The 144,179-nt window shown below is 36.3% G+C and overlaps 9 protein-coding genes, 3 long non-coding RNA genes and 1 pseudogene across 15 annotated transcripts in view; 8 read left to right on the forward strand and 5 right to left on the reverse strand.

Moving 5' to 3' along the window:
• Positions 1 to 7,418: 7,418 nt before the first annotated feature.
• LOC110812687 (LURP-one-like protein (DUF567)) lies at positions 7,419 to 9,102 on the reverse strand. Its single transcript, XM_022039514.2, has 3 exons — positions 8,677 to 9,102; positions 7,968 to 8,195; positions 7,419 to 7,731 (listed from the first exon to the last, which is right to left on the reverse strand). The coding sequence occupies exons 1-3, from the start codon at positions 8,932 to 8,934 to the stop codon at positions 7,585 to 7,587; spliced, it is 633 nt and encodes a 210-aa protein (XP_021895206.1). The 5' UTR covers positions 8,935 to 9,102; the 3' UTR covers positions 7,419 to 7,584.
• A 24,166-nt stretch (positions 9,103 to 33,268) lies between these two features.
• On the forward strand, positions 33,269 to 35,104 carry LOC110817231 (Pentatricopeptide repeat (PPR) superfamily protein). The gene has a single exon (XM_022045679.2). It carries the CDS (start codon positions 33,405 to 33,407, stop codon positions 34,626 to 34,628), a length of 1,224 nt encoding a protein of 407 aa, XP_021901371.2. The 5' UTR covers positions 33,269 to 33,404; the 3' UTR covers positions 34,629 to 35,104.
• Positions 35,105 to 35,923: 819 nt separating this feature from the next.
• Positions 35,924 to 38,084, reverse strand: LOC148252761 (uncharacterized). The gene is made up of 2 exons (XR_015813975.1): positions 37,602 to 38,084; positions 35,924 to 36,294 (listed from the first exon to the last, which is right to left on the reverse strand). It is a non-coding gene; the product is annotated as an uncharacterized LOC148252761 (long non-coding RNA).
• An 8,707-nt stretch (positions 38,085 to 46,791) lies between these two features.
• Positions 46,792 to 48,731, reverse strand: LOC110817184 (D-mannose binding lectin protein with Apple-like carbohydrate-binding domain-containing protein). The gene is made up of 2 exons (XM_022045615.2): positions 48,166 to 48,731; positions 46,792 to 48,074 (listed from the first exon to the last, which is right to left on the reverse strand). The coding sequence occupies exons 1-2, from the start codon at positions 48,559 to 48,561 to the stop codon at positions 47,076 to 47,078; spliced, it is 1,395 nt and encodes a 464-aa protein (XP_021901307.2). The 5' UTR covers positions 48,562 to 48,731; the 3' UTR covers positions 46,792 to 47,075.
• A 358-nt stretch (positions 48,732 to 49,089) lies between these two features.
• Positions 49,090 to 52,414, forward strand: LOC148252762 (uncharacterized). Its single transcript, XR_015814091.1, has 2 exons — positions 49,090 to 49,976; positions 50,449 to 52,414. It is a non-coding gene; the product is annotated as an uncharacterized LOC148252762 (long non-coding RNA).
• Positions 52,415 to 56,291: 3,877 nt separating this feature from the next.
• Positions 56,292 to 59,857, forward strand: LOC110817186 (alanine--glyoxylate aminotransferase 2 homolog 3, mitochondrial-like). Its single transcript, XM_022045619.2, has 9 exons — positions 56,292 to 56,655; positions 56,874 to 57,104; positions 57,210 to 57,380; positions 58,392 to 58,535; positions 58,629 to 58,808; positions 58,903 to 59,128; positions 59,262 to 59,375; positions 59,474 to 59,560; positions 59,652 to 59,857. Exons 1-9 carry the CDS (start codon positions 56,419 to 56,421, stop codon positions 59,693 to 59,695), a joined length of 1,434 nt encoding a protein of 477 aa, XP_021901311.1. The 5' UTR covers positions 56,292 to 56,418; the 3' UTR covers positions 59,696 to 59,857.
• Positions 59,858 to 61,835: 1,978 nt separating this feature from the next.
• KCR2 (beta-ketoacyl reductase 2) lies at positions 61,836 to 63,930 on the forward strand. Its single transcript, XM_022045571.2, has 2 exons — positions 61,836 to 62,667; positions 63,472 to 63,930. The coding sequence occupies exons 1-2, from the start codon at positions 61,940 to 61,942 to the stop codon at positions 63,791 to 63,793; spliced, it is 1,050 nt and encodes a 349-aa protein (XP_021901263.1). The 5' UTR covers positions 61,836 to 61,939; the 3' UTR covers positions 63,794 to 63,930.
• Positions 63,931 to 83,896: 19,966 nt separating this feature from the next.
• On the forward strand, positions 83,897 to 91,519 carry KCR1 (beta-ketoacyl reductase 1). The gene is made up of 3 exons (XM_022055649.2): positions 83,897 to 84,870; positions 85,036 to 85,105; positions 91,038 to 91,519. The coding sequence occupies exons 1-3, from the start codon at positions 84,233 to 84,235 to the stop codon at positions 91,290 to 91,292; spliced, it is 963 nt and encodes a 320-aa protein (XP_021911341.1). The 5' UTR covers positions 83,897 to 84,232; the 3' UTR covers positions 91,293 to 91,519.
• A 378-nt stretch (positions 91,520 to 91,897) lies between these two features.
• Positions 91,898 to 98,505, forward strand: LOC110825178 (uncharacterized). Its single transcript, XM_022055642.2, has 6 exons — positions 91,898 to 92,252; positions 93,081 to 93,148; positions 93,238 to 94,939; positions 95,070 to 96,842; positions 97,272 to 97,326; positions 98,009 to 98,505. The coding sequence occupies exons 1-6, from the start codon at positions 92,123 to 92,125 to the stop codon at positions 98,154 to 98,156; spliced, it is 3,876 nt and encodes a 1,291-aa protein (XP_021911334.2). The 5' UTR covers positions 91,898 to 92,122; the 3' UTR covers positions 98,157 to 98,505.
• A 1,088-nt stretch (positions 98,506 to 99,593) lies between these two features.
• LOC110825210 (S-adenosyl-L-methionine-dependent methyltransferases superfamily protein) lies at positions 99,594 to 100,776 on the reverse strand. Its single transcript, XM_022055669.2, has one exon. The coding sequence runs from the start codon at positions 100,505 to 100,507 to the stop codon at positions 99,776 to 99,778; it is 732 nt and encodes a 243-aa protein (XP_021911361.1). The 5' UTR covers positions 100,508 to 100,776; the 3' UTR covers positions 99,594 to 99,775.
• Positions 100,777 to 102,156: 1,380 nt separating this feature from the next.
• ALB4 (OxaA/YidC-like membrane insertion protein) lies at positions 102,157 to 113,247 on the forward strand. Its single transcript, XM_088208838.1, has 11 exons — positions 102,157 to 102,688; positions 102,798 to 102,908; positions 103,003 to 103,077; positions 103,397 to 103,457; positions 110,346 to 110,419; positions 110,527 to 110,631; positions 110,841 to 110,948; positions 111,362 to 111,465; positions 111,560 to 111,757; positions 111,826 to 112,141; positions 112,549 to 113,247. Exons 1-11 carry the CDS (start codon positions 102,356 to 102,358, stop codon positions 112,618 to 112,620), a joined length of 1,557 nt encoding a protein of 518 aa, XP_088064964.1. The 5' UTR covers positions 102,157 to 102,355; the 3' UTR covers positions 112,621 to 113,247.
• Positions 113,248 to 113,746: 499 nt separating this feature from the next.
• Positions 113,747 to 117,025, reverse strand: LOC110825198 (pre-mRNA-splicing factor ATP-dependent RNA helicase DEAH7-like; annotated as a pseudogene). Its single transcript, XR_015814221.1, has 6 exons — positions 116,876 to 117,025; positions 116,335 to 116,478; positions 116,031 to 116,207; positions 115,645 to 115,706; positions 115,401 to 115,553; positions 113,747 to 115,315 (listed from the first exon to the last, which is right to left on the reverse strand). The product of XR_015814221.1 is annotated as a pre-mRNA-splicing factor ATP-dependent RNA helicase DEAH7-like (transcript).
• A 25,999-nt stretch (positions 117,026 to 143,024) lies between these two features.
• The window catches only part of LOC110817206 (uncharacterized), a 2,834-nt gene continuing 1,679 nt past the window's right edge, over positions 143,025 to 144,179 (forward strand). Inside the window, exons 1-3 of one of the 3 annotated variants that reach the window (XR_015814151.1) lie at positions 143,025 to 143,305; positions 143,683 to 144,077; positions 144,150 to 144,179. The exon at positions 144,150 to 144,179 is cut by the window's right edge and continues 319 nt beyond it. This is a non-coding gene — a long non-coding RNA (uncharacterized LOC110817206). Of the gene's footprint in view, positions 144,078 to 144,149 lie in introns of all 3 variants that reach the window. The other 2 variants (XR_015814152.1, XR_015814150.1) reach the window with 2 other exon arrangements.

Consider the following 144,179-nt stretch of genomic DNA (forward strand, 5'->3'; position numbering starts at 1 on the left):
TTAGATTTTGGCTGCAGCGGCTCTATTGAATTTTATCCGCGATTTTCAGCTCATTCGTCATCAATCTTACTACAGTTTGGCCACAGGGATGCTCGAAATCGAATTCCGAGCGAGTATGGAGAATTTTTACCTTTTTTAGCGACTGGCGGTGGCTCTAGTGTGGCGACAGTTGGCGGTTGGTCTCCTTTTCTGACACCTGAATCTTCTCTGGCGATGGCTGGCAGCTAGGGTTTGGGTTCCCATGCAACACGAAGTATTTATACTCATCCCGCATTGATTTGGACTGTTCGTCGGGATTGATCTCGTCCATCCAATCACACTTAATGAAAAAATAAATTCATTCATCGTGATTGATCTCGTTCGTCCGATTTCGCATAAGGATGTAACGAATTTGAGCCGTTCATGCGCGCAGGATCGATACTGGACCATCCGATCACTGGGCACACGGATCGCCCGTGTGGCACCGACGTTAGCGTGTCTTGCCATGCGACGTGATCCAGTTCATCGGGGTTGCTGACTGGGTCGTCCTATATGTATTTTGACCTCCAGTTTCTAATTTTTCTTTTAAAAACACCCTGCAACCCCAAATTGTTTTACCCTTTTTTTAAAAAATTATTTTCGATTATATTCCTAACCTATTTTTTCAATAATTTAACAAAATTAAATTAAATCAATTCAAAAATATTTTTTTTTATTTTTAAATTGCCAAAATTGATCCCGGGCCAAATTACGAGCTCAGGTATTACACAGGTTGCCTCTGTTGGTGGAAAAAAGGGGGATAACAAAAACTTACTGTCGGTTCTGATTTTCTGGTGCAGCAGCTCCACCTTTTCTTCCTACAATCTCGTCTCTTCTTCGGTTGTCCTGCACAAAAAACGTGTTGGATATCCTACGGTCGAAAAATGAAAGTGAACAAGAAGAGGATTCGGGCTCACCGAAGGAGTTTTTCAGTTTCAGGTACAGTGACTCAGCCGAGCTTCACCCTCCGTTTCTCGCTTCTTTTTTAGTTTTTCGGTGTCGATAAGGGTTTGGGGTAATTTAAAATAAATAAAAAAACAGAGCGAACGGGAAGAAAAAATTCACCTTCTGGTGTCAATTTGGTTTTCGGTGCGACAACAATGGTAGTTGGCTTCTCTTCCGGCTGCCCTTCTTCTTCTTCTCTAGCCAGCGAACTAGTTGTGGCTAGAGTTAGGGTTTCGAGAGAAGAGGAGTTTAAATACTCCTCTTCCGTTGATCTGGACCGTCCATTTGGGTCCGTGTGCCCCAATCTCCACCGTCAGATCTAGCTTATTTGGGAAGCGAGTCAGAGCTGTCCGATTGAAGACACGTGAATCGTTCGATCGCACTTGAAGGAAAAAGGGATCTAGGCCATTTGTGCGCACGAGAGTGAATCTGGACTGTTGGATCAGTTGGCACGCAGATTGCCCACGTGGAATGCGTATCCATATGTCCATCACGCGGCGCACGGCGACTGGTCGTCCTATGTGGCCATTTTTTTTATTTCTACACTTTTATCCTAGTTTTCATATTTTTATTGTAAACAGGTCATTCCTTATTTTCACTTTGGCCTTAACTTTTGAAAATTGGTTTCTAATACATCTAAAATGTACATTTCTTCAAAAATTCTAAAAAATTAAAATTAAATTTTTTTAAAATTATTATCAATATAAATTTAGTCGTCCCAAGTCTAAATTCCGAGTTCGGAGTGTTACAAATAATTTTTTATTAATTATATTTATTAACTTTATGTTTCAGTAATATATCTATGTTCCAATATTTATATTAAATAAAATAATGAAATTAAAATAAAAAGTCATTTTAGCCCTTATTATCAATTTTACAACATAATTAATATTTTTAGTTGAATATATTTATTAATTTTATATTTTAGTAATGTATTTAATTAATATTTTTGTAACGGCCCCGGAAAATATTAAAAAGAAATGAGTATTTAAATATATCGAATGCGGAAGCGAGATCAAAATTTCAGTTAACATCCCTTACACGAAAAACCAAAAACGTACTTAAAATATAAAAGGTTAAACTAACTAAGAAAGAAAACTCGAAAATAAACTATGCGTATGACTACAGAGTCTCTAGGCATCCCCTTCGTCGTCCTCCTGCGGAACGGGCTCGGGAACCATGTCTTCCTGATCTGAAATGGTTAATTAAGGAGTGAGCTACACTAGCCCAGTAAGAACATCACGATATCTCACCGTCACGGAGATAAAGGTGGGTAGAAAAACACAAAAAAGACCAATGGAGCATAATTTACAACAAACTCGTTTATTAACATGAAAACCTTTACCATCCACTTACCTTGGTGGAATTTATGAAAACAATATGAGAAAAACAATAACATTATCATAATCATTGAATAATCTAAGCTGTAAAACATAACACTTATCACGCCTCTTGTAATTCAATCATTGTACAACATATCTTTTTCTCATTTACCAGCCTACTAGTATCCGTGGGGGTCCATAGGGGTTCCGCTACCCGTTAACCTTTAACATTCATAATCAGTTTCCAGGACCGTCCCCATACCCCGTCCGGTATGGGCGCCAAAACCATAAACCTCAATACCCCGTCCGGTATGAGGGTGAAACGGGCCGTCCCCATACCCCGTCCGGTATGGGCGCCAAAACCATAAGATCTCCATACCCCGTCCGGCATGTGAGACCACAATCCCGGTAGGGTTCCCTACGGACCCGGTCCGTCCACCATCTCCCAGGATATCTAGTCAGGCTGACCCCATCATACAATTATCAGTCTACACAATCTTTCATTTTCCTTTTCCTCAATAAGCATCATCAATTCACATACAAACAAGCAAACAGTAGTTCATGCCAAACAGACAACATACAGTATCGGTTTTTTCAGTCATTCAACCCATTATTAATAAAAACGTAGTAAATGCACACAAATCTGTAAAATAAACACATCAAACCTCATTTTGCATTTAAAGCTGTAAACAGGCCAAATAACAGTAAACCACCAATCACACTAGACTCGGGCTCCATTAGCTACCTTAAGCAATTTCACACATGCGTTAATTCAAGAAATACCGTTTTATCATTTTGAACTTTAATACCGTGATAGGAAATAGGGTGAGGGGTCCTTACTTGTTTTCGAGATCCGAATACGATTCACAGTGCGCCTGCAGGCCGTCCCTAATTTTCCCTGAATTTTTCCCGGGAAACTGAAACACACTAACAGTACCTGCACGTGTTCCAAAAAAAAATCCAAATTAGGCCCAGGGCCTCCTTCGGCCCAAATCGCAACTCCGGCACGGCGGCTCCGCCGTGCTCCGGCGACGGCGCCGCCGCTGGCGGCGGCGAGTCGCCTCGGGTTGGCTATTTTCGGCCGTTTTCGGCCGAATTCGGCCACGCTCGCATTGGTCCTTGTCAGAAAACAACCCTAGGGCCCTCGGGGGGCCAAAAAATCACGGAAAAACGGAGCTTACCGGCGGCGACGCTCTCTGGTGCAGCGGCTCTCCGACGAGGTTCGTGTTTTGGTGATTCGGCTCCGGTCAACCTGTAGAGAAAAGAATGGTGATCACGGTGATATAAAAATTGCATCGAACGGAGGCCGGGAAGGGCCTCGTCGGAGGCAAAAACCGAGAGGGGGCGCGGCGGCGCCGCTGGGCTTCGGCCGCGTATTCCGGCCGTTTGGCCGGGATTTCGGCTTCGATTTGGCCATAGGAGGAATCAGTGGGGAAAAACGAGTCGGGGGTATGAAATTTACCTCGATCGACGATCGAAAATTTCCCCGGTGCGGCGGCGAGTGGCGGCGGGTGGCGGCGGTCGGCCTCTGGTTCGTCTTCTCCGGCGAGCGGCTGGCGGCTAGGGTTTTTGGTCTGGTGTGGAGGTTCTATTTATAACCCCTTGCCTTTTGATCACAGCCGTTCATTTCGTTTTAATCTGGGCCGTTCATTTTTTGATTGAATCTGGGCCGTCCGTGCGTTTGAATCTGGGCCGTCCAATCGCGTGATTGATCTGGGCCGTCGGATTGCACCCACGCGGATCGCCAACGTGGCTCCTTTCGGAGTGACGCGATCTTGCCACGTGGCAGGCCCTGGTTGGCCGGGACTGCTGACCGGGCCTGCTGACGTGGCTGCTGACGTGGCCCCCCCCCCCTTTTTTTTTTTTTTTTTTTTTTTTTTTTCTCCTCCTCCTTTCCGGGTGCTACAGTTTTAATATTTGAAAATAAAATAACTAAATTAAATCAAATTTTCATTTTAATATTAATTAGTAATTTTATAGTGAATAATTTTTTTATAAGAAGTTTACAAAATATTATATTAATTTTTCTCTTAAATTGATTTTGCTTAAAATCATTTTTCGCATCACTTTTAGCTCTTTTCTCTAACACACTCACATAATTTCTTGGATGAGAAATAATTAACTTTAGACATTCACTCCCCTCTTCATCTGCTGCAGTTTCCACCATCTCATCTGCATCTACTGATTGCCTTCATTTTTTATTTACATTTTGATTCTCTCTTTAGATTTTCTAATGAGTCCACAGAACCATCAGCAACACCCTCCCCCAAAATAGCCTTTTTAATTTCTAAAAGAGCTCTTACAAATTTAAAATGGTTTTCACTTGTCCTAAGTAAATATGTAACAGCCCCGTAAATTTAAAATGAAAATTATATTATAAATGTCAAATGCGAAAGCGAAGTCAAAATTTGAATAACATCCCTTACACTAAAACAAAAAATGTGCTCACAAAATATAAAATATTAAATTACCTAAAGGAGAAACTTGAAAGTAAAAAACTACGAATGTGACTAGGGAGTCTTTAGGCGTCCCCTTCGTCGTCCTCCTGCGGAACCGGCTCGGGAACGATGTCCTCTTGATCTGAAATGATTAAATAAGGAATAAGCTACACTAGCCCAGTAAAGACATCACGATATCTCACCGTCACGGAGGTAAAGGTGGGTAGAAAACACAAAAAGACCAATGGAGCATAATTTACAACAAATCCTTTTATTAATAATAAAACCTTTACCATTCACTTACCTCGGTGAAATTCATAAAACAATATACGAAAGCAATAACATCATCATCATCATGAAAACATATATATGAACTGTATAACATAATACCTATCAAACTTTTCGTAATTCAATCGTTACACAATATATTTTCCTGATTCACCAGCCCACTAGTATCTATGGGGATCCATAGGGGTCCCGCTACCCGTTAATCCTTAACACTTGAAATCCATTCCAGGGCCGTCCCCATACCCCGTCCGGTATGAGCGCCAAACCATAGACCTCATTACCCCGTCCGGTATGAGGGTGAAACGGGTCGTCCCCATACCCCGTCCGATATGGGCGCCAAAACATAGACCTCATTACCCCGTCCGGTATGAGGGTGAAACGGGCCGTCCCCATACCCCGTCCGGTATGGGCGCCAAAATACATAAGATCTCCATACCCCGTCCGGTATGGGAGACCACAATCCCGGTAGGGTTCCCTATGGACCCGGTCCGTCCACCATCTCTCAGGATATCTAGTCAGGCTGACTACATTATACCATTACCCATTTACATAATTTTTCATTCTCTTTTTCCTCAGTCAGCATCATTAATCCACATACAAGCAAGCAAACAGTAATTTATGCTAAACAGACAACATACAGCATCAATATCCCAGTCATTTAATCCATAATCAATAAAACAGTAAAATATGCACACGAAACTATAAAATAAAAACATCGAACCTCATGCTGCATTTAAAACTGTAAAACATGCCAAATAACAGTTAACCGACAAATACACTAGACTTGGGCTGTATTAGCGACCTTAAGCAATTTCACACATTCGTTGATTCATGAAATACCGTTTTATCATTTATTGAACTTTAAAACCATGATAGGAAATAAGGTGAGGGGTCCTTACTCGTTTCGGGGTCCGAACACGGCTTCACAGTGCGCCTACAGGCTGTCCCTAATTTTCCCTGAATTTTTCTCGGGGAACTGAAACGCACTACTGGTACCTGCACGTGTTCCAAAAAATCCCAAATTAGGCCCAGGGCCCCTTTCGGCCAATATCGCAACTCCGGCACGGCGGCGGTTTGCCTCGGGTTGGCCGTTTCCGGCCGAATTCGGCCACACTCGCATTGGTTCCTGTGATAAAACAACCCTACGGCCCTCGGGGGGCCGAAAATTTATAGAAAACCGAAGCTTACCGGCGGCGGTGCTCTCGGGTGCGGCGGCTCTCCGGTGAAGTTCGTGTTTTGGTGATTCGGCTCCGATCAACCTGTAGAGAAAAGAATGGTGATCACGTTGATATAAAAATTGCATTAAACGGAGCCCGGAAAGGGCCTCATCGGAGGCAAAAACCGAGAAGGGGCGCGGCGGCGCCGCTTGGCTTCGGCAGTGTATTCCGGCCGTTTGGCCGGGATTTCGGCTCTGATTTGGCAACAGGAGGAATCAGCGTGGAAAAACGAGTCGGGAGTACGAAATTTACCTCGATCGGCGGTCAGAAATTTCCCCGGTGCGGCGGCGGGTGGCGGCGTCCGGCTTCTGGTTCGTCTTCTCCGGCGAGCGGCAGGCGGCTAGGGTTTGTGGTCTGGTGTGGGGGTTCTATTTATAACCCTTTGCCTTTTGATCTCAGCTGTCCATTTTGTTTTAATCTGGGCCGTCCGTTTTTTATTGAATCTGGGTCGTCCGTGCGATTTCATCTGGGCCGTCCGATCGCACGCTTGATCTGGGCCGTCCGATCGCGCCTACGCGGATCGCCAACGTGGCCCGTTCCGGAACGACGTGGTCTTGCCACGTGGCAGGTCCCGGTTGGCCGGGACTGCTGACCGGGCCTGCTGACGTGGCTGCCGACGTGGCTTTTTTTTTTTTTTTTTTTTTCGGCCCCTTTCCGGGTGCTACAAAATATATAAACCTAATTGTGATGCCTCTATTGAACTTAATGGGTACACAAGAATAGGATTGTGTATAATGATCATAAAGGGATTATTATGTTCGCTGGAATGAGAAAGAACTAAACCTCTTGCAGTCTGCAATGGAAGTCTGGTTGCTGCTTGCCAAAGAGATGGGAATTACAAGTACTTTCAAGTTAAGGAGGACTTACAACCGGCTGTGAACCATTAAATTCTGAACTTGACCTCCACGTTGAGGATTTTCTTTCACTAAGTGCTGTTTTCTCTTATGTTTCTATTACCAGGATATTAAGGGATTTAACATGGTAGCTCATACTGTTACCAAAGAATTTCTTTGCAATTTAATTAGACTTTATCTTATCTGGAACCTCCAACTTTTGTGGTCCTTTTAATTTTGCAGGACATTGTTTATCTTGTCGTTTATGCTAAGATTCTGAAGTTTGGTAAAACAAGATAACGATCCTATAAGCCTCTTCAACGGAAAAAAGAAAATAGAAGTAAATTGAACAAACAATAACAAAAATAACATACATTACATAGTTTCCTTAGAAGAAAATCAGTAATAACAAATCCATACATCATAGAATGCCTAAACACAAATACATTTTTTTACTTTTTAAGTGAACATTAACAGAAGATGTATGATGGATATGATCATATCATATATGAATATCTCTTATTTAGTCGTCGCCACTGCGATCTTCGTTGATCTCGTACAGAATGATGACCAGAGCCACTATGAAGGCATAATCCACATGAGGATACACAGTCACCGCGAAGGAATCTTTGTCCAGCAAAATGCTCTGAACGGTATGTTGCTTATGCATCTGTCAATTGATTCACACATATAAAAGTATTCATCATTTTTGTTATGTTGTATCCAAATTATCAAAAAGAGTTGCCCAACAGGCAAAACAAACAGAAGGAAAAAGCTATATACCCGAAATTAATCATGATTAGCATAGTAGATTTCAAGATAAACAATATAACAACAGTAATTGATTTACAAAATAGCATAAATCCTCCTAATTATCAAGTTTTACCATAAAAAGAATTATCTTACTTGTCCAATAATGGTGTTGGAATCCCCAAGATAGATGGTGCAAGCTCTCTCCAGCCAGCTACCTTTCACCTTGAAATCGCAGGCTGATTCGCTTGTGTTTTGAGCCAGGAAAACAAATAATTCAGTCTTTAGCTGGATTAATGACGATTTTTTCGCACTGAAAAGTAAATCTTTCTGGTCTGTGCTGCCTCCCTTGAAAACTTGCCATCTCCTGTGAGCAGTAATTATCTGAAAACCACATATCACAAACCCCGTTAAAATCATTCCAAATTTTATTTCAATTCAGCAAATTCTTCGTCTCTTGAATTAACAGGAATTCTTGATCAAACACCACTGTTTGAGACGACGTAGCTTTGATATTTGTGGTTTTTTCAATCATCATCCTACTGATCGTATAAAGTTCGCAAGATTCATCCAATCAATTGAAATAACTACTTCAATAACTCATTTTATTTCGTAATTTTATATTTCACTTAATTTAAGCTCAAGTCAAACCTTAAGAACTCACTGGATTCAATTAAGCTCAAGTCAACTACAAATTTGCTTAACGTTAAAGATAATATAACATGATTCTGTTTCCAAATCATATATTAGATCAATTACTAGCTCTAAGATTTAGGAAATTTAGGAACCCTAAGATCAAGGATTTCTCATGGCACCAAATTTCGTAACAAAAACAAAATGAAACAGTGCAAGAGATAAGAGAGACCTTCTGCTGGAGAGTGAGGAGAGGAGCACCGCTGGCGTCAAGCAACACGCGGCGATCGCGGAGGCTGATAAATTTACTTTTCAGAGTGAAGAAAATCTTGCCGTTAACATCGGCGATTTCAAAGTTGGTTTCTCCGAGTTTGAATAGCTTCTTGGTGATAATCAGGTCCACCGGGTACGGAGCCAAGAACTGCGGACTCACCACCACCACCGGATTCTTCGCCGGCGGATAATCAGTCAGGTAGCTTAATCCGGCCATTTTTTTCCTTATGAACCTCGAAAATTACAATCACAAGTGCTGCTGCGCCGGGAGGAAGAAGAAGAAGAAGAAGACGAAAGCAGTTGTTATGGCAGGAAGCCAAGGATACGCTAATTTGTAGATGTCCCGACACGTATACAACACGCGGTTTGCAGTTGCGAGGAAATGAGACATTTAGAGAAGTTTTTCTTTTGAAAATATTATCAAATTATTATTTAAAATCTGTTATTTGCCATATGGCTACCAAATATTTTTTATAATTTTATTTTTCATATTTTTTATTTTTTTAGTTTTTTATATTATTAAAAATAATTAAAAAGTAATTTTAATTAAATTAAATTACTAATTTAACTAATTATTTAATATTGTGCATTTAAATTATCTTTTAGAATGTTCAAATATAATGTAACACCCAGTTCCAAAAATCGGTACGAGATAATTATTTTTATTTATAATAAATTATATAAATAATTAATTGAATTTATTTTAATTTGATTTTATTGAATTTTTGAAAAAAAATGAATTAGAGACGAAATTGAAAATAATTATAGAAAAAATATGTGAAATTTTGAATTCGGAAGATGTTTTTAAAAAAAAAATTAAAAATAGAGAGTTAAATCGCAAAAAAGAAAAGTTTGGTCACGTGGGATGGCTTGGTCAACAGTCCTGGCGAACTAGAGTAGCTGTGTGGCAACCCTGCTGACATCGACACCATGCGAGAGGCCACACGAGTAATCGCGTGCTTGGTGATCTGACGGTTCAAATCTCATTCCGTGCACATGAATGGCCCAAATGCATTCTCTTTTTAAACGCGATCGAACGGTCAAATTCAATCCAATCGTGTAGTCCAGATTCATTCTCTGAATAAGATAGATCCAATGTTGTAGGTATTTAAGCATCGTATTTCAAAAAATCCTAACTCTAGCCACACCAACCCTCGCCGGATAAGAATAACAAAACGCTGGAGAAGGAGGCTGACCACCAGCCACCGTCGCATCAGAGTCACCATCGACTGCCAAAAAATGTAAAATTTTCTTCTTCCCACTCAAAATTCAATTTAGAGTCTCCCTATGGTCATATCAAGGCAAAAGGGACGGCGGGTGAATCAGAAATTGTGTTTAAAATCTGGCAGAGCCGCCGCAGACAAAACCCAAAACCTTCTCTGATTCTCACTTTTTGTTTCACATGATTCTTTGACCATTGTGTTGACCGTATCTTTCTGGTGTAGGTTAGCCGAAGAAAAACCTCAGCTGTGAAGGAGGACCGGTGGAGCCGCCGCACTCGGAGACCCCCCCTCCCGGCCAGTAGGTTTCAATTTTTTATTTTTTTCAGCCAACCGAGACTTCTTAATGTGCTTTTCACAGGGATACGTGTAAAACTGATCAAAACTATCCAGGCTGAGGCGAACTGCTATCGTGGGCGGTGGAGTTGGTGTCACTGTGCCAGAACTCTAAAATTTGTCAAAAAAGTTTTTCAACACCGATTTTGAGTTTTGGAGTATTTTGGGTACATGACGAGTATTTTGATTTTCGCAGAAAAAATTCAGAAAACCCAGAGCCCGTTAAGAGGCATAGTAGACAGTACGGCACTTTGAAATACTAATCTAGATAAGGATCTCTCATCTTATTCTCTGTTACAGTAAATTGAGGCTTAATAATCAATAATCTCATATTCGATGAAAATTAAAAAAAAAAACTCTAACAATAATTACAGATCACTAGTGGAGCCGAGAACTGGTCAGTGTATGATTGACCTAACTTGTCTATGTTGTCTATTTATCTTTCCTATACCACCTAAATTGTTTATTATCCGTCATGTGCTTAAAATTATTGCTTTGAATTATTTCTTATTTATTGATTATATTGTCTAATCATGATTTCTTTGATTAGATTGATGGATTGGAAATAAAGGTCTTGATTACGTGTCTTGATTGTTAAACTGTATTGTTTGCTTAGATGCCGTTTAAATTAACTTGTGAATATGAAATGAGATATTGGTATGCGATTAGTGGTTGTTTTGTTGATGAAAATCTATATATGAAAGACTTACTTTATATCCTGAAAAATGGTGGAAGAACCCGATACATAGAAAATCCTACAGTAGACATTACCTTAGTCGGACGAGGCTGAGAGGTCTCATACTATAAGAGTTTGTGAGATATGCTTTACCTTCATATCGGACAGGATATCAAGATGATGGTATGTTTGGCGCCCATTACTGGACAGGATATGGGAACGGTCGGGTTAACGGTCAAAGTTAGTTGCAGGGTTCACAAGTAGAAAGATATCCTTATAGACTCCTAGGGGTTCCAGTAAGTAGGTTAAAAGGAAAAATTATTGATTTTGTTCACTTGTGCATGAAATAAAAATGTTATCTGATTACTTGTCTTCGTAAGTTGATTTTGAAAAACTCGTAATGGTAAGTATGAAATAAATATTTTAAAGCTAAATAAATTTAGTTAAATTAAAGGACCCATTAGTTGTTTTATAATTTTTACCAACTTTCGATTTTTGTATTAGTTATTAGTGTGTTATTCTTACTAGGTTATTGTAACTCACATTTTTATTAAGCATTTCAGATCAAAAAGACAAAGATCTAGATCTCGATCAGCAAAAGGGTTGTGAGTAGTTTACCTCTCGAACTCTATTTAAGTGCTTATAGAGGTTAACCCTTTAAGACATCTATTTATATTATTTTCAATTATGGTTTTGCCTTTTTTACGAACTGCTGTAATAGGGACAATTCCGTAACCTTATTGGACATTTTAATTTATTATGTGAAGAATGAAAATACTAACTATATAATTTGCTTCTGCAATTAAAATATAAATATAATATCCGGAATTAATTTTAAATATTTAAAATTAACGTACAAAATTTAATTTTTTAATTTACAAAATTTTATTTAATGTAAAAATTAGAAAAAAAAATAGGTAGATGATAAAATTGAAAACAATTTTGAAAAAAATAGATGAAAATTTTTGTTCTGTAGGTGTTTTTGAAAGAAAAATCAGAAATTGAGGGTCAAAACGTAATTTTAAAAAAATATGCCACATAGGTCCGCCCAATCAGTAGCCCCAACGAACCAGAGCGCGCTCCGTGACAAGGTATGCTGACGCAGTGTCACGAGGGAGGCCACGCTGGTGATCTTCGTGTCCGCGGTTGGACGGTCCAGATTTATTACCGCGTGCGTGGACGGTCGGGATCTGTTCCCTCATCAGGCGCGATCGGATAGTCGCGATTAAACGCGATGAACAGTTTAGATTTATTCTCTCTTTAAATACGATCGTACGGTTCAGATCAAATTGCGATGAGCGGTCTAGATTTATATTTTATTTAAACACGATCAGACAGTACAGATCCAATGCGATGGACGACTCAAATTAAAGGAGACAGATATGAATACCTCACTTCACACCAAACCCTAACCCTATCTGCCACGCCTCCCCCCCGGCTGGAGAAGAAGAACCAGTCGCTAGGAAGGGAGCTAACCGCCGCCCACCGCCACGCTGGAGCCACCTCCGACCGCCAAAAAAGGTAAAAATTCTCCTAGTTACTTGAAATTTAATTATGAACACCCCCATAGTTAAATCAAAGCTAAAGGACCGGCAGATGGATCGAAAATCGCAGGTAAAGCCTGATGACACCGTCGCAGAAAAAATTAAAAATCGCATCCGATGAGACCCTTCCCGATTCTCGTTTTGTGCAAGTTTTCCACCATTGTATTCACCTTTTTATTTTTCACAAGTTGACCGAAGAAAAATGTCCAATCATGAAGGTGAGCTGGCGGAGCCGCTGCATTGAAAATTCCCGCCTCCAGTAAGCCTCTATTTTTTTACTTTTTTTGTGCCAATCGAGACCCTTTAACATGTTTTCTCGCATGAATGAGTACAAGTCGACCAAAATCGGCTGAAACTGGCCGAAAATGGCCAGCTTGAGGCAAACCACCGCCACGGGCGACGATGCCGTCACTGAAGCATAGCGATGCCGCCGTGCCGGAATCTTGAAATTGACCGAAAAAGATTTCTAACACTTATTTTGGATTTTTTTCGGATATTTCTAGGTATTTGGTGCGTGTTTTAATCTCCGAAGAGAAATTCAGGGAACCTAGGGACCGCTAGTAGGCGCAGCTGAAAGTTTAGCGTTTCATATATCGATTCGAGTAAGAATCCTTCGCTCTATTCCTTATTATAGAATTGAAGTTTAATTATAAATAATGTGGTATTTTGTACAATTTAAAAAATTTCGATAATTAATCACAGGTTACTAATGGAGTCAGAACCAGTTATTTATCACTATTTATCTTGTTTTAATTGATTTTACAGTTTTAAATGCATGACAATACGCTGGAGTTGGTAAAATGATTCAGTTATGTTTTCTTGATGCATGTATTGCTTGTTTTGCGTGATTTATAATTAAATTGTGAAAATAGAAATTAATTATAAAAGGATAATTATTTGATTAAGTGAAGATATTTTTGGCACTCATACGAGATGAAGTATGAAGACGGCCGGTTAGTTAATAATGTTAAATAAGGCTTCACGTGTAACGCCCAAACAATTAGGTATTTTTGTAATTTTCTAATAAATTGTTTTTATTAAGTTTATTTAAAAAAAAAAGAGCGCCACGTCAGCAGTCCTGGCCAACCAGGACCTGCCACGTGGCAAGACCACGTCGACCCGGGGACGGGCCACGTTGGCAATCCGCGTACGCGCGATCGGATGGTCCAGATCAAGCGTGCGCACTGACGGCCCAGATGCAATCGTACGGACGACCCAGATTCAATCAAAAACGGACGGCCCAGATTAAATCAAAATGGACGGCTGAGATCAAAAGGCAAAAGGGTATAAATAGAACCCCCACACCTGACCAAAAAAACCCTAGCCGCCTGCCCTCGCCGGAGAAGACGAACCAGACGCCGGAGGAGCCGGCCGCCGCCACCCGCCGCCGCACCGGGGAGATTTTCGACCGCCGATCGAGGTAAATTTCATACCCCTGACTCGTTTTTCCACGCTGATTTCCCCTGTGGCCAAATCTGAGCCAAAATCCTGGCCAAACGGCCGGAAAACACGGCCGAAACCCAGCGGCGCTGCCGCGCCCCTCCTCGATTTTTGCCTCCGATGAGGCCTTTCCCGGCCTCCGTTTGATGCAATTTTTATATCACCGTGATCACCATTCTTTTCTCTACAGATTGATCGGAGCCGAATCACCAAAACACGAACCTCACCGGAGAGCCGCCGCACCCGAGAGCACCGCCGCCGGTAAGCTTCGGTTTTTCGTAATTTTTTTTGGCCCCCCGAGGGCCCTAGGGTTGTTTTATCGCAGGGACCAATGCAAGTGTGGCCGAATTCGATCGGAAACGGGCGAAAACGGCCAACCCGAGGCGAATCGCCGCCGGAGCACGGCGGAGCCGCCGTGCCGGAATTGCAATATTGGCCGAAAGGGGCCCTGGGCCTAATTTGGGATTTTTTGGAACACGTGCAGGTACCAGTAGTGCGTTTCAGTTCCCCGGAAAAAATTCAGGAAAAATTAGGGACAGCCTGTAGGTGCACTGTGAAGCCATGTTCGGACCCCGAAACGAGTAAGGACCCCTCACCCTATTTCCTATCACGGTATTAAAGTTCAATAATAATAAAACGGTATTTCTTGAATCAACGAATGTGTGAAATTGCTTAAGGTCGCTAATGGAGCCTGAGTCTGGTGTGTTTGTCGGTTAACTATTATTTGGTCTATTTTACAGTTTTAAATGCAGTATGAGGTCTGATGTTTTCATTTCATAGTTTTGTGTGCATATTTTACTGTTTTATTGAATTATAGGTTGAATGACTGAGAAACCGATGCTGTATGTTGTCTTGTTTGGCATAAATTACTGTTTTGTTTGTTTGTGTGTGATTTGATGATGCTGACTGAGGAAAAGGGGAATGAAATGTTATGTAAATTGATAATTGTATAATGTGGTCAGCCTGACTAGATATCCTAGGAGATGGTGGACGGACCGGGTCCGTAGGGAACCCTACCGGGATTGTGGTCTCTCATACCGGACGGGGTATGGAGACCTTATGTGTCTTGGCGCCCATACCGGACGGAGTATGGGGACGACCCGTTTCACCCTCATACCGGACGGGGTATTGAGGTTCATAGTTTTGGCGCCCATACCGGACGAGGTATGGGAACGACCCTGGAATCTGATTACAAGTGTTAAAGGTTCACGGGTAGCGGGACCCCTATGGATCCCCATGGATACTAGTAGGCTGGTAAATAAGGAAAAATATGTTGTGTAATGATTGAATTACAAAAGGCGTGATAAGTATTATGTTATACAGTTTATATGATTTCATGATGATGATAATGTTATTGCTTTCGTATACAGTTTTATGATTTTCACCGAGGTAAGTGGATGGTAAAGGTTTTATTATTGATAAAAGGATTTGTTGTAAATTATGCTCCATTGGTCTTTTTGTATTTTCTACCCACCTTTACCTCCGTGACGGTGAGATATCGTGATGTCTTTACTGGGCTAGTGTAGCTCATTCCTTATTTAATCATTTCAGATCAGGAAGACATTGTTCCCGAGCCCGTTCCGCAGGAGGACGACGAAGGGGACGCCTAAAGACTCCATAGTCATATTCATAGTTTTTACTTTCGAGTTTCTCCTTTAGCTAGTTTTGTAGCACCCGGAAAGGAGGAGAAAAAAAAAAAAAAAAAAAAAAAAAAAAAAAAAAAAAAGAAAGGGCGGCCACGTCAGCAGCCACGCCAGCAGGCCCGGTCAGCAGTCCCGGCCAACCAGGGCCTGCCACGTGGCAAGACCGCGTCACTCCAAAAGGAGCCACGTTGGCGATCCGCGTGGGTGCGATCCGACGGCCCAGATCAATCACGCGATCGGACGGCCCAGATTCAATCGCACGGACGGCCCAGATTCAATCAAAAACGAACGGCCCAGATTAAAACAAAATGAACGGCTGTGATCAAAAGGCAAGGGGTTATAAATAGAACCTCCACACCAGACCACAAACCCTAGCCGCCAGCCGCTCGCCGGAGAAGACGAACCAGAGGCCGACCGCCGCCACCCGCCGCCACTCGCCGCCGCACCGGGGAAATTTCCGACCGCCGATCGAGGTAAATTTCATACCCCCGACTCGTTTTTCCCCACTGATTCCTCCTATTGCCAAATCGAAGCCGAAATCCCGGCCAAACGGCCGGAATACGCGGCCGAAGCCCAGCGGCACCGCCGCGCCCCCTCTCGGTTTTTGCCTCCGACGAGGCCCTTCCCGGCCTCCGTTCGATGCAATTTTTATATCATCGTGATCACCATTCTTTTCTCTACAGGTTGACCGAAGCCAAATCACCAAAACACGAACTTCGCCGGAGAGTCGCCGTACCCGAGAGCGCCGCCGCCGGTAAGCTCCGTTTTTCCGTGATTTTTTGGCCCCCCGAGGGCCCTAGGGTTGTTTTCTGACAAGGACCAATGCGAGTGTGGCCGAATTCGGCCAAAAACGGCCGAAAACAGTCAACCCGAGGCGACTCGCCGCCGCCAGCGGCGGCGCCGTCGCCGGAGCACGGCGGAGCCGCCAGCGGCGGCGCCGTCGCCGGAGCACGGCGGAGCCGCCGTGCCGGAGTTGCGATTTGGGCCGAAAGAGGCCCTGGGCCTAATTTGGATTTTTTTTTTGGAACCCGTGCAGGTACTGTTAGCGTGTTTCAGTTCCCCGGGAAAAATTCAGGGGAAAATTAGGGACAGCCTGCAGGCGCACTGTGAATCGTATTCGGATCCCGAAAACAAGTAAGGACCCCTCACCCTATTTTCTATCACGGTATTAAAGTTCAATAAATGATAAAACGGTATTTCATGAACCAACGAATGTGTGAAATTGCTTAAGGTCGCTAATGGAGCCCGAGTCTAGTGTGTTTGTCGGTTAACTGTTATTTGGCCTGTTTTACAGTTTTAAATGCAGTATGAGGTTTGATATTTTTCATTTTATAGTTTCGTGTGCATATTTTACTGTTTTACTAATTATGGATTGAATGACTGGGATATTGATGCTATATATTGTCTGTTTGGCATAAATTACCGTTTTGCTTGTTTGTATGTGGATTGATAATGCTGACTGAGGGAAAGGAGAATGAAAGATTATGTAAATGAGTAATTGTATAATGTGGTCAGCCTGACTAGATATCCTGGGAGATGGTGGACGGACCGGATCCGTAGGGAACCCTACCGGAATTGTGGTCTCCCATACCGGACGGGGTATGGAGATCTTATGTGTTTTGGCGCCCATATCGGACGGGGTATGGGGACGGCCCGTTTCACCCTCATACCGGACGGGGTAATGAGGTTTATAGTTTTGGCGCCCATACCGGACGGGGTATGGGGACGGCCCTGGAATATAATTTCAAGTGTTAAGGGTTAACGGGTAGCGGAACCCCTATGGATCCCTATGGATACTAGTGGGCTGGTAAATGAGGAAAATATATTGTGTAACGATTGAATTACGAAAGGCTTGATAAGTATTACGTTATATAGTTTATATATGATTTCATGATGATGATGATGTTATTGTTTTCGTATATTGTCTTATGAATTTCACCGAGGTAAGTGAATGGTAAAAGTTTTATTATTGATAAAAGGTTTTGTTGTAAATTATGCTCCATTGGTCTTTTTTGTGGTTTTCTACCCACCTTTATCTCCGTGACGGTGAGATATCGTGATGTTCTTACTGGGCTAGTGTAGCTCACTCCTTAATTAACCATTTCAGATCAGGAAGACATGGTTCCCGAGCCCGTTCCGCAGGAGGACGACGAAGGGGATGCCTAGAGACTCTGTAGTCATACGCATAGTTTATTTTCGAGTTTTCTTTCTTAGTTAGTTTAACCTTTTATATTTTAAGTACGTTTGTTTGGTTTTTCGTGTAAGGGATGTTAAATGAAATTTTGATCTCGCTTCCGCATTTGATATATTTAAATACTCATTTCATTTTAATATTTTCCGGGGCCGTTACAAGTTTGATCTTTTATATTTTGAGCACGTTTTTGGTTTTAGTGTAAGGGATGTTAATCGAAATTTTGACTTCGCTTCCGCATTTGACATTTTTAATACACATTTTATTTTAAATTTCCGGGGCCGTTACATCACGCATAGTAAAAATATCCATATGGATCCCCATGGATACCAATGGCCAGATAAAAAGGGAAAGTTGTTGTTCTAGTTAATTGAATATAAAATTATGATATTGTTGTGTTATTACCTCAATAAGTCAGTTTTGAAATTTTCGCAACGGTAAGTGTACAATAAATGATTTTACTTATGATAAATGAATTTATTTAAATTAAGAGCTCTATTAGTAGTTTTCATTATTTTTACCAACCTTCATTTCTGTATCGGTGATTAGTATGACATTCTTATTTGGCTAATGTAGCTCACTCTTTCATTTATCATTTTAGATCAAGAAGACCAAAATCCAAATCTCGATCCACAAGAAGGTTGCGAATAGGACATTCAGTTGTTTATTTTCCATTTATTTTTTTAATTTTTCGTTTTTCTTTTAGAATGGTCATTCCCATAGTCATATTGGATATTCTGAATTATTGTGTGAGGAATGTAAACCTTAACGCTCTTATTTCGCTTTCGCATGCAATTTATAATTAATTTTCTTTTATATTCTAGATCGTTACAATAAATTTATTTTCTTTTATTTGTCGTGTCTTTACATATAGTAAGATTATTCTAACTTTTTTATTATAATATAAAAAATGCTAAATAATAATATTTAAAATTAAATAATAATAATAATAATAATAAATGTTAAATTTTAATGATTATTTTAATAATAATTATTTTTAATTTATTTACACCGGTTTTGAAAGTTGAAAAGATATGAGACAGAGTTTTTAAAATAAATTAGAAAAGAATAGTAGGTAGCAATTATTATGACCGACTAACTTTTCAAAAACTTATTATAATCGGAGTATTGATTATTATTTATCTTTCATCTCGAGGTGCTATCTTCTATTTTTGTTTAATTTAAGTTTACCATATATTATATATTATATAGTACCAAAAACTATTAATTAAAATTTATTAGTATTTGATTTTGATCTAATTTTTAAATTTATTTGAGTTTTACAAAATATTAATTTTAATGTACTTGTTTATTGTGTTCAAATTATTAGATTAAATAAATTATGACAAAATTCTCTCGATTCTCGAATTATAATTATTTTATATAAATTTATGTATTAATTAATTAGTTAATATACTATACACAATACAGGTTAATTTCTAAAACACAATTTGATTTTAAATAATAGTTATTTTCAGATTGTAATCTGAATGGTTAAAAAATTCACAAAGTAAAACAAGAAGGATTCAATGAATCCTTACTTTATTCTGATTATTTATTTATTTAAAAAAGTTAATATAATAATTATTAAATTCTGCATTCATTATTATTATTATTATTAATGATTTCAAAATTTAATCTTTTAGACACGTCTATTAAAAGCGTGGCGGTGTTTGTTACTTCTAAATCACGAATTACCAGAGCATTTTTTAAAATTACTTAACTTTAAAGTTTTATCATTTAAATGGTGAAAAGGTTACTATTATCCCACATAATAACAATTATGTTTTAATTCTTTTTTTTTATTATTATTATGATAATTATGCCTAAACTAACAAATTGAAACTCTTCATAATAATGGTCTCACCCAGCATTTGATTTTGAACAAAATATAATTTCATTAATTTTATTGTTATAACTACATTAATTTTTATTATATTTATCTTTCTTTTTACTCACAAAAATTAATAACAATATATATTTTTGCCATTAATGTTCTCTGTATTTTCAAAAATAATATTCTAATATAATGTTTGGTTTCAAATTTTAATTTTTAATGATAATTTTATTATATTTTTAATGTTTTAACTAAATAGAAACATTGATAACTCTTATTGTTATTCAACTTTAGGTGGAAGGAAGTGGGTCATGTACCCAATAATGAGAAGGAACCAAGTTAAGTTTTGCCTAAAATCAATACAAAAAAATAAAATTCCTTCCATACTATCAAAAATGAATGTTTACAACAATTATAAATTATCACAATAATCTTCAAATAAAGTCTGAACTACAAATTAATCAAACAACAAGAGATAAACAACATAATGGAGAAATATCACAAAAAATAGCTATTGTTCATGTAAAATGGATGTGCTCTGGTTGTTCAAATTTGATCTCCACCGTCTAGATAAAAAAACAATCAATTCTAAACGTGCTCACCAAATTTCAGCCTAATCGGATCTCGAATAACTGTTTGATTATAGGAATTGATCATTCCTACAAAAATATCATAAACAACAAATTTTAAACCACAAATACTAAAAATTCAACAAAACTGATCTCTGCCAGTCAAAATTAAAAAGTGATGAGTCCTCTAAATGTCCACCAAATTTTAGCCTGATCGGAGCACGGATGGTCTTTAAAACACCAGAAAAATCAAAACTTATCTGATGTAATTTCTCAGTAGAAATTGTAACGACTTCAAAAATATCCAAATGAAATAAAAGATAATTAAAGTGCAGAAGCGTAATAAATGTGTAACACCCAAAACTTTTTTTTTATTTTAATTTTTATTTGAATTTTTTTAATTTCATTTTATTTTAATAATTAATTTATAAAGTTTTAATTTAATTTAATTTAATTTAATAGAAATAATAATAATAATAATAATAATAATAATAATAAAATGGGGTAAAATTATTTTTGAGATTTAATTGAAATTGATTTTGGAAAAAAATGGTGAAATTTTGGATTCTATGGGTATTTTTGAAAAGAAAATTGAAAATCGGGGGTCAAAACGTAATTTAGAAAAATAGTCCAACGTCAGCAGCCCCGGCCAACCAAGACACGCCGCATGGCAGGGATGCTGACACGAGGAGCCACGCAGGACAGAGCCACGTGGGCGATCCGTGTGCGCGCAATCGGACGGCCCAAATCCGTTCCCGCGTGTACGGACGACCCAGATTCATTTTCAATTTAATCGCGATCGGACGTCCCATATTAAATCATGATGGACGGCTCAGATTAAAAGGGGAAGGTTATAAATAATTACATCCACACCCAACCCCAAACCTTAGCCGCCAGAACCCTCGTCGGAGAAGACAACCCAGCCACCGGAAGAACCGGCCGCCGCCACCCGCCGCCGCATCGAAGGATTTTTTGGCTGCCAAACGAGGTAAAATTTCTCCTCTTGGCTCGCTTTTCGATGCTGAACTTCCCTGTGGCCAAATCAGAGCCAAACCACCAGCTAATTAGTCAAAAAATACTGCCGAAATCCAGCGGTGCCGCCGTAGGTTTCCTCAATTTTTGCCTCCGATGAGGCCCTTCCCGGTTCCCGTTGGATGTAATTTTTATACCACTGTGATCACCGTCCTTTTCTCTACATGTTGACCGGAGCAAAACACCAAATATTGACTCCCGCCGGAGGAGCCGTCGCACCCAAGGGCTCCACCGCCGGTAAGTCTCGATTTTCTGTAACTTTTTGGCCAACTGAGGGTCCTAGGAGTGTTTTATCACAGGAACCAATGCAAGTTTGGCTGAATTTGGTCGAAATAGGCAAACCCGAGGCGGATCGCCGCCGCGGGTGGCGGCATCGTCGCCGGAACACGGCGGAGCCGCTGTGCCAGAATTCTGAAATTGGCCGAAAAGGCCTTGTTTCTGATTTGGGGGTTTTTGGGGACATGTTGTAAGGACTAGAAAGAAAAGAAAAAAATAATAATAATAATAAATAAATAAATTTCTAATAGGTAGGAAACGACATCGTTTTAAAAAAGGGAAAAACGACGTCGTTTTGAAAGAAAAAAAAACGACGTCGTTTTGGGATGAAGGAAAACGACGTCGTTTTGGGTAGGCTGGCAGGGTATAAAGGGAGGTCGGGAAAAGGAGAAGAAAAGGAAAAAAAACAAAGAAAAAAAAAGAGAGAAAAGAGAGAAAACGAGGGAAAGAGGGGAGCGGAGAAGAAGAGAGAAGGAAAGTTCCAGAAGGAGAGAGGAGAGAGTTGGGGCAGAGGGGAGCGAGAAGGGAGAAGGAAGGAGACCGTGGACGGACGACGCGACCAGCAGGAAGAAGGAAGATGGAAACGGGAGGTACGGTGAAAATTTGAGTTGTTTGGTGTGGTGTGTGTGTGGTGAGTTTCGTTTACAGGTTGCGGCGTCGGCAATGGCGCGACGGAGTTGAGTGGTGAAGGTAGGACATAAAGCGTGGGGTTATTCCGCACACTCACGGAGGAGACCGAGGGAGGAGATGGAAATGTGGCGGTGTTGGAGGCGTGCGGGGAGCCGTGGGGAAGGATGGGGGTGATGCGGGTAGAACAAAGTGAGGAAGATGTGAGAGGACAAGCTAGGGAGTGCGGGGGGGTAGGAAAACCCGAGAGGACAGAAAGAGGTGTGTGCGTGGAGTGTGCGTGGGTGGAGGCGTGGAGGGGGTCGTTAATAGGAGGCGACGTATTTTCCCGAAGCACACGGTGACGAGGGTCTGTGTGTGGAGTGAGGTGCAGGATAAGAGGTTAACCGTCCTAGGTAGGCAACAGTGTGGAGGAGACGGGATGAGGTAGAAGGATAGGGGGGTGGTAAGTAGGGGATGGTAGAAGAGGGAAGGGGAGCTGGAAGGTACAGTAGAGGGGACCAGGAATCAGGATTTGAGGGGTTTCGGATGAGAGAAGAGGAGTAATATGAACAGTGTAGGAGTTAGTAAGTTAGGGAAAAAGGGGGGGGGGGGGGGGAGAGGGGGTGCGAACAGTGTAGAGCACTTGGGATTAGCATGGTGTAAGGGTAGATGGGAGCGTGCGGTTTGGGATGGGCGATTTGGAGCCCGTTGGTGGGGGTGGTTTGAGCCGCCAATGTTGGTGGCGTGAGGAGGTGGTATGTGTGTGTGTGTGGCCTTTCTAGGTCGAGAGTTGGAGGAGTGAGTATGAGTCACCGATGTTGGTGACGCGAGATGATGGTGTTTGTGTGTGTGTGTGGCCTTTCTAGGTCGAGAGTTGGAGGAGTGAGTATGAGTCGCCGATGTTGGTGACGTGAGATGATGGTGTTTGTGTGTGTGTGTGGCCTATTTAGGTCGAGAGGTGGAGGAGTGGATATGAGTCGCCGATATTGGTGACATGGAACGAAGGTGCTTGTGTGTGTGTGTGGCCTCATGAGGTCGGGAGATGGGGGAGAGAGTATGAGTCACCGATGTTGGTGACGTGAGTTAATGGATGGTTGTTGGGTGGGTGTGGTTGCTTTGCCGTACCGTTTCCTTGGAATAGGACCTTGACGATTAGTGTAGGGAGGGGGGGGGGGGGGGGGTTATGAGTTGTTTGGGGTTGGGTAGAATAAATGCATATAGACATTTCTGGAAATTCTTGTCACTGCATACTGCACTTACAACTTATTTTTTTTATCGTATTGAGTTATGTGAACTCACTTCTCATCATTCACAGGTGGAGTAAGAACGGAGTCGGGATCCGAGCGGCTGGTAACGGAGCCCCGTCGATAGTGCCATAGGGCACAAGTTTTGTTTGTGATTTAAAGTTGTTTTGAAAGGGTGTTTTAGTATGAGTATTGAACTTCTAGAAAGGTTAATAATGTGTTACTATGTGTTGTAGAGGTGGATATATATGTGCAATTGATTTGGAGCAATGAATGTGGACAAGTTTCTCTTATGCATGGTTGGAATGATATGGGATTTGTATGTTGAGTCGTATGAGTGCTTTATCTTATACCGTTAGAAAAAAAAAACGGGGTGTTACACATGTGCAGGTACCGGAAGTGTGTTTCAGTTTCCGGAGAAAAATTCAGGGAATCTAGAGACTGCCCGTAGGCGCAGTGAAAACCTGATTTCAGACTCCGAAACAAGTAAGAATCTCTCACTCTATTTCCTATTACGGCATTAAAGCTTAATAAATGATAAAATGGTACGTTATGAATTAATAGATATGCATAATTAATTAAGGTTACTAATGGAGCCTAAATCTGATGTATTTTTTGGTCAGGTATTGTTTGATTTATTTAACAGTTTTGAATACAGTATGGTGCCTGATGTGTTTATTATGTGGTTTCGTATGCATGAATCACGGTTTCATTTATTATGGTCTGAATTATTGTGAACCCGATGTTATGTTGCCTTATTTTGTGTCCATTATTGGTTTACGTGTTTATGTTTGATTGGATAATTGAGATTAAGAAACATGAAAAAAGTTATGTGATTTGATAAATGGATAATGTCGACAGCCTAACTAGATATCCTGGGAGATGGTGGACGGACCGGGTCCATAGGGAACCCTACCGAGAATGTGGCCTCTCATATCGGACGGGGTATGGAGACTTTATGTGTTTTGGCGCCCATACCGGACGGAGTATGGGGACGGCCCATTTCACCCTCATACCGGACGAGGTATTGAGGTTTATGGTTTTGGCGCCCATACCAGACGGGGTATGGGGATGGCCCTGGAATTAAGTTATTAATGTGAATGGTTCACGTGTAGCGAAGACTCCCTATGGATCCCCATGGATACTAGTAGGGTGATAAAAGAGGAAATTTGTTGCCTGATAATTGAAATACAAAAGTATGATATGTGTTATGTTACAGAGTGTGCATGATCTTATGATGTTTATGATGTTATTATTTCTCATAAGTTATTTTCATGAATCTCACCGAGGTAAGTGGACAGTAAAGGTTTTTATTATTGATAAATGAGTTTGTTATAAATTATGTTCCATTGGTCGTTTTTATTTTCTACCAACCTTTACTTCTGTGACAGTGAGATAGTGTGATGTCTTTACTGGATTAGTGTAGCTCATTCCTTACTTACCCATTTCAGATCAGGAAGACTTGGTTCCCGAGCCCGTCCCGCAGGAAGATGGCGAGTAGATGTCTAAAGATTTCATAGTTTTATTTATAACATTCATCTCTAGTATTTACCTTATTTAGTTTATTCTTTCATACGTTTAGTACGTTTGGATTATTGTGTAAGGGATATTAATCAAAATTTTTATTCCGCTTCCGCACTTAGAATTTTTCTTATATATACATTTCCATTTAAAATTCCAGGACCGTTACAAAATGTTCAGGGTTTACATTATTTACACAAATAACTTAAAGTATCAAACAACATTATAGAATTCACTCTTTTGAAAGAAACATAAAAATGAGGAAATAAACGAAAAATAAAGAAATCTATCATCTATACGCAATCCTCCTGCGGATCGAGATCTGGAACCTGGTTCTCTTAATCTGAAATTGATAAATAAGGATGAGCTACACTAACCCGGTAAAGATATCACATTATATCACTGACACAGAAGTAAAAGCTGGTATAAAATCAAAACATTAATGGAGTACTTAATTTAAACCAATACATTTATAAAAAATAAAATCATTTACCGTTCACTTACCGTAGTGGGATTCATAAAAACAATCTATACAAACAATAACATTATACAGATCATGATTCCACGTATAATCAACAATCATACCACACATTATAAATCTATCTCCATCATCAATAAATACACAATAACTATCGCTCTTTTTACCAACCTGCTGGTATCCATGGGGGTTTATAGGGATGTCCCCGCTACACGTGAACCTTTTCATTTAACATTCTCAATCATGAGCCATCCCCATACCCCGTCCGATATGAGCGCCAATTTACCAAACTTCAATACCCCGTCTGGTATGAGGGTGAAGCGGGCCGTTCCCATACCTTGTTCGGTATGAGTGCCAAATTATCAAGTCTTCATACTCCGTCCGGTATGAGAAAACATTCACAGTAGGATTTCTTATGTACCAAGTCCGTCCACCATCTACCAGGATATCCAGTAAGGCTGTCATTTTATCTATTCATTTCATAACATAATTTTTACTGTTTAACCTTCATTTTTTTCGATTCAACAATAAACACATCGAATAAACTATACATGCATTCAAAGCTATAAAATCAATTAATAAGATACCATCATGTATATAAATTGTACAAACAATCAACAAACAACAATAGATAATTTACAATTCTAGCTCCATTAGCAATCCGTAATTAATTATGCACATTTTCTAAATTCACACAAAATATCGTATTATTATTTATTTAACTTTAGTTTTATGATAGGAAATAGGGTGAAGGATTCTTACTCGATTTGATGCCCGAAAAGTTAAACTGTTCGATTGCGCCTACGGTCGATTTTCGGGTTTCCTGAATTTTTTTTTCCAGGAATTAAAACGCATTAATAGTACCTATAAATGTCCCAAACAAACCCAAAATCAGTCTCGGAGCCCATTTGGCCAATTTCAGAATTTCGGTACGGCGGCTCTGCCGTGCTCCGATGACAATGCCACCACCAGTGGCGGGGGTCCACCTCAAGTTGGCTATTTTTGGCCGATTCTGTATCGATCCCTGCGAGAAAACACGTTAAAGATGCTCGTTTGGTCCAAAAAAAACTGAAACTTACCAGCGGTGAGGGTCTCCAGTGCGATGACCCCTCCCGCTCACGTTGCGGTTGGGTGTTTTGCTCTAGTCAACCTTTTTTCGCGATCAAAAAAAGCTCCAGTGCGGCGGCGAGTGGCGGAGGTGTCCTCTCGGTGGCCGGGTCTTCTTCTCCGATGATGGGGAGTGGCAATTAGGGTTAGGGTTTGGTGTGGATGGAGGTTATTTATATCCGTTTGCTTTTTATATGGACCGTCCATCGCGTTTGATCTGAACTGTCTGATCGCAATTAAATAAGAAGTGAATCTGGATTGTTCATCGCGATCCAATCTGGGCCATCCATCGCAATCTACTATGGGTCGTCCGATCGCGTTCAAATCTGACCGTTCGATCGCGTTTGGGGAGAGAACTCATCTGGGTTGTTCGTGCGCACGGGAACGGATCTGAACCGTTCGATTGTTGGCACGCGGCGCGTCTTGATTCGTCGGGCCTGCTGATCGGGTGTCTGACGTGGCAAACCTTCTGTAAATTGTATTTTGACCCATGTTTTCCGATTTTTCTTTTATACCCTCAGAACCCAAATTTTCTCACATTTTTCCCAAAATTATTTTCAATTTAATCGTCCATCAATTTTACTTTATTTTTACTCTAAATTAAAATTAAAAAATTGAAAAATTAAGAATTTACATTTATAATTAAACCCTAAATTACAAAAAAAATTAATTTAGGGTGTTACAGAAATCCCTTCTTATCTCCCTCTTTATTCTCTTTTTTTTTTCTTATCTAAAAAGTTATCTTATAAGTAACTTATGACATAAATGACATAAGTTAAAATATTAATAGCCCTAATGGGCCAAAGAAATGGGCTCAAACAACATGAATTTTCTATATAGGAGGGAACCCAAACCCATAATAAACAGAAATCCAAAACATGATGTTTTATTAAACTTGGGCAGAGACAATGATAAGGTATAATTATCTATACAGACACTTATTTTAACTAATGTATGAATACCTCGCATTCTTCATAAATCCTCATTTTCAAGCGGCTGGACATAAAAACCCAATAAGCTTTCTCTCTCGCACAATGGTTCTACTTTGTGCCTCTCTAAAAAATTTAAAATATTTTTTCACTTTTCTTCCTAGTCTTGTCAATAGATCTTGATAAATAACAAGATTATTTATTGCATGGTATCAAAGCTTAGATAATAATGGAAAATGAAATTTTAATTCAAATTACTGCAAATCAAACCTTACATTGTTAACTAGATGATTTCAGATGCCTCAAACCCTAACAGTCTATATTATAGTGGAATAAATGAAAATTCAAGCACAATCTTAGTCCTTTAATTGCTTGAATCTAGTAACTACTATATGTGGGTCAGATCCATGAAATGCACATTGAGGATAAAAAATAAATTAGAGTTTGTAGATGAAACCCTAGCTAAGCGGATAGATCTGGCTAACCCCCTAAGAGAACACTGATTATGATGTAATGACATTATAATCATGTGGATTCAAAATGTACAACCTGGTACCAAGACCGATACCTTTTATGTATAGACAACACGTTACCTATGATTTGACCTTGAATACATGCATGCTCAACAAAATATAGAAACAATCAATTGTAAACCTCGTATAAAATTAAGATCCAATGAGAGTGTATTTTTTAAAACTCAAAAGTCTAATTAATGAACTTTTCAATTATGAACTCATACCCAATTATACCTGTTAAAGAATAAGGACTATCATTTAAATACCAAGGTAGAGATTATGATGAGTCTTAGGAAGAAATGAAAGCCCAAATATTGATGATGAAACCCTTCCCCAACCTAAATGAGGTGTTTTCCATCATACAACAAAAAGAGAACTATAGAGAAATATCTATAGACTTTGTGAAAAAAAAAAATCATGGCCTTTAACATTAGAAAAATAAACAAAATAAGTAAAATCACAAACAGTAATAAAGAAAAATATTATTGTGCACACTGCAAGATGAGTGGTTATCATTTAAAACATATTTTAAGGCAAATCCAAATAAGAGTGTGTGTTGCAATTATAACATATCAGCACATATAGTTGAGACGTGCAATAAAGGTTAAGGACAATCAAAGGGACAGAAGTTTTAAAGTAAATTCAAACAATCAAATGTCCTCCTATGAATCAAATTGGTAACATAATGTAGAGGAATAACAAATCCTAACCAATAAATAAAATAACCAGCTGATGATATTCATTCAACATATTTAACCGTTTGTTGACATGGTACAATCGTCTTTTAAATCCTCAAAAGAATCAAGCCTAATCAAATTCTCTGGTATGTTTCTATTTAATATTTGTTCTTTAAATGTATATGGAGACACTTATGCTCATTGGATCATAAATACTGGAGCATCAGATTACATTGTGCATACACCATATATGTACACTAGAATCACATTAAATATTATTTTTAAAGTAGTTTTACCAAATGGAGAAAATGTAGATGTGTTTCATGTTGGGGTAATTAAATTAAATGATGGGCTAATGTTCAATAATTTGTTGTGTGTGTCTTCATTCAACTTTAACTTGATATCTACAAGGAGACTGACACAAGATGCCTAAGTGTTGCTGATATTTTCACAAAAAACATTGAATAATCCATGACTTTATGACTTACAAGACATTTGAAGATAGAGAAATCAGAAATGGATTGTATTAACATATGTAATTTAGAGATTCAGAGGATTCAACTCAATAATCTTTCACACGTGCAACAGTTTCAGACCCTAATAAAGAATAAGGTGATTTTGATGTGTGACACTACAAACTTGGACATCCTTCACAATCCAAGTCAAGCATTCATTTAGGTATATTAAAGACAAAGAATTGTAAGTTATATTATATTTATCCTTTAGCTAAGATGTATAGATTTTCATTTTGTGATAGTAGTAGTAGAATAAATAAATGTTTTAACTTAGTACATGTGATATATGAGGACCTTATAACAAAATTACCTATGATGGATATAAAACTTTTCTGTTAATTCTTGATGATTGTAGTAAGTGCACATGAATGTATTTGATGAAAACCAAAGCTAAACTTTGCCAATAGTTGCAGCATTTTTCTATGTTTGTTAAAACACCATTTGATAGAAAAGTCAGGATAATTTGAAGTGATAATGGGAAAGAGTTGATATGAGAAAGTTACATGTTGAGAAGGGCATCATGCATCAAGGGAGTTGTATGGAGACTCTTTACTAAAATGGAAGGGAAGGTGGAGAGAAAACACCAACAAACGCTTAATACTAATAGAGCCTTAAAATTTCAAAGAGAATTGGATTTAAGGTATTAAAGTAATTTTATATTTAATATAATTCATCTTATTAATAGAATTCCTTAACTTGTGATTGACAACAAAACACCATTTAAGGTACAACATAGAAGACAACCATAGTATGATCATTTTAAGGTCTTTGGATGTCTGACATTGCATCCATATTAACAAGTAATTGACATAAATTTGATGTTAAGTTAAAAGATGTATTTTTCTAGGGTACCCGTTTGGCACAAAAAGGTACAAATTGTTTAAAGTGTAAACAGGTAAAATCATCATATCAAGAAATGTAACCTTAAATGAAAGGGTATTTTCTTGTAGGAATAAAAAATAAAGGAATGAGTCATATACTTCACTAAAATCAAGATATGATTCAATAAGTGTCCCATAAATTACTTTTCTCATACGAGAAGGGACTAAAAATTATATTGGAAGAGTAAGAGACTTAAAAATTATATTGGAATTCTAAAACCGAATAGAAGAAGTAAACATAGGTGAAGAATCAAATCATGACGAACAAGAGACAGAATAATTCTCTATGCACAAAGAGGTTATTATTAGTTGCAATGTGTTAAAAAAGAAGTCAACTAGATTCAAAAGCCAGCTAAATGCTTGAGGGATTATGTTTGTGAGCATATTCAAAATCAAAATCATAGTCCATAGAATTCAAACAAGGATAAGCATCAATTAAATGAAGTCATACCTATACCGACAATAATTGGATATGTCAGGCTTATTGGGGGGAGATAGAAAGTCTATATTGAGTGTGACATCTCAAACATAACCAAGTTCATATGAGCATACTAGTAGAGATACAAATTGGAGAAATGCCATGAAGAATAAACTTCAAGTACTTGAAGAAAATAAAACATGAAATATTGTTAACTTGCCATTGGATAAAAAAAAGCAATTAATTGTATGTGGGTATACACGATGAAATTCAAGGCAGATGAATATGTTGAAAAATATAAAACCATATTGCTGGCAAAAGGTTTCACCAAGAGAGAAGGTTTAGATTGTCATGAAATCTTCTCATTAATGGCAAAGATAGTGTTAGTTTGAATGCTCTTGGCTTTATCTATAAACAAAGGATGACATATCAATGGTTTGATGTCAATAATGTGTTCCGCATGGAGACCTAAATGAAGAAGTATAAATGGAATTGCAACCCATATATCTAAAAAAAAAAGGAAAGAAAGGTATGCAAACTCTTAAAAAGTTTGTACTACCTCAAACAAGTGTCAAGATAGTGGTACACTAAATTCTTAGATTTTATTATCATACAATCGTTCAGTCAATCCAAGTTCGACTAAAGTGTTTTCATGAAAATAAATGGTAAGAGTTTTATAGCCTTATTTATCTTGAATATATAATTATTGTAGGTGATGATGAAAGCATGATTAGTTAAATGGAAAAACTAGATAATGAGTTCAAGATTGAAGATTTAGGAAAATTAAAGTATTTCCTTAAAGTTGAGGTTATCAAGTCTTAAAAAATAGTATACGTATGTCAAAGGAAGTATGCACTGGATTTATTAAAAGATGCAGGTTTATTAGATGCGAAAATTTCAACACTGCCACTATATCAAATGTCAAGCTATCCAAGGATGGAGGAAAGTTGATTTTATATCCAAAAATATACAAGAGGTCGATTATGAGACTCATGTACCTAACACTTAATAGAACAGATTTGGCATACTCAGTATAGGTCCTAAGTCAGATCAACACTTGAAGGTTGCCTACAAGGTCATGGGGTACGTTAAAGAAACACAAGGACAAGGTTTATTTTATTCAAACTTGTTTAAGTTGAAATTGAAAGCTTATACTAATAATGAATGGGTAAGATGCCCTAATACAAGAAGGTTTATCGTAAGCTATTATGTCATGTTTGGAAACTCATTAGTCTCTTGGAAGTCAAAAAAACAGCAAAGTTTCTAGGTCATCAATAGAAGCAGAGTATCAAGCAATTGTAAGTGTATGTTGTGAGCTTACATGGATTATGTATCTCTTAAAACAATTTTGGATTAAGTCACCCAGAGGCAATAATGTTGAATTATGACAATAGAGCAACTATACATATAACTACCAACCTAGTATTTTATGAAAGAACTAAATATATTGAGTTACATTGATATCTGATAAGAAAAAGAATTAAAGATAGAAGTGTAGTGACAAAGCATGTGCATAGCAAACAATAACTAAGTTATGTTTGGATATTTTAGAAAACAGTTCAAAAAATTAATTTTAACTGATTAATTAATTTATAAATTAATATACTATTATGTCTATTTTTTATTGTTATCAATTAACTTGTCTTTTTAAAACATCTATTTTAATTTTTTTATTAGAAAATTAAAAAAAAAAACTAATCATTTGAAACAAATAAAAACTATCTTATACCAAATTATATCGAAAAACAAAATTAAGAACTAAATTATGATTAAATATCAAATTTTCGGGATTAATTTGATAATTTGTCATGAGAACAAAAAGTAAGGTTACTAATTGTCCCAATTGAAAAAAAAAAAGTAAGACGTAATTTTCTTTTATACAAATTAATTTTAACTTAAAACCTTATAAAAAGTTACATATAAACTCATTATATTTATGATGGATGTTTTTATGAGACCTCTAAGACATTATTACAACTTATATCCTCAACCATTGAATTTGTTTTTACTTAAATTAAGAAATAAAAACTTTAAATCGATAAATAAAAATTAGTTGTTAAACTATGACATCATTAAATGTATACACATTAATCATTTTGTGGCAAAATTTTTATCATTTTAAAAGATAGTTATATAATCACCTTTGTTCAAAGTAATTATGTTTTTTTTTTTAATTGTTAAATTAGGAAGACTTTGATTGAAAATTTGATTTATTTAAAAGATTAAAGAGTTAATGCGTAAGGATTAGTTTAATTATAAAAATTACTAAATAAGATTGAGTTCTAGTATGATATATATATATATATATATATATATGTAATATTAATAAGTTGACTTATTTTGACTTTTAAAAAGTTGAAGAAATTACCAATTTAATCACTAAATGATTTTTTTTAAATTAAAAAAAAAATATATTCAAAAAGATTATTTCACTACAATTTTATTTTTAAAATTAAAAATTTATTTCAATTTAATCTTGTCACAATTGTGAAAATGTTAACACAAGATTTTTTATTTAGCTCGTATGCTATTTGGGATACAGTTTTAAACTTAGGAGTGGGTTTTGGAGGTTTCTAACTAAAAGAGAAACACAGCCCAAAAGTCTATTTATGTATCCATAAGTTCTGTGAACCCAAGCAGCAATTGGTAATTTCATGGAAACAGTATTTTAAAAAAAAATAAAATAAATTTATGAACAAATTGATCAAATATATTTTTCACAAAATTCAAAATCAAAATATAATTGTTAATAAGTCAAAGTACAAAAGTTAATATATACCTTTTAGAAAACTTAGAATATTTTTATAACTATTTCTATTAAAAGCGAATTTAATAAACAATTATTTTAACAGTATTTAAAAATCATAAAAACAAAAACAAAAAAAAATGGTTATATTCATATCTAGCTTGTAATCCGGTTAAAACTTGTGGAGAAAATTTGTTTTCAGTTTCTCTGAAATTTTTGGCTACCTCGGTGCCGCTAATATACGCCTAAAAAGAGCCTTTGCATAAACAATTCACCTGTGGAAATGGATCCTTCTTCTTCTCTGAAGGGTTTTGTTCCGTTCCTCAGAAAACACAGCAAGTGGCCTCTTTCTCCATTCAAAGCTAAATGGCAACAAACATTCAATCAACAGCTCGCCATGGAAAACCTTAAAAAATCTCTTATACCACCATCACCACCCTCCTCACAAAAACAGCAAGATTTAAACAAATCCCATGTTCTCTGCTCTCTAATGCGCTCTTTCACTATGTACAATTGTCACCCAACACCTAACGCCTACCGCTTTGTCATCAAAACCCTGATTAAAACCTCTCAGTTTCACCACATTCCCCACATCCTCCACCATCTCGAACGCGTTGAGAAATTTGAGTGCCCAGAATGTATTTTCACTGATCTCATTAGGGTTTATGGCAATGCCGGTAATGTCCAAGATGCTGTTGATGTTTTTTATAAGATACCCACGTTCAGGTGTGTCCCTTCTGTGTACTCCCTCAATGTTCTGCTCTCAGTTCTTTGTAGAAACCAAGAACGTCTTGGAATGGTGCCTGAAATTTTGTTGAAGAGTCGGGTTATGAATATAAGAATTGAAGAATCCACATTTCGCATACTAATTACGGCGCTTTGTAAAATCAATAAAGTTGGTTCTGCAATTGAGCTACTAAATTGCATGATTACTGATGGGTTCGATGTTGATGCAAGATTATGCTCTTTCATGTTGAATTCAGTTTGTAAACAGAAAGATTTACCTGGGTTTGATGTGATCAGCTTTTTGGAAGAACTGAGGAGAACGGGGTTTTGTCCTGGGATAAGGGATTACGCTAATGTGATAAAGTCTTTATTTCATAAAGGGAGAAACATGGAGGCTTTGAATGTGTTCCGTCAGATGAAATCTGAGGGAATTAAACCTGATATTACTTTCTATAATTTGATTTTGAGAGTGGTTGTAGCAGAAGAGGATTACGTGAAAGCAGACAACCTGTTCGATGAATTGCTTGTGAGGGGTTTGGTTCCTAGTCTTCACACATACAATGTTTATATTGATGGGTTATGCAAGCAAAATAAGATCGAGACTGCAATACAGCTGGCTGCTTCAATGGAGGAGCTTGGTTGCAAACCAAATGTGATAACTTATAATGCACTATTGGACGCAGTTGGCAGGACTGGAGATGTGAGCAGAGGAAAGGAGCTTGTGAGAGACATGCAACTGAAGGGGATTGAACCGAATTCACAGACACCACAGGTTATATAATCAATGGTGTGATTGCAGAAGTTAGAATTTCTCGATGCTTGTTATTGGTTGGAGGAAGCGCTGGACAATCATTTGCACGAGGTAATGTGTCAGTTTTGCTAAAAGGGAAAGCGCTGGAACTGCTCAGCAAAGCAGTAGGTGGCAGACAAGAGGGTTTTCCTTGGTGCTGGAGAGTTTGGGACACCCTTGTAATTAGCTTTGGATCCAGAACTAATTTTGCAGATACATATCCATTCGATTAGTCTCATGGATCCTCTTGCAACTTATGATTCCACAACATGAAGTTTGATCGGTAATCTTCTGAACATTTGTGTCTTAGCATTTGATCATGTTGTAGTATAATACTGGACAATACTAATGTACAGAGTGAGCAATGTTAAAATAGTACAAAAAGAAGTACTAAGTTGTAATTTTTCAAGTGCACAATGTACCGGAGTAATAATCAAGAGTTTCCAGATTATAAAAATTTGTCATAAGTTTTAGCGATACCACCTTTTTTCTTGTTTACAGCACAGATTATATTCAATTGTCAAGGTTTTTAAGCCACCAAAAATTGAATTGGACAGCGTTATACTATTTCATACTCTAAAAATACCAAACAAACACTATCTTCGTATGCTTGTTAAGGGCGGCACTGTTAGCCTTTAGACCCAAAATGCTCAATAGTTAATACCTGTTTATGTCTAAGATATACTATATAGGAACTGCTAACCATGTTTAGATGCCATATGAATGAATTGAAGATTGTGGCTTTGAAAAATTCCGTAAACATATCACCTGCTTGTACCTGCTATGAAGCTTGCTGGAAGCTTGAACAAGAATGACCTTGTTTGTTCATGAAGGAGGCTTTCTTGAATAAGATCCTTTCTTTTATCACATATTCTGTATGCTAGGCTGCTTACTTTTGTTCTCTCTTTCCTATTGCAATTGTAAATTTGTAACTACTATTTTTCCTTCAAAGTATTACTGTCAACTTCTTAGTTAACTTTAACTGCGATGAAGATATTGCATCCTGAGTGTAATTCTACAGAAGTTAAGAATTTAGCCTGTTTGATTCTGGAGCTGCATGATTCCACAAACCGTAGAAATTGGAATTCTGAATGACGATCTGTTTGCTTGGTTGTGAGTGAACTGATGATGTTCTTTGTGACATATGTACCGTTTACATATATATGTTCTTCCAATTTTCAGAAGTTTGTTTGCAGAGCCACTAGATTTTAGACTGCAAATTTTAGTTTGAAATTGATTTTATATCTGAATAGCAGATCTGTTTCTTCAGGCATTTCGTTTTCAGCTGGAGTGAATATAGTATGATATAATATATCCATTGTTTTATGTTTGTATATACAATAGACGCAAGCAAGTAACTGCTGAGGTGGCAGCTGGGAAGGTTCCTTCACAAGGACCTATATAAAGCCTACAGGGATACTGCCAATATTGATCCTTGTCTGTCACATAATGATGAGATTTGGGTAGATGCCATATTTCTACATTAAGAAAGTGTGAGGTGATCGCTAGATAGCTGGACATAATGCCATCATTTTACTGAGAAAAAGCGTGGCATATGTCTTTTTGAGTCTACACAGTGTGATGAATAGGAAAAATGCTGTAATTTTGGCTCCTCTCAGCTCTTTTTGGAGCTAATGTACCCAAAAAATTCTCTGGTCTTTAAAAAAGAAAAAGAAAGATAAGACTAGGTTTCTGAACTTATCAGAAAACAATATATTATATTATATATATATATATATATGTATATACATAGAGATACCAACTAATTAAAATTCTCTTGGAAAGAATACTTTGTTCACTTTACTGGGTTCTGTGATTATGAAGTTAGATATAATTGTGAGCTGGTGCCATATTTCTGTCATATGCTTTGTGTTACACTTTTCCATGGGATCTAAAGCTATAGACATACCTTTATGTAAGAAGACGAACATATATACAAGAAATTAAATGGAAGAAGGATAAATTGTAATTTGAAAAGAAAATTAAATAGATAGTATATGTAATAATAAGTGCTTACCAATTATCTCTTTTGCTAAATGGTTGTTAATTTCACTCTTTTGTACGAGATAAATCATAGATTTAAATTTGATGAGAATATGTCTTCATTGTCATTTAAGGTGGAGGAAAAGAAAAAGACGGCAAGGCATTGATAACAAATAGACATCGACAGGGGTTATCCTCAAAAGTGTTTCCTGGTTGGTGGTACGTACATGTTGGCTATTCCATCTTCATTTCTCTAGCTACCCCAAATTCATCATCATCTTTTATTTTTGATTCCTCTTTGTCCCAATTGCTTTACATTTTTTGGTAAAACATGACACCTATATACAGCCTATACATGCATATATATATTTGGGTGTCGGCAGGAAGCAAGTCTGTATTATTTAGTTATAAGGGATTTTAACTAAAGTCAATGCTCTCTAACTACAAGGGGTTTAGTTTGATTAGCTTATGGGTATAATTCATCTCAACTAATTATAAACACCAAATATACTGTATACACACATATATTAACACTACCGTACTGGCTAAATCCAGTGGTCATCGTTTAGTAAAACAGTATATATACATATATATAGTATAACCTAATGTAATTATTAATACTGGAAATTGATCATCAAGCTGTCATTATCTTATTACTGTTAATAAGTACTAGGTAGTGAAGCGCATGCCAATAATCAATTGTTGAGATTGACAAACTACCAACCGAATATTAGAGATTCAAGATTAGATGAAGCCAGTCAATGCATGTGCAGATTGTTTCAACGTTTATCCCTAAGATTAAGATCATGACTATATGTGAGTCTTTACTTTTACCAAAAAAGAATCTTGTTAACTATCATAAATTGTTTGGATGACTGAGATTTTTTATTATGTTCGTATCAGTTGATTAACGAAATAAATGTATTTTTATTTTAAAAAAAAACGAATTTTAATATATTTTTGATAAATTCTGAGACTAACCTGAAGATTTGAATATCAACTTCTTGGATGAATATTCATATGAAAAGAAACTGTAGCTCCATGGGAATGATGCTGCATGGTCTTACAGGTGATGATCACAAGGTGCAGTAATGGTCATGATGGGGAAGACGGGCACATGAAGAACTAACTCATTGGGTGCGGGTATATATAAAAAATCGTGCATGAGTTAGTAATGCACGTGCCCTGCTTCTCCATCTTGCTCAACACACACCTTCCTTCACTCACATTAACCCATGAATCGGATACACACACCACCCACATGTACATATAGAGTCATACAAACACACACACACACATATATATAGAGAGAAAGAGAGAGAGAGAGAGAGAGAGAGAGAGAGAGAGAGAGAGAGAGAGAGAGAAGAGGTTCTGAGGGAGATGGGTTAAATTAAAATAGTGAGTTTAGAGAAGATAGAGCCACATTTGTGTACTCCACTTTCACTTATTTATACAGATACAAGCAAATGAAAATGGGGGGGGGGGGGGGGGGGGGGAAGAAGCTAAGTTGGGTGCGGGTCCCTAAGAGCCCGGAAACCAAAGGGTATTAATTGAATTATTTTTTTCAGAAAAAAAATATAAAGAAATAGGACCACAACTGCGCATTTCTATGTAAAATCTCACATCTACATTACTCTTTTTTTTTTGGGGGGGGGGGGGGGGGGTAATTTTTATGTTGATGTATAACATCTAACCTGAACAGTAATTACAAAGTGTTACTTTTCTTATGTAAACATTGGTTTTTATGTAAATATTGGGTTATTGAAGAAGTTGGTATCCGAAAGCTTTCATTCTCCATCCTCATATATGTATTATGTATATTTGGAGAGCATTTAATATATTGTGTCTGTTCTTTCTAAATTAATAAAATATAATAATTATTATTATTAAATGTTGTTTCTGTATAAAAATATACTATATTTTGTATTTAAGATTTTTTATAGTAAATGGGTCACCATGTTCATTAATTTCATATTCGGTAAATAAAATATTTTTTAAATTACGGATATTTGTGATAAAATAAAATAAATAAATAATATAAAATATAACATAGTCAAACAGTATCTTTATATCATTGATAGAGTCATAAACTTTTAAATAAAATAAATTATAAAAATTTTCGTATCATAAAATTTTTTAAAATATTATAAATACAAATTCATCATAATAAATAAATAAAATATTTTCAAATTCAAATCATATCAATAATTACATTATGAATGGATTTGAAATTTCAACAAATATACATATAATTCACAAGAGATATAGAAGAGAAGTAGAATATATGTTTATAACTATATTATTTAATGCTGTTAAGAGATTAAATTTGATATTGACTAAAAATGAGAATATTATATATATATATATATAGATTAGCTTATGTAAATGTTTGTCAACTTTTTTCGACAATAAATTATTTTAAATAACAATAATTTTATATGATATTAAACTCAATTCAATTATGTAATTTTCAAAAAAAAAAAAAGAAAGAAAGAAAGAAAAAGAAAAACAGGATAATGTGTGAATTGCTTGTTACCACAGAAGATGTCGTTTATGATTATAATCAGAAATTTTGTAGTCTCTAAAATTAATCTAAGACTTCATAATTATATATATTATTACTAGTGATTTTTGAAAGAAAACTTCAGAATATTTTTCTTGGAAATAAATTCATTTTATTTTGTCAAATATATAATTAAAGTGAGAGAAAAAAAGAAAAAAAAAAAAAAAAAGGAATGATCTTGAATATTCGCACTTGGACATCAACGATGGGAATGTAGTTTGGAATTTAAAACACTTCAAATAATTGGGTTTTTACAGAACAGCTTGAAAGTTCAAACCTTTATATATATATATATATATGTATGTATGTATGTATGTATATATATATATGTATGTATATATATGATTGTTGTATTTACTAGACCCACTTCCTCTTCAAAGTCTTTTTCAATTTCCAGATTTTCCTTTTGGGAGGTCATAGATGCCTCTCTTGTCTTAACAACGTGTACTACTCCATATACATATATATATATATATATAAGCGAATCTTTTCCTTTTATCTTCTTTCCCATCATAAATATTGTTTTAGGCTGTCCATATATTAAGTTAAATTTTTATTCATGTAAAAGTTTATTTAAAAATTTATTATGGTGTGAAGGGTAAATTAAAAACACATTGATCAATAATTTCATATTTCATTCATATGTTGGATTTCTCTTTATATTATTCCCACCCATATGTATATATTTACATATACATACATATATATATATATATATATACATAGCACTTATTCTCCTTGTGTTCAGAAAAAGAAAAAGCAAAGCTCTATATTTACTCTCTACGATTTTAATTAACTACGGTCTACATTGATTAATAACTTTTTAAAAAATATAGAATATATATTTCTTATATATTATCATTTATTTTAGTATTTAATTAAATATTAATGCATAAAAGATTGTTACACATATATATATATATACTTAACTATAAAAATTTTTAAATTTAACCATGTATTAAATCCTTATTTGATACAAAAAACTTATATAAGAAATATAAAAATGCTAATATATAAAAGTATTTTTTAAGTTTATATGTTTTTAGATAAATAATAAATGTATATTTGTATATAAAATAAAATAAACACATAGAAAGAAAGTATTGTAGGAACACAATATCATTATAGTGTGCTTGTTCTCCTCATTCTTTTATAAGGCAACCACTAGATTTTTTTTTTTTTCCTAAGAAAAATAAATAAATAAATATGCTAATTAAAAGTATGTAATATATTTTTTATATATATTATTTAATTAAATAATTAGTATTTTCACTAATTTTTATAAATTTAAATTAAATTATAAATCACGTATTTGTTCCTATTACGAGGTGAATTAAGTTTTAGCATATTAGAATTGAACTTTAGAAATTAGATGACATGGGTTGGCTAGATAAACCCTTGAAGAAATTAACTTCCTCACAATTTATTCTATGTAGTATGCATACAAATACGTACATATATCTTATAATTAATAGAAATAACTAATTGATTAACTTGGTCCAAAGACTTAATATTTTTGTTGGAAATTTAGATTCCACTAAAGTTGAAAGAAGAAAAAGAAAAGTTAGATTTAGAAAATGGAAAAAGAAAGACACAAAAAATGGTAAGAATTTTATGGTTGTGAGAGAGAGCATTCATTTTGTGAATAGATAACAACGTTCACTTGCACAAAGGATTGGGGAAATCTTAGGCAGCCTATGAGAAAATATATATATATATATATATATATAACACACACATGTAGTCCATAGGAAAAGATGGGTAAATAATCAAACACATACCCTTTTAAGTGCATATATTAATTGATATCTTTGTCATAATCCAACATTATTAAACTAAATCACTATTTCTTTTGTGTAGCACACTAAATGTGAAAGCTTATTTACTGTATTTACACTATCTTTTATAAATGTTTTACAAGTGGGTGTTGATTAATTTTGCCAGGTTAAATATTACTACATATATTATAACAATTAAGAGATTAATGGAGTGTAAGCATAAATTATTGATGAGTTGAATATAATATATGCTTGGATACAGTCGATTGACCTAGAATTCCATTATGATAGTGATAGAGATATGAGTAGGAAGACAACTAATTAACAATGCACAATTTCTATAAAAAGACAATTGCATTTTCTGAAAATTAAATTTATTTTTTATTTTAAACAAAAAAAACATAAATTAATTGGGAGCTACTTAGTTGACATCACATGCCATAAACAAGTTTAGTAATTTTTTAGTGAATTAAAAAAAAATGAAAAAGTGATGATAATACGATTAAGTTTTAAAATTAAAATTAAAATTAATTAATGAATCAAATAGGAAAGGAGACAAGCATGCGTTGAAGTATGTAAAAGTGGCATTAAAATACACCACTACCTAATTAACTATTAAATTCACGATAATTATTATTAAGCATTCTCATAATTAAGTCATATGGTTTTATTGTTGATATGGGTTATTAATTAATTTAATTTTAATTAGGATGACAGAGAATAAAATAAGTAATCAAAGACGTAAAATGTAAGCTTTGTGATGGCATTAGTAAAATTAAATAATAATTAGTGGATGACCATCCACAGCAACTCTACTAATTAAGCTGGCGGCAAATTATAATGGTATATATGTTTACAGACCCACAAATTATAATGGTGTGTGTGTGTATATATATATATATATATATGGGGTGTATAGCGGGGACCCACATTTTTATCATTTTCCTTTTTCTCGTGACACATCATCAATCAATTCTTGTCAGAATTTTAATAATTAATTTTTTTAATGATGATTTTGAGGAGGAGGTTAAGATTACAATCAAGGGTTTTTTTTTTTATTTTTTTTTTAAATAGAATAAAAAAATCTAATTACACAAAATTATTTTTATAAAAGAAATATGAAGTGTTGTGCTATTACGATACGGAGGTTAAAAAAATAATTGAATCCTAAGTCATTACTACTATTATAAGTAACAGAATTTACTTATATTAAAATATTTTAATTAATTCAAAAGTGTAATAAAGTCGTTGATATTAAATTTAAATTAATTATTATAACATTATTAATGTATTAATAAATTAAATTATTAATTTTATTTATTTAATAATATAAGACAGATTAAAATCAGAATTAAAAGATGAGAAGGCGTAGAAGATGCATTCAAGAAAATGTGGATCTTATTCAATTAAAAACACTTTTAATGCTTGAAACACTAAAAAAAAATGAATTAATAATCTCAAACAATTAATAAAATTTTTATAAAAAATATTGGATATGGAAGACAGAGAGTAGTAAGAAATATTTTTAATTTAGAATTATTTATAAAATTTGTGTCGTAATATATAGTTTTGATGTGCATTATAAAATAGCTATAATCAAAAGATGATATAAAAATTATATAATAATAACTTAAACTTTTAACTCTACTATCAACTTGATAATGTTTAATAAAATCTGGTTGATTTTATCTTTTTCGTTTCTAATCATATAATTTTGAATTAATTGCTAAGTGAATCAATTAACTTAGTTGATAGATATCTTAATTTAGTTGAAGATATCTCTACTTAATTTTTATGTATTTTTGAATTATAATAATTTAATATTTTAAAATTAATTATCAACAAATTATTCATTAGATGTCTCAGTTGATATACACAATGTATATATACATATATATATATATATAATTTAGGTTGAAATGGGTGATAATTAGTTTTGGTTTAGTGTTTGTTTATAATTATTAATAATGAAGATAAATAATTTATAAAAAAATAATAATAATAATAATAATAAATAATGGAGAGAAATGAGTTTACGTTGGTCAAGGGATAAGGCAAAGGGAGACAGAGAGAGGAATTGCGACAAGAAGAACTGTTGGTTGGAATGACATCCACCATTCCATTTATCATATTTTCTGTCTAATCACCATAAAAGCCGGATTAATCAGACCATGTATGTTCCCTACTATTATTAATTAATTAATTAATTAATCAATCATTTCTACACCCTACTTGTAATTAGATCTCAATTATTTATGCAATCTCTGACCTCATTACAAAATTTCCATCTCAATATATTTATGTATTTATATATAAGCATTTTGGGTACGTGAATTTTAATGATATTGAGTTTGCAAAATCAAAAATCTAGCAAGTAGGTTTATGATGATGTGGGGAAATCTTGGAGGTGTGAATAATGTAAATTGGGAAGTGGGAATTTTAGTGATTTAGGTAAAGTTAACAACTGGGTAATGGGAATATGCGGTCCAAATACTTTTTACTTTGTTTTTTAGTCGTGTGGTGAATTGATTGGGTTGTAAGTTTTATTTAAAACAAAACAGAAATGAAAAGCAAAAGTAAAATTTGGGGTTTAAATTAGTAACTAAAGAAATGGGAGTCATTGTCCAAAGTCTCGAAAATACTAGGCTAGATATGTTGGAAAAATAAAGGGTGATATGTAGAAATAGCATAGAGAAAGAGAAGGCGGTACTAAATTATAAGTGGGGTTTTAATTAATCAAACACACAAATAATTAATTCAAGAAAATGAAAGGAAGGAAATGTATTTTGTACCAAAGATTTCATACCCACATCTTTTATTCCTTTTCATTTTATACATTATTATTATTATTATTACTATTACTATCATCATCAACAAATTACGAAATATATATATATATATATATTTATTAATGTAGATTGGGGCAGCATATTCTTAAATCAAAATTGGGCTTAATCCTACCAAACGCCTGGTGGCCCAATGGCTGGGTAACCCATTTTGGCCTTTCTTAAATTTTTGTTTATTCACTCTATGTTTGATGAAGATATACGTAAACGTTTTTCAAGATATTCTTTGTTTTATTTATTGACACGGACCTCGACTTCAATGTTCAAGTTGATTAATGAGGATGATGAGTAAGTAGAAAATACTTGTGTATGGCTCGGGATGATTTTTCTATTTATAAATAAATATATAAATAATTAAAAATTTTATTTTAATTAAATTATTGAAAAAAATAAATTAGATACATAATTAAAAGCAATTTTGAAAAAAAAAAATTGGAGAAATTGAGAATAAGATAGGTGCTTTTGAAAGAAATTTTGAAAAAATGGAGTAAAATCGTAAAAATAGAAAGTTTGGCCACGTGAGACTCTCTAGTCAGCAGCCACGACGAAGCAGAGCACACCGTGTGACAAACATGCTGACATCAATACTACGCAGGAGGACATGCAGAAGATTCGTGTGTCTGATGATTCGACGGTCCAGATCACATTACGTGCGCATGGATGACCCAGATGTATTTCCTCTTCAAGCGCAATCGGATGGATGTGGTTGATCTCAATGGACGGTTCAGATTCATCCATGCAATCAGCCTAAACGAAATATCATCCAACGGTCCTCTTTACTCCACATCGACTCAAACGAGCGGTCTGCATTGAATGGAGAGGAGTATTTAAACTCCTCTTCGCAGGGAATCAAAATCCTAGCCGACAGAAAGGTGACTGGAGAAGAAGAAGAAGGGTGTCTGGGGAAGGAACCAGACACAAGAGAAGGAGGCTGACCACTGTCGCTGTCGCATAAAAGCCACCACCGACTCTAAAACATGTATTTTTTCTCCTTCCGCTCGGAATTTAATCTCGAGCCTTCTTATACCCATATCGAAACCAAATGATCGACGGATGAGCTAAAAATTGCAGATAAAAATCGGCCAAGTCGCCACAATAAAAACCCAAAACTCTCTCCGATAACCTCCTTCCCGTTTTCCATTTTGCGTGATTTTGTGACCACCATGTCCACCATTTTTTTCTGGTGCAGGTTAATCGAAGAAGAACCCTAGTCACGAAGGAGAACCGGTAAAGTCGCTGCACCCGATGACCCCCGGCCGGTAAGTTTTGATTTTTTACCTTTTTTGTCCAATTGAGGTTTTTTAACTCATTTTTTTGCAGGTTTACGCGTAAAATTGGCCAAAACCAATCTAAACCGGTCGAAACCGGTCAGGCCGAGGTGAACCACTGCTGTGGGCGAAAGTGCCGCCGTGCCGGAATCCTAAAATTTGCCGGAAGGGTTTTAAAACGCATATTTTAGTACTTTAGGATATTTTTGAATACTTAACTAATGTTTTAATTTCCACATGAAAAATCCAAGAAATCCGGAGACCGTCAAGAGGCGCAGTAGACAATACGGTATTTTAAACACCTAAGAATAATTACATATCACTAATGAAGGAAGAACCGATCAGTTTACATTTGTCCTGGTTTACTGTTTATTTTTTATGTACTGCTTAAAATGCTTATTATTATATTGTGTGAATTAAATTGATAGACTTAATTACTCTCTCAGTTAATTAGTTTACCTCACTGCATATTTTCCATTTGTTGGTTCAGTTTGCAATAAATGTTTAAATTATGTTTTCTGATGTATGTATCGCCTATTTGCATGACTTATTATTGATTTATAAATATAAGTTATTGGTATGTAACTAGTAATCGGTTTATACTTTAAATTTATGTAAAAAATGTTTACTAGGTATCTTAGGAAATGGTGGACGGACCTGGTACATAAAAAATCCTAATGTAGATTTTATGTCAGTCAGACAGGACTAAGAAGTCCTATACCGAAAGGATTTGAGAAATATGATTCATCCTCATGCTGGACAAGATATCGAGGGTATGGTGTGTTTGGGACCCATTACCGAACGGGGTATAGGAACAGTCGCATTAATTGACAAATCTAAATATTGGGTTCACAAGTAGGAGAAAATCCTTATGGACCCCTAGGAGTTCTAGTAAGCAAGTAAAAAAAGAAAAATTGCAATTCTTGTTCACTTATAAATGAAATCATAAAGTTATCTGAGTAATTATTTTTATAAGTTGATTTTGGAAAACTCGTAAAGGTAAGTATGAAATAAACGATTTTCTTTATGGTAAATGAATTTATTTAAATTAAGGGTTCAATTAGTCGTTTTATGTTTTTTTACCAACATTCGGTTTCTGTATTAATGATTAGTGTAATATTTTTACTAAACTACTGTAACTCACCCTCCTATTAATAATTTCATATAAAGAAAACTAAGATACAGATCCTAATCAACAGAAAGGTTGTGAATAGGTTTCCTCTCGGACTCCATCAAGTGCTAGTAGAGGTTAACCCCCTAAGACATTTCTTTACTATTTTCCATTAGTTATTTCGTTTCTTTTTATGAACTGCTGTAAAAAGAACATTCTCGTAACCCTATTAGACATATATAATTACTGTGTAAGAAATGTAAACTATAATATTATTATTTGTTTCTGTATTTAAAGTATGAATTTGTTTCATTTAATTTCTGAGTCTTTACATATGTTGTGGTTCATTATGACAAAGACCAATTTAATCACTGTAATCCCTGACATAATAATGAATATCACCATAACCTTTAAGAAACTGACGAATTAAATTATTTATCCTACTAAATGAAATATCATAAGTCAATTAATATAAGTTTATAAAACAATTATAAAGTTACAAAATTTATCTTATCATTAAGATTTGAACTCGTGATCTAAAAAAAAAACAAAAATTTCAATCCTAAACCATTATATTATAAATAATTAGTGTTTTTCTTTTTGTTACACAATCATATGGAGACATCTTCTTTATCACCAAGTATTCTTATGTTCAAAAATCAACTTCTTCACGTAGATCTTGCTTTTCTTCTTCAACATTGTGCATTATATATCTAGTTCACACAAGAATTAGAATTTGAAACCATTCAATGCCGTTTTTCCTGTTTGTATCTGTTTACATCAATATGTTTGAAAAAATTTCCTCCCAAGTTCCAACCAACTGAAAAATAAAAACAAAAAGAAAAAAAAAAATCAATCCCCCACAAAATCCCTCGAGAAAATTAGACATTCAATTTCTGCAAGAGTTGCTGCGATTGCCCAATGAGCTCTTCCTTCTCTTTCTTATGAAATAAAAGATCAACCCACCAAAAATTAGCATAATTATCAGACTATCAACCACTGCGACCAACACCACCACCCATTTTTTCACGTTGGATTTACTGTGATTTCCATGGCTTCCTTTGGGAACCTTTACCATGTAACTGAATCCACTATCCCTTTCAACCTGTTTAACTCCCATCACCACTCCGTACAGAAAGCACTCTCTTGGATCTCCCGATGAATACAATGCAGCAACACATTCACAATCGTTGATGCAGAAATTCGCGCAGGCTTCCTTGGTAATATTAATAATTGTTTTAGCGTCTTTCAGTATGCTACTCACACCGTGTAATTCAAGCATGTCGACTGGAAATCCACCATTACAGAACCCATCAGAGATTTCTTTACCGCAAGCAGAATTTCTCATCTGGGTTTGCTTCAGCAAAAGCCGGATACACGAACAAGAATTGGAAAACGTGCAAATGCCGTAAGGATTACATGCTAAAGGGAGATCACATGTATTTTTGAGTGCTTGAAATGAGGCCTCGAATTTCCTTTTCATGGCTGAGAAAATGTAGAGACCTAAATTTCCTGTTGTGTTCTCCAGTGATAAGAATCTCGGGGGTTGAATTGATGGTATCTGTGCGATTTTGTGATTTTTATCATTGTATAATTCCAACCCTTTTGTACCCAATCCGAGATAGGAGATGTTTCTGTTCTGGGTAGGTTTGAATTCCCAGTAAGAGTACTTGACTTTACCTGAATTCAAATAAAGAGCGACCTTGTTGGGGTGTATTTCGAAAGTGTAGAATGAGTTTGAGTTAGTAGGAAACGAAGCCAAGCGAGTAGCAATGTCTAATCTCTGTCCCCACAGCATCACATCAGTTGGAAAATTGAAACTCTGCCATTTTATAAGGTTTAATGAATCTACCAGGACTAGATTGCCTGTTCTCTGTATTTGAAGTCTCTGCGAGAAACATCAAGAGAGATTATAATGTTGATGACGATGATGATGATGAATTTGAAATGGATTATGTTCTTTTTTTTTTTTTAATTACCTCTACGCCTTGTCCAGAAGTTCCAGTTCGCCATCCAACTCGATCTTTAGGACCCGTCAATTGCAAGTCTCCATTTGAAGTGAGCTCAAGAACGCAGATATCAGAGGTGTAAAACTTGGAATAATGGCCAGAATTCCAAACCCTAACATCTCCAAGAAGAACTTCCAAGGAGCAGGAATACTTTTGACCAATAGCTTCAACAGTCAATGCAGCTCTGAAACTGGGTTCATTTTCATTTTGGTCGCCTTGCAAAACATAAGCTCTTCCTATAAATCCAACCATGTATTCTACAGGAACTGCAAGCGTCAATCTATAACCCACATGAATGTCCGATTTACAATACCCATTCGGCAAAAGAAGAATGAGACCCAGAAAGCTGAAAACGCACAGCCTCATGACCAATCCCAATTTGCAGAGTTTCTCATTTGATGAAAGTTGAAAGAAAGAAAGGAAGTGAAGGGGGAAATAAAAGGTGTAGTGGGGTTAGCAATTTGATTGTGAATAGTAGTGTCTTAATTTTGTTTTTACTCAAACAACATGGTGAGCTGGAGTATATAAAAAGTTAAGCTAATTTAACTGTCAAGCCATTAAGTTCATTTACTTATATTAAGGACCAAAAAGTAAGACACCATTATCCTGCACAGGCTGTCTATGTGAAATTTTATTTTTTTTTTAATTAAAACAGTTTCCCAATACTCAAATTTACACGAAGATTATTATGAAAAAGGCAGGCGCAAACTACATAGATACATACATATATATTATATTATATTATATAAGCTTGTAGTTTTGTAATGAGGAATGTGATGTAATGCGGGACATGATTCTGATAATTTGGTTGGATGAATTGAGGGCTTCTTCTTCTTTTGTGAGTGGGAGTTGAATGGAGTTCTTTGAGTGGGAATGTGAAAGAGATGAAATGAGTGGGTGTCTGCCACGTGTGTAAATCTCCAATTGCCACGTGTGACTGGTGCTTGCTGACATTTCTCCGGCGCTTGGATGACGTGTGCTGCCGAATGTCAACTGAATCTTCTTGTTCAGTTTCTTTTGGAATCCTAGTCAGCCTAAAATCCTTAAGCTCCGCCATTGACTGGAGAAAGACCCAAAAGTTAAAAGACAGTTCGACTTTGACTTCTCCGAAAATCTATATGATAACCTTTCCGATACTAGTTTCCTTCTTTATTTTATCCAGAAACCCAACGAGTTTCGTTGATCACTTTAATTTTAGTTTAATTTGGCTGCAAGATTAGAAACTTTCCTCGAAAACCCAAATCCGATTTGACTGCTCTCCTCACAATCCTGCTTTCCTAATGTACTACAACATCATAAGATGCCACTTCCCCTGCATCCTCCGCTACGGATGCTCTTCGTCTTCTTCATCTTCTCTTCTCTTCTCTTTTCTTTTGTTTGCAGGATTCTGCAAGTCCTAAGGTTACAGATTTAAATGAAGAGAGGAGAATGATTGATTCCGAAAATAATAACTTGTCTGGTAGAAGCTGGACGAGTCTGCTTTGCCTGCTCAATTTAGGAAGAAAGAAGCTTGCTCATGGGAAGGGGTGGGATTTGAAGCAGGAATGTTGCTGGAATTTCAGTAGCTAACAAGAACATGAATAGTTCTGAAAGTTTGGTTAAAGATGAACCATGTCATATGTGTCCGCCAAGAAATAGATTTTCTTGTTTAAGGAAAGCTTATCGGGCAAAGGGCAAGGGAAAAAACAAGGGCATGCAGCAAAGAATTCAAGAAGTTAATCTAAGGGGTATTGAGATCCGGGATGGTCCTTTTGAAACACTACCTCAACCCCCACGAACAGGTCCTGCTTGATTCCTTCATTTCAATTAAGAAAAATTTATAATATTGAATGCCAGAATAGACCAGCTACATACCATTTTCATTTTAGTTTTGGTAAAATAAGGATCTTTTGTTTGGGAATTAGATGTAGCATTTGTTTCAAAAGAATTATTACTGGACTTTTTAGAAATTGCAATATGATGACTCGTTTATAACTACTTACAAACTCATAACTTGCCTTATATTTTTTTATTTTTAATAGACAGTAACAAAGAAAATATAAATTATCAGTTTTAGTTTTTACTTTATTCATGTGTTAAACCAATACCATCCATTTGATTATTCCAGACTGAAGTAGCAATGAGTTTTATGTTGAACCGTTATATTGGTCTCAGTATTTCAGTTTAAAATAGTAAAAACTTGTCAAGAACTTGTATATGCTCTGGAAAATTTTCTGGCCTGGTTATAAAGATGGAGCAAAACTTCGTCTGCAGGTGATGTATCTGAATTTAAATTTCACATCCTGAAACAAAATATGCAGATCTGCAATCAGGTCAAGATTGTGAAGTATCTGGTACTCCCCATGAATTCGGTCTCTTGGTTTAATGAGCTATTACCGATGCAGATTATCTTATTAAGAAGGATAATTGGATAACAAATGTTAAAGAGGTACTTCCAGCAATGTCTCTGGATATATGCATTGTATACTGTTATATAACTAGTGGGTGACTTGGCCTATATCAGGTATATGACAAACTTTCAACTGTTAAATGATGAGGCAATTTTATCTGTTACTTCTTCTTTCCTTGTAGCATAGTAAAAGGAACTAGGAAGATTTTCCAGGAATCCAATATATTATCTCCTCCAATTTTTAGCATTGTAACCATTATATCGGTATCAGTGTTTATAGTTTAAGATTATAAAAACTTGTCAAGAACTTGGTATATGCTCTCAGAGATTTTCTCGGCCTAGTTATAAAGATGGAGCAAAACTTCGTCTCCAGATGATGTATCTGGATTTAAATTCACATTCTGAAATAAAATATGCAGATCTGCAGTCCGGTCAAGATTGTGAAGTATCTGGTACTCCCCATGAATTCTGTCTCTTGGTTTAATGAGCTATTACCGATGCAGATTATCTTATTAAGAAGGATAATTGGATAACAAATGTTAAAGAGGTACTTCCAGCAATATCTCTGGATATATGCGTTGTATACTTTTATATAACTAGTGGGTGACTTGGCCTATATCAGGTATATGACAAACTTTCAACTGTTAAATGATGAGGCAATTTTATCTGTTACTTCTTCTTTCCTTGTAGCATAGTAAAAGGAACTAGGAAGATTTTCCAGGAATCCAATATATTATCTCCTCCAATTTTTGGCATTGTAACCATTATATCGGTATCAGTGTTTCAGTTTAAGATTATAAAAACTTGTCAAGAACTTGGTATATGATCTCAGAGATTTTCTCCGCCTGGTTATAAAGATGGAGCAAAACTTCGTCTGCAGGTGATGTATCTGAATTTAAATTTCACATCCTGAAACAAAATATGCAGATCTGCAATCAGGTCAAGATTGTGAAGTATCTGGTACTCCCCATGAATTCGGTCTCTTGGTTTAATGAGCTATTACCGATGTAGATTATCTTATTAAGAAGGATAATTGGATAACAAATGTTGAAGAAGTACTTCCAGCAATTTCTCCGGATATATGCGTCGTATAGTGTTATATAACTAGTGGGTGACTTGGCCTATATCAGGTATATGACAAACTTTCAACTGTTAAATGATGAGGCAATTTTATCTGTTACTTCTTCTTTCCTTGTAGCATAGTAAAAGGAACTAGGAAGATTTTCCAGGAATCCAATATATTATCTCCTTCAATTTTTAGCATTGTAACCATTATATCGGTATCAGTGTTTCAATTTAAGATTATAAAAACTTGTCAAGAACTTGGTATATGCTCTCAGAGATTTTCTCCGCCTGGTTATAAAGATGGAGCAAAACTTCGTCTCCAGATGATGTATCTGGATTTAAATTCACATCCTGAAATAAAATATGCAGATCTACAGTCCGGTCAAGATTGTGAAGTATCTGATATTCCCCATGAATTCGGTCTCTTGGTTCAACGAGCTATTACTGATGCACATCATCTTATTAAGAAGGATGATCGGATAAGAAATGTTGAAGAAGTATTTTCCAGCAATTTCTCCGGATATATGCATTGTAAACTTCTATACAACCAGGGGGCGACTTGGCCTATATTAGATATACGGCAAACTTTCGACTGTTGAATGATGGGCAATTTTATCTTTTTCTTCTTCTTTCCTTGTAGTACAATAGAAGGAACTTGGGAGATTTTCCAAGAATTTAATATGTGATCTCCAATTTTTAGTACATTCACGACACGAAGAACTCAGGAGAGATCCTGATATGATCATTCATATACTTTCTAATCCATTCATTTGTTTCTTGCATTTTGGAATTTGTTTTTCTTTATAATCAAGTTCCACATAAGCAGAGTATTACAAAGACCAAATTTCATTCTCAGTGTAGTTTCCAAGCATATGAAGATGTTGTCTCTTTGGTGATAAATTTGAAGGACTATTATAGCAATTTCTGTTATTACTTTTGCCGAGGAATATCATATATTTTCTGTCAAACGAACTTCTTATGAATAACGAAAAATGTTGGTTGAGAACGCAAATGCAAATTGTTCTTCAGAAAAAAAAAAGAAACAATTGAGACGGCTTCAATTACTATATATGCAGGATCATGATGAAAACAGAGAGAGTATCGGTTTAAGGGGTTACCTTTTGATCTCCATTTCTATTAGGCAATTCGACTGAGTTCCTGCACGGTGATGAGAGATATGCAGACAAGGAAGAGAAACTTGTATTAGAACCAGGGGATGTATTGATATTCGGTGGTATGTCTACAATGGTTTTCCATGGTATCTCATCTATCAATAAGATCTTAGCTCTTAAGTCTTTACTAAAAGAAACCAATCTTCAGGCTTTCGGAAATTTGTAATCTGATCTGCTTGCATGATCATTCAGAGTATAAACTTTTGTGTGTAAGTCATTTGTTTCGCAATTATTAGTGTTGTTATTCGTACAAATATTTGATTTAGATTATAATTTAATTGCTGATTTTATAGTTTTAACTTAAACGCTAGTGTGTAATTAACTAACTTGGTAAACAAAACTGAACTCGAGAAGAAAAGTAAAGAGAGGTGCAAAATAAGTTCTGGGTATATGTACATATGCATATTATAATATTAATATGATATGAGGATTGTAAACAAGTAATATAAACTAATACATGCAATGTGTTAGATGTCAGTAAACCAGAAAGGAAGACAAGCTATATAAACTTGACGACGTATACGCCAGGTTTGTATTGTATCAGCAAGATAAGATCCTATTTTAATAAGGCACTCGCTGTCTGCTACTGAATCGTTTTTGTTCTTGCTGTTCGTATCAACCCAGTCATCTATTGTAAAAGTTATGGTTTCGATGCTAAATATTGTACCTTTTTTAAAATTAATTTCAAAACTTAAATAGTTTTTTTTTGGTTTCTTAAAAGATATTTAGAGAAAGTAAAGGCAATGAAACACGTAATATGATATGGCTGAGTGGAATTTCTGTTTATACAAAAAATAATCTAATGATTTGTCACATCGATTTTAATCCATGCTGTTACTTTCGTGAGGAGTTTGCACTTTGCTTCTCTTATATTTAATATTAATTAATTAATTAATTAGATTTAACTAATTAATAAAATCTGCTTCCAATCAAATATCTGATTTAATTATATAAACAAAACTGTCTTCTAAATGGGATGCCCCCATCGGCTAAGTTTCTTTTTCAAATGCTACATCTACTTCTTTATGTCAATTTAATTATATATATAAAAAAAAGATGTAATCGTTATAAAAACACACACACACACATATATATATATATATTATGTTTAATAAATTAAATATTATAAAATAATTATATTTAGTTGATAATATACATATAAAATAATAAATTTTGAATTTATAATTATCTTTAATCTATAATACATATAAAAAATAATAATAATAAATTTTTAATCACGTTGTGACGTACGGGGGGGGGGGGGAGTTAATTCCAAAGCATCATGGGAGGAAACAAGTGTGGAAATCCTACGCAGCAAACAATACAAAAATGCAAATGCTAAACATGTCATATTCTTAATTTTAGATGTGGAAAGCTGCCTTGCCCCAAACTCTTCTACCTCTATATAATCACATATACATATACATATATATATTGGTATGCTTTCTTTTCGGTTGTGTCATCTACTTTTATCTTTTATCGGCCGTCACTTCCGAATAAAAATTAGTTTGCATGTTAATTTTTTTATAGAATTTGTGGCCAAAATTTAAACAACATTCATTCTAAAAAATGGCTCTGTACGTTTACTTCTCATCTACCCTCAATTCCCATCCAGATTCATCAATCAATCAATTCTCATTTTTTAACCTAATTTTTTATGAGCTGTGAGCCAGTAAAATTGAGCGACCTATCAAATTGAACTTCATAATTTTTTATGCAAATAAATGTTGAAATACCCACCTCACAAATTCAAAATGCAAATAAATCTGATTCTCGTAGGATGTTTGGCGTGCAACAATCTAAACTACTTCAAAACAAGTTATAATCGAGCAATATGAGTTTTGTTACATCATAAAAAAGAGATGGTAACATGCGTCGGTTACAAATGTTATCGTAAAATGGATAACGAATCGTTTTAGAATGATAATACCAAGTTCGTGAGAGAGGTGATCACAGTCAAATGAGTCTGAAAGTAGTATTTGTAATAATAGAATGTAGTATTTTTTACATAAACAATAATATATAGATGCAAATCTAAATTTAAAAATAATACAACATACTCGTATGAATCACAAAGTCTAACTCTGTCTGAAATGGAAGTATATCTAAATTTTCAGCGAAAAAAATCTGCACGTTTTGCGATATGGTCTTTTTAAATTTTTATATTTTCTCTTTTCTAGTGATGAGATAATAGAATAAATAAAAAAAAATCTTACCTGTGATTTGAGAAACACACTACTATTTATTTATATCATTAAGTTTTTTATTATTTCTAATTTAAGTTTTCGTAAAAACAAAAATAATATTTTTAGTTTATGTACATAAAAGACTCACGTTTTATTTGATGTATTAAAGTTCAATATCCATTTAATTTTAACAAATCATTTTTAAATGGATTCAAATAAATTATATGTACGAATAAACTCTACATTAAACCCACATAGTTGATTAAAACTCAACATATAAGATTTAATTTTTATCAAAGATTGTATTATTATTATTATTTTTTATGTTTCAAGAGTATTAAAATAAAGATAAACAATAAATAATGAAGATTGTTATAGTTGTTTAGTAAATATATGAAACATTATTTTATAAAGAGTAAATTGTTTATTGATTTATATAGCAAATGAAAACGCCCACTAATTATCCCAAAGACCATTATAATAGCTTGCCAATTGGTAACTTTTAAATATTTAAGTATTTAGTACTATGCATAATTAAATATATAAATGTATACATATATTTAGAAATGAAATTATTTTGTTTTGAATTTCTGTTAAAAACTTAGCATTTTGATAACATTGTAAGTAATGAGATTGCTATTATTATTATTATTCATTTTGATTTAAATGACAATGAGTTGTACCATAAAAATTATATAAATTAACAAAAAGAAACCTTGAAATAATTTGATTTATGATTTTGATTCAAGAAATTTATTTTGATTAATTTCCTTTCACTTGTTCAGTTCTTCCCCAATTCAAGAAAATGAATATAATTGACCCTCATTTTAGTTTGTGTTTGTATTTGTGTTTGCTTCCGAATCTTATAAATCCAAATATATGGGTGTCAAAGCTATATATATATTTTAATTTTAAATAACGATATTGCTTTAATTAAATTAATTAATATTTCAATATTTTTTAATATATGCTTTTTATCCTTGAATATATCAAATTTGAGATAATTATTATCATGATTGGTAGAATATCACTTCACATGGTATTAGCATAAAGAAAATAAGGAAATTATTTAAAATAGAAATAATTTGTTTTTTTTTTTTTTGGAAATTAACACGTGTAACTCATTGCAGGTTATCCTCCCCCGTATAATAGAAGGATGACAATCTGTCCAACTAGGTTAAATGGTAATTTTGTTGAATACCAGGGGCATTTCCGTACTATCAATCACTGCTAGGAGTTCTGTTTCGTCTATAAAAGCTTTCCGACTTTCGGCCTTTTAGGCTCCGTATTTCAGCCTTCCATCTCTCTCGCTCTCTCTCTCTCTCTCTCTCTCTCTCTCTCTCTGGTTGGTTAAATCACGCGAACCACATTATACAAAACATTTCGTATATTTTAAAGAAAGAGAGAAGACATGCAGAGATTCATGGCGAGAAGGGTATTATTGGGAAGTAATTATGTGCGATTGCAGCGTTGTTTCTCTCAGGCGGCACAGAAGGACAACTCTGTACCTGAAAGCGACGCCGTTCTTCCCAAAATGCCTCCGTTCAATTACTCTCCTCCGCCGTACACCGGTCCCTCCGCCGATGAGATTCTTGCCAAGCGAAAGGAGTTCCTCAGTCCCTCCCTCTTCCATTTTTACACTAAACCCGTAAGACTCCAAGATGCATTTTCGTGTATTCTTCTCAATCGTATTAGACATGCTTCCTGAAATTACCTTTTACAAATTTTAATCTCATTTACCATATATGATCATGTGGTTGCATCGGGTGATTTTACGATGAGCACAGATTTATATATATATGTACATATCGTTGGATCTAAACAGTTGAATCTGCGTTTTTTTTTTTTTTGGTTTGTCTCTGGTAGTTGAACGTGGTTGATGGAAAGATGCAGTACTTGTTCGATGAGAACGGACGCAGGTATCTAGACGCTTTCGGTGGGATTGCTACGGTGTCCTGCGGCCACTGCCATCCTGATGTGATCGAGTCGACAATCAACCAAATCAAACGGGTGCAGCACTCCACCGTCCTCTACCTCAATAACGCCATCGCTGATTTTGCCCAGGCCCTCGCCTCTAAGATGCCTGGAAATCTCAAGGTCCGTTCGTCCGTTAGTTTTGTTTACTAATTTTTGTTCGGATTTTAAATTGGAAAACACGGTTTCAATCGATTAATTTGCTTTTGATGTGTATCGATTGTGTAGGTAGTGTTCTTCACAAATTCAGGGACGGAGGCGAATGAGTTGGCACTGATGATAGCAAGATTGTACACGGGCTGCCATGACGTAATCTCGCTGAGGAACGCGTACCATGGGAACGCAGCCGCCACTATGGGAGCCACCGCGCAGTGCATCTGGAAATTCAATGTCTTACAGGTACACTTTCTCGCTCTATTCGCTTTTTTTATAATATCATTTCTGTAAAAAAAATTAATTAATTAATCAACTAGTACCTGTAATTTGTCTGATATAATCAATGGGAAGGTATCGTCTTCCATACTATCATGCCATGTGACAACTGATTTTCTTTCCGTAAAAAATTATCTCGCTTACGGAGTTGGGCGATCTAAGTGGACGAGAATCTTTACAGTAATGTTTGGCTTCTCCTTGTTATTTTTAAGCTAATTCTGATAATTTCTTCTCACCTCATGTACATTTGGTTTCTCACTATTATAATGGAAAAAGTATTTTACTTTTAATGTTTTTAAAAAGCATAATACAAATGTGACATGAAAGAGATATGCTTTTTAAAATCTGATTCTACATATTTTTTGACTACCTCAAATATACACAGCATTACACATATCAATTCATAAAAACAAATGAATTTAAAAACTAAAAATTCATAAAGCCTCTTTTCCCGTTAAATTCAATTTTTAAGACAAATGTATTTTTCTTTTGCGGGTTCTCTTTGTGTTGATATTCACTAAGGTTGATGTCATCCGTAACCTTTTGAACACCATTGTTAGTTCAGTGAGTGTAGTGATTGATGGTAACAGAGATATTCTTCTTTTTGAAAAAGTTAATCCCTCCCTACTGCCTTGGAATTTTGTTGAAAATTGGTAATCATTACAAGAAAGTCGTAAGCTTTTGGCAACTATAGACGGACGTTTGAAATGACAAAAATAGCCTTGTTAGTAAATTGAACGTTGGGGATTTTCAATCGACCATGATGGTTAGAAGTATATACCCAAGTGTTTGTATCCTACGAGTACCACCAAACGTATTGTATGTATTGCTTTAGAGGCTTGTAACTCGTGCGAAATGCCACTGACTCAGATTTTAGATAAGGCTATATTTTAACCTTTTCACTTAGCCCGTAATTGTATCTCGTATGGCCAAGTTGTTGTGGTATTCTGTCTCATTTCTTATTGGTTTGATCAACAGAGTGGAGTCCATCATGCTGTGAACCCAGACCCTTACAGAGGTATATTTGGTTCAGATGGTGAGAAGTATGCAAAAGATGTTCATGATCTTATACAATTTGGGACTTCGGGCCATGTTGCTGCGTTTATTTCTGAAGCTATACAGGTAAGAAAAGTAATCATGTAATTATCTGTAGAGAGATTCATATATTTTCCTTTAATCCACAGTTCAGTCTGTCCTTAATTTTGTCTCTGCCAGGGAGTGGGTGGAATTGTAGAATTGGCTCCGGGGTACTTGCCTGCTGTTTACAGCACAATAAGGAAAGCAGGAGGTCTTTGCATTGCGGATGAAGTTCAATGCGGGTTTGCACGAACGGGAAGCCATTTCTGGGGATTCGAGAACCAGGGTGTTATTCCTGATATTGTTACCATGGCAAAGGTTGGTTTTCTCATCCTTCTAAAACTGAAGAACGTGTCTGGATCACTGAAAACATTTTACAATTGATGTAATGTTAACCCGGGTTTGGGCGTAGGGCATTGGGAATGGTATTCCGCTGGGTGCTGTGGTGACCACTCCAGAAATTGCTGAAGTCTTGACTCGACGCAGCTACTTCAACACCTTTGGTGGGAATCCTGTGTGTACCGCTGCAGGGCATGCTGTTTTAAGAGTGATCGAGAATGAAAAGCTCCAAGAGAATGCTCTTGTTGTTGGCTCGTACTTGAAGCAGAGGCTAGCTGCACTCCAAGATAAATACGAAAGTAATGTTTCTTCCCGCCGTCAATTACTATAAACTGTATATGTTGTTTGCTCTAAATTGCAGCCATCTCTTCCCCTTCTAATATCTTGGCTGATTGTGCTATATATCCGCATATTATATACTTTATGATGTAGTTATTGGGGATGTAAGGGGAAAAGGATGCATGCTTGGAGTTGAACTGGTCACGGATCGCGAACTGAAAACTCCTGCCAAGGCAGAAACTCTGCATATAATGGATCGGATGAAAGGTTTGTTTTATACTGAGTCGGTACATGGATTGTTTGAGCTTCCTTTCTGCCACTAATAAATTAATTAACCAACCTAAACTGTGGTTTTGTTGGGATAGAAATGGGAGTACTGGTTGGAAAAGGTGGATTTTATGGAAACGTATTCAGAATCACACCTCCTCTGTGCTTTACAAAGGAAGACGCAGGTAAGTCGAAGTTGTCCCAAAAAATAATAATATGCTTTGGAAGCTGTAGTTGTTGATTAATCTCTAATGTTGAATGTTGTGGCGATTGCAGATTTCTTTGCAGATGTGATGGATTATACCATGTCGAAGATGTGAAGCATGTGCATAAGATATGATGATTACACATAATAATGTAAACATGTCCTGTATGGCTTCCCCTGTGTACCCCCCAGTGGAATTATAATTTGCATGCAGAGGGTTTCAGCATGAATAAGTTGCGAACTTGCAAGCGGTCTCCAAAAAAAAAAAAAAGAAAAACTAATTTGAGTCAACAACGCGTTGGCTCTTTTGGTTTTTATCTTTGGATTGAAGATGAGTCAACAACTCGTTGTCTCAAAAGTGTTGTCCAAGTCTATAATTTTATTGTTAGCTTTCTTTTCCCTTTTTTGTTTTTTTTTTTTTAAAAAAAGAAATCAAAATTGAAACTGGTTGCAGTAATTTATAGTTTAAAAATTACTATAAATTACTGAAGCTTCTGTTCTATTATATATGGTTTGGTTGATATTCCGTGCAAATGGCCAGTATTCTTCAGAAATCAAAAGGCTTTGTAATTTAATGATTTAATATTTTTTGCATATTATATTAAACATTAAGAATTAATGGAGAGGCAAAGCACTTAATTATTGGGCCTTCTTCTTCTCTTCTGTTTTTGTTTCTTCAAAATTTAAAACAAATAAATTAATTTCAACATTGATCGTGCATGCATTTCAACCAATATAAATTTATTTTGACTACAACTCGCATACGTACATGAATAAAATAAATTTACTTTACTAAAAATATAATAAATTTTTATTAAAACTTAAATCACTAATATATATATTATTAGCAGTGACTTATAAAATAATAATTTTTAAGAGCATGTATAAAAATACTTTATCCTTTGTATCACGTGATTCCATGCTTTACAATTTGCACTTTTTTTTATTTTTTATTTTTTTTATGTAACATTTAATGAAGGAAGAATTTCTACATCACATCCATAAACAAGCTTTATCAACTGTGAAATGAAGCAGCTCATCAGAAAAAGTTTTATTATTATTATTATTATTTTTTTCTTATCATTTTAAAATTTGTCTCTTCACTCCATTTTTGGGTTCTTCTCTCACTAATTTTTCTTTATACCCATCTCTTAATGTGTGAATATAATATATATATATATATATATATTATATTCAGTTGTTTGTCCGAGAATAATTTGAATTATCTGTTAACAATTCCCATCACGATAATAAATTTCACGTGATATTGTAGGCTTTCAACTTATTAAAGTTGAGTGGTGTGGCTTTATAAGTCTCATAAATGTGATTTGACAACCTACTTTACAAAGTGTAAATCTATTTGGACAATATTTAATTTAATATGATTAAAATTTTAATTTATATAGAAATATAATAATTAAATTTAATTTAATCTCAATAAATCTATTAATTAAATATTTTTCTTTACTTGAAATATGAATATTTTATATTAAACTTATTGACACAAATTCCTAACCATGCATATAATTAAAATACATACATATATATATATATATGTCTACATTAAATGGGTGGTTTATGAAAAGTTGGTTGATGGTGATTTTGGCTTAAGCGTCCGAAAACTACTTTGCCCTTCTCTCATTTTCAAAGTTAGCTGTTAGATGATAACACAGACTATATGTCTTGATTTTTGTATTTCATTCGTATTATATAACTACACCATAATTAAAAAAATTTAAACACCAAGCCAAATGATATAAAGACATTATTATTTTCTTTTAATATATATATATATGTAATTAAAAAGACAATAATAAACAATGGTCCCAAGGAAGCATAAATATGGGGAGTAATTTTTAGGTGAGTCACAGTTTGTTTCATGGGTGAAGCGGTGAGCTGACCTCACTATCACCATCAAACAAATCCTCTCCCTTTTCCTCTACGTGTCCTCTTTTATTCACGTACCCTTCCTTTTCTCCCTCATCATGTCAACTAACCTATACGTACATGCTACTTTTGTTACAATAATTAACACTCACATGACCGCCCATCAATCATTATATATATATATATATTAATTTGCTAATTCACGTTCTTTTGCCATTTCTATAAGCACTTCACAGCCACCTTCGTATTAATGATTCATATATATATATATATATATATAAAATACTTAACTAACAGTCACTTCTTTTTAACCACTTGTTACAATCTAATTAAATTAATACTATAGTGCATCTTTTCTAGAGTAGTGCTGTTATTTATTTGTAAAAGACACCTGCTGCATATATAGTTACACCAACCTTCCTGTCTAGCCAGCAGTTTAAGGTGGCCTAATCTGAGCCCCCCTAAAACCACAATGTATTTACCCCAGTACTCTAATCTTGTATCTTTACATAACATATATATATATATATATACACACACATACATATATGAACTGATGAGCCATAAAAGTGAAAACATGGCTACCCAACCCACCTCACGGTTTCTTCTTGTATCTCTTCTGGGTTTCATCTACCTACTCAAACTGATTCTTATCCCTTTCCTCAAATGGGTCTACACCGTCTTCCTCCGACCACCCATAAACCTCCACACTTACGGCTCTTGGGTCCTCATCACCGGAGCCACCGACGGAATCGGCAAAGCCTTCGCCGTTGAATTCGCGCGCAGAGGCTTCAATCTCGTGCTCGTCAGTAGAAACCGGGCCAAGCTTCAATCTGTCTCAAACCAAATCAAATCTTCCTTCCCCATTACCAAAATCAAAACCATTCCCTTCGATTTCTCTGACTCTAATCTCTCTTCCGGTGTGGGATTCATCCAGGAAGCCATTGAAGGGCTGGACGTGGGTATTCTCATAAACAATGTGGGAATAACTTACCCAGAAGCAATGTATTTTCACGAGGTTGATGAGAAAGTCTGGATGAATATTGTAAGGGTTAATTTGGAGGGTACGACTATGGTTACCAGAGCTGTTCTTCCAATGATGCTGGAGAGGAAGAGAGGTGCGATTATCAATATCGGTTCGGGTGCCGCCATTGTTGTACCTTCGCATCCTCTCTATGCAATCTATGCTGCCACAAAAGCGTAAGTAGGTTTTAACTTTTTTGGGTTAATATTTATGAGTCAACCATCTAATTTAATTTATTGTTTGAACTATTTTTGACATTGAGTAATTAGTTACAGGCAGGATTTTATGCTATTCCATTCAGAGTGTAGGTGACATTGGAAGAACCGCCAAAATAAAATATCTAATCTTTTTCGTTTAAGTTTTTATATTTAAAGAATATTTTATATTTGTATAAAAATTAATTTATTTAAAAATATTTGAATTAATATCAAAATTATATCTATCTATATATGAAGTTAATAGATATATACATAATTCATTAAGGTGTACGAGGGAGGGAGGGAGGGAGAGAGAGAGAGAGGCGCACGTAACTCATTAAAATGTATGGAAAATATAATTTTATTTTTCGATTATATTTTGTTTTATTATTTATATTTTATAATTTTTTTTAAAAAAAATATAAATAAAAAATTATATATCTAATATACATTTATGAGCTTCTAATTTATTTGAAAGTCTAAGATGGGGCAACATTAAAAAATACCATGCACCATACCAGCAATTAAAGCGAGGACCTTATAATTCAACTCTTTGACAGTAAACGATATGGGAGTGGAAGGCGGAACCTAAGATACAACTTTTAATATATAATATAATATATATACCCAAAAATATTATCTTCTAATAATTAGTAGTAAAGTTTGAGACTGTTATGTTAGTGGGTTCATTTTGTTCGGAGGTGTAAAAATAAGAATTAAATTATGTATATATTTATAGAATCTAATATGTATATATTTTTTATGGGTATGTTGGGAATGAAGGTATGTTGATCAACTATCAAGATGTTTATATGTGGAGTACAAGCAATTCGGGATTGATGTACAATGTCAGGTACCATTATATGTTGCCACCAAGATGGTGAAGAGAGTTGCAGCAATAGAAAAAGCAACCGTCTTTATACCATCTGCAGAAGATTATGCAGCCGCCGGAGTCGGTCGAATAGGGTTCGAACCAAGGTGTACTCCTTACTGGGCTCACTCCCTTCAATGGTTCTTTGTCCAGTTTCTCCCTGACTCCATTGTGGATGCTTGGCGTCTCTCCATTGGAATCCGTAGGAGCCAACATCTCAAGTCTCAAATCTGAGAAAATTGGAGAATGGGTGTTCCACATCAAATCAAATTACTAATTGATTAAATGTCAAGAGGATGATTTGGGAGAGTAAAAATCTCTGTTCATCATATTCTTATTCATCCACACACCGTAATTATCAACCAGCTATTTCCCATATTTTTATTGATTTTCCTATATTGATTCCAACTTCACTCAATCTGTTACAATAAAATTGATAGAAGAATAATACATGGGTTCATGAGGGTTTTTCCTCAATCATCACCGACACAGACTATATACGACATCATCCTCAATTAACCCTTCTTTCTTGCTTTCTGAGTTATTGAATCTATAGATGACGGCATAAACAGTACTGATTATTGAATTAATCAACAATATTGCCAAAGCTCATGGGATGTAATGCTCCGGCGAAAGAGGAGCATAGCCGGGTGAGAGAGGGCTGTCTGGAGGCGAAGCCAAAGAGTCTTCATCGGATTGGGGGGGTGGGTTGAGGCGACACCGGACCGTCACCGACATAAACAGGTAGTATGAAATTGCCACCATAAACGGGAGGCAGAGAACAAGCGCAATCAGTCGAGAAGGAGAATGTCGGACTGGCTGATTCGGCGGTCGACGTGACCGCCGTCGGATCATCGTCATCCTCAGCAGCACCACCACCAGAATCGATGAGGCAGAAGTTGTCGGCGACGAAGCTTTGAGGAGACGGAGGTGCAGGAGGGCGACTACGCACGGCGGAAGGCTTCCTCGAAAAAATCATGGCAAAAGACAACTGCTTCTTGGGGCGTTTCGGATTCTCGTCTTTTCCAGCATCTTTTCTTTTCAACATGTTTAGATCTCTGCAACACTGATCATCGTCATCCTTAGCAGCGGCGTCGGAATCAATGAGGCAGAGGTTGTCGGCGAAGAAGCTGTGAGGAGACGGAGGTGCAGGAGGGCGACTACGCACGGCGGAAGGCTTCCTCGAAAAAATCATGGCTAAAGAAAACTGCTGCTTGGGGCGTTTCAGATTCTCGTCTTTTCCATCATCTTTTCTTTTCGACATGTTGAGCTCTCTGCAACACTGATCAAAGAAAAAAGAAGAGAAGAAAGTGAAGAACTTGTGGCTAACCAGAGGGAAATACGGGTAAATTTGTATCCTCTCCTATTCGAAACCGAGGCGGGTAACAAAATATTTTTCATCTAAATTTCAAAAAAAATCAAATCCGTATCTCTCTCGCTTTATATAAATCTGAGGAGAGGAATTAGACCGTCGCTTGCAGACCAAGCAAGTTTAAAAGGGAAACTAACCCGAGATCGTATATTACAGGAAACAGGTTTCCTTTTTTGTTTCGCATCAGAAATAATTAAATTCAAAATAATATTATAAATCAATAATGTTATTTACTAGCTAAGGTGATTTTCAAATAATCTTTATGATTATCCCCAAAAAAAAAAAAAAACAATTAATGTAGTTATTTCCTTTGGCAAAATAATTGCTCTTAAAATGTAAGTATAAAAAATAATTAGAAAAATACATTTTTAAGTTTTTAAAACAACATAACAAATAACTATCAATTGATTAATTGTTAACTAGTTGGTTATTGAAAGTAATTATGAATGTAAATACATGTTTTTAAAGTAAACGAGGATCATTATATAATATAGATAATTTTAATTTATTCATTTTTAATTGAAGTAATTGAACAATATATTTATATAATGTTCCATCCACACATTTAAAAAAAATGTTAATTTTAATATTTTTTTTAGTTCGATTATTCTTTTTTTTTTTTTGTTCTATAAAAAAGGGTATCTGAAAATAAAATAATTAAAAAGATTAATACACGCTTTAAAGAAAAAAAATTGTCAAAGTTAGTTAATGCAATTAAATACGACTTAAAAAAGTGAAAGATCAATTAACACAACTTTAAAATAGTCCAACAAAGTCAAATGAAAGTCAAGCCACATTTTTCCCCTGTGGTTTCCGTGGTGGACCAGCTCCTGAGGAAATATCTGTGGCTCTGATTTTAGTTTTATTCACAACTTCTTATATATATATTTAATTAATTATCAAATATGTTAGAAAAAAAGAAGAAATATTGAAAAATATTCTATGCTTACAAGCACGGAGTTCAATTAAGGGGTATTTTTAAATAAATTATGAGATTTATTTAATAAACTGTGAGATTCATGTTTTTTTTTTCATATTGCAAAGAAAGTCTGTTTAAATGAGAATTTATGAGTTGAACCATGTAAGATCTCTTTTTTTTTTTTTTTTTAAATGACGCAGTCTAAAACAATTCAATGGCCAAATACGAAAGTTTCATTATAAATCAATCACACATATAGAAACCTTAACGCAATCTATTATTCAAAATTAAGATAAACTTGCAACCCTACATGTACATCACAGTGAAATACAATCTCATACACTTCCAACAGACACACTATCTACATTACTACTAATTTTTATATACTATATTCTGCCCATAAAAAGAATTCTTGCTCTGTTGCTCTATACGCTAGGCTCGGAAACCAACAACTCCGATCTCGACTTCATCCCTACTTCATCTGTGAATGATAAAGAGTGAGTACATATAACTCAATACAGTAAAAATTAAGTTACAAGTATCATATACAACAATAGGAAATCCAGTATTTCTACATGTACTTTATATACATAATCTAAGTCATACCTTAATACCATCCTGGGACTACACAGGACTAACTTACCCCCAGTAATTTAATTATTATGCATATAAAGTGTGACCGTCTCCCGACGTCACCCCAACCGTACAAATGTTCTCACCCGTCACCAGTATCGGCGACCATCAATCAACCTTCTATCTCTCGACCCCTAACAGGCCACACACACACACACAGATACTATTCTCTCCCGTCACCAATATCGGCGACCCAACCCCTTGCCCATTGAAGTCTCCCGACCATCATCACTATCGGCGATCAATTTACTCCTTCTAGGTAGCGACAACCAATATTGGCGTCCCCCCAATGCTACCTACTCAAAAACAATGTCATCTCGTTCTCACTTCACCACGTTGTCCTGAAACTCTCCTATACCATGGTTCTTATCGCATCGCATGCAAATTAAGTTACTCAGAGAAATCGGATGACTTGAGGCTGCATCTTGTGCCATTTTCTGCCTCTTCTCTGTTTGGCCGGATGAGGGTGGTGGTCGTCTATAACTGAAAGATCTTTTATTATTCTCAACATATTCCTTATACAGTGCCTCTACTAACTGTGCCTTTTCCAATACCATCTGATATGTAGGTAACGCAAACATAGCCACCTGGTGATACAATTCCAACTGCAACCCCTTTTCGAACCTTCGGGCCTTCTTTGTCTCATTCATCATAACCTCGGACGCAAACTGGCCCAAATCTATATATCCCTCAATATACTCAACCACAGACAATCTTCCTTGTCTAAGTTCGATAAACTCTGCTTCCTTCCGTTGCCTCAGGAAATCCGGAAAATACTCCGTATTGAAAGCTTCTAGAAACACCTCTCAAGTGATTAGGGAGATTAGAGCTCTTCTTTTCAATTTCCACCAGTGTTCGGCGGATCCACTTAATATGAACGTAGCCAGTTGTACCTTCTATTCCGTGGTCAAGGTTATTACTTCAAATAATTTTTCTGTCTCTTTTATCCAATCTTCGGTATTTCTTAATGTTACTTGTATCCACTACACCTTGATGAATTCCTTGTTGTGACACTGATGATGTCTCCGACCGTAATTCTCTATCTCTGACCATAGTAGCCAGACTCTCAACTACCCTGCAAAGCCGGTAAAAGTCCTCCTGTTGCACGTCAGACTGCCCCACATGGGTTGTCGATGGACCAGTAGCGGGTCTTGGCTGTGCGGAAGGGGGCACGATGTGGTATGGGGGCGGCTCTTGAAATGCGACTAGTGGTGCCTGGTGGAATCCCGGTGCTCGTTGAGGGGCTCCCGGTGAGCCCTGCTCCCCTAGAAGAGATTCACGATGAGGTCGACCTTGTCCCTTCTTCGTCACCTCCCTTGATTTACCTGCGGAATAGTGACACCTGTTAGTAGTATTCTTAGTTTGCTCTGATACCAACTGTAATACCCCATTTTTTTTTTCTTAATGGCACAATTTAAAACAATTCCATGATCAAATACGAAAATTTCATTCCAAATCAATCACACATGTAGAAACCTTATCGCAATCTATTATTTAAAATCAAGATAAACTTACAACCCTACATGTACATCACAGTGAAATACAATCTCATACACTTTCAGCAGACACACTATCTACACTACTACTAATTTTTACATACTATATTCTGCCCATAAGAAGAATTCTGGCTCTGTTGCTCTATACGCTAAGCTAAAAAAACTAGCAACTCTTATCGTGGCTCCATCCCTACATTATCTGTGAATGATAAAGAGTGAGTACATATAACTCAATACAGTAAAAATTAAGTTACAAGTATCATATGCAACAATAGAAAATCCAGTATTTCTATATGTACTCTATATACATGACCTAAGTCATACCTTAATACCACCCACCCTGGGACTACACAGGACTAACTTACCCCAAGTAATTTAATTATTATGCATATCAAGTGTGACCGTCTCCCGATGTCACCCCAACCGTATAAATATTCTCACCCGTTACCAGTATTGGCGACCATCAATCAACCTTCTACCTCTCGACCCCTAACAGGCCACACACACACAGAGATACCATTCTCTTCCGTCACCAATACCGGCGACCCAACCCCTTACTCGTCGGAGTCTCCCGACCATCACCACTATCGGCGATCAATTTACTCCTTATAGGTAGCGGCAACCAATATCGGCGTCCCCCCAATGCTACCAACTCAAGGACAATATCATCTCATTCTCACTTCACCATGTTGTCCTGAAGCTCTCATATACCTTTAACTTGTATACCGAACCTACACGCGTCTCCCCATAGGACACACACTAACATTTAACACACACACACACACCAGTAATGTTCCCTCGCCAATTACTAAATTTACAGCAGCTATACCAACCTATATACAACTCACACCCTCATACCACACAGCTACACCAACACACCTCTATCCCGATACCTCACACCCACGCTCTACAGGCCTCCCTTTCCTACTCCCTAATTTTCAGCATACACACACTCCACCCTTCCATGCCTACCTCTACTCACAGCCACACTGCACTTCTTCTCTTACATGAATCCCCTCACACACCGAACTCCTCCTTCTCCCTCCTCCTGTGGCCTACTGTAAGTATCCTAATTCACAATCACAAACTCTCATCTCTCTCATGGACCTCACTCACACACCACATTCCTCATTCTCTCTCTTCCCGCGGCTTACTCTAAGTATCCCTACTCACAATCACGAACTCTCATCTCTCTCTGAACCTCACTCGCACACTGCATTCCTCATTTTCTCTCCTCCCGCAGCCTCCTCCATACACTCCACTCATACTCACACAAAATCTCTTCGCTCTCACAAATCTCATTCATTCACCGAACTCCTCGTTCACTCTCTCCTCCCGCGGCCTCCTCCATGTACTTCTACTCATACTTACACAGAATCTCCTCTCTCTCTCGCGAACCTCTCTCACTCACCGAATTTTCACTCTCTCTCTTCCCGCAGCCTCCTCCGTGAACATCCTTCACCCTTCCATGATTCCACCTACCATCCACACCCACCTATTCCCTGCATTGTAGTTTTCTACTCTACATCCCAAACAAAACCTAGATTTCTCATCCTAAAGTCATAAATTCAAATCCACACCACACCTACACATGAAACTTAAAGTTTACTGTACTTCCCATCTCCATCTTCCTTCCTCACGTGGCTCGCACCGTCACGGTCCTCTTTTCCTTCTCTCTCTCTTCTCATTCATCCTCGCTCTCTCTCTTTCTCGAACCTTCTCTTCCCCCTCAATCTCTCTTCTCTATTTTCTTTCTTTTCTTTCCTCTTACTTTTCCTTTTCCTTTTTTTGGCCATGAGTGAGTGGCAGTCGGGGCTACCATCAATGTGAAAACACTCAACACTTCGTACGAGATTTCCCCCTACCGAAAGAGCCTGGTAGAGTTGGTTCAAGGACGGGGGTTACCATAATAATTCTAGAGGCAGCCACTACTTCAGAAGTAATACAAAGGAACGAGAGTCAGAGGCATATACTTCAGGAGATACTAGTGGTGAGAGATTTTTCAGAACTATTTTTGGGTGACCTTTCGGGACTGCCACCCAATGAAAAGGTCGACTTCACTAAAGAACTCCAGCCCGACACCTAGCCAATCTCTAAGGTTTCATACAGGATGGTGAGGTCAGAACTAAGGGAGTTAAGTAGACAGTTCCAGGAGCTACTGGATAAGAAATTTATTCAGCTGAGGGTGTCACTGTTGGGGGCCCCGGTATTGTTTGTTACAAAAAAGGATGGGATTATGAGAATGTGCATTGATATAGGGAACTGAATCCAGTGATAAAAAAAATAAAAAAATAAAATAAGTTTCTGTTGCCCAAGATCGACGACTTGTTTGATCAATTGCACGGGGCACAAGTATTTTCAAAGATAGATTTGTGTTCAGGGTATCATCAACTACGGGTTAGAGCAGAAGACATTACTAAGACAGCGTTTCGCACTAGGTATAGGTATATGAATTTCTGGTGATGCTTTTTGGGCTAATGAATGCTCCTGCACTGTTTATGAATTTGATGAATCGGGTGTTCACAACCCTGCTGGATCGTTATGTCATCGTCTTCATAGTCGAGATATTGATTTATTCAAGGAATTCGGTGAAACATGCAGAACATCTGACCATTGTGCTAAGGATGCTTCGAAAAGCCAAACTGTATGCAAAACTCAGTAAATGTGAGTTCTGGTCAGATTTGATAACATTCTCGGGTCATATGGTGTCGAGAGATGGGTTATCAGAGGATCCAGTGAAAGATAGAAGCAGTGAGAAAGTGAGGAAGGCCAAAGACTATAACAGAGATCAGAAGATTTTCGGTTGGCGGGGTATTACCGTCGATTGGTATAAGGGTTTTCGAGTATTGCAACACTTCTTACCAGGTTGACAAAAAAAAGGGGGATGTGAAGTTTGAATGGGATGAGAAGTGTGAGGGTAGCTTCCGAGAATTGAAACGCAGACTGACTACTACCCCAATATTGGCCATTCCGTCAGGAGAAGGTGCTTTTGTAGTGTATAGCGATGCATCTCATGTTGGATTGGGTTGTGTGTTAATGCAACAAGGGAAGGTTATAGCATATGGGTCTTGATAATTAAGGACACACGAAAGGAATTATCCCCATGATTTGGACCTGGCTGCGGTAGTCTATGCCTTAAAGCTATGACGACATTATTTATGTAGGAAAAACCTTTAAAATTTATACATACCATAAAAGATTACAGTATCTATTCACACGGCGGGAGTTGAATATGCGGCAGAGGAGATGGATAGACCTGTTGAAGGATTGCGACTGTAGAATCCGGTATCACCCCGAGCGGAAAAATATTGTGGCAGATGCCCTCAGTAGTAAGAGTACTGGGGTGCTACCTCATTTGAGATTTGAGAGTGTTTGAGTGGTGTTTACAGGAAGCCATGCAACAGTTATGTATTCAATAAGGGGACAATAAAAGGTATGTGGCTAATTTGAGGGCACAACCTGCCTTGGTTCAGAAAATCAAAGCGGGGCAGTTGGTGGACATCGGGATGCCGAGGATTCGGGTAGAAACGGAGGACAGTGAGAGATTTTGGGAAGAAAGGGAAGTTAAGTCCCCATTTCATTAGGCCGTTTGAGAAGTTGGAGAAGGTGGGGGTGGTTGTGTACAGGGTAGTGCTTCCTCCTCGGGATCATAGGGTTCACAATGTAGTCCATGTAGCCCTACTATAAAAATAACACCTGGGTCTGAATCATATTATAAGGTGTGAATCGTTACCATTGGGGAAGGACTTATCCTATAAACAGGAACTAATATGGGTTCTCAAGCGACAAGAAAAGAAGTTGAGAAGTAGGGTGATACCTATGGTGAAGATACAATGGAGGCATCACTCGAATGAGGAGGCAACATGGGAACGGGAGGACGAGGTGAGACGAAATTATCTGAAACTATTTGGAGGTAAGATAACAAAATTTGAGGGACCAAATTTTTTTTTAGGGGAGAAGTATATGTAGTAATTAGAAAAAAATAATAATAAAAAAATGACGTCGTTTTAAGAGGACGGGCAGGAAGAGAGGAAAGAAAAGAAAAGAGAAAAAGGAAAAGAAAAGAAGAGGAGGAAAGAAAAGAAAAAAAAAAGAGAAAAGAAGAAAAGGGAGGGAAGGAAAGAAAAGAGAGAAGAGAGATCGGGGGAAAAAGAAGGTTCGAGAGAGAGAGAGAAGAGCTGAAGCGAAGAAGAGCAAGAAGAGAGAGAGAGAGGAGGAGACAGAAGATGGTGACTGAGCAATCCAAGGGAAAGAGAAAAATAGAGACGGAAGGCGGAGAGGAGCGAGCAGAGAAAGAGAGGAGGAGATAGAGGACGGTGACAGGGCAAGCCAAGGAAAAGAGAAAAATGGAGACGGGAGTATAGTAAACTCTAAGTTTCATGCGTTGGTTGATGTAGTTTGAAATTTTGACCGTTGGTGGAGGATTCTGTGTGAGTAAGAGTGGAGGTGTGTGGAGGAGGCTGTGGAAGGAGAAAGAAGAAGGCATGTGGCGCGTGAGGGAGGTCCATGAGGGAGAGTATGAGCGGGGCATATGGAGGAGGTTAGGCCGCGAGAGAAGAGAAAAAAAGGAGTGCGATGTGGGAGTGAGGTTCGTGAGAGGAAGGAGATCGTGCGTGAGCGTGAATGAAGGCTTATGAAGGAGGCTGCAGGTGGAGCGAAAGAGAGGTGTGCGGCGTGTGAGTGGGGTTTGTAAGAGGGAGGGGATTTGTGTGAGCACGAATGGAGGTTATGGAGGGGACCGCGGGAGGAGAGAAAGGAAAGAACGTGGTGTGTGAGTGAGGTCTGTGTAGGAGAGAGGATTCTGTGTGAGTATTAGGGGAGGTATGAGGAGAAGTCCACGGGAGGAGAGAGAGGTGATTTGGGGATTTGAGAGGGGAGTATCTAGAGTAGGCCGTGGAGGGAGAGAGAATAAGGAATTTAGTGAGTGAGGTGGATTGGTGTAAGAGTGGAAGTAGTGTTGAGGTAGAAAATTTGGGAGGAGGAAAGAGAGGCTGCAGAGCGTGGGTTTGAAGTGTCGAACTAGAGGGGTGTGGGGGTAGTTATGTAGGGCGAGGGGATGAGTGGTGTAGCTGTGTGGTGTGAGGATATGTAGGTTGGTATAGCTGCCATAAATTTGGTAGTTGGCAAGGGGAACGTTACTGGTGTGGGTGTGTTAAGCATTGGTGTGCGTCTTATAGAGAGGAGCGTGTGGTGTAGGTATACAGGTTAAAGGTATAGGAGAACTTTAAGATAAGGTGGTGGAGTAAGGACATGGTGATATTATTTTTGGGTTGGTAGCATTGGGGGATGTCGATGTTGGTTGTATCTACCTAAAAGAAGTAAGTTGATCGCCGATGGTGGTGATGGTTGGGGGACTCCGACGGGAAAGGGTTTGGTTCTCGATATTGGTGATGGGAAAGAACGATATTTGGGTGTGTGCGTGGCCTATTAGGGGTCGAGGGATAGACGGTTTATTGGGGGTCACCGATATTGGTACGTGGGAGAAGGGAATCTGTATGTGTGTGTGGCCTATTAGCGGTCAAGGGATAGGCGGTTTATTGGTGGTCGCCGATACTGGTTATAAGTGAGAATGGAATCTGTGTGTGTGTGTGTGGCCTATTAGGGGTCGAGAGATAGGTGGTTTATTGGTGGACGTCGATACTGGTGGCAGGTGAGAATGGTATATGTGTGTGTGTGTGGCCTATTAGGGGTCGGGAGATAGGCGATTTATTGATGATAGCTGATACGAGTGACGGGAGCGAGTATTTGTACAGTTAGAGGACATCGAGGGGCGGTCACAATTAACATGCATGTTTGTTTTTAAGTTACCAATGGTAGGTATTAGGTTGAGTAGGTAGAGTACATATAGGACCCCTGTGTTCCCTATTGTTGTATATGATGCTTGTAATTTAATTTTTACTGTACTGAGTTGTATATACTCACTCCTTATTATTTACATATGAAATAGGGATGGAGTCGAAATCGGAGTTGCTGATTTTCGAGCCTGGCAGATAGAGGAACAGGGCAATGATGCTTTCGTTATTTGGCATGATTGAGTGTGTAATAACTGGTAATAGGGTAGATAATGTGTCTGTTGGGAGTCTGTGAGATTCTTTTTTACTGTGATATTACATGTAGGGTTGCAGGTTTACTGTGACTCTGAATAATAGATTGCGGTAAGGTTTCTATATTTGTGGTGGATTTGGAATGACGCGTTCATATATGATTGTAGAATTGTCGTCGCTTACGCCATTAAGAAAAAAAAACGGGGCGTTATATGCAGTGTGTGTGAGTACAGTTTATGAGGGAGAGGAGATGTTGTGTGTGAGCGGGGGCGTATGGAGGAGGCTAGGCTGCGGGAGGAGAGAAAGGAAGGAGTGCGGTGTGTGTGAGTGTGGTATGTGAGGGAGAGGAGATGTTGTGTGTGAACGGGGGTGTATGGAGGAGGCTAGGCCACGAGAGGAGAGAAAAGAAGGAGTGCGTGGTGTGAGTGAGGTTCATGAGGGTGATAAGATCTTATGTGAGCGTGAATGGAGGCGTATGGAAGGGGTCGCGGGATGAGAGAAAGGAAGATGTGTAGTGTGTGAGTGAGGTTCGTGAGAGGGATGAGATGTTGTGTGAGTACGAATGGAGATTTATGGAGGGGACCACGGGAGGAGAGAGAAGTGATTTCGGGATTAGAGAGCGGAGTATCTAGAGTAGGTCGTGGAGAGAGAGAGAGAAGAAGGGATCTGGTGAGTGAAGTGGATTTGTGTAGGGGAGGAAGTAGTGTGTATGGATGTAGAAAATTTGAGAGGAGGAAAGAGAGGTCGTAGAGCGTGGGAATGAAGTGTCGGAATAGAGGTGTGGGGGTGTCTCTGTGTAGGGCGAGGGCATGAGTGGTGTAGTTGTGTGGTGTGAGGGTATGGGTTGTATATAGGTTGGTATAGCTGCTGTAAATTTAGTAGTTGGCGAGAGAACGTTACAGGTATGAGTGTGTTAAGTGTTAGTGCGTGTCTTATGGGGAGACACGTGTAGTTTAGGTATATAGGTTAAAGGTATAAGAAAGCTTCAAGATAAGGTAGGGGAGTAAGGACAAAATGATATTGTGTTTGAGTTAGTAGCATTGGGGGACGCCGATGTTGGTTGTTGCTACCCAGAAAAAGTAAGTTGATCGCCGATAGTGGTGATGGTCGGAAGACTTCGACGGGAAGGGGTTTGATCGCCGATATTGGTGACGGGGAAGGATGGTATCTGTGTGTGTGTGTGTGGCCTATTAGGGGTCAAGAGATTGGCAGTTTATTAGTGGTCGCTGATACTGGTGACAGGTGAGAATATTTGTACGCTTGGGGTGATGTTGGGAGACGGTCACACGTATGCATGATATTTAAGATACCAGGGTAAGTTTTAGTCTTGTGTAATCCCATAGTGATAACAAGATAGGACTTAGGTTGGGTGATGGGGTACATATAGAAATACTGGGTTTCATATTTGTGCATATCATATTTGTAACTTAATTTTTACTGTACTGAGTTATATGAACTCACTCTCTATTATTCACAGATGATGTAGGAATGGAGTCGGGATCAAAGTTGCTGGTTTTCGAGTCTAGCGTATAGAGCAACAGAAGAAGGATCTTTATTGGCAGAATTGAATGTGTAAAAATTGGTAGTAGAGTAGATAGTGTGTCTGTTGATAGTGTATACGGTTGTATTTTACGTGATGTTACATGTGTGATTGCATGTCTATCTTGACTCTGAACAATAAATTGTGATAGTGTTTCTATGTGCATGATTAATTTGAAACAAAATTTTCGTATTTGATCATGGATTTGTTGTAAACTACGCCATTAGAAATAAAGAAAAAAAAGGGGTGTTACAATCCAACACACATAATGTACATCATATTAAACATACACCTAACATACTACGTAAGCAACAAGCAACCGCAATCCATATCTACACACATTGCTTACTTAAATATATCTTGGTACCATTATATTTAGTCAAAGACCTATTCTAATATATATATATATACTTTTTTACAATGTACATATTTCATCTAATTACAATTTAACATCACATTCACCTATATCTCCATACATACAAATTCTCAAAATATTGACGTGCCTAAACACCAACGATTATACCCATACAAAATACATACATCTATATTCTTACTTTAAATTTGCATATAAGCGGTTTCTACACCTGCATAAATATATATATTATTTTACACCTGCACTCATACGGATTCAATGTGTAGGACTATTTACGCCCATACAAACATACCTATATATCTATTTACGTTTTCGTACAGCTTCCTATATATCAATATGTATATATATATAAACACATGTTATATAATCATATATATATAGCTACATACGTACACACCCTAGAATCCACCTACTTTTATACATGGAATCTTATACTTTAAACAAACAGCAGCCTACGTATAACTTCATTTTGACCTATTCATTCACGCACAACATATCTGTATCCATATTATGGCACATATACCTTATACAATACCGGAGCTCAATACACACTCACTCACATACATATGAAACTTTGCAAAATACCTTCTAGAATAAAACTTAAATCATCCATCAAAAATTTAAATTAATTATTTTTAAATAAATAAATCATTTTATAAAAACATAAAATTTTCGAATGAAAACTAACTCAATTCTTATCAGAATCTCTAACGAAAGAAGAAATCTAAAAGTTTTCGAACAACTTTGGTTCGATACAGTCAGCTCCTTTTTCAGTTTCTTATTCTCGACTTTCTTAAAAATTTCATACATATAATTAAGGATTTAATTTAAAAAAGAAATAAACGATGTGAGGTGGAAGAAAATTTACTGAAATTGGTGTCGAATTCGGGCTTCCGACCCGAAGGAGTGCAATTTTAGTCTTTCTCTTCGATTTCCTGATTTTTGGCCTCGTACGGATCTTGAATGGATTTGGAACGCTGCATCGTGGTTTGCCTCACGCGGATCATGTCCACCCAACACCGCGCTTCACTTATTCTTTTTCAGTAGTGTGCATCGCGCGTCTGTCACCGCGCACAACTCTTCCTTTCTGGCCGTGAGCCATGCTTCATTCCTCATCCTCCTCTTTCTTCTTCTTCTTCAACACCGTGCTTCGCTTCTTCTTTTTTAGCAACAAATGTCACGCGCCTGTCACCGCACATAACTCTTTTTTTTCGGCCGCGTGCGCCGCAGGCCATGCTTCATTCCTTCTTCTTTTTCTTCTTATTTTTCTTCTTTTTCTTCTTCTTCTTTTTCGTCAGCAGCATACGCTGCGCACTCAACTCCAACCGCGCGCCATGCTTCCTTCATTCTCCTTTTTTTTATTCTTCACTGCCCCTGTCCCCCTTTATGCTAGGGCTTCTCTTTTTTTTTAATTTTTTTTTAATTTTTCTTCTTCTTCTTCGTCATCGGTAGTGTGCGCCATGCGCCCAACTCTAGTCGCGTGCACCATGCGCCATGCTTCCTTCATTCTCCTTCTTCACCGCCCCTATCCCCCTTTCTGTCAGGGCTTTTCTTTCTTTCTTTCTTTTTTTTTTTCATTTTTTATTTTCTAGCCTGAGCTTGAGCTTCCTCCCCTCCCTTAGGCTTGGTTATTACAAAAAAAGTTCATATATAACTTATGGAAAGCGAATAAGCTTTAAAATAACCTATATAATTACTCAAAAAGAAACCACTAATATTGTTGTTTTCCTTTACAATTTTTTTTGGGCCAAAATAATTACTCTTAAAATGTAAATATAAAAAATAAAATTAGAAATATATAAAAATATTTAAAAAAATGCATTTTTAAGTTTTTAAAGCAACATAATAGGTTAAAAATAGTAAACTAAACATAGATTTATTGTTAACTTCCTAAATATGGAAAGGTAATTACGAAAGTAAGTAAAATATTTTCAAAATGTATAAAATTAAGTGTAGGTTATTAGATAATATAAATATAACCTAGATAATTGTAATTTATTCATTTTTAATTGAAGTAATTGACCAATTATTTATATAATGTTCTATCTACACATAAAAAATTAATTTTAATATTTTATTAATTTTGTTACAGGCTATATTATTATTTTTTTGTTCCACAAAAGAGATACTAGAAAATAAAATAATTGAAAAGACTAATACTGTAACGCCTCGTTTTTTTTTTCTTTCAACGGCGTAGGATAAAACAATCCCATGATCTAACACGCAAATTTCATGCCTATTTAATCACACATAAAGGAAACTTATCCACAGTTCATTGTTCAAACACAATGTAAACTTACAATTCTACATATATATCAAATGACAAAACCATATCATACATCTCCAGCAATCAGTATCCATACTAAGATAAACTTTTATATACTACAACCCGCCACAAAGAAAACCCTTGCCCTATGATGCTAAAAACTAGACTCCGTAACCAGCAACTCATATCCCGCCTCCATCCCTACTTCATCTGTTAATGATAAAGAGTGAGTTCACATAACTCAATACGATAAAAATCAAGTTGCAGGTATCATATGCAGTGACAAGAAATTCAGTATGTCTATGTGCATTTCTCCTACACAACCGAAGTCATACCTTAGAACCACCCTACAACTAGCCGTCAATAACCTACCCCGAAAGACCAGTTATGGTTATCAATAACACATACAACAACAGCAAATCCAGTACTCCCATAGGTACCCTATCTATACCACTTACATCTTGCCCTAACACTATCCTAGTACAACACCAGTCCCACTTATCCTGGTAGACTATTCGTATTACATATCAAACGTGACCCCCGGTCGAAGTCACACCCTGAGCACCCCTGTTCACTTTCATCACTAATATCGGCTACCCATACTCAATTCTCTACCCCTCGACCCTAATAGCCCACACACACACACGGACACTATTATCTCACGTCACCAACATCGGCGACTCATACTCACTCTTCCACATCTCGACCCCAATAGGCCACACACACACACACACACACAAATACTATTACCTCACGTCACCAATATCGGCGACTCATACTCACTCTTCCACCTCTCGATCCCAATAGGCCACACACACACACAAATACCATTATCTCACGTCACCAACATCGGCGACTCATACTCACTCCTCTACTTCTCGACCCTATTAGGCCACACACACACACACGGGTACCATTATCTCACATCACCAACATTGGCAACCCATACTCACTCCTATACCTGTCGACCTTATTAGGCCACACACACACACAGGTACTATTATCTCACGTCACCAACATCGGCGACTCATACTCACTCTTCTACCTCTCGACCCTATTAGGCCACACACACACACATGTACCATTATCTCACATCACCAATATCGGTGACCCATACTCACTCCTCTACCTCTCGACCTTATTAGGCCACATACACACACATGCACCATTATCTCACGTCACCAACATCGGTGACCTATACTCACTCCTTTACCTCTCGACCTTATTAGGCCACACACACACCAACATTGCACGCATATGCCGGCGATGTTCCCTTGCCAACCTTTAAATTTATAGTAGCTATACCAACCTATATCCCCTCCACACACTCACACTACATAATTACCAACACACCCCTACTCTCCCACCCTAAACCACACTCTACAATCCCCTCCTATGCCATCCCAATCTCTAGCCACTACACTCTCCTCCCCCTCTAAACCTACCTCCCCCTACTGTTATAATACGCCTCTTCCCTCACCCGAATCTCTTCCTACACACCATTCCTATTTCATAGTCCCCTCCATCGCATAATTCGGAACTCTCTTCTCCCTCACAGCCCTCATGCCTCGTTTCCCTTATTCTGCTGCCTCCCCAGGGGCTGTTCGAAGCATCCCGACTCACACCATCACAATCACCAACACTCATCCCTCTCACTAGACACTCACCGAAGATATTCTTCCTTCTCCTTCCGCTAGCGACTCCCTCCGCCCCCGCTTACGCACACAACTCTCTTTGTCATCTCGGATCCCCCACACACGCTAAATTCCTCACTCACTCTTCCTCTCAGTGGCCTTCCCTTTGTGCTCACACTCTCCTCACACAACCTTCACTCTCTCCCACGGATCTCCCGTACGCCCCAACGTCGCCATCCTCTCCCTTCCCACGGCCTCCTCCGCGAACGTCTCCACCATTCAGTCATACACTCCACCGCCTGCCTCCACCTCTCAGCTCTGCCACGCTAGATACGGACTACCTGGCCTCCGCAACCTGCAAACAACATTACAACTCACACAACACCTACACAACCGAAAGTTTTACCGTACCTCTCATTTCCATCTTCCTTCCTCCTGCCGATCACACCGTCACCGTCCGCGGTCTTCTTCTCTCTCCCTTCTCGCTCCTCTCTGCTCCGACTCCCCTCTCTCTCTTTCTGCAACCTTCTTTCCTCTTCTTATTTTCTCCTTCCCGCTCTCTTCCTTCTCTGTTTTTCTCTTTTCTTTTTTTTTTCCTCTCTTTCGTTTTCTTTCCTTTCCTAATCCCTATTTATATCCCACCAGCTTCCTCAAAACGACATCGTTTTTTCCTCTTCAAAACGGCATCATTTCCTCCACTTTTTTTTTTTCAGTTACTACAAATACACCCTTTAAAGAAAAAGGAGTTTGTCAAAGTTAGATTTTCTTTTGTTTAATGTATAAGTTTAATACAACTTACAAAGTGAGAGATGAATTTAATACAAAGAGCAATGTTATTAATTAATATGTAAATAATTTTAAAATAAATTATTATCTTTTAAATTTTACTAATTATGTTAATTTTCTTGTGATTTCAATTCGTATTCTCGTACATTTTATTGTATTATGTTACTATTGCAAATTATTACATCTTATTATTTTATATCTTGTGATTGTCTTTTTATTTTGATTAATTTGTTTAATCATATTCAATATATTAGCTTATATTTTAGCATTACTTTTTCTACCTATCATTATTATATAGTATTTATTTAATTTAATACGAAATAAGTATAAATGTTACGTTAAAAAGATAATATTTTAGTATTATGTGGTAAAAAAATCTGACACATAAAAAATTAAATGGTGTTAGTTTATTGCTAGTGAAATTTAAAAAAAAAATGCTATTATTATTTTTTATTTTAATTAAATATTTATTTTTATTAAAAAATTAATTATAAATTTTTTTATTTAAAAACGTAATAAATTTATAAAAATTATTTTAACATGGTTGCCTTAACTCTAATAATAAATTAATAAATTAAATTAAAATTTTAATTTCATTAAATTAAATATTATGAACTGACTATATTAAATCTATATGCAATATCTAAATCAATTATTATAAAAAAAAGGACAATTAAGAGTCTTTTTAATAAAGCTAATGTATTATCATCATTAATTACACTTTTTGTAAATCTAATAAGTTTTTTGTTAATTTTTTTTTTTTAATTTTTCAAATCATATTGGGTTTGTAAATCACCCGATCTGCACCCAAGCCGATATTAAATTAACACCAATATTGTAACAGCCCCAGAATATTTAAAATGAAATGTATATTAAAAATATCAAATGCGGAAGCGAAGTCAAAAATTCGATTAACATCCCTTACACTAAAACCAAAAACGTGCTTACAAAATATAAAAGATCAACTATCTAAAGGAGAAACTTGAAAGTAAAAGCTACGAATATAACTATGGAGTCTTTAGGCGTCCCCTTCGTCGTCCTCCTGCGGAACCGACTCGGGAACAATGTCTTCCTGATCTGAAATGATTAAATAAGGAATGAGCTACACTAGCCCAGTAAAGACATCACGATATCTCACCGTCACGAAGGTAAAGGTGGGTAGAAAACACAAAAAGACCAATGGAGCATAATTTACAACAAATTCTTTTATCAATAATAAATCCTTCACCATCCACTTACCTCGGTGAAATTCATAAAACAACATATGAAAGTAATAACATTATCATCATCATGAAATCATATATAAACTGTATAACATAATACTTATCAAGCCTTTTTGTAATTCAATCGTTACACAACATATTTTCCTCATTTACCAGCCCATTAGTATCCATGGGGATCCATAGGGGTCCAGCAACCCGTTAACCCTTAACACTTGAAATCAGATTCGAGGGTCGTCCTCCCGTCCGGTATGGGCGCCAAAACTATAAACCTCATTACCCCGTTCGGTATGAGGGTGAAACGGACCGTCCTCATACCCCGTCCGGTATGGGCGCCAAAACACATAAGATCTCCATACCCCGTCCGGTATGGGAGACCACAATCCCGGTAGGGTTCCCTACGGACCCGGTCCGTCCACCATCTCCTAGGATATCTAGTCAGGCTGACCACATTATACAATTATCAATCTACATAATCTTTCATTCTCCTTTTCCTCAGTCAGCATCATCAATTCACAATACAAACAAGCAAAACAGTAATTTATGCCAAACAAGACAACATACAACATCGGTTTCTCAGTCATTCAACCCATAATCAATAAAACAGTAAAATATGCACACGAAACTATGAAATGAAAACATCAAACCTCATACTGCATTTAAAACTGTAAAATAAGCCAAATAACAGTTAACCGACAAACAAACTAGACTCGGGCTCCATTAGCGACCTTAAGCAATTTCACACATTTGTTGATTCAAGAAATACCGTTTTATCATTATTGAACTTTAATACCGTGATAGAAAATAGGGTGAGGGGTCCTTACTCGTTTCGGGGTCCGAACACGGCTCCACAGTGCTCCTACAGGCTGTCCCTAATTTTTCCTGAATTTTTCCCGGGGAACTGAAACGCACTACTGGTACCTGCACATGTTCCAAAAAATCCCAAATTAGGCCCAGGGCCCCTTTTTGGCCAATATCGCAATTCCGGCACGGCGGCTCCGCCGTGCTCCGGCGACGGCGCCGCCGCAAGCGGCGGTGATCAGCCTCAGTTTGGCCGTTTTCGGCCGTTTCTGGCCGAATTCGGCCACACTTGCATCGATCCTTGCAATAAAACAACCCTAGGGCCCTCGGGGGGCCAAAAAATTACAGAAAATCGAAGCTTACCGGCGGCGGTGCTCTCGGGTGCGGCGGCTCTTCGGTGAGGTTCGTGTTTTGGTGATTCGGCTCCGATCAACTTGTAGAGAAAAGAATGGTGATCACGGTGATATAAAAATTGCATCAAACGGAGGCCGGGAAGGGCCTCATCGGAGGCAAAAACCGAGGAGGGGTACGGCGGCGTCGCTGGATTTCGGCCGTTTGGCCGGGACTTTGGCTCCGATTTGGCCACAGGGGAAATCAACATGGAAAAACGAGTCGGGGGTATGAAATTTACCTCAATCAGCGATCGGAAATCTCCTCGGTGCGGCGGCGGGTGGCGGCGGCGGGCGTCTCCGGCATCTGGTGCGTCTTCTCCGGCGAGGGCAGGCGGCTAGGGTTTTTGTGGTCAGGTGTGGGGGTTCTATTTATACCCTTTTGCCTTTTGATCTCAACCGTCCATTTTGTTTTAATCTGAGCCGTCCGTTTTTGATTGAATCTGGGTCGTCCGTGCGATTGCATCTGGGCCGTCCGATCTCGCGTACGCGGATCGCCAACGTGGCCCGTCTCCGGTCGACGTGGTTTTGCCACGTGGCAGGTCCTGGTTGGCCAAGACTGCTGACTGGGTCTGCTAACATGGCATTTGTTTTTTTCTTTATATTTAAAATAATATAATCAATTTTTTTTTTTTTATATTTTCCGGGCATTACAAATATAATCACATTTATATTTATTTATGTCTACACATATGTTTATATGTTTAATTATAATATTATATATTTATATATTTTAAATATAAATGTATCAAATTCGATCAGGCGGATTCTGAAAATTAAAAAAACTGTTGTTGGGTTGACTTCGGACGGGTCAGTTTAGAAGGATCCGGGTCAAAAATTAGGCCCTCAAATTTTTCTGTGTTCAGCAGTTTGAGTAACGTTGGTTTTCAGCTCATCTACTTCACCCGCCTCCCAAAAGAAGCCAATTTTTCTCTGCTATCTTCACATTCAATGCTCATCCGTCCCTGTAATACCTGTCCATTAAGCAACCCTCTTCTGTTTCCTCGACAAATCCGCCTCTTCTCATTCAAATCACCTCCCAACTTTATATACCTGTATGCACTTGCCTTAACCAAACTCCATCAGGCAACCAAGCTTCCACGTTGCTTCTTGCTCTATTTATACCCTCCAAATAATACCCACTTCTTAGATCTCCTTCTTTACCAGCTCAGATCCATATAATCCGCGTTCCCTGCTACTATGGAGTTCTGTGTCTTGGAGACCCTCAAGTCTCAGCCTATCTGGCTTACCGCACTCTTCATTTTGGGTTCTCTTTCTCTTCTCAAATGTTCTTTATCTATTCTTAAATGGGTTTATGTTACTTTCCTTAGACCCGCCAAGAATCTGAAGAAGTACGGCTCGTGGGCTTTGGTCACAGGACCCACTGATGGGATAGGCAAAGCTTTTGCTTTTCAGTTGGCTAGGAAAGGGCTTAATCTCGTATTGGTTGGTCGCAGTCCGACTAAACTGAAGGATGTTTCTGATTCAATTCTAGCCAAATACCCCAAAACCCAGATCAATACTGTAGTTGTTGACTTCTCTGGAGATCTCGATGAGGGTGTTACAAGGATTCGCGAGGCTATTGAGGAATTGGATGTTGGTGTTTTGATCAATAACGTTGGTGTCTCATATCCTTACGCGAGGTTTTTCCATGAAGTTGATCAAGAGTTGTTGAGGAATTTGATCAAGGTTAATGTCGAGGGAACCACCAAGGTTACTCAGGCTGTTTTGCCAGGGATGCTACAGAGGAAGAAAGGTGCAATTGTGAATATTGGCTCTGGTGCTGCTATTGTTATTCCTTCTGATCCTCTTTACGCCGTTTATGCTGCCACGAAAGCGTAAGCACTTCCTTTTCCACTTGCCAATTGAACTCTGATTTATTGGAATGATTTTCCTTCTTGGTTTTCACTAGCATTCTACTAATACCCTTCTCCCAAGTTTTTCAAGAGTGTTTAATTTTGTTATTTCTAGTGCCAAAGGGGTTTCATGTTGTTGATTTACAGGTATATCGATCAATTTTCGAGGAGTCTGTATGTTGAATACAAGAAAAGTGGGATTGATGTGCAGTGTCAGGTGCCATTTTTATGTTTGCTTCTTTATGACATCTTTGTTAGCATAATGATATGAAATGCACAGACTTGAATTCTTGTGACTTCTGCTTGATAAGAACCATACATGCGGAAGACTTATATCTGGACTAATTCCAGACTGATGGGATGCTCCGTGGTGATATATAAAACTACCAACTTTTTAGATCCAGTTAAGGTTCGTGTTTGCCAAGGATTGTAGTCCTGATAGAGCTTCCTCATATTGGAAAATAGAGATTTACAAGAAATTGTTTAAGCCTTAGGTGGTTTCTCAGTAGCATATCAGGTATACATCAGTGGCGTAACAAAGAAGTGTTCACTTTCTTCAAGAAATTTAGGATATTTCTGTGCCAGAGGCATATTAAAATTATTCACCACCCTGGCTTGAACATCTAATTTTTACATCTTATTCAACCAACTTTGGCCAACATTTGAGCTCCTCAAGTAGACTACCAACCAACTTGACTTTTAAAAGTAGAAGTGCATTGCGCTAAAAGCGAGCAGCTTTAATTAATATATTTATGACTTTTGCCTCTAGATTCACTAGCATAAGTTTGTTATTTGAAAGAGGGTACTCAATCCATCTGCATTATGATTCTAAGATTAGGGTTAAGGTGGGATACCTTTCATGTTTTATCTATTTATTCAGAAAACAGCATTATTTATGAGTTTGATTTTGTCATCTAATATATTATGAGGACATGGAGAGGTTGAAAGAAAATTTGAAAAAAGATTAGCAAGAAACAAAACCAAAGATCTCAGACCTTAATATTAAATTAATTCTTTTTTTTTTTTATTGAGTAATAATTGTAGCAATTAGTTTTAACTCATGCTGGGGTACCATTTGAAGAGGAACCAAACACAACTGCAGTAGGTGTAAGTTTGAACATAACAAACAATTAGAAGGCAAAATAAACTAATTATTCATAAAACTCATAGTAGGAAACAAATTAAAAAGGAATGAAAGCTTAAGAATTAATTATTCCTATTTCTCTTAGAATAAGCTTTTAGTTATCTTATTTTCCCTTTATTGGTTCTACTTCATTCTTTTCCGTCAAAAAAGAGATCGACTTGGATGAGTTAGGTTGGAGATGCCACTCCTAGAAATTAGGATGAAGAGCACAAAATTGGTCTTTAGAAATCAAAGAAGTATTTAAATTTGAGTATCCACACAAAAAAAGATTGATTAGATAGCCATGAGTACTGCCATCAGTGGAAGCAACAAATTGGTTCATCTATGTTAGCCTCAATGTCCTCTTGCGGTTGCAAACTTTTCTATGATAACACTTGAAGACAAAAAAAAGGAACTGTGTTGGTCTACTTACAATCTGAAGGATTATTATCCGTAGCTACTTGAGTGGGCAGGTCAAGCAAGTATGCATTAGTTCCAAGGGGTTGAATAATGGGGAAGGGCCAATTGCTAGGTTTTCTAATTTCTTCCCAAAATTTTTGAGATCTTCAGGAAGAGTATAGTCACCAACATGAAGTTCTTTACTTTTATTATGCATATTTGCAATGAGTTTATAGTCTATGGGACTAAAGTAATCTTTTGCTTAATCTCAACATGGAAGCCATATATATGTTTGGCAAAAGGTTCAAGCTCAGAAATTTTATCAGGGAGTAAATAAAAGTCATAGGAGTATGATGGGAATAGCCATAAACAACGTCAGAAGGTGTCCTCTAGTTTGATTGACAAAAATTATTGTATGCAAAATCAACAATTAATAAAATTAGGTCCAAATAAGCCAGGTTTCTATTTATAATTCCTCTTTGACCATTGCTTTTTGTGTCAAAAGCATAAGAAAACTTTAACTAGTCCCACATATTGTCAGAAGTATCTTTTCAAAAATATCTGAAAAATTAATATCCTTATTAGACAGAACAGGAAGTCATGTAATTTGACAACTTCATAGAAGAAAAGTTAGTAATGCGAGAGGCATTGGCTTTTTTATGTTCCATGTTTGAAAACCTTCACTAGCAATTAATATAGAATCATGTCCTTGAACTGCTTAGGTAACCAAGGAAAGAAAGCTTTACTTATTTTTATTTGAAAATATGAAAAATGTTTCAAATTCAGATTTTTTTTTTTGAAAGAAAAAGTTAAAATATATTATAATGGCACCGAAGGGGGTACCGTCTGTATATACAGGAATTTACAGAGATGTAAGGATATCAATGATATCTTCAAAATTTTCATCTCTACGATGTCATGCCCCAATATATAAGACCCAAAATATTTAAACCACTTATCTCTAAATTTATATCTATCTACTCGTACACCCTCAAAGGCTCTATAATTACGCTCTTTTCAAATGACCCAAAAATAGTCAAAGGAATAATCTTTACAATATTCTTTGTAGAATGAATCCCACCCGAAGCCCAAACCTCAGCCATCACCGAGCCCGAAGAGCTAAAGGAGTAAGATATTAGTGTTATCCTTCTTAGCTTTACCAAACTTATATCTTTCAGTGGTTCACGGAATAGCTGAAGGAGTAAGATATTAGTGTTATCCTTCTTAGTTTTACAAAACTGTATGGCACCGAGAGACAAGAATCAGTAATGGAAGCTATTTAAACCTCGAATAAACCTCCTATGAAATGTGCTTAAACAATGAAAGCTATTTAATAGAGCCATTCTGTTGTGGCTTTAATTTATCAGGTTCAGCTGGAAGCCCTTGTGCAGAGATAATAAAACCTTGGACAAGCATGCTTCTTCTAGTTAAAATATACCTTGATGTCCCTAATCATGAGAAAACCTTTAAATTTTATTCATCAGACTTACCGTAGAGAAAACTTCCACATATAAACCAGCATGACCAACCATTAAAATAAATCATCCTGAGTCTTAAAGCAGTTTTTGTTATCACCAAGTCTAATGCAAATTTGGTGCATTGACTGTGGGAATCTATTCTGGGGGGAAGTGGAAGTTGCTGGTATGTTTAGTACATCTTAAGCCTAGGAACAAGAAACCTATATTTGATAGTTTTCTTGCTGATGGCTTGACTATCTATGCATTCTCCAAGTTTCATAGTTTTTAGGGGTCCATAGAACTCAAACAACACAACGGCTAAAGCTACGTCTGACCAATCCTTTAGAACAAAGTTTTTCCTCGTCTATCCAATTTTGCACGCTTCTTCGGTTGATGCTATATTTCAGAAGATTTGGAAGTTTCAACCAGGAACAAGGTCAATGGCATTTTGGATATCTCTAGTGGAAGGCAATTCATTAGCGAGCTCATTAGGCACAATATCAGAAAATTTATTCCAATATTTGATTAACCTCATGAGACAATCTTTACTTATCTTCACCTAATTAAATTGGATTTGGTTTGCTACATTGTAACCAACATTGACTCATCTCAAAAGGTGTAACTTTTCAATAGGAGCTTGTGGCAAAACATGACTGATTTATTTACCTTCCTTGGGTTTGGCTGGTCTCAGAATCATATTCTTATTTTATCTGAAAGCATGTGTTTTCTTGACTGTTATTACTGATATCATGCAATCAAGGAATGCCTAAAATAACATAGGCTTCATCTTTATTTTGAAGTAAACAAAGGCTTCATTTATGGGCAGATTCACAGTAAATTTCATCTAATCCCTCACCCATCTGGACTGGTTTCAAGGCAACTCTTTAAAAAGTTGTCTTATCTTGTTGTGCCACCTTAAAAAGGTTGGGAATGTGGTTCAAACTTGGGTTTAATCTAACTATGCATCCTTATAAACCACATTCATGGGACTGACCCCATTGTTGACCAATTTGCTTGATTCCCAGCCACACATTATTAATCTAGCAAATATCATAGCTCTATTCCATTGGTTGTACAAGGTATCACACATTTTACCATATTCACATGATGCTTAATAAACTCAAGGCCTCTATCTATGTCTCTTCATCCCCTAAATATTCTATGTGATTTATCTGCTTCTTGTATTCTCATGGAGTAGTGAATGTTATTATGTAAGGACACACTAGGAAACTAGAAGCCATGTGTCCTGCTATAGGTTATTTCTTTTTTAAAAAAAGTATCCTTGCTGATAGGAATTTTGACACTGTATGGAAGACCACTAGATGAAGACACTGAAAGAACCATTAGAGCCTGAAGTGGCTAGGTTGGAGATAGTAGGGCAGAAAAGGAGAAACTAGATTCATTTTTCCTACCTGTATTATCTCTAGGTTGAGACTCATACGTGGCTCTTCAATCTGGGATATGCTGTAACAAATCAGTAAGTCTTACAATATTACTCAATTTCTACAGCCTTGATAAGCAACTTAGGGTGGGTATATAAGGTTGCATTCATCCTTATGGTAATGAATAGACTGCCTAGGTTTTTGGCTAGGCCTACAAATACAACCATCACTCAGATTCTGATTCATCTTGTGGATGTTTATTAAAATGTATTTCTTAGAATATATGTTTGGTGTATTCCATTAGTCCCACGGGAAGAGCAATTAGCTTGCCCATATACCACATAATTCTACGTACTTCCTTTGCTACTTCTCAAGGACATTTTGGTTGCCAAATGAAAAGTGCTTAAAATAAGAGGTGCTTTTAGCTTTGGGACTGTTGAAAAAAATACGTTTGAAGCAATAATTTAAGATTGTCTAGATTGCTATATAAAGAATATGTTTATGTATATATTTCAAATATTTTACAATTTACGTTATTATATTGTTATTGTTAGTTTTAAGAGCACATCAGGAGGGTAATTAAGTAAGTTGGTTCGATAAAAACATAAGAACCTAACAGTTCAAAGTATGGTGCTTGCGTTTAAGATTCTGATAAACATTTATTTCGAAAAGAAAAAAGTATATGATAGACATTATTTACCAAATGGGGATATTAGAGAAGGGTGCTTAAAAAGCTGCTTATAAGAAGCAAATAGGCAATCTCAAACACCCTCTATAACATTCTATGCCAATTTAAAAAATCAGGAGTTATGTATTTGGATAAAAATACCTGTTCTAAAAATTAAAATACTTGTGTTGTTATTACCAAAAGAAAAAGATAAATATACGTGTTAATAGATGATTGAACATGTAAAATGATAAATGTTTTAAATCAATAGAGAAAAATTAGTGAGTGGTTTCTTATTATTTTTTGTTAAAGTGACTAATTGGTATTGAGGTAAAATAATGGGTGTTTGGAAGGAGTAATATAATATTTGGAAGGCAAGAATAGGCTTCACTTTTAAAAAAAAAATAATAAAATAAAAGAATAGGCTTTACATGACACCAAAAGAATGCCAAATATCTGCGAAGGTTCCTCAGATCCCTTCAGGAGTAAGGAGGATGACCATTAAGAAAAATACTCTAGGTTTAGAACCAACAATGGTCTCCTGTAGGAGCAGAGGGTGACCCAATGCCAAGAAAACTCCTTTTGGTCCTTTCTTACCACTTCAAGCAGATGATAGCCAACGAAATGACGGATGTGAGCTTCTTCCTGGATTTATAGCACTAATACCATCCCATGCCTGTTAATCTTGTCAATTTCATTATAGATGTGAGATGTTAAATTCCTTAATTGGGGTGAGATTAGATTATATCTCCAATTACAACAGGGTAAGGATGTCAATTTGAGCTGAGCTATTTTACGTGGCTTTCATCGATAAGTTATGATGCAACTTGGTTGATCTGAGTTGAAATTCTCAGTGCCTGCCTTATTGTACAATCTTATATCTGGAATTCCTGTCTGTAACTTCTGCATTTGAAGTATTGGTTTTTGTCTAGCAGTTGTAGTTTATTTTACATGAATGTTACAGTGAATGTGTTTTTAAGAGGTATGATGGAAACTACATGTTCTGGATTTTCGTTAATCATATAACCCATTGTTGCCAACTAAACCATTTAAGCTGTGAAAATTTGGTACTCCACTATTTCATTTGGTGTGTTATCTAATCAACAGACTTGTCAATGTAGGTTCCGTTATATGTAGCAACCAAGATGGCATCAATCAGGAGATCTTCCTTGTTTGTTCCATCGTCAGATGGTTATGCTAAGGCAGCTTTGCAATGGATAGGTTATGAGCCTCGTTGCACGCCATACTGGCCGCACACTCTCCTCTGGGGTTTGGCATCCTTATTGCCGGAGAGTATCGTTGATGCATGGCGTCTGCACTTTTGTCTCGGAATTCGAAAAAGGGGACAACTCAAAGATGCTAGGAAGAAGGAATAGATATAATGAAGGAATAGTCAGTCAGGCTGATTTAACTTGAAGTTATGTTTGAAACATTTCTACTGCATCCCCCCCAATATAACTATTCAGACTGCTTAATTTTGAGTTCAGGTTCTTGAATCGGTTTTATTTTTGCTTTCCTCAAGTGTTATTTTGTGGCATCTATTTATGTTTGTCGAGAGTAACATTATAAATTTAATAATTTTTTGGAGAATTATTGTTTGAAACACCATGTATTTTGCTTGACATATTCAGGTGGAGCGGGGTTTAAGATAACCTAATAATAAAATAACTGGGGTTCATTTATGATTGCGTCACGTAATTAACAAAAAAAAAAAAAAAATTAGGTACAATATAGAGATTAGGGATACTTACATAATTGTATATTATAGTTTATTCTTAAATACTAAAAATAAGTAATATAATTTACTAAACAACAATAAATAAATACGTGTGATTTAATAATTTTTAAATGAGCACTGACTAAAAAATTTATTTATCAAACTGTAGAAATATAATAATAATAAAAAAAAGTAATAGTAATCGCCAACTTCTTCATATTTTTTTTTAAATAAATATTTCCAGTATATTTCATTCTTTTTTAGAGGGAAAAAAAAACAAACAAGGAATTACCTGGTCAAACGTGCGCAGGGTGCGTAATGCGCACCCCTAATTCTTCTCGACTGCCAAGCATCCTCTCGTATTCTAATTGCCGCCGTAATAAACCCCGCAGACGCTGCTCTGCGTTAGCACATTGAACGATAAGCTTTTCTTGTTTCTCATCCTTCAATATTTTTTCTTTAATTTCTGAGTCGGAAAGAAGTGACTCAATGGAGAAACCGAGTTCTGTCTCCGATTCCGGTCTTATCTCATCACCCGCTGCGGTCTTTATAGACACCAACCTCGACACTCACCTCGCCACGATCGTCTCCGACACCGAAACTGTTTCTGATCTTAAGAGTAATCTTCTGTGCTTCCCTTTGTTTTTGTAATTAATTCGAGGCACTACTTTTTGCATCTTTATCATTTTTGAGTTTCATAGTAGTAATCCAACCGCTACTTGGTTTTAGAAGCAAGACAATTGCATTTGTCTTAGAATGATTTGGTTTTTGTTAATTCTTGCCCTAGTTTCTAATTATTTCCTTTAGAATTTTCTTCCCAATTTTTTGCTTGCATTTTGGGAGTGCTTTGTAAAACTATTGTACTTTATTTTTCCCTCAACTTATTGAACTTCTTGGAGTTTGAGTGTTCAATAAAGCTGCAAACGGATAATCGTAGGTTTTGTTTTTTTAATGTGACATTGGTTTGGAGAGTTCTGCTTTCACAAGGATCTTTCATCGTTTCAATGAAGATAGTCGATAATGTAGTTTTCCCGCAATGTCAATATTAGAAACCCTAACAAAACCCAATATACTGATGACGTACATAACATTTGTTGAAGTCCCTAAGGATAAAAGTATTAATTCCAAATTCACTTTTAACAAGTGAACATTATGTTCGCAAAGAGTTAGAATTACTCAAGCAGATGAATGAGTGTATAGGTTCACTGCAAATACCATGTGATATAAGGGAGTAGAAATGGTCCCTCGCACAATCTTCAGTGCATTTTATGCTGGTACTGATGTGCAAAGTTCTTTATTTCTCAAATTGTTTTCATGCCTGTGGACAAAATGTTTGGAATCATCTCTATATCAAGCTCGTATATGATTTATGAGCAATGTAGACTAATTTGAATTATAAACTGCTATTTTCTGCTTGAAATGACATCTGTATTCTGCTTCTGTTCAGAGAAAATAATTTATGAACATCCGTTATGCTTTCCTTGCATTGGAGAGATAAAAATTCATGCCATAAAGGTATTCCTCTGCGTCATGAACTATAAGCTTTCTGAACTTGATACCTGTTGTCTGCATCCCTTGCATTGACAGAGTGCATAAGATTGCAGGTAAAACGCAGAGGACACTATTATCATCTGGCAGATTCCATGTTGGTAAAAAGTGCTTTTGATGGGATCAGTAAAAGCTGGTTTCTTTCTGTTGATGCCTTGAGTGTTGGAGAGAAAAGCGATAGCGGGCATCATCAAAAAATGGATTCTGGCAAGCAAGCAGCCTGTTTGGGGATCATAGAAAATCCTTCAGCTAATGAGATTGATAGTCTTGCCGATGGTCCTTCTAAAAGGTTACTCGACACCTATGATTTTTCATCTCCATTTGTTGAGAGCAACCAGAACAGGAAACTTGAAGTATGTGCTGATCAGCATGATTCAGGCGACTCCAACAAAGAAGTTCTAAAAGCTTCAGAGATGGAAGTTGAACATGCTGGTAATCTCTTTCGGGCTTTCTTTTGCGGGACACATACTGGGTCAGCTGAAAATACTGCAAAAAATTGTGAGGTTTCAGTTGCTGCCACCGCTAATGGGTTAGATCCTGTTTTGGAGAAGGAATATAATGACCTCGGAACAAGTACTAGACTCAAGGATGAAAATTGTAGGAAAGAGATCAGTGATGCACAGGGTAACTTGTCATTGGAAGCTACTCCAAAAACTGAACCTCTTAGGAAGAAAAAACTTAAAAGTAGAAAGGAAAGAGTAGATGCATTAAATAACCATCATCTTGATGGGAACAATGCTAAAGGTGTGCTACAGCTAACTACGGCAGTATTAGATGATCCTTTAATTGACATAGACAGAGTAGCATCATATGGTGTGAGAGGAAGCAAAAATACTGCAAATAAACCACACAGGAGTTCATCTTCTGATGTGAATAAGCAGTCTGGTGCTGACGTACAGATTGTTAATGTTCAGGGTGAGGGAACTGAAGTTGCGGGAGAACAAGTTGATCATGAAAATGATAAATCTGAGAATGACATTAATATCCAAGGAAATAAGTCATTAGAAGCTTCTGTTTCTGGATTTCCAGCTAAGAAAAAACGTAAGATAAAGAGGAAAGATGGCAATCAAGATTTTTCAACTACTAATATGCATTTGATATTTGATTCAAGTAAGCAGACCACTACCCAATACTCTTTGGGGACCCAACAGAAAGGTTCATCTTCTGATGTGAATAGGCAATCTGGTGCTGAAGTACAGATTGTTAACATTCAGGGTGAGGTAACTGAAGTTGTGGGAGAACGTGTTGATAACGAAAATGATAAATCTGAGAATGACATTAATATCCAAGGAAATAAGTCATTAGAAGCTTCTGTTTCTGCATCTCCAGCGAAGAAAAAACATAAGTTAAAAAGAAAAGATGGGAATCAAAATTTTTCAACTACTGATACCCATTTGATATCTGATTCAACTAAGGAGACCACTACCCAATACTCTTTGGGGGGCCAACAGAAAGGTTCAAATGCTCATATAGACCAGTTAGCAAAGGACCCTTTTGAGGTTAACCATGTGTTGACAGATGGTGTAAGCACTGGGAAAAGGAAAAGGAAATATAAATCATCAGATACTTCTGGAAAAGATGTTGTGCAGGATAGTTCTGGGGTAGCCAAAGTGGGAATTGGCAAAGTGGATTTGGGTGGGGAATTTGCTGGCAAATTGACCCATGGACAAGGAGGCCCAGGTGAGTTGATTTCTGAAACTTGTACAACCTCTTCAGAGAAGAAGCCTTCCACTCTTGTCAAAGATGCAGGGGAAAAAGGTATTGTCTTGTCTCCAGGTGACTCTGTTATGCTTTTGTTAATAAGTTTGTCTCCTCCCTCTTTTAGTTTGAAGATTAATTAAAAAGCTAGACAACATCCGTTTCTCATATTGGTGCTGGTATTTTGTAGATGTTGGAGTGGGAAGCACTAATGCAGGCATTTCAAGAAGCAAGAAAGATGCCGCAAAATTTTTCAAGGCATCTGCATCAGAGAAACATGAGTCAGATGATGTGGAAACCAAGCTTGAGAAGAATGGGGTTTCTGCCTCGGAGGATTTCATACTGAAGGATAAAAATAGAATGCTGACAGATAAAACTACTAGAACGGGAGAGGAAAGAGAATCATGTCAGAGTAAAGATCCTGAAGCAATGACAAACAGTCTAGTTGAAAGAGAAATAAATGCTAATGGGACTTTAGGATCTGAAAAATCTTCAAAGAAAAGAAAGAAGTCTAGGAGAACTCAGGAAGTTGGAGGAACAGCAGATCCATCTAGTATAGAGCATGTTGCAGCTGATGCTCCTTCAATGTCTTATAAAGTTGTAAATGATGAGCAATTTCATATTAGTGCTGAGAAAGAGGCAGCTGATAAATTAATCCCAAATGTATTGGGAGAAACACTGGATCTGTCCGGTATAGAGGATGTTGCAGCCAATACTCCTTCGGTTGTGCCTCAAAGAGTTGTAACTGGTGAGAAATTTAGTGTTAGTGCTGAGAAAGAGGCAACTGATAAAGTAATCCAGGGTGTACTGGAGTCCTTGCAGGACAGCATTGTAAAGCAGGAAAATTTGGAAAAAACAGGACAGAAAACAAGGAAGAAAACTATGAAGAAGAAAAGTTCTACTGCAGTAAAACTCAGAGAATTGCAATCAGAAGATGAAAATGTTGCTCCTAAAGATCTAATATCTTCCATTGGGAATAAAAGACAGATGGATGATTCATTTAAACTGTCAAATATTGCTAAGTTGGCTGAGACAACTTCAACAAATCAATTGAATGTAACTAATTCTGAACTTAAGATTGGTGGTGGTGTTGAAATTGATCCACTCACCACTCAACTGAGCGCCAGAGGAGTTGGATCATCAAAAGTAGGCAGTAGAGAGGAGGAACCTTCGGGAGATGTTGTCAACAATGAGCCTTCGAAAAGTGGATCTGCCTCTAAAATTAATAATTCTATTCAACTTTCCTGCCTAAGTGAGAAGATAAATGTAAATGATAAACTTTCTCCTAGCCAATCTCAACGTGAAATTGTTGCCTCCAGTGAGATGCTTGACAGAGCAAAAAATGAGATGAAAATCAAGAAGAGCAAAAAAATGCTTGATGTAAGTTCTGATGGCCCCTTCCTTTCACGGAGCTCAGTGAAATCAAATGACAATCAAAGTGGAGTAAAAGCTGATGCTGCAAATTCAAGTACCAGTCAGCAAGAAAGATCTTTGTTAAAGGATGAGAATGATAAGCTCAAGCCTAAATCAAACAAGAAGATTCCAAAACTTTCTGAAAATGGGGCAAAAAATGCTTTGTCTAATAAAATTGATAAATCTGTTTGTGTTACAGCAGAAGCTCAAAGGCCAACTGCTGTCAATTCTTCCAGGACCAGCGCTCATGTTGCATCTAATTCTAGCTTTGATAGCTCAAAAGAAACTATTCCCCAAACCAAAAAGGGTGGCAATGGTCAATCACATTTGTCGGTTAAAGGAGCTTCCAGGAAGAATAATGACAAAGTTGTGAATAAATCAGAGAAGGAGAAGAGCTTATTGGCTAAATCGGGCTCAATATTTAGGGATGAGAACTCTGAAGATGAAGATAAAGGAGGCAGTTCAGATGCCAGCACCAGAACACCATCACAGATTTCATCTGATTACTCAGATGGGGATAGTGATGCAAATTTTAACTCCCCAGAAAATGGTAATATGGCTATGGATTTGGTTCTGAGTCCGTAGAATAGTTCATTTTCTTACGTAGAAAGTTAATCTGTTGATAATTTGTGTATGTTTAACTTTAAAATTAGTGACCATAAAAAATTCTCTGGCTTCTAAGTCCCAAATTGGAACATTGACTAATGAGCACACATAATGTAAATTCATTAATCTGCGGTCTTTCGCTTCAGACTCTTCCTAATTGTGTTCTGCATCTGTTCAAGAAAAAGGTGAGAGGATAGAAATGAGAGACTTGTATGGTAACTTAAGACAATATTTCAAAAACAACCGATATAGCAACTTAGCACAAATTTTTGTTAAGAGATATTAAACTGTTTGTTCATATTTATTTTGCTTATTCGTATCTATGATCTGAGCTTCTGAAGATAGTTTCTTCTATTGACTTTAATTTCCGCAGGATCTTATAGCTCTCACAGTGAGGAGTATGATGGAAGACACATCACAAAGTCCTTGTACGTTGCCGATCTTATTTTTTATCTGTTGATTAGATATAGATCTCTTATGCTTGCCTTTGCTGCTAGTGTTGGCAGCTTATTAACACATTTTAGGAGTTTCTTTTTTGTTGGAAAAATGTTGATGGTCTTCAAGAATTGTCATATTTCTTATTAAAAAAAAAAAGAATTAGTATGTTTCACTTGCAGTCACTTTTTTATGACAGATTTTTTTCTCCATTTCATATATCTCCAATGATAGTAAGATTTCCCTTTGGCTAAGTTGAAACTAAGCAAGAGAATAATTACTAAATGTGCTACTCAGTTCTCAGTTTCAGTGGTTGTGTGGACCACGAAGGTAATTGTATTCGTTTCACAGGCTTATATCCTAATTTAGTTACAACCTATACCTACTGTTTTATTGCTATATCTAATGTAGAAGAAATCAATACATCAGTCTGTACTCTGCATTACGAGAAATAAACAGTACATCGGCCTGCACTCTGCTTTATGTGAAATAAACCCTTTTGAGTCTCCTTGTTGTTGAAGGCTCCTAATGTGGGCCACAATTTCTTATTTGAAATTGATGGAGGCCTCTGAGTTAGGAAGCATCATTTTCAGTATCTTTCATATGGAATACTCAGCATCTTTGACTAATTAAGTCTGTTGAGTTCACTTCATTTGATTTATGTATTTTGAGCAGTTCGTCCGCTGCAAAGAACATGACTTTTGATGAAATCCTTAGAAGTTCAAGCAGATACAAGAAGGCTAAACTAGCTGCTTCTCAATCACAAGCCGAGGATGACGATGACCTGCCAGTTGATTTTGTTCCGGAGAGTCAAGCCAATTGAACCTTTTCTGCTACTGCATTTGTTTTTGATTTTGCTCATCCAGGAGTTTTTGTTCTATTTACTCTGGTCTTTTCCACAGAGGCTTCGTTCTTCCTTTTTCCTGGATGCTGCCGGACGAGTGCTTCTGCCTATGTTGAGAAACATATATTTACCTATACATACATGTAAAGTTTTTAGGGTTAATGTTGAGCTTTCCAGTTCAGAGGGGAAGGAAGGAGGGAAGGAAGCTTGGCTTCATTGGAATTTTTGGACTTAGTCGATGAGTTTGGTTGTCGAAAAGAAAAGCTCGTCGTTTTTTTTGGTGACTCTTTTGCTTTTGTGATTATTAATTTATTATTATTGAGTTGAATACTGTGTTTTAATAACTGAATATTTTGAAAAAATATGAAATATATTTTTTAAAATTGATATTTTTATTACATGGAAATTTAAATAATGAGTTGAGTATTTTTTTTTTTTTTTTTTTTGTAATGAAATTAAGAATTTATCAAAGCCAGTTGATACTGAAAATTGACTCGAAGGTTAAAAAGTTGGGGGAAAAATCGTTTGAAGTAAATATTTTTGGGCACTCTTATTTATGGCTTGTAATTTAATGAAATTTACAAAATGTATTTTTTCATTTGGTCTCGCAAAGCAAAGTGTAATAATTGCTCTCCGGTGTATTCGTTGTTAATCTTAATACTAATAGAAAGTAGGAGACATTCCTTCCAAATTCAGATAAACATTCAATTCTTTTGTAATTTTGTAAAAGAAATCATTTTATCAAACTTTAAATTGACTGAGAATTATTGTCCCCTAACCACCCCATTCAATTTATACACTCTCTCGTTCCTCGTCTATTCTTCTTGGTTTGCCTTTTAAGAGAAAATTACCTCCTGCTATTTATCCCTTCTTTAACGGCAGTGGGATAAAGTTTTTGAATTAATAAAATTACTATATAATATTTTACGAAGCCTTTATAATTACAAGTTGATCAAATGTCTATTTCAACAAGGTTTGATGATATTCAGTTGCTGTCAGTGAGAAATAGGTGGTGTTAGATGGGCGGCCTTTGGTTTTTTGGCTCTGATTTGTTTGTTGTGTTTGAGTGGTAGCTGCTTCTAATAACGTCATCTTTTTTTTAAATTGACGATGCATAATTACATAATTAAAAGTAAAAGAGGTTAATTACTTATAGTTTAAGAATAAGATTACCCTGTACTAATAATTTGGTAACACAAATTTATTTTTGAGAGAATTCTAAAAATTAGTTGATTAAGTATTTTACTAAGATTATAATTTATGCTAATTAACACCCCGGATCTTTTGAAGTACATAGTTTATCTGCAGTTAATTATTTCAATTAAATAATTTTTAAAAAATTATCTTAAATAAATTAAAAATTCTGAAAGGAAAATAGATAAGTATCCCCGTTGACTTTAGTTTTGATTGAATACAAACACTAACAACAAATCTGTGAGATTAATAAATTAAATAAGATAAGCTTATGTTGATGATGATGATGACGACATCATCATCATCGTCCATCTAAACGCAACGTATATGCACACATAACTCATCCTTGCAATAATTTTTAAATAAAAAATATTTCAAAAAATCACGACCGTTGGATCCACGTCCTACTCTTTCTTCTTCCTAAACGCCATCTCCGTGTCCAACCCGAACCCGTCAACTTTCCGGACGTGAACAACTTCCGATCTCTTGAACAGCCTCACTAACGCCTGCGCACTATACAAATCATTCGCCGAGTACTTATCCGACCGTCTGAAAAGCGCCACGTGTAGGACGCAAACTCCGCCGGCCTTCAACGTCCGTTCGATCTCTCCAACGAATTTCTCCGGGTAGAGCGCATGGTCGAACACGTTGGAGAATTCGAAGTCGAAAGTCTCGTCTGGAAACGGCTGCTTATGAAAGTCTCCTTTTATTACCAGCGGAGGGTACGGCACCAGGTCGATCCCCACGGAGTCGGATACACCAACCCGTTTGAGGGCCTCTACCTCCTGCCCGACCCGTGCCCCGATGCAAAGCGATTTGGAGTAATTGGAGAGAAGCTGCTTCTGCTTCAAATCTAGGAAGAAGTTAGAGAAGACATGGATCTTACGCTCCCAGTCACGAGTGGTCCATATTCTGCGTAGTTTGGGGTTGAGAGTCTTGTTGAGCTGGCGCTGGATGTAGGAGTCGTAGGAAGTATATCCCGGTCGTATCCGGAGATCGTTGCCGGAGTCGGAAGGTGGTGGAATGGTGGTGGGTGTGGGTTTTTGAGGTTGGAAGGAGAAGAAGAAGAAGAGGAGAGGGAGGGAAAGAAAAAGAGAGAGAAGAAAGTATTTGAGAAGCGGTGGGTTTGTTTTCATTGTTGTATTAATCCAAAAGAGAAAGAAGCTCTTTCTTTTCTTGTTTCTTTTACAAAGTTTTCGTCTTTCATGCTGCCAAGCCAACCATGCATGAATCACCTATTCAGCCCGTAGCTCAGAGACAGAGAGGAACAAAGGGGAAAGTTGGAACCAATAGCAAGATGACACGTGGCGAGTAGGGCGCATGCAGGAGGCAACGTGGCAGGTGTTTACTTTGCGTGCTCAGTGGTTTGGGCCGATAGTAACAAGATGGTTTAATATTAAATACATTGATTATTCGCCTATTGTTTTTATTATGATAAAATAATATTAATTAATTAATCGTGACCGTTGGTTATGAATATAAAAAATTTGCATGGCCGTCCGATTTCATTCATAAAACAAAAAGTAATAAATAATGAATAGATTGGGGCCCTCACCACCCAGTACATGATTGGGGGTCGGTCCATCAATTTATACTACTCGGTTGGTGGAAGCGTAATATGCTCAAAAACTTTTTCTCTAATTAACCAAAGCTAGATTTCCACGTGCCACTTTTTCTTTTAATTATTATATTATATGTATATTACAACTTATTTTTATAATTTTAATTCTATATAAATTAAAATATATAATACATAATAAAAGATTATATAAATTTGAATGCATATTTTCATAAAAATAATATTCATATTAAACATTTATTATTTATAACTATTTATTATCATCATCATTATTAAATATCTTACAATTACATGCATTATATACCATAAATATATAATAATTAAATAAATAACATTAATTATTTTAAAAATAGTAAATATAAATAATTAAATTAATTATAAAATACATAATTGAAACGTATAAACTAAAAAAAATAATTAAATTAAATTTATCTCTTAAAACTATTAATATTGTTCGATGATGTAGATTGATATAGTAACACCAATATCAAACTTTATGTATTAAATATATTTGCTTTCAATTTATATAAAAAAATTAGTAATTATTATGTGCACCGTTCATATATGTATATATATATAAATAAATATATACACACGTGTGTGCGTATGAGAGTCCGAGTGTGAGTGTATAATTATCATATATTATTATATATATATATATATAATAAAGAAGCCATCAATTAGTTCGTGTGCTACAAGCAGTCGTGAATAATAGAGTTTAATGGTGACAATTTAAGTGCACCACTACATTCGACATCCCATCGAGTCTCTCCAAAGTTAGTGGGTGAAGTTAACTACAGAAATAATTATATTTATATATACACCTATTTGTAATGGGGATCTAAAGCAGCTTTTTATGTAACTCTACTAAATTTTAACTTAATAATTATCTTTATTTTTATTTATATCGAATTACTAATTTTTAATTGTAAAAATTCGTTATATATTAAAAATATTCACATAAATAAAAAGAATTACTGCTGGAAAAAGTAAAATACTGGATTAGGGCATAAATTAAAATTAAGAAAAAATTAATATATGATTATTACAAGCCTCATTTTCATAATGTCTGCCATTAATTGTCTTAATTCATTATTTAGGTCCAGTTAATTTGGGCCTGGCCCACCAATTAATCGATCTTTGAATAAATAATTGGTTTGACGAAATCCTAAATCCTCACGTGGAAAAAAAGAAAAATAAAAAAACCATTTCATTTTGCCAATTTTATGAAACCCATAAAAGTTGGCTCTCTACTTTCACCTCCGTTCTTCTCTGACGATTGTCCAGGTATGACTCATGCACGCCGCCCACGCGCACACAGGTGATATCATCCAGCACAGACGCCGTCCTCAACTGCTAAACCCTAGGCTTTTCTAAAAGAGGCTCGAACCTTACAACCGTTAAAATGGCGACTTCACTGTCGTTAAAACCAAACCTGAGCCTCTCTGTTCTTACTACGAACCGACGCCCTCATTTTCATCGGACTCATTTCAATGGCTTCCCCAGCCGTACACCTCCCCTTCGTGGTTCACTCTGTGTGGCTCAGTTTGGCTTCAAGCCGGATTTGCTTCCTGACCCGGATATGGCGCAGGTTGTAATTAAGGAGCTTTTTGGCAAGGCGGAAAGTCTGCTTTATACGATTGCTGATGCTGCCGTTTCGTCATCCACCACTGTAACCACCAAACAGAACACTGATTGGCTTTCTGGCATTACCAATTACTTAGAAACTGTTCTAAAGGTTATTCACTAGATTTGTCAAGTAGAAATGAAATTACTGAAGTCGCGGTTTCTTCTTTTTTCTTTTTTTTGTTTGCCTTTAAATTCGTCGTTTTAAAACTTAATTTCAGGTTTTAGAAGATGGGTTTTCTGCTTTACATGTACCGTATGCTTATGGCTTCGCTATTATACTCCTTACTGTTCTTGTTAAGGCTGTCACGTTTCCCTTGACGAAGAAGCAGGTTTTTTTCCTTCAAAAATTCTAAATTAGTTCTGCTATATGGTAGTTAAAATATTAAAGGCAAATGCAATTCATCTTCTTTTTAACATGAACAGGTGGAGTCGGCAATGGCTATGCGGTCGCTGCAGCCTCAAGTACAGGCTCTTCAGAAACGTTATGCTGGGAATCAGGTGAAATGATGCTCTGCATACCACCGAATGTTTCTTTCTCTGATGTTTAAGTTGTTAATTTTTTACTCAAATGTTTACCAGACTGTAAATGTTATTGGAAATTGCGAATTAGCTTATCCCTCTGTGGGAACTGCATCCCGGTGACGCCAACGATTTTTTTTTTTCTTTTAATTGATTAAACTGATTTTGGCACTTAATCTTCTTGGAGATTTGAGCCATCCATCACCTTGCTTACCATCATCTCATTGTAAATAGGAACATTTTTAACCAATGAGTTCTTTTTGAAGGGGCAAGTTTTAACACTTTTATTTATCTGCAGGAAAGAATCCAGCTGGAAACGGCCAGGTTATATAAATTGGCTGGAATAAACCCATTAGCTGGTAACTATTTTGTTCATAGCTTCAATTCTTTTTTTAATATTGTTGGTTGCTATCAGTCAATGAAGGCTTTTTTTTGGTGTCTTTCCAAGAGATCGTAGAAACCTGATTGAAAAGCTAAGTAGGAAAGAGTAAGCAATGAGACTATCTATTGCATTCTCTCAGGAACAGTTGTGTTATATTCTCATTGAATAATTCATACATTATATATACAAGTTCTCGGATAACAAAAGAAAAGTTACAGTTACACCCTATTTGGATAAATTTTAGTGATGGTTAATTAATGTATGATAATAATAGTGATTGAATGACAATGATACAAAATGAGAATGACAAATTTTTTTTATATTTGGATGAATGTATATTAATGTATGTTAACGACATATTTTTGTTTGGATAATAGAATGTTATGGTTGTATTTTCAGTTAAATTACTAATTTACTCATACCTATAATATGTAATAGTAAATGGTATATAAGAAGTATGTAATAAAAAAATAAATAAATTGTTTACCAACATAATTATATTTGTATTTAAATGAATAATTATTACACATAATCAAATTAAATTTTAATATTTAATAAAATAAATAATAATTTGTGAGGATAAAAATGGAATTAAGTATATTATAGGGGGTATAAGGGAAAAAAAAGTAACTTGCTGGTCACATACCACCGATTTAGTAGTTTTAAAATTTATCTCAAATTTACCTGTCAGATACTGTTTGTTACCATTGAAAGTTGAATAATATGATTTTCTCACACCCGTAAAGTACCATACATTAAAATTCTTTCATTCACCACGATCCAAATAAAGTATTAATTACAAAATGGTATATTTTACTTTAATACATTTTAATCTAGTTTAACCTTATTTATACACATTCTTTAATATTCCTCCTCAAGCTGGGGAATAGATGACATCCATCCCCAGCTTGGAAATGATGGTATGAAATGCTGAATTATTCAAGATTTTGATCAACACATCTACAAGCTGTGACTTAATAGGCACATAGGGTATACATATCAAACCATTGTATAAATTCTCTTTAATAAAATGCCTATAAGCTTCAATACGTTTTGTATTGTTATGTTGTAGATAATTGTGAGTAATGCTTATTGCCGATTTATTATCACACTAAAAGAGCTTATCCCATTTGACTCTTAAATCTTTCTGGAGTCTTTTCAACCATAATCATTCACACAACCCATGTGCCATTACTCGGAATTTTGACTCTGAACTTAATTTTGCAACTATATTCTTCTTTTTATTGCTTCAAGTGACCAATTTATCCCCAATAAAGATATAGTAATTTGTAATAGATCTTCCATCCATCATTGATCCTATATAGTCTATATTGAGATAAGCTTCTTTCCCAAGTGTCCCCTTTAGGTAGTGTAACACTTTATTGACTGCTTATAAATGTACCTTTTTAGGGTTGTGCATGAACTGATTTATCATACTTACTGCATAAGTAATATCAGATCTTGTGTGCAATAGGTAAATTAACCTCCCAACTAGTCTCGGATATATCTCCTTATCTATTCTTGTATCTTCGTTAGTTGGTCACAACTTATAATTGTGGTCAATAGGTGTATTAGCTAGTTTACATGGTAGTTTACCTGTATGTTTTAGCAAATCATTTATGTATTTTTGTTGTGAGATGAAGATTTATAATTTTGAATGAGCTATTTCGATTCCTAGGAAGTACTTCAGCTTTCTAGTTTCTTGATTTCAAACTCCTTGCAAGACAACGCTTGAGCATCAGTTTTTCTTTTTCATCGTTCTGTTACAATAATATCATCAACATATATTAGGAGAGCTATAACTCTCCCTAAATCTGAGTACTTGATAGATAAGGTGTGATCTTTCTATCTCTGTTTATATACCATGCGTAACACAACTTTGGCAAATTTTCCAAACCACGCTCTAGGTGATGGATTAAACCCATAATTTTTTTTTTTTAAGTTTATACATTTTATTTATACCCATTTCTTTGGCAAATCCTAATGGATTTCCATGTAGATCTCTTCTTGTAACTTACCATGCAAGAATTCATTTTTAATAGCAAATTGGTGTAACTGCTAGTTGAAGTAGATAGCTAGAGATAGCAAAACTCACGCTGTTCATTTTTGCAACTGGCGCGAATATCTCTTGATAGTTCTATCTCATAAGTCTGAGTATAATCTTTTGCACTAGCTTTACTTTGTACCTTTCAATTGTTTCGTATGCTCTGTATTTTACAGTAAACATCCACTTGTATCTCACGAACTTCTTTCCTTTAGGTAAGTCCACTACATTACATGTCTGGTTCTTTTCTTGTGTCTACATTTCAACGATCATGATTTTTTTTTTCTCACTGGACAATTCTTCATATTTAATGTTAGGAATAGAGTCAGCATTAAGATTCATGAGAAAGTTCTTGTAAGATTGTGAACATTTGTATAAGGAGTAAAATGTAAAATTGGACACAAAGGATGTTTGACACATTCTCTAGTTTCTTTACGGATTGCAATGAACATATCAATATCAGACTGTATAGGGTCTTTGGAATCTTTATGGATTGTAATATAGATATATCAATATTAGATTATATAGGGCCTTTTGAACCTTTATGGATTGCAATGGATATATCAATATCATATTGTATAGGGTCTATGGAACTTATCTCAGTTCTAGGACTTGTTTATGATGCTTTAACCTGCCTCAACTCAGAACGCAAATTCTGCCCGTCTGAGTACACCTGAGTAAATCTCGGGTCATGTAAGGTTTCTTGGGTAGGCTGAATGTGAGGATTTTCTCTAGTATCAAAGATGGTACTTGGGAAAAGTTGAGTTCTGCTGAAAGATTTGTAACTTTATCTTCCAAATACAGGCTCCTCCTGAAAATAAGATTGGGTAAATTTAGATTTTCAATGAGATAACATCTGTAGATACGTAAAATTTTTGCATAGATAGATGACAACACTTGTATCTCTCTCAAGCGGGAATGGTCATGAACAAATGCAATACACCCAAATATCAGTGGAACTAGATGGTTTGTGATATTGGTTTCTGGATAAAATTTGGATTGAGTTTTCAAAGGGTTTTTAAAATCAAGGACACGAGGGAGTAATAGATTGACAATATAGGTAGTAGTAAGAACTGCTTCTCCTTAATACTATTTAGGGACATGGTTCTAGAATGAGAAGGCTCGGTTAGTAGCAAGGATGTAACTATTCTTTCATTTTGCCACCCTTGTTGTAGAGTGTGGATATATGATTACTCATGACTAATCCCTTCTTGGTTGAAAAAAGAAGAGAACGTGTGATTTTAAAAAAAATTGCATTGTTGGTGCAGGATCTTTTTATGTGAGTTTCAAATAGGGTTTTGACCATTTTGCGAAATTGAAGTATTATGTGATTCACTTTAGATTTTGACTTAAGTAAAAAATAGCCATGTGATTCTGGTGTAATCATTTGATGAATAACACAAACTAGCGAGTCCCAAATTTGTTAGGAGTGTGGGCAGGTCCCCATAGATCATGATGGATTAATGAAAATGGAAACTTATTTGCTTTGTTGCTATTAAGAAATACTACACGTTTATGTTTAGTAAATTTGTATGTATCAAAATGTAAATATCCATCAACAAAGTCTCTTTAAATAAAAAAAGAAACATGACCTTCAAATTGAAAAAAAAAGGATGGTCAAGTCGTTTGTGGTAGAGCCAGAGTTTGGTGGTAAGGTTTAAAGTTGTGGTAGAGAGAGATAGTCCAGCCCATCCAAGTATTATAGTTCATTCGTGACTTCAACATATCCAATCATCTTTCCCGAGTTTTGGTCCTGAAAATTGCAATGCAAAAAAAAAAATGTTATTTTGTAGTTCAGACCATTGGTCAATTTGATAAGTGATACAAGATTGGTACAAAATTTAAGGACATATGGCACATCTATTACTTGGATATGGGGAATTTGTGTTAAAATGTTTTTAGAAATTGGTCATATGATTAGTGCCCATGGAGTCTATAATCCATGATTTCGCAAATAATGTATCTGAGACATTTAAATCATGTGAATGGGAAAACATAGTTGAATGTGCTAACAGACTTTTACCTGTGGGTTTCTCCAAGTTCTCAAGCCATTCTTAACCGTTCAATTTCAGTCTTGAATTCACTCAGTTCATAGGACTTCTCTTCTTCCTGCTGGGTAACTGCATGGACTTGTCTGTAAAGGCTTCTGTGGGGTGTTCTTGTATTCCTATTATTTGCTTGAGAGAGTGGGTTTTTTGTGGAGTTTCCAATATTTATCTTCCACATGTGGAGGTTTCTTACAGAAAGTACACCATAAATTGTCATAACTTTTACTCGACTCTTTAACCTATTTACTTGGTTTAGAGCCTTTAGTGCCATTGTTGAGTTTTCAGTAGTGTGAGGCCTAGCATAACTCCTCTCCTGCTTTCCTCAGTACTAACTAGTGATATTACCTCATCTAAAAATGGTAATTCTTCTTTTTCGAGAATTTGAATTCTTACCTTATCGTATTCTTCATTAAGTCCTGTTATGAACTAATATGCTCTGTCTTTTTCCACCATCCTCCTCAGCGTAGTGACATCTTTGTTGCTTTCCATGGTGAAAAAACATTTTGATTCATTTCTAACCACAAGCTTTTCAATAGGTTGACATACTCTATGACTGACTTATTTTCCTGTTTCGGTGACCAAGTTTTTACAGGCAGATCATAGATTAGAACTTCCTCTTCTACCTTGGAGTAGGTTTTTCCAATTGAATCTCACACTTCTTTTACGATGGTTAAGAACATAATGGTATTGTTTATCTCTACTGTTATTGCATTCTAGAGCTAAACCATTATCATTGAATCCTCTTCAAGAATGATCTGAATCAGTTGTGACCAATTCAAATAGTTCTTGCAATTAAAACTATAGGTAACCTGGATTGGCTGGAATGCTCTATTAGTTTGTTCAGAATTTCCCATGTAGAAATTGTACTGGTGATTTGAGACGTAACTTCGAACATAATTCATAGTCTTTTAGGACAATTAAGGCTAAATTATCAGCACACATGGCATGAGTCTTTGGAAGGGTATTTTGCAAACCAGCAAATCAGTCTTTGAATGCTGAAAATGGGAAGTGGGTAAAGGCAATAAGGTGCGCTTCTGGACAGATACTTGGTGTGGCTCTGTTAATTTTCAGACTCATTTCCCCTTGGTCTTTGCTATTTCCAAGGACAAGAATATGCTCATTAAAAGGCTTTTTGATGATGACGACGACAGTGTTTAGAATGTTGTGGTTCACAGGAACTTGCAAGACTTGGAGGTTGATGAATATGAGGACCTATGATTGCTTTTGGCCACCATTCGACTCAGCAACAAGAATGATAAATTACTATGGTCTTTGAAAAAAAATGGCATTTTTCTGTTAAATATTTCTACCTTCATGGTAATAGAAGATTGGAAAGTATGGAATTCCCTACAAAGATGATTTGGGAGACTAATGCACCTCCTAGAATATCTTTCTTTGTTTGGGAAGCTGTGAAAGAACATATCCTGACTATTGATAATCTCATGAAGAGAGGGTTGATTTTGACTAATAGATGCTTCCTTTGCAAAAGTGACGCAGAATCCCTCAACCATTTATTGCTGTGGTGCCCTGTCACGTACAATCTTTGGGCTCTAGTCTATGGGCTATTGGGTATCTGTTGGGCTATGACTGGTTCTCTTAGTGGTGAATTTAAGGCCCGGGAAGAACTGTGTAAGAAAAACAAATATTTCAGAGTTATCCCACTTACCATCTTCTGGGTCATCTGGAAAGAAAGAAACAATAGAGCTTTTGAAGGGAAAGAAGATAATTTTGTCAATATCAAGGATAGATGAATTTGGTTTTATTGTTCTAGGACTTAACCTTGAGAACTTGGATGATTTTGGTTCCATTTTAGATATACTTATTGATTTGTAAATATTTTGTACATGGGTCATGCCCTTTTGGCGCCAACACATCAATACACTTAACATCTTTTTATTTCAAAAAAAAAAAAAAAATTAAGGCCAAATTATATAAAGAAAAGTTATAGCATACTGGCTGGACAGACTTGTGGCTAGTGAGAAGCTGGCTGTGGTGAAGGCACGGCTGTGCAGGGACAGATGCAGAGGGACAGAACAGAGACAAAACTTGCTTGAGGAAAGGATAGATGTGGCGATGCTGTGCAGGTGGACAGAGTGCGACAGGAAAAATCTGGAGTGGGCAGCTCCCCTGTGAGGCGCTATTGGGGCAGAAGCTGTAGGATGGCTGGTGCACGGCTGATGAGAGCAGCGGTTGAAGGGCTGGCCGGCTAGAAGGCTGGATGAGGCTGGACTTGCTGGAGCCCATGTTTGGGGCTGGCGCAATAGGGACAACTATCGAAGTTGGTTCCCTTGATGGTAATGAGTCGCGCGTCTGGCTTGCAGTGGGCTGACTGTTTTTCCAGCTATGAAGGCCGGTGGTGGTGGCTGTTGTGGTGGCCAACTAGAAGGTGGCTCTCCTTTAGGGTTTTTTTTCCTATTTCAACAATCAAAACTGAGTAGGGTTTATAAAAGAGTTCAAAATTTTTTACTTAGGGCTCTGATGCCTTGTCAGGAACAATTATGTTGTGTTCTCAGTGAACAATACATCTCTATATATACAGTCTCAGGATAAGAAAAGGAAAGTTACAATTAATTACAAAGGGATGTATTTTACTTTAATACTCTTTAATCTAATTTAACCCTATTTATACATATTGTACATTCTTTTACAAATTCAGTTGATAGTTTATGTCTGTTTACCTTCCAGAATTTTGTCCTTGAACAAAGCTATGAAGCTACAAGTTTTCCCTCTATATTCTCCAGTTTGGTTTAAATAATTTGCTGGAATTTTGTAGGATGCCTTCCTACACTTGCCACAATACCAGTGTGGATTGGGCTATATAGAGCCCTTTCAAATGTTGCAGATGAGGTAGTGAGCTTTTCTTTTTAATTTCTCACTTATCATACATTTTTCTTTGCCTTGATATTTTAACGCAATTTGCTGATTTGTAATTGAATGTTTGTGTCTAATATAAGGGACTCCTTACAGAAGGTTTCTTTTGGATTCCGTCACTGGCTGGTCCAACTACAATTGCTGCACGACAAAATGGCACTGGCATATCTTGGCTCTTCCCTTTCATTGTGAGGCCCATAATTGAATTTTAAGCTGTTTGACAGGAAAAATTCATATGAATATTTTAGATATTTTGTTTACAAAAGAGAAAGAAAGAGAAAAAAGAACCAGAATTGATTGCTCTTTTTGGATTGCAACTGCAGAACAACTTTGATCAATTATCAGCTGCATCAATCCTGCATGACATTTTTATCTGTCATTTAAATATTCTTTTCAGGATGGTCATCCACCCCTTGGATGGTCAGATACCTTAGCATATCTTATTTTGCCCGTGTTGCTGGTTGTCTCTCAGTACATTTCTGTCCAGATTATGCAGTCATCACAGGTAAGTTGTGGCTTAGTTGTATATCTCTCTATGTACATTCAAACTGAGTTCCATCTATTATTTCTTGTATTAGTTTAGTTCCATCTTGGTGAACGTTTCTCTTTTATAAAACCAACAATCATGAACAATCACCTTTCACGATCTTGAAGTCAAGTAAGTTGAAGATTGTCATTTGATGAAGTCAGATATCGCATGACTTATATCTATGTTTGTACAAAAAACAATTGTAGGTTATACAGTTTGGGATACATAATGGGGAAATTTTGAAACCTTTGGATTTTGATTCTTTTCATTGATTCTTATTTCATCTTCATCAATCTTTTCGGCTTTCTCCTTCTCTATGTGTATGCTACCAATTTTGGCTGAACGCCAGTTTATTATTCATCAGGTGACATTGCTTTTTTACTTTTCAGAGTAATGATCCAAATCTGAAGAATTCACAAGCACTAACAAAGTTCCTTCCTCTGATGATTGGTTATTTTGCTCTTTCTGTTCCTTCTGGTCTTAGCCTTTACTGGTGAGCAGATAGTGAGCCCTCCAACTGCCTTCTTTTGAGGTCCCTTTCCGTTGTTAGTCCATGTTTCCTTACATAATTAGTCATGCTTATATAGGCTCACAAATAACATATTGAGCACCATACAACAAGTATGGCTTCAGAAGTTAGGGGGTGCCAAAAATCCGGTGATGCAATTTACTGATATTGCTGAGGAAGAAGTCCAAGTGCAGAAGCCTGTATCTGGATCCAACACCCAGAAGAAGTCCAGACAAGAAGAAAAATTGACTCCAGAAGGACTTCATCCTGGTGAAAGGTTAGATACATTATTTGCAATTATCTTCTATTTTTGTTGTAGTCCTAATTTAGTGATAATTGCACTAGATTCAAGCAGTTGAAGGAGCAAGAAGCAAGGAGAAGACGACAAAGAGAAGAAGAGAAGAGCAGAACTGAAGAAGCATTGGCAAGAGGAAGTCAACTAACAGATAAAGGCGATGAGATAGAATCCAATGTACTTGAGAAGGAAAATGGAGCTGGAAGTGCCTTAAGTGTTAGAGTTGTTGTCAATGGTGAACTCTCTAGTCAGGATTCGAAGGAAGATCCCAAGACATCCATGTTTTGGACAGAAAAGAATGAAGTTTCATCTAATTTTGAGGGTGAAAGAAGAGATGAAATACAAACGCATGAAAATATTGAAAAGGTAACACTGAATATGGTCTTGGACCATGCAATTGTAATGTTCATGTACTGAATTTTTAGTTGAAAGATTGCAAGGTAGGTTCATACCCTCATCTTATGGTCCATTTGGTCCAATTTCTATTCTATTTTAACTTATTCACTCAATTACTTGATTAATCTTGCTAATCAGAATTTTATATGCGTAAATTATCCTGGGGAATTCAAGATGAAAGTGAAGGTGGTTCACGTATGAAAAATATAATACAATTGTAACTATGTAGTTTAGACTAGTAATTAAGCAAGGGAATAAAATTGAAATTGAATGAGAACTAAACTGAAAAAGACCTTATGTGTGCCTTCAATTATATTTTTTTTTTGTAGCATTGGACAAGTTCTCTGATAATACACATGCAAACTTGAATTTTTCAGGATGCAGTTGAAAGATATAAAACCACAATCACAGCAGAGAATACAATTTCTGAAGATACTCAGCAAGAATAAGGGAATAGAAAGAGGTGAACCAGACAAAGGGGAATACAGTGACAGCCACAGGGGTACCATTTGACGGTATAATTGCCTACGAAGTGAATCTAGCCATGGTCCTTTCCAGCAGCACTGCTCGCAGCTGATTAACAAGATGCTTATACTGCTTTTGATCCGGTACGAAATCCAGTGTTCACGCTGATTTTGCCAAAATGGTATTATTTAGAATCTGCAGAGATCACTTATGGTAAGCTAGGTATACATAATTTTCATTACAGACAAATAGTGGGATCAACAAGATTCTTGCATGTCACACACGTATCTATAACCAGAGCCGAAGAATGAGTTAGATCAGTTTACATCCTGTAGTGCATAACATATGAAAAAATGTTATATGTAAATCAGAAAAACAAATTTTCCCCTTGTTCCTGCTGGTTTCATTTTATTAAAAGAATAAAATAATATAGGAATACTTTAAAAAAAAATAATATAGGAATCATTTGTGGGGGAAGGCATGAATAAGAGTGGTAAGCTTTTTATTATCCATTTAGATAGACAGATTTATCCGAGACAGTTAGCTCTGTTGCATAGTTTATCTGTATGAATGATGTTCTTTATAGAAATTTTTTACTGTTGTGAATGTGACCTATTCATTCATTAGAGGGAATAAAACATACGATTACCGGAACTAGGGCTGGGCTGGTCATTGAATTGATTATTGATGGCTGGAACATAGAAAAATTGATTCTTCCATTCTAGTGCATGAGAGTTTCTGGGAATTATTATTATTATTATTATTTTAATTTTTTTTTTTATAAATATTTTATAATAGTATAAAACCTTTCTGGGATAATATCTTTTTAAGCTTTTGGGTTAGGAAACAATTAGGGTGGCCTGTAAAGTACCGTCTCTGGATTAACATACGTGTTCTTTTTCTGAGTGTTGAAATTTTTTAACTGTGGACTTACCAGATTTAATTTGAACTCGAGTTGTAAATCTATAATAAAAAGTATTATGTGATTCTAGTCACAGCTGAAGTTCTGAATTTATTTGTGATACATTATGGGTACGGACAGGATCTCCCATTAGTACCATTTTTGTAGACCTCATGTAACTTAACTGTATGTTCAGTTCAATTATGAAATAATTAAAATAATGAAATTTAATTAAAATTGAATAATATTACAAATTTGGTCTTAAGAGTTTATTTGATATTGAATTTTAATCTTTTTGAAGTCAAATTTTAATCATTTTACAATTAGACTAATTATACTTGTATAAAAAAGTTTACATCTTCTGTAAAAATTGAGAGAAATCTATGTTTCAATCTACTGAGACGAATTCACAAGCCGAACTTCTTAGGTCGCAGATATGTGGAAGAACCTCGGCCCATTCCTGGAATTGAAATCTGTTGTTGTTGCTTCCTCCTCTTTTCTCTTTCCTTCTCCTTGCTTTTTCTCTCCGCCTCTAATTGTTCCTTCCTCAAAATTTCCATCTCCTCTTCCATTGCCGTCTTCTCTTCCTTCTGTTTTTTCTTATGCTCCAACATTGACATATCTGATTCCTTCACAGAGAAAACCGTAGGTCCTAGCTCAGCCAGCCATTGCGGCTCCACTGCTGTGGCACACTGCATGTACTCCTTCATCGATAGGATCAATTCATGGCAAACAACATAGTCCGGTGTATAACCCAAGCCATATAAAGCACTGCTTGGGTGCAAATGGCAAGGCATTCCGTTCCTGCAATTGACATACTCCCCAACACCCTTCAGTCTTGCTGCATTGTGGAAATATGCAGGCCAAATGGCTTTTCGAATCACATCCCAATCAGGTCCACAAGGAATTAATGGGATTTTCAACGGCTTGAAAATATCCAGTAGCTGGGACCTCACATCTCTAGCCTTTCTCAATTCTTTAACATGCAAAAAGTGATTGTTACACCAATCTCCCCGATGATCATGCTCTTTCCACTGCTGGTGAACATTGAGAAGGGTTAAATGATCAGATTCTGGAACGAAAATTTTTTCCCTTGCCGCATCACTCTCTTCTATCCTATCTTTAGGCCTGAAGAACACTGACGGCACTGAAAGCATTGACAGAATTGTTAAAACCTCATTAATGCATCCCAATTGCTCACCCATCAAAAGCATCTTAGCAAGTAGGGGGGGGGGGGGGTCCAAAGGAAACTTAACCATTTTCCAGCCAAGATCAGTTAAAGCACCGACATTGCTAAGAGCACCCAAGACCCATAACTGGTACATGGAATTAAGGATGTTATACTGTGGAGGTGGGTCCATAAAATTGAAATCTAGGATGTTTTCTATTCCAAGCGACTTCAGCAACAATACCACATTTCCAAGGTTCGTCCTTTGAATCTCTGGCACAGGGCTTGGCAACATTTCATCGAAATACGCACTCTCTGTATAAAGTCTATAGCACGTACCAGGTCCAGTTCTTCCGGTACGTCCTGCACATTGATCAGCTGCTGCCTGACTAACAGGGAAATGAGCTGTTCCATTCGCTCAGCAAGTGCATAGCAGGCTGCCTCAATCTCATCTTGGCCAGTCATGAAAATAAGGATATCGCCTGGAGGGCTTGTTATGGGAATAGTCATGGCCTGTTTAACTGCACCTTCAACATAAACTTCACATGGAGTCTGATTGTACAAAATATTGACCGGAAAAGTGCGTCCCGGAATGTGGAAAATTAGTACACTGCAAACATATCAAAAATCAGACTATACTTTTTATTAACTGGAACCAGAAGGAGTTCAGAAGCGATAAAGGAAAAGCTAGTTACCTGCCAAAGAACTTAGAAAATTTCTGAGCATTTAACGTTGCAGATGTAACAATCAGCTTGAAATCCCTGCACTGAGCAACTGCTTTCTTCAATATCCCAAACAATACATGTGTACTCAGTGATCTTTCATGTGCTTCATCCATCACAATAATGCTGCAGTATTTCAAGACTTCACAGTAAATAACATATTGATGTTACAAATATACTGTGAATATAGAATTATCAAACTATCAATTCATCAAACCGGTGCTTGTCAAGATCAGAGTCTTCTAAAGTTTCACGAAGAAGTACTCCATCAGTCATGTACTGCAACATTACAAAGGAATAATTCAGTCTTCGGGGATAAATAAAGACCAAGTAGCAAATCGAAATATACAATTAATTGACAAATAACTACTTGATAGATGTTAACAATAAACTAATATATATACAAACACGACCAATTCAGTTAACAATACTTTCCAAAGTCAGTTAAGAAAACTCATGAAAACAATACTACATAGAAAAAGAATCAGTGCATCACTGTATATCGACAATTAACAAACTATTATCACCTCCAACAAGGTATCGCTTGAGAAATGCTAGGGCGGTCCCGAACATGTTTGACTTGATAGACATAAAACTACAAACCTTGATTAAAGTGTTTGGTCCAGTCACATCTTCAAAACGAATAGCATAGCCAACTTTATTCCCCAACTCAGTTTCCATCTCTTCACTAACCCTTTTAGCAACGCTCATAGCTGCTACTCACCTTGGTTGAGTGCAACCTACTATGCCATTTGAAGTGTATCTGTCTTCGTGAAGATACTGTGACAAAATCAACATCATACTCGATTTACTTTAAAAAAAAAATATATATATATATATATATATTCACAGCTTTAGTGAAAACAATAGAATAAAATATGGACTAAATAGTGTATCAAATGAGAACCTGCGTAAGTTGGGTTGTCTTTCCCGAACCAGTTTCTCCAACCACCACCACCACCTGATTTTCACGAATTACCTGTTGAATAAATATTTGAGGAAGAATTAGAAAAGCATGATCATAACAAGATGCAAAAGTTAAAAAGAATGCCTAGCAAACTAAGGTAATACAATCGAACTAGAAATTCTAAGTTTACTCAGGAATTCTATGAAATAGAAAAATAAGTTAATTAATTAGAATAATCTAGAGTAAAAAAATAACTAAATAAGAAATAATAAACTATTACGATTCGAGAAGAGGGTAAAAAAGGTATTATAGCGGAAAACTAAAGCAACAAAGTACAAAATAAATATTCGATTGAAGATGGAAATTTGCAAATATATATATATATATATAAGGAGGGAAAGGCAACTTCCAGATGATGTGCAAAAAAACATGGTACTCATAATATACATTCTTTTAAGAGTAAAAAGTGATATTTTTATAAAATACTACGATGTATTTGGACTATGGTATCCCAATTCTGTTTTTCTGTATTGATGTAAACCTCAATCAGAAGAAAATACTCAAAAGAAAAGCATTGCCTACCAGGTGTCCTCCTTGCACCTTCATATCTTCGACGTTTTCCCCCCATATTCTCCAACACGCTCTTGCTCGTATCTATGACGTGACTCTCGTCCATGATAGCACTCCTCATTGCTTCATAAAACCTTTGTCTTGCTTTTGTGCTTTCACTCTTACTATCATCTCTATGATCTCTTGTAACACTCTAATTCTTTTATTATTATTATTATTGAAATTATTATTATTTTTTTATTTTAATTGATTTATTATATAATAATTATATAGTTTTAAATTTAGTTTAATTTAATTAAATAGAAATAAAAATAATAATAATGATAAAAAAGTAAAATTATTTTTGAGATTTAATTGAATTTTTTTTTGAAAAAAATGGGTAAAAATTCGGATTCTGAAGGTATTTTTGAAAAGAAAATCGAAAACCGGAGGTCAAAACGTAATTTAAAAAAATTGCACCACGTCAACAGCACTTCAGCTGCCCCAGCCAACCAGGACACGCCGTGTGGCAGAGACGCTGACGCGGGAGGCCACACGGAACGGAGCCACGTGTGCGGTTCGCGTGCGCGCAATCGAACGGCTGAGATCCGTTCCCGCGCATACGGACGACCCAGATCAAAAGCGCGTGCGGACAGCCCAGATTTCACCGTGCGGACGGCCCAGATTGAATCATGCACGGACGGCCCAGATCACATTGCGATGGACGGTCCAGATTCATTTCCAATTTAATCGCGATCGGACGGCCAAGATTAAATCATGATTGACGGCTCAGATTAAAAGGGGAAGGTTATAAATAATCTCATCTACACCCAATCCCAAACCCTAGCCGCCAGAGCCCTCGCCGGAGAAGACAACCCAGCCGCTGGGGGAACCGACCGCCGCCACCCGCCGCCGCACCGGAGCACTTTCCAGCTGCCAAACGAGGTAAAATTTCTCCAATTGACTCGAATTTCGATGCTAAACCCACATGTGGCCAAATTAGAGCTAAACCACCGGCCAATTAGCCGGAAAACGCCGCCGAAGCCCAGCGGCGCTACCGCTGGTTTTCTCAATTTTTGCCACTGATAAGGCCCTTCTCGATTTCCGTTCGATGTAATTTTTACACTATTGTGACCACCGTCCTTTCCTCTACAGGTTGACCGGAGCAAAACGCCAAATCGCGACTCGTGCCGGAGGAGCCGCCGCACCTGAGAGCTCTGCCGCCGGTAAGTCTCAGTTTTCTATATTTTTTGGCCCACCGAGGGCCCTACGTGTGGTTCCTCGCAGGAACTGGTGTTAGTTTGGCTGAATTCGGCCGAAAACGGCCGAAAACAGCCAATCCGAGGCAGATTGCTGCCATGGGCGGTGGCGCCGTCGCTGGAGTACGGCGGAGCCGCCGTGCCAGATTCTGAAATTGGCCGAGGAGGCCCTGGGTCTAATTTAGAGTTTTTTGGGGACATGTGCAGGTACCGGAAGTGTGTTTCAGTTCCCGGAAAAAAATTTATGGAATCTAAGGACTGCTCGTAGGAAAAACTGATTTTAGACTTCGAATCAAGTAAGGATCTCTCACCCTATTTCTTATCACGACATTAAAGTTTAATAAATGATAAAACGGTATTTTATGAATTAATAGATATGTATAATTAATTAAGGTTGCTAATGGAGTCCGAATCTGATATATTTTCGGTCAGTTGCTGTTTGAGTTATTTTACAGTTTTAATTGCATTATGGTATCTGATCTATTTATTTTATGCTTTTGAATGCATGAATAACTATTTACTTCATTATGGCTTGATTTTGTGAATCCGATAATATGCCTGCTTGTTAGATGCTCGTTACTGGTTTAAATATTCATGATTATATGAGGAACAGAAACCTAAGGAAAAATAGAAAAGGTTTGTGAGTTGATAAATGAATAAGTCGACAGCTTCACTAGATATCCTAGGAGATGGTGGACGGAATGGGTCCATAGGAAACCCTACCGGGAACGTTATCTCTCATACCGGATGGGGTATGGAGACTTTAAATATTTTAGTGCTCATACCGGACGGGGTATTGAGGTTTATGGTTTTGACGCCCATACCGAACGGGGTATGGAAACGGCCCTGGAGTTAAGTTATTAAGGTAAATGGTTCACGTTTAGCGGGAACCCCTATGGATCCCCATAAATACTGGTAGGCTGATATAAGAGGAAATTTGTTGCTTGATAATTAAAATATTAAAAGTATGACATGTGTTATGTTACAGAGTGCGTATAATTTCATGATATTATAATGTTATTATTTTCATAAGTTGTTTTCATGAATTTCATCGAGGTAAGTAGACAGTAAAAGATTTTATTATTGATAAATGAATTTGTTATAAATTATGCTCCATTGGTCGTTTTTATTTTCTACCAACCTTTATTTCTGTGACAGTGAGATAGTGTGACATCTTTACTGTGGTAGTGTAGCTCATTCTTTACTTAAACCATTTCAGATCAGGAGGGCTTGGTTCTCGAGCCCGTTCCGCAGGAAGACGGCGAGTAGATGCCTAAAGATTTTATAGTTTTCCTTATAGTATTCATTTCTAGTATTTACTTTAGTTAGGTTATTTTTTCATACGTTAATACGTTTTGGTTATTGTGTAAAAGATGTTAATCATAATATTTTATTTCGTTTCTGCACTTAAAATTTTTAGATACACGTTTTTTTTTTATTTCTGGGGCCGTTACAGTTGGTATCAGAGCTGTGTTCCTCAAACTCGTCCTTTACACAATAATATTTAGAGAAATACCAACCAATTAATCGTTACTCAACCATTCCTTGTAAAATGCAGGTGCAAAGAGATGAGGAGAGGAAGACCCCCACTAAACCGAGCAGCCTGGGATGATTCGCTTCGGGAAGATGTGGACAGAATATTTGAGATGCTAGAAATGATCATTGTTGCCCAGCAAGGCCGAGAGGAGAGAAGGGAGTTAACCGACCCTCCCCCACTACCATAAGTTGAGCCACCGCTATAGCGAGCGAATCCCGAGCCACCCCGGCACGAACCTGCTCCTCCACAGTACCCCCCGGCACCACCGCCACAGTATAATTCGGTGCCCCAGCAATAGTACTGCCTGGCATTACCACAGTACAATCCAATGCCCCCATTATATCAGCAGGTGCCACCACAGGGCCTCCCAGTCTATCCTCAGCCCGGCCCAGTCTCTCTTCCACGGGACCCAGCTTCTTCCCTGATTGACTCGGGCTACATAGAGAGGTACATGAGACTTAACTCTTCCACTTTTGCAGGGGAGTCCTCTTTCGAAGATGCCCAGTACTGGTTGGAGGAGATAGAGAAGGCTTTCAAGACCTTAGGAGTGGTTCCCGAGCAGAGGGTTACCCTTACTTCCTATATGCTAGTGGGGGAAGCAAGTCGTTGGTGGGAGCTCAAGCAGACCATCCTGCCTACACCAGTCACTTAGGAGCAGTTCTTAGCAGCCTTTCATGCGGAGTACCTCTCCGATCACATCCGACATCTAAAGGAGATGGAGTTTGTCCAGCTGGTCCAGGAAAACATGACGGTATCGGAATATGCTCGTAAGTTCCTAGAGTTGGGCCGATACTCCCCTGAGACATTGATAGATGAGAGCAGGAAGGCTAGGAGGTTCCAGTGGGGCCTCCGTCCAGAGATCAAGCAGCACTTATTGGTACTAGAGCTCAAGATATATTCAGCTGTTCTGGCAAAGATGCAGATCGTGGAGAGGAGTTTCAACATCCTTCCTCAGTCAGTAGGGAATCACAGACCCTCAGCTCCACCCCGCAGACCAGCACCCACTGCGTCTGTCTAACAAAATAATAGGCTCAGACCGGCGATCCAAGCTCCCCCTCAGGCTCTAGGGGCAGCACGTGGCAAGATCTATCAGCATTGCGGCAGGGATCATGGGGACCGACTATGCTATCGTCTCAACAACACCTGTCGCATATGTGGTAGTGCCCAGCACTATGTGAGAGAGTGCCCGAGGAACCAGAACCAAGAAAGACCTCCTATTCAGGGCAGGGTTTACAACTTCACACAGTAGGATGCCGATGCCGACCCGGATGTGGTACAGGGTATGTACATTATCTGTGATAATATTGCTCATGTTTTATTTGATACTGGTGCATCGCATTCATTTGTTTCACATGTTTTTGTATCCAAACTTAATGTATCACCTGATAAACTTGATTCAATGTTATTTGAGTCTACTGCTGGGGGTGAAACACTATTAGGGAAAGTTGTCTACAGGGCTTCTACCGTGGAGATAACAAATAGGAAACTGAGTGTAGACCTAATAAGGTTAGACACGAGAGATTTTGATGTAATTTTAGGGATAAATTGGCTAGTGGCGTATCACGCCACCATAGATTGCTTTAACAAGAAGGTTGTATTTAATCCTCCTAATGAGGAGCCATTTACAAATTAATAAAATCATTTGATACTTATTCCTTGATGGTAAGTTTTCTTAATTTTCAAGTATTTTAACATTGCTATTTTCTCTAACTAGGCAAGCCCAAGAAGAAAATTTGTATCCAAGAGATTCCGGTAGTCCGAGACTTTCCAGATGTGTTTCCGGATGAACTACCCGGACTGCCAGTGGACAGGGAAGTTGAGTTAACTATAGACCTACAACCAAGCACTCAGCCCATTTCGGTTGCTCCTTACCGCATGAGCCGCGTTGAGATAGAAGAGCTGAGGAAACAGATCATTGAATTGCAAGATAGTGGTTTTATTAGACACAATGTGTCTCTTTGGGGTGCCGAAGTCACTTTTGCCAGGAAGGGAGATAGAACGTTGAGACTGTGTATTGATTACAGAGGATTGAACAAGGTCACAATCAAGAACAAATATCCCCTTCCCAGAATTGATGACCTCTTCGATCATCTGCAGGGTGCGCAGGTCTTCTCAAAAATAGACATGCGATCAGGTTACCATCAGGTGAAAATAAGAACAGAAGACATCCCCAAAATAGCATTTCGAACCAGGTACGGACACTATGAGTTCCTGGTTATGCCATTTGGGCTAACCAATGCCCCGACCATATTTATGGATATGATGAATAGGGTCTTCAGAGAATTCTTGGATCAATTTGTTATCGTGTTCATCGATGACATCTTGGTCAACTCAAAAATCAGAGAAGAGCATGCTCACCATTTAGCCCAAGTTTTATAAGTCTTCAGAAAAAAGAAGCTATATGCAAAGTTGAGTAAGTGTAGATTCTGGCTTGAGCAGACCGCCTTCCTAGGACACATCATATCGAAGGAAGGAGTATCAGTGAATCCTGAAAAGATTGAAGCAGTACTTGGCTGGGAGAAGTTGACATCAGTTAAGGAAATCTGTAGCTTCCTGGGAATGGCAAGTTATTACCGCAAGTTCGTCGAAGGATTCTCTTGTCTAGCGGCTCCCCTAACTCGATTCACAAAGAAGAATGCCAAGTTTGAGTGAAATAAGGACTGTGAGAAAAGTTTTTCAGAATTAAAGGAGCGGCTGACCACTGCACCCGTACTGGATTTACTGAGTGGATCGGGGGGATATACAGTTTATAGTGATGCCTCCTATTTAGGCCTGGGTTATGTCCTAATGCAGTATGGGAAGGTCATAGCCTATAGGTCCAAACAGTTAAAGAATCATGAGAAGAATTATCCCACCAATGACTTGGAATTTGCCGCAATCATACACGTCTTGAAAACCTGGCGCCATTATTTATACGGAGAGACCTTTTAGATCTATACCCATCATAAGAATTTAAAACACATTTTCACTCAAAAGGATCTCAACATGCGTCAGAGAAGGTGGATGGAACTCCTTAAAGACTATGATTGTGATATCTTGTACCATCTGAGTAAGGGCAACGTGGTGGCAGATGCTTTCAGCAGGAAAAGTGCAAGTATCTTAGCCCATTTGATGGTTTCAGAACACAGGCAAATTGGGGCCACACAATATATTCGGCTTCAGGACTTGAAGAGAGTTGTATGTTTGGGCCGTCTGACCATCCAGCCCGAGTTAATACAGAGAATAAGGGAAGCCCAGTCAGCCGACCCCGCCCTAGTAGCCCGTAAGATTGATGCAGAACAGGGAGTTAGCTCAGAATTCTGAGTCTCTGCCGATGGGTTACTCCGGTTTCAGGACAGGGTGTGTGTCCCAGACGACATTGAGTTAAAGAGAAATATCATGACAGAGTCCCATAGCTTGAAGTTTGCCATGTATCCTGGAAGCACCAAAATGTACCAAAGCATGCTACCCCAATTTTGGTGGAATGAGATGAAAAGGGACATAGTTGACTTTGTATCTAAATGCTTGGTATGTCAGCAGGTCAAGGCAGAGCATCAACGCCCAGGTGGGTTACTTCAACATTTACCGATCCCCGAGTGGAAGTGGGAACATATCACCATGGACTTCATAACAGGATTACCCAAAGCACGTTCAAGACATGACGCCATCTGGGTAATTGTTGATCGATTTACCAAGTCTTCCCACTTTCTAGCCATCAGAATGACCGATCCCTTGGAAAAGTTGGTAAGAATGTATATCCGAAAAATAGTCAGATTGCATGGAGTTCCAGTGACAGTGGTATCCAACAGGGACCCCAGGTTCACTTCTCGGTTTTGGAGTAGCTTTCAGCAGGCCATGGGAACAAAGCTGTCTCTCAGTACTGCCTTCCATCCTCAGACTGATGGACAATCAGAAATGACAATTTGTATACTTGAAGATATGCTCTGAGCTTGTGTCCTTGACTCTGGGGGCCATTGGGACGACCGTATACCCCTGATAGAATTTGCCTACAACAACAGCTACGAAGAGAGCATTGGCATGGCTCCGTATGAGGCGTTATATGGGCGCCCATGCAGATCGCTGATTTGTTGGGAAAAAGTGGGCGATAGAAAATTGTTCGGCCCCGAGTTGGTGGAGGAGACCACGTCTAAAATAGGTAAAATCAGAAAGAACATTCAGACGGCTCAAAGCAGGCAGAATAGTTATGCGGACACCCGGAGGAGAGATTTAGCATTTAAGAAAGGCGACTGGGTGTTCCTTAAGGTCATTCATTTCAAGGGAATTAATAGGTTCGGCAGGAGGAAAAAACTGAACTCTCGATTTATTGGACCATTTGAAGTCTTAGGTAGGATTGGTACTGCCGCCAACAGACTAGCACTGCCTCCAGAGCTCTCCAAGGTCCACAATGTGTTCCATGTGTCCATGTTACATAAGTACAACCCGGACTCCTCTCATGTCTTGGCTCATGAACGAGGTAAAATTTCTCTCCTTGGCTCAGCTTTCAATGCTGAACCCACCTGTGGCCAAATAGGAGCCAAACCACCGGTTAATTGGCCAGAAAATGCTGTCGAAGCCCAGCGGCACCGCCGCGAGTTTTCTCAATTTTTGCCTCCGATGAAGCCCTTCCTGATTTCCGTTCGATGTAATTTTTACGCCACTGTGACCACCATCCTTTCTTATACAGGTTGACCAGAGCAAAATGCCAAATCACGACTCGCACCGGAGGAGCCGTCGCACCCGAGAGCTCCGTCGCCGGTAAGTCTTAGTTTTATGTATTTTTTTGGCCCACCAAGGGCCTTACATGTGTTTCCTCGCAGGAATTGGTGTAACTTTGGCTGAATTTCGTCGGAAACGGCTGAAAACAGCCAACCCGAGGTGGATCGCTGCCATGGGCGGCGGCGCCGTCGCCGGAGCACGGCGGAGCCGCCGTGCCGGAATTCTGAAATTGGCCGAGGAGGCCTTGGGTCTGATTTGGAGTTTTTTGGGGACATATGCAGGTACCAGAAGTGTGTTTTAGTTTTCGGAAAAAAAATTTAGAGAATCTAGGAACTGCTCGTAGGCACAGTAAAAAACCGATTTTAGACTTCGAATCAAGTAAGGATCTCTCACCCTATTTCCTATCACGACATTAAAGCTTAATAAATGATAAAACGGTATTTTATGAATTAATAGATATGTATAATTAATTAAGGTTGCTAATGGAGGCCGAATTTGATATATTTTTGGTCAGTTACTGTTTGAGTTATTTTACAGTTTTAAATGCATTATGGTATCTGATCTATTTATTTTATGGTTTTGAATGCATGAATCATTGTTTACTTCATTATGGCTTGATTTTGTGAATCCGATAATATGCCTGCTTGTTGGATACTCGTTACTAGTTTAAATATTCATGATTATGTAAGGAAAAGAAAATTAAGGAAAAATAGAAAAGGTTTGTGAGTTGATAAATGGATAAGTCGACAGCCTCACTAGATATCCTAGGAGATGGTGGACGGACCAGGTCCATAGGAAACCTTACTGGGAATGTTATCTCTCATACTGGACGGAGTTTGGAGACTTTAAATGTTTTGACGCTCATACCGGATGGGGTATGGGGACGGCCCGCTTCACTCTCATACCGGACGGGGTATTGAGGTTTATGGTTTTGGCACCCATACTGGACGGGGTATGGGGATGACCCTTGAGTTAAGTTATTAAGGTGAATGGTTCACGTGTAGCGGGGACCCCTATGGATCCCCATGGATACTAGTAGACTGGTAAAAGAGGAAATTTGTTGCCTGATGATTAAAATATTAAAAGTATGACATGTGTTATGTTACAGAGTGCGTATGATTTCATGATATTATAATGTTATTGTTTTCATAAGTTGTTTTCATGAATCTCACCGAGGTAAGTGGACAGTAAAAAGTTTTATTATTGATAAATGAATTTGTTATAAATTATGCTCAATTGATCGTTTTTGTTTTCTACCAACATTTATTTCTGTGACAGTGAGATAGTGTGACATCTTTACTGGGGTAGTGTAGCTCATTCCTTACTTAACCATTTCAGATCAAGAGGACTTGATTCTCGAGCCCGTTTCGCAGGAAGACGGCGAGTAGATGCCTAAAGATTTTATAGTTTTTCTTATAATATTCATTTCTAGTATTTACTTTAGTTAGCTTATTCTTTCATATGTTAATATCTTTTGGTTATTGTGTAAGGGATGTTAATCATAATATTTTATTTTGTTTCCGCACTTAAAATTTTTATATATACGTTTCCTTTTAATTTTCGGGGCCGTTACATCTCTTCTCTCCCCATCTCGATCATACCTCTCATAACTAGAACTCTCGTCCATGTAACTGGAATGCAACTTACAGATTGTGAAAAAGGAAAGGCAAAATGAGAGAGGGAAAAAAGATAACTCTAGAGGGGGAGAGTAGACAGCTCATCATGTATACTTCATTACCTTTGAATCCATTCACAATAAAGTTCAAAAGGATCCATATGTTATACTCTTCAACTTAACTTCATTATCACTTAACCAAAGATCCCAGAACAACTCATAAAGCTACCCCATTAGTCAACTGCAAGATTAAACTCAAGAAATATTCGAGGATATACAAACACACAGCCATTCCAATTTCTTTACCAAAGATATAAAACAAGACCCAACTCAATCACATTTAAAAAAATACATGGCAGGAGTTTGCGGAAATTTATCTATTTGAACAAATCTTGACTTAAAAGGCGCCTTGAACGCTGGTCACGAAATTAAGACTAGTGTAAACTATGGGATTTTTAGAGCTGATTGGATGACTTTTACGGAGGTTTATTAATGTTTAAATTTAAATATATTTAGATGATGTTATGTTAATGTTTAATAATGATAATTATTTTTATTTGAATTAATAAAATAATATATTTATATATTTGAACAAATTATTTTATTTTATTTTTACTTTTTGTATGTAGTAATAAATAAAAAATAAAAAGATAAAAAATTAAAAAAATATATAATATTAAATATTAAGATATATAAATATATATAATTAAAAATATATATACAATTAAATATATTATATACATATATATAATTAGAATATTATAGAATATTATAATATATAAGTAAAAACATAAATATATATATATGATAAAATATATATATCTAAATATATTATATAATGTATTTATATATAATTAAATTTATAAATACATATATACATATAGAAATTTATGTATATATATAATTAAATATATAAATATATATATAATTAATATAATTAAATATATCATATATATGTATATATAATTAAATATATAAATATATGAATTTAATTGAATATATAAATATATATTTATATATTAAAAAAATATATAATTAAATATATATATATATAATATTTTGAAAAGAAGAAGAAGAATATAAGAAGTGTTGGGTATAAAAAATTAAAGAGAATGGTAATGTTGTAAATAATAAAAAATATTAAGGGTATAAAAAAAAATAATTATGAATCTATCCTAAAACAATCAAATCGGTAATTTAAAAAAATGAAGAAAATCATAATTTTGTTAGGAACGGAGGAGAAGAAAGAGAATGATGGAGAAAAATTACTCTGATTTTTCTGATTGTATTCATGGACAACAAAAGACTATATAGAGCTTGTACAATGGCAAAGAAAAAAAGACAAAAATGGTTACAACAACTAATTAATCAAAAAGACTATAATTAACAAACTAATGTCATCTAATTAATAATTAATCTTAATACTCCCCCTCAAGATGGAGAGTACAAATTTATTGTACCCATCTTGTTCAATAAATTGTCGAATTGCGTAGGATGAAGAGCTTTTGTCATTAAATCTGCAAGTTGATTGCGAGTGGATATATGCATTGTCTTCAAGGTACCATCTTGAATTTTTTCTCGGACAAAATGACAATCAAGTTCAATATATTTTTTTCTCTAATGATACACTGGATTCGAAGCAATGTATAGAGCTGCCTGATTATCACAGTAAAGCAATGTAGGACCTTGATGTTGCACCTTTAAATCTCGTAACAAATTCAGAATCCACACTATTTCACATGTAGTATTGGCCATGGCACGATACTCGGCTTCTGCAGATGACCGAGATACAACTTGTTGTTTCTTTGATTTCCATGAGACTAATGAAGATTATAAAAAAATACAATAACCAGTCAGAGATCTTCTAGTGTCAGGACATGTTCCCTAATCAGCATCAGAAAAAGCCTTAATTTGAATGGTAGATGATGAAGGAAAGAAGAGACCCTGTCCAGGTGTTCTCTTAATGTACTGAAGAATTCGCAAAGCAGCCTGAAGATGATTGGTCCTGGGAGCAGCTAAGAACTAACTCAGTCTATTGACAGAATAATATATATCAGGACGAGTTATGGTCAAGTACAATAATTTTCCAATCAGTCGCCGATAACTTGTGATATCACACAGAGGTTCTCCATCATCTTTGGATATCTTAAGATTGGGTTCCATGGGAGTAGATGAGGGCTTATAACCAAGGTACCCAGTTTCAGTTAACAGATCCAAAGCATATTTTCTTTGACATAAGGTGATTCCTATGTCATTTCTTGTAATTTTAAGTCCAAGAAAATATCGGAGAGTTCGCAAATCTTTCATCTTAAATTTTATTTGAGTACAACTTTGAGTTCTTCGATGGCATGATTATCATTATCAGCAATAACAATATCATCAACATATACCAACAATGCTAAAAAAACATTACCCTGATGCTTGACAAACAAGGAGTGGTCACATTGTGACTGATGGAAACCTTCTTAAAGTAATACTTGTGAGAACTTGTGAAACCACTGTCGGGAAGCCTGTCTCAACCCATAGATTGACTTGTGTAGCCGGCAAACAAGTTGATGTGGAAAAGTCTCCCCCTCTCCAGGAGAATAGCCTGGAGGAATATTTATATAAATTTCTTCGTGAAGGTCACCATGAAGGAAAGCATTGGTGACGTCTAACTGAGTCAGACTCCAACCATTAATAGCAGCCAGTGAAAGCAAAATTTTTATAGTAACCAATTTTGCAACTAGAGAGAAAGTGTTAATGAAATCAATGCCAAATTGTTGTGTGTAGCCCTTAGCAACGAGACGGGCTTTGTGTCTCTCTACAGTCCCATCAGCTTGATATTTAACTTTATAAACCCACTTACAATCAACAGATTTCTTCCCAGGTAGAAGAGAAACAACAGAAAAAGTATTATTATTCTCCAAAGCACGTAGCTCCACATTCATAGCGGACCTCCAAACATCGGACTGGATAGCCTCAGAGAAGGTGGTAGGCTCAGTGTGGGAGGAAACGACAAAAATAAAGTTATGATATTGAGGTGTAAGCTTTGTATAAGTAAGGAATGAGGAAATGGGGTAAAGTGCATGTGTATCTGTATGATAGCAGTGATAGTCAGACAAATAAGAAGGTGGTCGTGTGACACTCAGAGGTCGAGGTGGTGGGGTTTGGGATGAGTCATGCGGTGAGTGGGTAGGTGAATCAAGAGAAACTGATGAGTGTGTAGGTGTATGGAGAGGAAGAGGTAAAACACGGTCATGAAAAAGGTCATTGTGAATGGGACTAGGTGAGTGGGATGAAAGAAATGGAAAGATATGTTCATGAAAAATGATGTTTTGAGAGATGATGATTTGATTGCTCTCGATGTCGAGAAGTTTATATCCTTTGTAACCCGAAGGGTAACCGAGGAAGACACAAGCTTTAGAACGAGATGAAAATTTATGGCGATGACTATCGAAAGTGGAGCAATAGCATAGACAACCAAAGGTACGCAAATGATCATAAGATGGTTTTTTGTGAGTTAATAGTTAAAATGGAGTTTTTTTAGATAACAAGGGGGAAGGTGTATGGTTGATAAGGTAAACAGCAGTCAAGATGCAATCGCCCTAATAGACAATAGGGACATGGGACTGAAATAGTAAGGCACGTGCCACATTTAAAATGTGTTGATGTTTACGCTCGTCAACTGAGTTTTGTTGAGGAGTCTCAACACATGAATGGTAAGAAACAATGCATTTTGACTTGAAAAATGAATGAAAACTCAACTCATGTGCATTGTCAGATCTCACAGATTTAATGAGAATATTATATTGTATAAGAATGAGAGTATAAAAATTAAGGAAAATGGTAAGAACATCCGACTTTTGACGAAGAAGAGCACTGAACTGCCATTTGGTAAAGTAACTGGGATGGGTTCAACATGCTTAAGGGTGGTGAAGATGGTGAGTATGCAACATATGTGATGTGTGGCTCTAGAATTAATAATCCAGCATTTAGAGGTAAGTGTGTGTGTGTGAAACTGGAAAGATAGAAGGTTATGGGTGATATACCTGCCGCGTGAAGGTCAGAAGTGGCATTATTAGTGGGAGGAGAGAAGTTGTCTGGCGAGAGGGCAGAGTGCAGTTGGTGGAGTTGTGCGCTTAGGTGGGCAATAATATTATGAATTTGCGACATGCTCAGAGTATCGACTGAGGCAGCAGAATCAAGCGCCGGCAAGCAGGCAACGTCGGAGGTGAAGTTCTACACCTGTCGCACAGTTTGGGTGCGTTCCCGAGGAAGAAGAAGAGTTGTGCCCTGGAGGAGCCTGTTCGTGGGTCGAGACCTGGCTGGCAGAAGAAAAGACGGGCCTAGACTCAGACATAGATGAATTAAATGATCTAGTTTTAGGAGTGGGCTGAGACAGAGTTGAAACATTGCGGGCTTGGGCTTGGGCTTGGGCTTGTCCTTCATTAAAAACAGCCTGGTTGGAGTCAAGCGCGTGCATATTGGGCTTGGGCTTGAGGCCCGGTGGATACCCATGTAACTGGTAACACCTGTCCACAGTGTGGCCCTCGAGCCCACAGTGTGAACAGGTGGGTCGTCTTCGACCTTGAGCTAGGGCAACGGAAGAAGCATACCCCATAGCTGCCTCTGCGTACGCATCGAAGCCGATCGCACGGTGCCGTTCTTCTTGCACCACCAGGGAGAAAACCTTCAAAATGGATGGCGAAGATTCCATCATCAGGATTTGAGCCCTAACTAGGAAGGATTCAAACCCATCAAAAATATCATCACAAACTCCTGCTCCTGATAATCATTCCATGCCTTCATGTTTCCACAATGACAGGTTGGAGCTGGTTGGTAAGTTTTGAGCTCGTTCCAGATTGTTTTCATCTGCGTATGATAGGTGTTGATGCTAAGTGATCCTTGAACAAGGTTATTCATGCTCTATTTCAGTTGGTAGATGTGCGGAGCATTGCTCTGCTGATAACGGAGTCGCAAATCGGTCCAGATAGATTGTGCATTCTCATGGTATAACAAACTATCAACTATCTCCTTTGTTACAGCATTCAACAACCAAGAAGTTACTATGCTATTACAACGTGACCAAGCTCCGGCAGTGGAATCAGTGTTGCTCGGTTGATCGTAAATTCCATATATGAAACCCAATTTATTTTTGGCGTTCAAAGCTATTCTGTTTGCTCTCTCCCATGTGTTGTAATTGTTGCCATTGAGGAGGTTGGATACCAAGACCAATCCAGGATGGTCGGCACTGTGAAGGAAGAAGGGGTTTTGGGAATCATCTGATTGCTCTCTAGCCATTGAAGATTAAAGTTTGAAGCTCAATCAATGAGCTGAAAAAAAATTTGTTTGATTAAAAAAACGCTTTGATACCATGTTAGGAACGGAGGAGAAGAAAGAGAATGTTGGAGAAAAATTACTCTGATTTTTCTGATTATATTCATGGACAACAAAAGGCTATATACAGCTTGTACAATGGCAAGGAGAAAAGGACAAAAACGGTTACAACAACTAATTAATTAAAAAGGCTATAATTAATAAACTAATTTCATCTAATCAATAATTAATCTTAATAGATTTTGATAATCATGATTTAATTGTAAAAAAAATTATAGCACGTATTTGTAAATACAAATAAGCAAAAAATAAATAAAAAAAAATCATTCAATCATTATTGAACCATAGTCTAAACTAAGTCTTAAGGAGAAATTGTTTGGGAATGTGCTTCTTATCTCGGTTGCTGCTGTTGTTTGAAAGAGGTGGTTTTTAGTTTATTAAAAATAATAAAATATTATTAAATATTTATTTTTTAGTTATTTATTTATTTATTCTATAATATTATAAATCATAAAATATATATGATAATTATATTTTATAAAAAAATTAACTATCTCTTTCAATCAATAGACTGTTTAAATATAGAGTGAATTAATATTTTAGTTCTTAAATTATTTACCATGTTAAAATTAATTCTTTTGTTGCTTATTTTTATTTTTTGTAAAATTTTAAATTATAGCAATTAAAATTTAACTTTAATAAAGTTAGCAATAACAATAAATTTGTCTTATTTAGTATGTACATATAATAACAAACATTATAGAATAATAATGGGCATATAATAATTTCAATTATTTAAATTTTGTAGTATTAAATATAAAAATCATATTTTTTATGTCCTTTAGAAAACTCTTTAAGCATCAAATTATTTTAGGTATTTACAAAATTAACAGTATATAAGCTGTATGTCTTATAATTTTTTCTGGAAATAAAAATGTGATAAATATATTACTATATGCAGCAAGGGATGCAACCCATGTATAAATTTACATTTCTGTCATTGCAACAAAAAGGTTTCTAAATTTCTCCTTTATCAATGGAGAGTGACCCAATAACAAAAAATCAAGGGTTCTAAACTATTTATTCTTTAAGAATATCAAAATTATTAACATCATCAATCCCCTCAAAAGTCCTATTATTCTTTTCCTTCCATACAGACCACATAATGGTAAGTGGAATCATATCAACAAACATACAGCTCTCATTTAGATACTCCCAAGCCCCTAACTCCTCTCTAACTGACCCCGCCACCACTCTGTTAATCCCCAATATGCTATACACTGCAGACCGTAGCTCGTACATTCCCTACAAGTCTCTCATACAAAAAAAGATATCTTTAAAATGACTTTCACCTTTCAAACTTGTTTATATGGAAAACTCTTAACCTTAATGTCGTTTCTAAATAGTAGCTCATACATTCCCTACAGGCTTCCCATGCAAAAAAAAGATATCTTTGAAGTGACTTTCACCTTTCAAACTTATTTATATAAAAAATTCTCAGCCATAATGTCATTTCTAAATAATTATTTATACTAAAATTTTATTGAAAAGTAGCCACTTTTAACCATATTGAGATCATTTCTCATTTCAAAATATTATATGTAACTAATCCAGATTCGCAGAGGAGTCACGAGCGTTATTTTAATTCAATTATTGTAGATATCGATTCATATATACAAGTACGATATAAACTCCCGTAGATAATAATACTATATCTTGTGACTAAGTATATCATTTAAGGTAAATGACAACTAATGTGAAAGCTCTTTAGTCCTAATATATCAAGTAGCAATTCAAAGTTTGGAATATTAAATCAACAAATATAGAGTTTCTCATGAGTTTTGTACCCTATTTCTTGTATTTCGCTATTATAGATATTCTCGCTTCGCCTCCTACTCCTTCTATTATGTAAAGTGAATTGGAATGAACTACACGTGCTCAATTAAAATAATTAATACTCAAATTTATAATCTTAAATGAATACATATAAATCCCAAGGAGTCCCATTCAATTTTTATCTATCATTTGTCTCTAAAGATGCATTTCGAATTAGGACTATTGCATTCTCCCTTCCTTTTAAGTGTACAATAATATTCCAACACTTTATACCGATCGAAAATTTATCAATGTCTATTGATACCATCATTTTGTAAGCACTTATTTTACAGTACAATATAACACTATTTAATTGTTCATGACTGTCCCAATGCTTGGTGTGTACTCAGGTTCACAGTACGATATCATACATTACTATTAGTTGTCATGATCACCATTTCAATGCGCTCAAATCTGTAGTATGACATAATTCACCTAACTACTCTTCAATTAATCCTTCTTAATGCACTGAAATTTATAGTACAATTTCATATAATTTAATTAACCATCTTATCGATACACAAATTTATAATACAATACATTAATCTATCTAGTTACAATTTAATTCACCCTTTTTAATACACTCCAAATTTACTGTACTATTTAATACAATCTAACTAATTACGATTTAATCACCTTTTTGATACACCCAAATTTACAGCGTGATACAACACAACACACTATAATTTTTCTAATTACGATTTAATCACCATTTCAATACACTTAAATTTACAGTTCGATGTGATGTAATTTATCTAATTACAATTAGACCACCATTTCAACACATTCAAATTTTTAATACGATTCGATACAATGAAATTTATTTAATTACGATTCAATTACCAACTCAATACATTTTAATTTTCAATACAATTTGATATGATTCAATATGATTTATCTAGTTCTAGTGTAGCATTATTTTTATTCTGTTTCACAAGTAAACGAAATAGATTCATTGCTAACAATAGGTCTGCTTAATTTCCTTGGATTCATTTACCCATTCTCCTACCTTAGTTAAACATTCTCGTACTTGTTTACTTTTAACTTAGATCATACCCTAACGAATTGTACCACTTTATTTCAATATTAGTTAAAAGCCCAATCCATTCATCCATTTACGATTCTAACATTTTAATAGTTACCACAGTACGCTACCTTTCTTTTACATTTACACCTTCACTTTGTAAGTTTTATCTAAATCAATAAATGTAGTATTACTAATATTATTATTAGTGGATTAACTTATGTACCTATTGATCTACTTATTCATTAATTTTAGTTACTTCTACTTCGTTTTATTTTAATATATTTGATTTTGTTTTGCCAGCCCAGTAGAGGTTTACGGCGGCCCGTTCACTTTGAATACTTGCCCCAGTGTCTTGATTAGCCCTACCACCCTCCGGGCTCTATTCCGTATACGGGCTGGCTTCCTAAATACCCTGGCTACCCAACACCATAGTCACTTCCCTAACCCTCTTCAACATCTCTGTTTCCCTCCATTTTACCCTTTTTAATACTTTTCATTTCAGGAATTTTTGGCATCTAACACTCAGACATGTAAATGAATACTTGTATACATGTATTAGCCACTTATTACGCATTGAAATTCAAATATCTAATACACTACTATCTGGAAATTTGAGTGAATAATTATCCTTACCCCCTCGGTCTCAGAGGAGGTGATATCCGCTTGCGGTTCGTTTCAACGCAATACCTGAGCTGGCATACAAATACATAACACACATTTCTGTCGACTTGACAAAACTCACACTAGAAATGGTATTCCCGTCTGGTTCTAAGGAAAAGGAATGATTTCCCGTTGCAAGAGTTACCTCGCAATGTGGAAGATTTATGGGTACCGACGACGATGACCGACTTCACGCGATCTACGTCTCTTCCTCTTCTCTCTTGTCGACCCTATCAGTCGATTAGGTTTTTGACTGTTTTTTTCTTTTTTGTCAGTTAACATCAATTTATAGTGACCAAGGTCCAATCGTGACCGTTAAATTAGGAGGGCTATCTGGACCGTCCATTGTAGGTTCTCCTCTCATAGCCGTCCGATTTGCCACGCAATGCGCGCGCAACACGATCTCCTCCGTTCCCTTCGAGGCCAACACATCTATCACTCATTTTTACTCGTGTCGTCTATGGATTGGTCGCTGGGGACACCCGAACGGCTGAGGTGTCCTGAGTTTCAGATTTGATGCTTTTGCCTCGCTCCAGTATACATCCATACATGTCTTACAGTTTTCTCTAAGTCTTCCCAATTGTTTTCAATTCAATACCTTTGATTGATTCACCCGATTACTTAATTAATTTTAATTATTTTTTCTCATTTAAATAAAATAAAGTAACCAACATTATTCAAAAAAAAAATTGCAAAATGTTTCCTCCATTATCCGTTAAATTGAACATACATAAATGGTTATTACATTATATAATGTTTTGTTCAATTATTTTTTTACCGATCTAAAAGTTTTTCTATAATATTTTAATTATATTTTATTATATAAAATTTGATTAAGTTAAATCAATAATTTAATTTATTAATATATTAGTGGAGGTATAATGATTAATTTATGTTAAATTTTAATAAGTATATTACATTTTAATACGAAATGAATATTTTAAAATAATTAGATTCTATTAATTAAAATAGTCATAAATATATTAAAATTTTAATATAACTTTTTATTCAAATAAAAAAAAATTCTATTATTATTTAATTATTTTTTTACCAATTTATTTGTGGTATAATTTATAAAATATTTAGTATACAACATATTGTGGTACAAAAAAGTTTTGTAAAAAAAATGAGTGCGAATATGATATGAACCCGACCCGGTTCCAAGAACCCGACTCGGTACAAAAATTTTAAAGCTAAAAAATGATCTTTTAAAATTGTAAATTGGAGTTGCAGAGGATTCTGGAGCCAACCCAAATGAAGGAAACGAAGATTTGAAGGAAAATTTGTCTGAATCAAGTGGACCTTTGGAGAATTTTCAACAGCATTTGTGGAGAAAGTGACTGCCACCAGTTTGGCACCAACAAGGAGGAAGATAGTTGGGAGTGTACAGGAGGCTCTCAATAGGAGCAAGATACTCAAAATATGTGTTTCATCAAACCTTAACCACCAAAATTTTCAATTCAAGAGGTCTTCTGCTACTAATCTTGGAAACTTTGAGGCACTTTTGCTAAAAAAAGTTAAACTACCAGTCTCGCAAAATAGGCTAATAAAATCTGACATTAATAAAGGATTCGGAAATGCAATTCAAACCAAAATCTTCTCACAAGTGGGATTTGGTTGGAACTCCTCTAAAGACATCTCGTTATATAATAAATTTTATCGAAATAATGTCTTGCCAACCATACAAATCCAAGTTCTAAGGGAGCAGAAGGAAAAGAATAAATGTTTAGCTCGGATAACCGCTTCATCATTCACCTTGAGGACAAGGTGACTCTCAAGTATATGTGGGAAAAAAGACTGTCCATAACATGACTCTTTGTGTGAGACTTCAGAATAGTTGGACTCGATATGTATGAATTAAAAATATTTTTTAGGGCTGAGGAAAAGAATAATATGAAATAAAATTGTGCTAAGGATGGTTGATATTGAATGAAACAACATACCCAGTTGGTCTCCGACCTTGAAGGTTTGGCTTGAAGTCCATAAGCTAAGGTTTGGCTCCATAGACTCCTTTCGTTGTAATAACAAAAGCAACAAGAGCCAATACCAAGGAAGAAACTCTTTACGCTCCCTTCATTTTCACTGTCTTCACTCACTTTTTCTGTCTTGTTGTTCGGAATTCCTGCTATATATACTGCTGCAATACACAGACAAATATAATTGACAGAAAATAGAAATAGTAGAAAAATAACAGCAAGGATGGTAGGAAACGTGAATTTTCATTGATTATTTTTTTTCTAGATACAAAAGAGTGATATATATATATATATATATATACATACACATATGCGAAGGTTTCTTGTCTAAGTAAATAACTTCCTTAAATTATGAAAGGAAATCATAACACCACCTACTGCAAAATATTATGTGCATATCTTACTGTTAAAAATATGCAGGCCCATACGTTTACATAGTACTTCGTACTTGTAAAACATAAAATATTTAAACATTTCTAAGAAAAATCTTAATACATTAACACTCTCCTTAAGCGTTTTCTTAGAAATACCTAAATTTAATCTTAATTCTTCATATCTTTCCTTCCCTAATGGCTTGGTCATGATATCTGCAAGTTGGTTCTTAGAGCTGCAGTGAACTAAAATAACTTTACCTTCTTTTTCAGCTTGTCGAATAGCATAAAACTTGACTTGTATGTGTTTTGTTCTGCCATAGTTGACTGAAGTTTTAGCCATAGCCAAGGCTGACTGATTATCCACCTTGATCACAGTTGGAGCAACTTGAATTTGCTTCAAATCATGCAAAACTTTTTTTAACCATATGGCCTGATTTGCAACAGTACTAGCAGCAATGTATTCAGCTTCTGCTGTTGACTGCACCACCACCTCTTACTTTATTGATAATCATGAAAACACCCCAGACCCAAGTGTAAGCACATATCCAGTAGTGCTTTTGGAATCATCAGGGCATCATGCCCAATCACTATAAGAGAAACCTTCAAAAACACCATTTTTAGTCTGTGAATAAACAATGTCATAGTCAATTATTTCTTTAACATATCTAAGCACTCTTTTAGCTGCTACTAGACGCTTTTGTCCTGGGTCTTGCATAAATCTTGAAAGAACACTTGCTGCAAACAGCAAGTCAGGTCTTGAAGCTGTCAAAAAAAAGCAAACTCCCTATTAAACTTCTGTACAGAGTAACATTCACATTTTCACCTTTATCTTCCTTCGATAGCTTCAGATTTTGAACCAATGGAGTGGAAACTTGTTTGCAGCTCTCCATTTTAAACTTCTTCAATAATTCGGCAGCATATTTCTGTTATAACACAAAAATACCTTCTCTTGATTGATTGATCTCCATGCCAAGAAAATATGTCATGAGTCCTAAGTCAGACATCTCAAATTTGTCTTCCATTTCTCTTTTGAATTCTGAAATAATTTTGGAACAACTTCCAGTGACTAACAAGTCATCTACATAAAGAGAAACAATTATCACTTGCCTCATTTCAGCAGCTTTAACATATGAGTGAGTTCATTATCATTTCTCATAAATTCACACTTTATTAAGTGAGTGTCAATCTTACTATACCAGGCTCTAGGAGCCTGCTTCAGCCCAAAAAGAGCCTTATGGAGTCGATACACTTTGTCTTCCGTACCAACAATCTTGAATCCTTCGGATTGCTCTATATAAAGCTCCTCCTCTAACTCACTATTCAAGAATGCCGATTTTACATTAAGATAAAAGACTTGTCATTTTTGTTGAGTTGCAAGTGCCCATAACAACCTGATAGTTTCATGCCTTGCCACGGAGGCAAATGTATCTCCAAAGTCCACACCTGGTTGTTGTGAATAGCTTTTGACAACAAGTCTTGCCTTGTGTTTGTGAATGGATCCATCTGGATTCAATTTTGTTCTGAAAATCCACTTAACACCTATGACATTCTTTGATTTAGGTCTTTTCACCAAGCTCCATGTTTTATTTTTGACAATCATGGATATCTCCTCCTGCATAGCATTTTTCCATTCTTCATATTTTTCTGCCTCGTCAAATGTAGAAGGTTCAAGCTTCATGAAATTACATTTTCATAGATGTCAGACAACAACCTTATTTTCTGCTTTGATGATTCACTTAAAGCTTCAGAATTGGGATCTTCATCTTCATTGTTACCTAAAGCTGGTTCAGGTACTTCTGCAGAGTGAACTAGTTTTTGCCCTTCAAGTTCATCTTCCTCAATTCTTTTAAGCTCCTAATTCCAATATGAATTTTCATAAAAAATTACATCTCTACATACTTGCACTTTTTGAGTGGTCAAATTGTACATTCTATACCTTTTAGAAGCAGCAGCATATCCTATAAAAATTCACTTCTCAGCTTTCTCATCAAGCTTGGTTCATTTTACAGCTTTAATATGCATATAACAGGCTGAACTGAATACCTTTAAATGCTTTGCTGATGGCTTTACCCCTGACCAAGCTTCTATAGGTGTTTTACCCTCCACAGCCTTAGTTGGTAATCTGTTCAATAAGTACACTGAAGTATACGCTGCATCAGCACAAAATTGCTTAGGTAAACACTTATCATTCATTAAGCACCTTGTCATTTCTACAACATCCCTGTTTTTTTTTTCACAAACTCCGTTTTGCTGAGGTGACTAACTAACTGTGAGTTGATGTTGAATGCCATTTTTTGCACAAAAATTCTGAAATTCTTTTGAGATATATTCTTTACCATTATCTGATCTGATAGCTTTCAGTCTACACCCACTTTGCAGCTCAACCATAGCTTTAAATCTTTTAAACACATCAAATACTTGCTCCTTACTTCTTAAGAAATAGATCCAAGTCATTCTAGCACAATCATCGATGAAGAGCATGAAGTATTTGTTCTTGTTGAAAGAATCAATACTCATAGGTCCACACACATCTGTGTGCACTAATTCGAGTTTTTCTCTTGCTCTCTATTTAGAATTTGAAGGAAACGGCTGCCTATGAGATTTTCCAAGCTGACATACACCACATACAAAATCTGATTCTTTTCATCTTTGAAAATCTCTAGTTAATTGTTGAGATTGCATTTGTTTCAATGATACAAGATTGAAATGTCCATATCTCTTATGCGACAACAATGTTTCATCACATTTACTATAAAGAGTACTATCGAGGACTAAATTCTACTTCAGCATAAAACATTTATCAATCATTTTTACTTCAACAATCAAGTGATTATTTTGATAAAATATGCAGCAACTTTGATTTTTAAAAATCAGAGAATACCCATTAGAAATCATTTGTGCAACACTCAGAAGATTTTGTGTCAAGCTTGGTATGTAAAGAACATTTTGAATATATTTGGTACCTTTTGGAGACTGAACAGCAACAGTACCTTTGCCTTGACCTTCAACCACTTGTCTATTTCCAAGTTTGACCTGTGTATTGACTGTTCTATCAAGTTCGCAGAACATGTTGTCCTCATTTGCCATGTGACTTGTACAACCACTATCCACATACCAAGTGTTATTGCAAGTGTCAAGAGAGGATTGAGAGACCATAAATAGTTTTGAAGTTTCCTCCTCCTGCTCGTCAGTGTAATTTGCATATTGTGAAGGCTGCTCTTTGTTGTTTGCTTGATTTTTCTTGGCCCAACAATTCTTTTCTATGTGCCCCAGCTTCTTACAATATTTGATTTATTTTTGAACTTACAATCTTTCTCAAGATGATTTGTTCTTTGACAGATGCTGCATGGATGGAACTTATTTCTCTTTCCCTGATCTTTTAAAGTTTCAGCACCCTTCCCTTTCTCAGTACCTCCCTTCTTATGCTGCTTTCCTTGATGTCTCCATTTCTGCCTAGCTTGAAATGCACCTTCGACAGCTTCATCTTCTCTTAGGTTTGATCTTTGTTCTTGAGCATGCAATTTGCTTATAAGTTCTGCAACAGAGAGGACATTAAGACCACATGATTCCTCTATAGCAGAAATCTTAGGCTCAAACCTTGCAGGAAGACTTATCAAAAATTTTTCAACTATTTTGAAATCTGGAAATGCTTCTCCATATAACTTGATTTTATTAACAATTTCTTATAACTTTGCTGCATATTCTTTAACAGACTCGCCCTATTTCATTCTTAGCATCTCAAACTTCCTTTTTAAAGTGAGAAGCTTCCCCGATCTCACCCTTTCACTCCCTTCATATTCTTCATTCAGTTTGTCTCATATCTCCTTAGGTGTTTCACAAGTCATCACACTTAAAAATATAGTTTCAGACAAAGCTGAATGCAGACAGGTTAGGGCCCTTGGTTTCTTGGCTTTCTGCTCTTCATGATTTTTAATTTGAGCCAATGTTGGGTCTGGTCCGAGTGGCGTAGGATCTCCTCCATCTTCAACTGCTTCCCACAAGTTTAAAGCTTTTAAATAAGCTTTCATTTTATTGCCCAAATCTGGTAATTCTCTCCATTAAATAATGGAGGACCAGTACCTAAAAATTTTGATGAAGCCATGTAGCAATTACTTTGCAAGGTGTTTGAACTCTCACCTTACTAACATTCAAAATCACCTTGCACAGATCCTTCAAGAAGAAGGCTCTGATACCATTTGACAGAAAATAGAAATAGTAGAAAAATAACACAAGGATAGCAAAAAATGTGAATTTTCATTGATTGTTTTTTTCCCATATACAAAAGAGTGATATATATACATATATATATATGAAGATTTCTTACCTAAGTAAATAACTTCCCTAAATTATGGAAGGAAATCATAACACCACCTACTGCAAAATATTATGTTCATATTTTACTGTTAAAAATATGCAGCGCCATACATATACATAGTACTTTGTACTTGCAAAATAGAAAATATCTAAATATTTCTAAGAAAAATCTTAATACATTAACAATAACAATTCCGTATAAACTCACTTTCAGTGTCCTATCTTTATTTTAGTTTATATGTCCACTGATGATGTGATTTATAATCAAGAATACTTACCACCCATGATACTTTCTCAACAAGCCTGTAAAAGTATACTAGGTTGCCCTTTGGATCAGAATCTTTGAGTTGGGATTTTGAGATGAACGAAAGGAAAAGTGTTTGAATGTCTAGTTTCTTAATTACACATAAAGCAAATTAATGTAGAATCTGGGATCAACAACGGAATTCAAAACCCCGCATATACATCAGCAACCAGAAATTCAAAATTTTAAATAAATCCTCTATATTTAACCCCACTCAATAGTGGATTGAAAATCAAGATAAATAGAAAATAAACAAAAACTAAAATTTGAAAAGATATTATGAGACTTACCTTGATAAGTAATTCTAATTTTTAATACAACAAATCAGTCGAAAATACACTCATTCACTCTTGTAAAGTTGAAAGTTTAAAACAATGATATCTTAATTTTATTGATAAGATGAAAATTTTGAATGAATTATAACTCTGACTTGAAAGGCTATTTATAGTATGGATCATACGAATAATAAGACAAAAAAATAATATTCTAATTAATAGTAGAAATTATATAAGAAATTAAATATAAAATAAAATAAAAAACTAGTAAAAATTAAGAAGATTATAAGTAAAATAGGGTATATATGATTTCTCTATGAGAAAAACTTTTTGAATATAAAATATCTTAATTAATTATGGCTGATTTAGAGAAAGAAATTCTGTCAAGATATTTTCATTTTTCTCAAGTATTTTCTTGTTCTGCAAGATTTGACATTTAAGAAGTTTTTCCTCTTTCTCAAGATAATTTGTAATTTAGGAACAATTTTTTCTTTTGGCTGATTTTTAATTGTGAAGATTTCCCACATTATTAGGAAATAAAATTCTATGAGAATTTATTTTTTCATGTCTTACAGAATTTTTCTCTTTTCTTACTTATTTTTCTCTTGCACTTGAGGTAAATAGTATATACTATTATACCATTGGATTAGTAGCTTGTTGTCTTCTTTCCTTGGACTTCTTTAATGAATTCAAGCTTATTTTACTCATTGATCCACGCTTGGATAAAAAATTAAAGGACTTATTGTAATCTTTTAACTCTCTCCCTTATAATAGACCCACTTGGCATTGAGATATCATTTCTGTCAACTTAATCCATGTCCATGCTCACATCACAAATAGTTAAAAGGTCTCAGAAGCTTGGAGTTGAAATTAAGGTATGTTGATTGGACATTCTAGAAGATGTCACCACTGTCCACGGAGCTTAGACATTGTATTTTGATATATCAGATGCAGAGGAATCTTAAGATAACCTGAATTGTTAATGAAGTTTGGTGACTTGTTACTTATCATCAACCAATAAGGTAGATTTCTGGTCAATAAATTGCATGACGTTTTCATCTGTCATTTAAATATTCTTTCAGGATGGTCATCCTCCCCCCTTGGATGGTTGGATACCTTGGCATATATTATTTTGCCCGTGTTGCTGGTTGTCTTGCAGTACATTTCCGTCCAGATTATGCAGTCATCACAGGTAAGTTGCTGCCTAGTTGTATATTTCTCTATGTACATTCAAACTGAGTTCTGTGATCTTGGTGAACTCTTCTTTTATTAAAAAGACAATCACGAACTATCTCCTTTCAAGATCTTAAAGTCAAGTTGAAGGTTGTCATTTGATGAAGTCAGGTATCGTATGGACTTACATTATTTGCACAAAAAACAGTTGTCAGTTATGCAGTTTGGGATCCATAAGCGGGGAAATTTTGAAACCTTTGGATTTTGATTCTTTTCATTGATTTTCATTTCATCTTCATCAATGTTTTCCGCTTTCTCCTTCTCTCTGTGTATGCTACTGATTTTGGCTGAACTCCAATTCATTATTCATCAGGTGACATTTTTTTTATTTTTCAGAGTAATGATCCAAATCTGAAGAGTTCACAAGCACTAACAAAGTTCTTTCCTCTGATGATCGGTTATTTTGCTATTTCTGTTCTTTCTGATCTTAGCCTTTACTGGGGAGCAGATAGTGAGCCCTTCAACTGCTGTTTTTTGAGGTGCCTTTCTGTTGTTAGTCCAAGTTTCGGTACATAATTAGTCGTGCTTATATAGGCTCACAAATAATATATTGAGAACCATACAACAAGTATTGCTTCAGAAGTTAGGGGGTGCCAAGAATCCAGTTATGCAATTTACTGGTGATATTGCTAAGGAAGAAGTCCAAGTGCAGAAGCCTGTATCTGGATCAAACACCCAGAAGAAGTCTAGAAGAACATTTGACTCCAGAAGGGTCTTTGTCCTGGTAAAAGGTTAGCAGTTTACATTCTTTACAATTATCTTCTATTTTTGTTATAGTTCTAACTCAGTGATAATTGCACTAGATTCAAGCAGTTGAAGGAGCGAGAAGCAAG

The sequence above is a fragment of the Carica papaya genome, chromosome 8 (assembly GCF_054855325.1).
Source record: "Carica papaya isolate Zhongbai chromosome 8, ASM5485532v1, whole genome shotgun sequence".
NCBI classification, from domain to species: Eukaryota; Viridiplantae; Streptophyta; class Magnoliopsida; order Brassicales; family Caricaceae; genus Carica; species Carica papaya.

Coding starts and splice junctions, on each gene's coding strand:
- LOC110812687 (XM_022039514.2), bottom strand. CDS start 8,934: ATGGCCGGATTAAGCTACCTGACTGATTATCCGCCGGCGAAGAATCCG. Junction 8,196..8,676: donor TCCTCACTCTCCAGCAGAAG/GTCTCTCTTATC, acceptor TGTGGTTTTCAG/ATAATTACTGCTCACAGGAG. Junction 7,732..7,967: donor CCAACACCATTATTGGACAA/GTAAGATAATTC, acceptor ATCAATTGACAG/ATGCATAAGCAACATACCGT.
- LOC110817231 (XM_022045679.2), top strand. CDS start 33,405: ATGGATCCTTCTTCTTCTCTGAAGGGTTTTGTTCCGTTCCTCAGAAAA.
- LOC110817184 (XM_022045615.2), bottom strand. CDS start 48,561: ATGAGGCTGTGCGTTTTCAGCTTTCTGGGTCTCATTCTTCTTTTGCCG. Junction 48,075..48,165: donor CTTCTGGACAAGGCGTAGAG/GTAATTAAAAAA, acceptor TGTTTCTCGCAG/AGACTTCAAATACAGAGAAC.
- LOC110817186 (XM_022045619.2), top strand. CDS start 56,419: ATGCAGAGATTCATGGCGAGAAGGGTATTATTGGGAAGTAATTATGTG. Junction 57,105..57,209: donor AGATGCCTGGAAATCTCAAG/GTCCGTTCGTCC, acceptor TCGATTGTGTAG/GTAGTGTTCTTCACAAATTC. Junction 59,129..59,261: donor ACTCCAAGATAAATACGAAA/GTAATGTTTCTT, acceptor TTTATGATGTAG/TTATTGGGGATGTAAGGGGA.
- KCR2 (XM_022045571.2), top strand. CDS start 61,940: ATGTATTTACCCCAGTACTCTAATCTTGTATCTTTACATAACATATAT. Junction 62,668..63,471: donor ATCTATGCTGCCACAAAAGC/GTAAGTAGGTTT, acceptor TTGGGAATGAAG/GTATGTTGATCAACTATCAA.
- KCR1 (XM_022055649.2), top strand. CDS start 84,233: ATGGAGTTCTGTGTCTTGGAGACCCTCAAGTCTCAGCCTATCTGGCTT. Junction 84,871..85,035: donor GTTTATGCTGCCACGAAAGC/GTAAGCACTTCC, acceptor GTTGATTTACAG/GTATATCGATCAATTTTCGA. Junction 85,106..91,037: donor GGATTGATGTGCAGTGTCAG/GTGCCATTTTTA, acceptor TTGTCAATGTAG/GTTCCGTTATATGTAGCAAC.
- LOC110825178 (XM_022055642.2), top strand. CDS start 92,123: ATGGAGAAACCGAGTTCTGTCTCCGATTCCGGTCTTATCTCATCACCC. Junction 94,940..95,069: donor CAAAGATGCAGGGGAAAAAG/GTATTGTCTTGT, acceptor GGTATTTTGTAG/ATGTTGGAGTGGGAAGCACT. Junction 97,327..98,008: donor AGACACATCACAAAGTCCTT/GTACGTTGCCGA, acceptor TATTTTGAGCAG/TTCGTCCGCTGCAAAGAACA.
- LOC110825210 (XM_022055669.2), bottom strand. CDS start 100,507: ATGAAAACAAACCCACCGCTTCTCAAATACTTTCTTCTCTCTCTTTTT.
- ALB4 (XM_088208838.1), top strand. CDS start 102,356: ATGGCGACTTCACTGTCGTTAAAACCAAACCTGAGCCTCTCTGTTCTT. Junction 103,078..103,396: donor AACGTTATGCTGGGAATCAG/GTGAAATGATGC, acceptor ATTTATCTGCAG/GAAAGAATCCAGCTGGAAAC. Junction 110,632..110,840: donor CTTGGCTCTTCCCTTTCATT/GTGAGGCCCATA, acceptor TATTCTTTTCAG/GATGGTCATCCACCCCTTGG.